We start from the raw sequence: 144,179 nt of genomic DNA, 5'->3' as shown, positions 1-144,179 counted from the left end.
TCAGTGAAAATATTATGATTACTGTATATAATCCACTAAACACTTTATAACAGCTAGAAAAAACTCATATGCTCCCTGAAATGTGGCTTTAATTTCTTAATTTTCTGTTGTTGTTAAGTTAGATATCTATAAAGCACCTAGCATAGCATCTAGCACATAGGTACTCAAAAAAAATGTTCATTTTCTTTCAACTTAGTCACTTTTTTTTACAAATAACTACTGCCTTGCTTAAATATGTAATAAAGAAAAAAAATCATAGATATTTTGCATTTCTAAACAAGGTACCTTCAAAAAATAACAGAGATAAGGAAAATATGGCCAACAGTAAGCTATTGCTTAGTGCTTCCCTTAAGCAGTGATAACCTTATTATTCACCTGTGCAATAACTATAAAAATAATACTAAGGATATAGTTAAACATCTACTTAAGAAAAAAATTGAAAATATTCTTAAAATTAGAATTTACCAAAATAATCCCCTACTCTCCCACACACCACTTTCTCTGGCTCCTCTGTTCTCAAAAGCAAACATCTGCCAATGGCAATTTGCCAATGTGCAGCAAATACAAATTATGTCTTGGTACTGTACAACTTTAAAATAATAATGGCAGCAGAACCATTAAAAGGTACTATAAAAGGCTACATGAAATTTCCAGGTACTGACTCAAAGTAAAAGTGGCTCTGAAGATATAAAGTTAGTTTGAAGACCATCTGTACTTAGAGAGTAACCAATTCAAAAACACTCTCTGAAACTCAGAATAAGAAAATCAAAGAATCTGGGTGCCTGGCTGGCTCAGTCAATGAAGCATGTGACTCTGGATCTCAGGGTTGTTAAGTCTGAGCCCCATGTTGGGTGTAGAGATTACTTTAAAATAAAATCTTTAAAAAAAGAGGAGAAAGAAAAGAAAACTGAAGAATCTTAGCAAGGGAGTCTGGAAATGACAAACGTGCAAAGAAAAATGTCTGCATACCAAACTGTTAAATATTTGTGGCTGACAGAATTTTCACCTCTAAGGATATGTACACAGGTCTCAAATTTTAAATGATAAAAGATACACTAGTCTTTATGTTCTGCTGACACAGAAATAAATATAATCCCATCTCTTAGTAGTATTTAAGACAACAACAAATACAAAGTTGTCTCTGGTGTCTTAATGCTGAAGTACAAGGAGAAGCCCTATTAACAGGAAACAGAGTGGAGACTGCAGGCAGTGAAGTGAACTTCAAGGAGATTATATTTCTAGTCTTATCATCGTATCACGGAACAGATCCACCCCAATAATTTTACACTGACTTCCTATTATATAAATTACAATACTGAGATCCAGGTTTAACTTCCCCGGGCTTCTTTACTTATAAAACAAGGAAAGTATCAAATACCCAGCATATCTAGTAGGGTTATATAGTAGAATAAATAAGACAAAAAGTGCTCTGAATGTTATAAATGAAAACGTTCCATCTTCCTAAGGGCTAAGTTGAAAGTAGGTTTCTAATATTAATAATAAGAATTATACTTTTTCAAGGATGAAAAGAAGTGCATTAAGTCTTGTCACAGCATTGTATTTACGTTAGAGTAAAACCACAATCTATCTTGTGTTATGGTTACTTATTACACCTGTATTTTTTGGATAGGTGCTAAGTCATATGGGTATGCCACTATATTAAGTTTTTAGTGAAATATAATGGACATACAACATTATATTTATTTGAGGTATATAATAATGTTTTGACATTTGTATATATTGTGAAATGCATCATATTTTAATTATTCTATTCTGGCAAACATTTAATTTCTACCTTTTAATTTTATTATTACAAACAGTATTAAGGGGAACATCCATCTTGACAATTCTTTGGGTACCTCAATGATGTTTACAGAATCACTGGAAAAAAAACAGTTGTGTTTGGCCCGTTCAAATCTGATAAATAGATGCTAATTTTCAACAAGTCACTATCACTATGATAGGGCTATACAACACTATTTTCTACCATAAATAACAAATTCAATAAAACCACGTTAAAAAAAAACAAAGCCCGGACAAATGCAAAGAGCAAAATGACCATCTAGGGATTTTTCATATAGCATCCCCTTGGTATGAGGGTGAACAGGGATGTCTGTGATTATGATCATTCTACCTTGAACATGCCTGAGTTAAGAAGCAGGTTAGTGCTTCTGAGAGATCTTAGACATCGTTCCTATTTGTAACTGAAATTTATAAAAGGGATCTACATAAATTTCTTTACAAAAGGGGAAAAATGGAGTTTAAAGAAACTTTTGTTTCTTAAAAAGGAAAAAAACTGTTACAAAGTTTAAAGATTATAATTTCCACTTCCTAGGGCTGGCATATATACTGTGGGAAGCAGCATATCCCAAAGTTGCCGTGCAAACAGAAATACAACTATTGAGTGGGCACAGACCATAGTGTCTAATACTTCAGTGCACAAATCAAAGTTGAAGCTGCATTGTACATGAAATTGGCCACCAGATGGCATGATAATTCCAAAAGTCTTTGCAGGGAGACCAAGCGTTATCAGTTGTTCAAACAAACCAGTCATTGTGTTTTCTAATTTGAAAGCAAAATAGTAGAAAACATTCATATTTTAATATAATTTCATTTTACCCATTTTATGAGGTAATCATGAAGGAAAGAGACTCTGAATATGCAACTATCAATTATGATCCAAGAAGCACCTAATATGTGATATGGGTTATAGGGGAAAAAAAAATCATCTGTGACTATAGTATTTTTAAGTTAGAAAGGACTTTAGAGTCTAGCCAACTTACTTTATAAGTAAGGAAACTATTGCCAGGAGATATAAAGAAACTTGGAAAAGTTCACAGTGTTAATAGTAGCAATAATTAAACTAAATCTAAGTATTTCTATTCTAGGGTTCTTTCCACTACTCAAAAGTATCATTTTACATAAAAGCCCAAGCCAGTTATTTCTGACCCTATATGCAAGATTAAGACTTCAGACACAGACTTCATTTCTCCTCATCCAATGTATTCAGATAAACTTTAATGGAAAAACTGATGTCAACAGCCTTAAGACCTTTAGATTATTAAAACAAATTAACCAGACAACAAGACCAAAAGAACAAGCAAAACAAATGCAGCTACAAATCCAGCTTGCTTAACTACTGTCATATTTCATATCAGCAGTTAGCCAGTTACTCTGAGTCTAAAAGAACATAGTATCATAACATATTCCCCCACACGAAAGAATTTAATAGCTTTAAAATTCTTCAAATCTTGCCTCTTAAAAAGAGAAATGAAAAAAACAGTCCCATTCAGAGGACATGAACAGACATTTCTGCAAAGAAGACATCCAGATGGCCAACAAACACATGAAAAAGAGCTCACCATCACTTGGCATCAGGGAAATACATATCAAAACCACAATGAGATACCACCTCACATCAGTCAGAATGGCTAAAATTAACAAGTCAGGAAACAACAGATGCTGGCGAGGATGCGCAGAAAAGGGGAACCCTCCTACACTGTGGATGGGAATGCAAGCTGGTGCAGCCACTCCAGAAAACAGCATGAAGGTTCCTCAAAAAGTTGAAAATAGAGCTACCCTACGACCCAGCAATCGCACTACTAGGTATTTACCCTAAAGATACAAATGTAATGATCCGAAGGGGCATGTGCACCCGAATGTTTATAGCAGCAATGTTCACAATAGCCAAACTATGGAAAGAACCTAGATGTCCATCAATAGATGAATGGATAAAGAAGATGTGGTATATTTATACAATGGAATACTATGCAGCCATCAGAAGAAATGAAATCTTGCTATTTGCAACAACGTGGATAGAACTATAGGGTATTATGCTAAGTGAAATAAGTCAATCAGAGAAAGACAATTATCGTATGATCTCCCTGATATGAGGAATTTGAGAGGCAAAGTGGGGCGTTTAGTGGGTAGGGAAGGAAAAAATGAAACAAGATGGGATCCAGAGGGAGACAAACCATAAGAGACTCTTAATCTCACAAAACAAACTGAGGGTTGCTGGGGCAGGGGTATGGAGAGGGCGGTTGGGTTATGGGCACTGGGGAGGCTATGTGCTATGGTGAGTGCTGTGAAGTGCGTAAGCCTGATGATTCACAGACCTGTACCCCTGGGGCAAATAATACATTATATGTTAATTTAAAAAAAAAAGTCCCATTTAAAACTGCATCAAAAACAGTAAACCTAGGAATAAACTTAACCAAAGCAGCCAAAGACCTATACTCTGAAGACAACACAAATAAACGGAAAGATATTCCATGCTCATGGATTGGGAGAATAAAATGTCCGTATCATCCAAAGCAATCTACAGATTTATTGCAGTCTCTATCAAAATGCCAACAGCATTTTTCACAAAACTAGAACAAATGCTCCTAAAATTTGCATGGCATCACAAAGACTCTGAATAGCCAAAGTAATCTTGAAAAAGAGAACAAAAGTGAAGGTATCACAATCCCAGATTCCAAGATGCATGACAAAGCTGCTGTAAGCAAAACAGTACAGTACTGGCACAAAAACAGACATATAAACCAATGGAACAGAACAGGGAACCCAGAAATAAACCCACAATTATATGGTCAATTAATCTTGGACAAGGAACAATGAATATACAATGGGAAAAAGACCATCTCTTTAAGAAATGGTGCTGGAAAAACTGGACAGCAACATTCAAAACAATGAAACTGGACCACCTTCTTACACCATACACAAAAATAAACTCAAAATGGATTAAAGACCTAAATGTGAGACCTGAAACCAAAAAAAAAAATCCTAGAAGAGAACACAGGCGATAATTTCTCTGACATTGGCTATAGCAACATTTTTCTAGGTATGTCCCCTAACGCAAGGGAAACAAAAGCAAAAATAAACTATTGCAAACAAAATAATCAACAAAACTAAAAGACAACCTTCTGAACTGGAGAAGATATCTGCAAATGATATATCCAATAAAGGGTTTGTATCCAAAGTATATAAAGAACTTAAACAGGACGCCTGGGTGGCTCAGTCAGTTAAGCATATCTGCCTTCAGCTCAGGTCAGGATCCCATGATCCTGGGATCAAGTCAGTGGGCCTGCTTCTCCCCGTCTGCCGCTCTCCCTGCTTGTGTGCTCACTCTCTCTGACAAACAAATAAATAAAGTCTTAAAAAAAAAAAAAAAACCCACAAAACTTACACAACTCAACACCCAAAAAACAAATAGCCCAATTTAAAAATGAATAGAAGACATGAAAAGACATTTCTCCAAAGATGAAATAGAGATGGTCAACAGACACATGAAAAGATGCTCAACATCACTCATTATTGGGGAAATGCAAATCAAAACCACAATAAGGTATCACCTCACACCTGTCAGAATGGCTAGTATCAAAAATGACAAGAAATAACAAGTGTTGGTGAGGATGTGGAGAAAAAGGAACCCTGGTGCACTACCGAGGGGAATGCAAACTAGTGCAGCCACTGTGGAAAACAGAACTACCTTATGATCCAGTAATTTCCCTACTGGGTATTTACCCAAAGAATATGAAAACATTAATTCCAAAAGATGCATGCAGCCCTGTGTTTACTGCTGCATTATTTAAATAGCCCAACCAGGAAAGCAGCCCAAGTGTCCATCAGTAGATGAATGGATAAAGAAGATTGGGGGGTGTGTGTGTATATACACACAAATGCATACCACGGACTATTATCATTCAGCCATAAAGACATAAAAATGAAAAGAAAGAAATCAGCCTTTTTCTGACTGACTTTTTTCATTTAACATTATACCCTCATCCACGCTGTTGCAAATGGCAAGATTTCATTCCATTTTTATGGCTGAGTAGTATTTCATTATATATAATTATCACAACTTATCCATTCATCTACTGATGGACACTTGAGCTGCTTCCATTATTAAAGAAAGACAAAGACCATATGATTTCACTTACACATGGAATTTAAGAAACAAAATGAACAAAGAAAAAAAGAGACAACCCAAAAATCAGACTCTTAACCATACAGAACAAACTGATGGTTACCAGAGGGAGAAAGGTAAGGGGAATGGGTGAGAGAGGTGACGGGGATTAAGAAACCACTTATTGTGGTGAGTGCTGCATAGTGTACAGAACTTTTAAATCTCTACATTACATACCTGAAACTAATATAACACTGTATGCTGATTATACTGAAATTAAAATTTAAATAAATTTAAATTAAAAAACCATTCCTCTGCAAAGCTGCCTATTTCCTTTTATCACTTACAATATAAAAAACTCTACCTATAAAAGCAATCTTAAAAAAAAAAAGCAATCATTTTATACATGAAAGTTAAATAATCTGACCCAGCATTTCCCTTGAACCACAGATGATATACCATGTTAATACAAACTTCGATTAAAAAAAAAAAATAAAATATCCTACCTAAAATAACCTTTACCATCATCTTCTTTTATTTCTAAAGACACAGAGAAGGTAAAGATGTCACTGTCAGGAGTTTGGGGTGCAGCAGCTGCAAGTGGGGTCTGCTTGGCAGAACGGCGGAAGGCAGTGGCAAAACTGTAAAGTATCCGGCTTACCTACAATGGACAAGTTAGAAAATGGGCTGTTATCAGAAGAAATAAAATACCTTTATTAAGGCTGAAAGTTATCTATTTTGTGTGTGTGTTGGGGCGGGTAGTAATTCATCTTTCCCCCACTGATTTCTTTTGTAAATTATCTAATTTGTTAGGCCTAAAAAGCAAGCAACACTAAAAATGGCCAGAGAAAGGGTTTTAAAAAAGAAATGGTTATAAACACAAGAAATCCAACTGAAAAATAATTTCCTAAATTGTTAGAAACAATCTGAATATATTTATTATAATTTAAAAAAAAAAAAAAGGCCTACAAGATTAGCTTTAAAAGAACAGTTTGGAAATGTGTCATTCCTGAAACCAAGATACCTATCAAGAAGCAGTCTTGGTCTCAGACACTCTTAGCAACAATGTTCTGGTAACCCAAACTTTTAGTTTCTTTATATTTCAGCCCATCAGGCTGGAGTTAATAAAACATCAGCAAAGAATTTCATTTGGGTTATTAAGTGACCATAATAAATACTGCAATTAACTTCAACACAGTGAGGGTAAAGGTGAAGTTTCATTTGCAGACAGTTTTCTGGTAAGAACTTACAGCTTCTTGTATTTCACACCGGAAGACATGTATTCTGAAGAGCTCTGCATTGTAATGACTTTCAGTGAAAGCAAAACAGTCACTCTCGGGAGTTCCATCATGCCCTCTGACACAGAAGAGGATTTTGTAGATAGGGTAGTTTGCTATTTCAGTGTTTGTCTGAGGATCTAAGAGTCTGTTTGGGAAAAAAAGTTATAAAGAGCTTAGAGGAATTACAGACTATTCTCACTAAATCCATATTATGATTCGAAACTCATCTTTCTAGCAAGATCATAGAAACCATTTTTGGTATGCTAATCATATTTATCTTAAGTCTTAACAAATAAGTTATATGTGGATTCCTCTTTTTATTTTTTTAAAGATTTTATTTATTTGACAGAGAGAGAGCAAGAGAGGGAACACAAGCAGGGAGGGGTAGCGGGAGAGGGAGGAGCGAGCTTCCCACCAAGCAGGGAGCCCCATTAGGGGCTTGATCCCAGGACCCTGGGATCATGACCTGAGCCAAAGGCAGACGCTTAGTGACTGAGCCACCCAGAAGCCCCAATACGTGGATTCCTGAATTATTAATTACGTAATTCCATGGTACTAAAACCTCCATAATCTTATGCTTTAGGGAGGCAATCAGAAAGACAAATAATAAGTACATAGGTTTTCTATATAGTCTGTACCTAAAAAAAGACTAGATCAATGAGTAAATTAGACTACCAAAATGAATCATTAAAGTTGTATTTCTCACTACCTCCTAAAAAATGACTTTATTATTTATTTATTATTTATTATTTAATGCTTTATTATTTAAAAAAAACAAAAAACAGGGGCACCTGGGTGGCTCAGTGGGTTAAGCCTCTGCCTTCGGCTCAGGTCATGATCCCAGGGTCCTGGGACTGAGCCCTGCATTGGGCTCCCTGCTCAGCGGGGAGCCTGCTTCCCCCTCTCTCTCTGCCTGCCTCTCTACTTGTGATCTTTGTCTGCCAAATAGATTAATAAAAAAACAAAAAACAAAAGCAAAAAAACAAAAAAACTGATGTGTTTTCTCAGAATGAAACATATTCTTCTGATTCACGGCAAGTAAGAAAGTACAAAATGTTAACACCTAAAAAAAGATAATTACTAATCAAAAGCATGCCATTCACTGAAAATCAAAAGTGTGTTATTCATTCAGAAAAGTATTGGTTCAACAAATACTTACATGATACTTATAATACTCAAAGCTCTGTTCTAGATACTGAAGACACAAATATGAAAGTAATGAAAAGAAACTGCAATTTCAACACTGAATGGGCAGGGCCACTAATGAGCTTAGGGGTCCCTGTGCATAATGGAAATACACAGGAAGTGGACCTAATCCACATTCAAAGGCACTTTGATAAAAACTCTGAAAACATGAGCAAGAGAAACTGGGTTTTGCATGTCTACAGAATTAAAATGTATCAGAACAAAGTATAATTTCAGTTGGGCAACAACTACTAAGAAGGACATAGAAATGAGCACTAAACAAGTTTTATGGAAGTTTCATATTATTGGGGTGCCTGGGTGGTTCAGCTGATTAAGCATCTGACTCTTGATTTTAGCTCAGGTCATGATCTTGGGGTCCCGGGATCTAGCCGCTGCATCAGGCTCTGTGCTCAGTGGGAAGTCTACTTGAGGATTCTCTTTCCCTCTTCCTCTGCCCCTTCCCCCACTCATATATGTGCGTGCTCTCTCCAAAACAGTCTTTTAAAAAATGCTGATTCTGATATGTCAATATTATTATTGTTGATTCTAATATGTTGTTAGATTCAATATGAAACTTCATACTGAACTAATGTGTCAAGCTAGTATCTGTACTGGTGGAACAGGGAAAATATCAATTAATTTGTTAGGCATACTTTCAGGTCAACATATTTCAATTATCCCCCAAATGTTAAAATTTTTAAGTTACCACACACAAGTGGGGTGGGGAAGAATATAAAAAAACTGTTCAGGGACGCCTGGGTGGCTCAGTTGGTTAAGCGGCTGCCTTCGGCTCAGGTCATGATCCCAGCGTCCTGGGATCGAGTCCCACATCGGGCTCCTTGCTCGGCAGGGAGCCTGCTTCTCCCTCTGCCTCCGTCTGCCAGTGCACGCTCTCTCGCTCGCTCGCTCTCTCTCTCGCTCGCTCTCTCTCTCTCTCTGACAAATAAATAAAATCTTTAAAAAAAAAAAAAACTGTTCAAATGAGTAATTTTCGTAAGGGTCACAATCCTTGGAAGACGTTAAGTGTCAGGTGAATTAAATATTACATGAATAAGATAATTATGTATTTTGTTCACTACTGCTTCTTTCTAAATCTATAGGTCAGAAATCTGATCCAAACATTTCAAGAAGCTGGTCTTACCTCACGGTTCCTTCAGACACATTCGGCACTGACAGGGTAACGTCTAGTGAAATCTGACATTGGCTTCTTAAGATGGACATCATCCTTAAGGCTTCCACTTCACTCCTGGGTGCATTTACTGAGGCACAGCCTAAATAAGTTAGTTTGCTGAAAACTACACTGTCTTCATCAGCAGCTGGTGTAAAAGGACTTGACCCTTCAGAATCTGAAAGAAAGGAAATGAAATCATTTTTAATATTTTGTTGACATGAATACCAAGTAAAAACTTACAAGTTACATTTAGGTCTACAATTAAAAACTAACGAGATAATATGCTAATGCCCCAGAAGAAATGCCCATTAAAGCCAGAAATTTCACATTCAAACTCTGTCACTAACACCCAAATTTTTAGGGATTCCTTTACTGTCAATCCCAAATCTAAAACGTGATCTGAGGTTAGATCTGATTTACATTTTGCCTCTTCTAGTTTGTTCTGACTTTATAATTCACATTTAGGTCAAAAATATATTTAGTGTTTTACCACTCTGAAAAATTCTCTCTCTTCTTTCTGATCTGTATTGCTTTATTTCTCTCATTCATCACCTTAGCTACTTAATGTTCTCCCAATACTCCTGCTTTCCCTTTCTCAAGAAAGCTGCATAGTTTTAACACTCTAGTTTTCCCAATGAGCCTTCATAATTCCCCTATTCCTCCTCCTCTGTGCTGCCTTTTAAAAAACCTGGCAACTACTCCCAAAGAACTATCTATACAGGCCTGCAGCAAATCTCTCTTCCCCAAGCATTATTCCTCCACATCTCCAACACTGTCCTCAAATTCCTTTTCTTGGAAAAATCTTGAAACATTCTGAAACAAGGCTTCCTCAGTGTCATTTAACTGCTGTTATCTCTTGCTTTGATAACCATGACGTACATTTAAAGGGAAATCAGAATGGTACATATACCTACCCTTCTCATATCCTCCTAAATCTAGAATCTGAACATTCTAGAAGACAGATGATGGTTTTTGCTTGCTCTGAATCAAACCTAGCACAGGGTGGGCACTCACATATTAAAAACAATAACCTTCAGTTAAGCAAGCAATGCAGCAGTCCTAACCTCCTTGTCCAGGTTTCACTGGCAAGCTCATCTCTGGTTTTTGAAGCCCTACTAATGGCACAGGGTTAATGGTAGATGAAGCTGAGAGTTGGTTAGAAAGAGGTCCATCTCCTTCACCATCCAGTTGTGACCTTTCCACAAGTTCCTTGTCCCCTGGCTGGTCGTCCATTGGAGGATCCATCAGCACATCTGCTAGCTCTTTTTGCAGCTGCTGCTCACTTCCATTCCCTATAATCTAAGGGTCACAAATACACGCAATCAGCAAAGTGAGAAAGAGAGGCCGGTACTAATTCAAATGGGTCCGTATTCTAGAGAAAACTGTCAGCATTTCTTTTGATAGAAAGATATCTTCTGAATGTTTTTTTAACAGAGTAAGTCAAGATCTGCAATAAATAAGAGCTGCAGCTGCTCTCTTAATTCGTAGTTTTTCATGAAAAAGTGTATAGTGAATTTGAGACTATTGCCCAGAAATGTATGTGACAGTGTTTATTTAAAGTTTTCTACAGTGGCCTCAACTAACAAAACATCCGTTAATTTTACTTGTCTGGTGAGAAATAATCTGTTAAAAGGAGTATCTTTAGGGGCTTCTCTAATCTTTAAGAAACAGGGAAAATGTGTTTGCCTATAGAAGTTATCATAGAAACAGACTTATTAGGTAATAAATTTTCACATGTATTTCACCACTCCTACTTATAAGTCAGTCTCTTGTAATCCTAAGGGAGACTCCTCTGAAATGAACAGTTTTTTAATGTTCTGAGGCACCTGCATAAAGCTGGTATGTATAAAATGGCCTGAGGAGAAGCACACCATTTCAGTAATGTCAAGTGTTTTTCTAGAGTCATGATGGTTTATTCCTAGTTGCTCAATAAGGAAGTAAACAAGTGCAAAATCTAGTGGAAACTGCCCAATGCTAGGGAAAACCACAAGTGACAAAACTCAGTACTGTCACTCAATGCTTATTCAAGAAACACTTAAAAAAATTCAACAAAACAATTTAGAAAAAGTCACGATCAAGAAAGGGGGTTGATTTAGGAGGCTTTCTGAAAACTAAAAGCTGACAAAAAGTTAAAATGGGTGGGGCTAGGAGACTATGTTAAAGAGAATGAGATCTTCCCAGTCAAATCAACACAGAAGTCAGAAGCAAAATTCCAATAATAACAGACATACCTCTGGACTGCCAAAGAACCCAGTTCAAACATTTTTTTTTTTTTAAACTCTATAAGCTTCAAGTTCCTTTGGCTATAAATTATAACTGAGAAACAAACAGTCTTGTCTTTTTCTTGCTGACATTTTCCCAAGGAAATCTGACATGTCAGCTACTCTTGCCATACAGGTGTCCAGCCTCGTGGCTTCGGTGACAATGTGTATTTCCCTGAACTTCATTTTATGTTTACAGTTACTGCTAATGGAACTACAAGTGGGTCCCATAATTTTAATTCTTTGTTATGCCTGATCCTATACAACCAAAAATGTAATCCAATTTCTTCTTTCAGAAGTTGTACTTTCAGAAGTTTTTAAGCCATCTAAAAAACAAACACAGCTTAGTTCCAATTAACCTCTCATTCTTCCAGAACTGGAGAGCAATTACTGCATCACCTGCAGTAAACAAAAGATACTCTAACTGAACCTAAACTGTTTTCCAAGGGGAGAGAAAAAGAACATAAATAGGATAGTTACAGCTTCCTGAACACAGATGGAGAAAAGATATTAGACTCCCTGTCTGTGTAATTAGTTATTAGAACTGGGGAGACTATCACCAAAAGAGCAAACTAAATCAAAGAGAAAACATTATATTTTACATGTTACAAAGTACTGTTTGTTCTTTGGTTTATAGAGTAATTAAGCTCAAGTCTCCTGCTGGATAGACTGCCTACATTTCCACATATTCTTCAATAACAAAAATACACCTAAGTCTGAAAGAAAACATGTTTATATACCTGTATTTTGTTTGTACATGTTTATCTTGCATTCCTCTTTCATTTACAGAGTCTATAAACATAAGAACTGCCTTCTATTTCCTCAACTCTTCCTTAAAAACTAGGAAAAAGAAATGTACACACACAAACATTTGATTTTTAAAAGCTGTTTAAAAACAGCAATGCAACATATGCTTTGGATGATTAAGGTCAATACAGTACTAAACAATTATATTAGATCACTTGTGAACCTTCGATCTAATTTCAAAATTACTGTCTGTGACATTATAATACACATACTTAAACCAGTTAAGGTTTTTGTCCTTGTTTTTGTTTTCTTTATTTAAAAACTTTTTTTTTTTTTAATTAAGTAATCTCTATGCCCAACATGGGGCTTGAACTCATGACCCTGTTATAAAGAACTGCATGCTCCATGGACTTAGCCAGCCAGGCACCCTGTTTGTTTTTTTTTTAAAGATTTTATTTATTTGAGAGAGAGAGAGACAATGATTGAGAGAAAGAGAGATCACGAGTTGGGGGGTGGTTAGAGGGAAAAGTAGACACCCTGCCGAGCAGGGAGCCTGATGCGGGTCTTGATCCCAGGACCCTGGGATTGTGACCTGGGCCAAAGGTATACACATAACTGACTGAGCCACTGAAGTGCTCATCTGTTGTTTTCTTTACGAAGACAGTCTTCCCTAGGCTTATCTAGGAAACATTTAGCCATGCCTTTCAGGGATCTTAAACTTTGGCATGCATCAGAATCACCTGGAGAACTTTTTTTTTTTTTTAAGATTTTATTTATTTATTTGACAGACAGAGATCACAGGTAGGCAGAGAGGCAGCCAGAGAGAGGAAGGGAAGCAGGCTCCCTGCTGAGCAGAGAGCCTGATGCGGGGCTCGATCCCAGGACCCTGGGATCATGACCTGAGCCGAAGGCAGAGGCTTTAACCCACTGAGCCACCCAGGTGCCCTGCACCTGGAGAACTTTTAAGAGACAAACTGTTCAGCCCCAACTGAATTCTAATTCAGTAAGTCTGGGTGGACCTGATAATTTGCATTTTTGAAAAGCTTCCAGGAGATGGTGATAGTGCTGGTCTGGGGACCAAGCTCTAAGAACCAACCTTAGGTTAATTGTTCTTAACCATGACTACACAGCATAATAACCCATATTACCAGGAAGCATGCTAAAATTAAAATATGTACTCCTCCCTCCGCCCCCTCATCTCCCAAACAAACGAGTAAATCAGTCTCAGAGGTAGAGCCTGGGCATATGCATTTTGAAGAACCTCCACCGGTGATTTACAAAATAGGTGGCATGCCAGATTAGGCCAGCAGACTGTAGTTTGTTGACCGCTGGTCCTGATGAATAGCTTAAACAAACCAATGACTGCTTATCACTAGACTCTGTGTTATAATAAAAAAATAAACCCACTGTTCCCTGTTGCCAACAGCATTCTTTTTTTTTTTCTTAATTTATTTATTTGTCAGAGAAAGAGAGGGAGAGAGAAAGGGAGAGAGCACAAGCAAGGAGAGTGGCAGGCAGAGGAAGAAACGGGATGCGGAACTTGATCCCAGCACCCTGGGATCATGACTTGAGCCGAAGGCAGATGCCTAACTAACTGAGCCACCCAGGTGTCCTGCCTGGGTGCTTTTTAACAGAAAACACAATCATCTCTAAAATAACACACTGCAGTATTAGTCAACGGGTAGACATACAGATCAATGGAACAAAACGGAATCTAGAAATAGACTGACAAATACATGGCCAATTGGTTTCAAAAAAGTTGGCAAGATAATTTAATGGAGAAAGGGAATAAAACAAATGGGGCTGAACAATTAACCTGACATCTATACCTATGCAAAAACATGAAGCTCATGAAGCTCAGCCAATATTCCACATCACATATAAAAATTAACACAAAATGGGTCACAGGTCTAAATGTAAATCCTAAAGCTATAAAACTTACAGAAGAAAACAAAGGAGAAGATCTGTGAAATCCTGGGACACAAAGATTTCTAATGACACAAAAAGTAGCATAAAAGAAAAAAAATGTACCTGGGTGCCACAGTCGGTTAAGTGTCCGACTCCTCCTTCTGGCTCAAGTCATGATCTCAGTCAGGGCTGTGAGCTTGAGCCCCTCCTTCAGGCTCTGCACTGAGCACCAAGTCTGCTTGAGACTCTCTCTCCCTCTCCCTCGGCCCCTTCCCCCTATACTCTTGCTCTCTAAAATAAAAATAAATCTTTAAAAAAAAGGATAAAATGATAAAACTAGAAACTTCCGCTCAAAAGACACCATTGAGAGAATAAAAATATAAGCGACAAACGGAGAATATGTATCTGATGAAGGATTTATATCCAGAATGTCTTATAACTCAATAAGGAAACAAGCCACCCAATTTTAAAAATGGGCATTTCACCAAAGAAGGTATATAGATTGCTAAATAATAAGCACATGAGAGAAACTCAATTTATGAGCCATTAGAGAAATTGAAACCTCCACAGCATGCCTCCACGAAACCTATAAGCTTGGATAAAATTAAAATGAAAACAATGCTAACAATAACCAAGGACTGGCAAAGATGTGTAATAACTAAAAAACTCTCAAACATTGCTGGTGGGAATGCAAAACAGTAGTGTCACTTTAGCCATTTTTTTGTGAATTTTATAGTTAAATATACACTTACCATATGACTCAGTCCTAGGTATTTAACCAAGAAAATTAAAACATATGTCCTGTGAATGTTTATAGCAGTATTATTCATAATCACCAAAAAACTGAACACAAATGTTTATCAGCTGCTTAGTGGATAAACAAACTGCAAATATCTATACAATGGAACACTACTCAACAATAAAAAGGAATGAATTATTAGTACATGCAACAGCATGGATTATTCCGAGTAAAATAAGCCAGACACAAAAGACTACGCCATCTTGTAAGATTCCATTTATATGGCATTCTAGAAAAGGCACAACTTCACGGACAGAAATCAGATCACTGGCTGCCAGGGGCTGGGAAGGAGATAAGAGGACTGACAAAAAAGAAGCACAAAGAATTTTTTGGAGTGATAAAAATATTCTGCATCTTAATTGTGGTGATGGTGGTTGTTATATGGAGTTTGCATTCACTAAAGCTTATAGGACTGTACACCTAAAAGGGGTGCATGTTACTATGTGTAAATTTTACCTCAATAAACTTAAAATAGAAAGGGGATATTGATAGTGGCAAAGGTTATGCATACGTGGGAGCAGGAGTTAAATGAGAAATCTCTGCACCTTCCTCTTGATTTTGCTATGAACCTAAAACTGCTCTAAAAAATAAGGTCTATTATTTATTTATTTATTTATTTATTAAAGATTTTATTTGTTTATTTGACAGAGACACCGCAAGAGAGGGAACACAAGCAGGGGGAGCGGGAGAGGGAGAAGCAGGCTTCCTGGCGAGCAGGGAACCCGATGCAGGGGTTGATCCCACGACTCTGGGCCAAAGGCAGGCACTTAATGACTTAATGAATCACCCAGGCGCCCCTAAAGTTTATTTTTTAAAAAATAGAAAAAAAAGCATGGTTTCTACAAAAGACGCAATCTGAGAACACACTGTTCATTTTTTCTATCTGCACCTCAAAAGCTATTCATCCAGGGTTCTGTTTTTGACAATAACCTCATTTTACAGACTCTCCTGTGCCCACTTCATCTGCTGCCAAGATACAAAAACAATCCCTAGCATGTATCTACAACCCCTTCCTCAACTGTCTACTGGAGAGAAAATCTTCAGCTAGATACCCCAGACAGTGTGTCAAACTCCTGTATCCTTTTTATTTTTTTTAAGGAAACTCTATGCCCAGTGTGGCGCTGGAACTCATGACCCCAAGATCATGCTGTACCAACTGACCCAGCCGGGTGCCACCTGGTTTTTTTGTTTGTTTGTTTTTAATTAGTGAATTGCACTACTATCCACTTAGTGGGCCAATGAAAGAGCACAATCACCCCTCACCCTTCACTTCTCTAATCCCCACATTACTCATGAATCCTACTGATCCTTGCTCAACTGTGCATTTTTTCCTTCCTCTCTCTGCATAGGTAATACCATAGGACAGCTAATGTTCATTTTACATAAGCCTATTTATTAGAAAGATAGGAGTTTCCTTGCCTTTTCTCTCTCCTATGACCTATCTTTCACACAGCCACTGAAGTTACAATTGCAAAGCTTAGTTCTGATCAAGCACTACCTTACTTTTAAAACCTCCCATGTTTCCTCAATTCCCTTAAGATAAAGCCCAAATTTGTAACTATATTCTATGAATTCTTCACAACTCTGCCCAATTTATGTTTCCATCTCTTACCAATCACATCAAATTACTCAACTTCCCCAGGACAGATGATAAACTTTCAAGCATCTAGACTTTGTATAGACTGTTCCCTTCCCTTCTTCTTTCTGCTAAGATCAAGCTTAAATTCTGTTACCTCCTCTGGGATATCTTAATCGTGCAATATGGGGTGTAATTACTTCCTCCCTAGGGATGCCACCATCACATGAGCATACATGTTTTAGAGAACCAGACCTTGAATTAGACTGGGCATTATTAGATGGCACAGACTGCTCCTTAAGTTATCTTTATATTATTCCCAAAGCATTGGATATACTTACTGCACAATATACCTACAATACATGTTTACTGAATTGAATTTTATAAATGCAGAGTAAATGCTAAAGTAATATTTTGATATTGGATATTCTACAGATTTTGGTTTAGTTATGAAAAATGAAATCTGAATTCTTTATTTTCACTTTGTTTACTTAAACACAAACAAAACCACCATCATTTCCTATTATTCTGAGAGTCATTAAAGGTTTAACGTTTACAGTAAGAATACTGGGCAAGACCAGTTAGCATGCTGCAGACCAATTTTATTCTGAAGACCAAAAAAGACTTCCTTTCCAGGAGGGTTCAATGACATAATAATAATAATATTATAGGATATTTGTTTATAATTCAGGCACTATATGTGATTTTTAAAGGAATTATCTCATTTCTCACATGGCAGTACCCGCCAATTAGTAAGCATCCAATTAGTATCTCCCTACCTCACTTCCAGCTATTTCTTTTTTTTTTTTTTAAGATTTTAAGTTAATTACTACACTCAGTCCCTACACATGGGGCTTGAACTTACAACCTTGAGACTGAGTCGCATGCTCTACCAACTGAGCCAGCAAGGCACCCCCCACTTGCAGCTATTTCTAAATAAACTCTGACCCACCTACTGGAGTTGAGGTTTGAAAAAGCAAATAACTTAAAAAAAAAAAAAAAAAGTTCCACTTTCCATTATCCAGAGAAAACTAAGAACACACCTACTATTTACGTGAAAGACCCATTACTGGAATAACACCTATCCTTTCTAAATATATCAAATAAAAGTAATAATTTATATGGTAGAAGTGGCTATAGGTCTGTATCCTTGAGAGCAAAACTGCATTTATAGAAGCAAGGGACAAAATGTTTCAAAGACAACCGCCAGAGTCATTTCCTGGTGTTAATTTTCTACTCCTAACTTTATAGCCCCTGTTTCCTGTCACTGCAACAATACCAGCTAGGCCCTTCTGGATTTGACAGTTATCCAAAGCTACTTTAGGCAGTTTGGGATCTTTTTCCAGTAGAGATTTTGTCTTCAAGAGGCATGCTTAGGAAATAACAGTGTGCACTTGAGAAATCCATAGATGATCAGAAAATTAAAGACAAATCTGTGATATCTACAGTTCCCACTACTTGAGTCAGACAGTAATGAAAATATAAATGACAATGCTTCAGATAGTAATATTACTCAGCTTCAGTGTAAAAACTAAGGCGTTCTGAAACAAGTACATAAAGCTCACTTTTACCAGAAAGCACGGCACAAAATAACCAGAAGTCCCATTTGGATCCCAGAAAGTATCATTACTAACCTCAAATCCACTCACATACTTGCTCTGTGATCTTTGGTAAATCACTAAATTACTTTGTGCCTCATTTATAAACTGCAGCTGTTTTGACTATCCACCTCTTTATCTTCTGTATGAAGGAAGGACCAGAGAAACCACCTAAAATTACCATTAGGAATCATTAACATTAATTTATAAAGGAGAAGGAACAGCACCTTGTGAATTCATCCTAAAAGGTCAACCGAAGACAGACCCGAAGTATTTATGACTGTGTTGCAAAATAATGGGATTATGACTGGGTTTTACTTTTCTTATTGTCTGAATTTTCTGTATCAAGCACACATTATTTTTATAACTACAGAAAACAAGTAACAAAAAGGTTATTTGGAAGAAAAAAGCAAGCACATTCAATTCTACTATATGAAATGCTCCTGACTTTGGGCCCTTTTCTCTTGGTCTCTCTACACATTACAGACTCAGTTCTTTGAGTAATTCTTAATCATTCTTTAAGGTTTTGCTAAATTGTTACCTACTCTTTGCTTTTCTAGGCATTAGGCTGTCATACAATTCTGTTCATATCTATATTCTAGCACTTGATCAATTTTATCATGATTACATGGTTACTTATGTGTCTCCCCCACCACCACCATGATCCCCCTAATTCAACTGTGTGTTCATGGTTCAGTTACTTTGTTTGCTGAATAAAAGATCTGCATTAGAGGACAAAATCACCTGATACTAAAAACAAGTAATATCAGAAACTGAGTCAGAAGACTGGCTTAGGCAATTCTAAGTGAGGAGTGACTTCTATATCAGCTATTTTAATACAGTTTGGCAACTTCTTTCCAACTAAAATAATGTCCACTGAATTTTTCAAGAAGAAAAAGATTAAAACTTTTTTTAAATCCTCTAATTGAACTTTCCACGAAAGAAGTACTCATTCAGCAATGTTACCTCCAACCAATATTTACAGAGTATCTTTGGTTAAGAGATAAGGGTATAAGATTCCTACACCACAGGAGTCAGGTAAAGAAAATACAACATGGGGGCGCTTGGGTGGCCCAGCTGTTAAGCGCCTGCCTTCGGTCCGGTCATGGTCCCAGGGTCCTGGGATCGAGCCCCGCATTGGGCTCCCTACTTGGCGGGAAGACTGCTTCTCCCTCTCACACTCCCCTTTCTTGTGTTCCCTCTCTCACTGTATCTCTCTCTGTCTAATAAATAAATAAAATCTTTTAAAAAAAAAAGAAAAGAAAAGAAAATACATGTTCTGAATTTATGAAAAGTTCTCCAATTATGTGAGTTGTCCAAACATTTTATGAAGAAAAATGCCTATGTTTTTAATAACCACACCACTGCATAAAGCCTTTCTTTAAAAGGCTTAACAAAGCATTGTCTTTTCCAAGAAGGCTTCTCAGACTCCTCCCCCAAGCTGACATAGGTTTCCATCCTCTCTGTTCTATAGCACCCTTTGGTAATCTCTATTGTAGCATTTATCTATTAATGTTGAAAATTAAATATAGCCACAGTATCTCTACAGATCCTCCATCAAGAGGTGTAAGTCAATTCCCTAAACCCAAGAATCTGGACTGGCCATGTGACTTGCTTTGACGAATAAAATGTGGCAGAAGTGACACCATGTAATCTCTAAGCCTTTGCCTTAAAAGATGCATTACCACTTCCGTATCTGCTCTAGGACTGCCATGTTGCTGTGAAGAAGTCCAAGAACACCAAATGAAAAGAAAGATTCAGCCATCCCAATCAAGCCCAGTCACCAGTCAATGTATCAGATCAATGGTTACATGAACAAAAACAGGACCAGCAAAACTATCCACTCAATGGATAAAATCATGAGAACTAATAAATTGTTTCAAGCCACTCAATTCTGAGGTAATCTGTTACAAAGATCAGTATAAACCACTTCAACAAGAATCCTAACAACTATCACCTACCCCAAGCTATAAGTGTCTTGAAGATAGGAATCATATCCAATTTATCTCTGTTTTCATTCAGCCTTTTAAAGAGCTTCTCTTTGTCTGTGATATTTGCCAGTTTCACTGTCATCCTGATTGGGACTCACACACTGTTCCTTGAAGCTGGGGATCTATGTCTTACCACTTGTGGAAAATATTCCGCTATTATCTCAAGTAACTCCTTCTCTCCCATTCTATTTTCCACATAACTTCTGCAGATTTATTATGCAGATTTATTGATTTTCTCTTCAGCCATGTCTAATCTACTATTTAACACATCAATTGCAACTTTAACTTCACTAGCTCTTATTTTCACTAAGTTTGCTTGGTCTTTTAGATAATTTTGTTCATTTCTAATATTTTCCAATTTTTCTTCAAATCTTCAATCATTTAAATCGTATTTATCTTAAAAGTTATAGCTAATAACTCAAATGCTCAAGTTTCGACAAGATTTGATCCTGCTACAGTCTGCCTGCTCTTTGTTCTTTATAAATTTTTGATTATCTGATATTCTTTATCAGGGTAATCTGTGGGAATACCAGGCAGCCTGGGAGGCAGGCATGTCCTCCAGAGTAGTTTTGCAATTGACTCTGTCAGGTGCCCTAGAAGTATTACCAACCCAGGAATATTCAAGTAGTGTAAATTCAAACCCCAAATACCCTAAGGCAAGCCTATAGGTATAAATTCTCAAAACTCCCCTCCAAACCTGTGTCCATCACAAGAAGACTTAAGCTAAGTTTCCTTATTTTCTTCCTGTGATTGTAAGTAAGTTATTTTTTCCAAGTCTATCCTTTCAATTAGGATGCATCATCCCCTGAAGGTACTATATAAGGAAATCTCAGTTTCAATACCCCTCTCTGTAAAACCCAAAGCCTTATCTCTTACCCAACTTATCTATTAAAACCCATGCCTACTGGTCATGAAGATCACTAAAATCCCCCAGTATAGTCCCAATGTAAGCTTTTATGTATAGTTCTGGCTTTCACTGTCCCTCTTTGCTTTTGTTCCTTTGGGTTTCTTTACTTTCTTATGAATATAGCTATGAAAGGATGTTTGTATTCCACCCAGCTCTCCTAAATATTTTGTATTGGGACATTTTTGGGTTTTCTAGGTCATCACATTCCCAAAAATGGGAGTTGTCAGCCTCAGTGCCTAAAAACAGCATTTGGCAGGTTACTGGTTGTCAACTCAATATTCAACAAAACAATTAGGACTTCTGGCATGGAAGCTTTTAAATATATTTCCTAAATCCAATGCAATTTTAAAATACAGTAGTAGCTGAAAAAACAGTTTCAAAAAGAAGAGTATCACTGAGCAACATGTTGCAGCAATTCCACCATACCATACTTTAATCCCAGAGACTGAACGATAATTCTATTACTTTCTTCACTTACCAGTTCTACATACAATACTCCAATATACTGCAGAGATGTACTGAAAATACAGAGAGGAAACATTTTAAATTTGTAGGGCATATTGCTCAATTTCCTGGTCTAAAAAACAGAACATTTCTTTTCAGTAAACAAGATAAGATGAGAGAGCAAGAAAAAAAGTTCTCTGGAGGAGCCCTGAGGGTCCTTCCCATTTACCATAAGATTCATCAAATTAGAAACAGGAAGAGTAACTCAAACAGTACTTCATAAATTAACAAGAAAATTTTCAAGTGGAAGACACCCAAAAAGAGAGAAGAATGATCTATTTGTAAGTGTACTTGTTCATGCTATCTTCCTTCCTATTACAGAAACTGTTCCTAGGCTAACCCCTCTATTCACACAACAGGAAACCCCTTTCCTTAATCAAAGAATTTGCTCTTCTCTGGTACTAGTAATGTCTCCCTCTTTACTGAATAACTCCTATCGTATCATAACATCTCTCACTGGAATCCCTATTCCTCTTCAGGTACCATGGTTTTTTTCTTCCTTTTTTTTTTTTTTTAGCAAAAATCCTTAAAATGGTTGTTATCCTACCACCACTTCTTCCTCACCTACCATTTACTACCCAACCCACAAGAATGCTGCTAATCATCCAATCTCTCTCTTGAAAACAAAAAGCAAGCAAAAACAAAGACACCCTTCTTAAGGATCACCCAGGCCTCTATCCTGTCTTTTTTCAGTCACCATCAAAAGCAACCTCTCAGCAGAATCTAACATACCTGATTGTTCCCGCTCTCTTGAAACACTTTCTTCATCTCTTTTCAAAGGCATTCCAATTTAGTTTTCTTTATATCTAGTTATATCTTCTCAGTCTTCTCTGCTGGTTTCTCTTCATCTCCATCTCTCAATGTTAAGTACTCCAAGAATCAGTTCTTCACTCAACTCTTCAGTTTCTATGCTCACTCTGTGGGTGATCTCATCTAATCCCATAGCTTTAAATACCATCTATATACTGTTGAAGCCAACCACAGTCGCTCCGGAGGATCAATCTCATATAATCAACTACTTGACATCAAGACATGGACACATAATAGTCATCTCAAATTTAACATGTTCAACTTCTGGTCCCTCTAACCCAACACTGGTCCTCTTTCCATTTTAATAAACGGCACTACCATATACGTAACAGCTCAGGCCAAAAATTAGGAACCATCATTTATTTCTCTCTTTGCCTCAAATTCCACATCTAATTTGCCCACCCTATTAGTTCTACCTTGAAAATATATCCTGAAATCAGACCACGTTCACCTTCCAGTCTTAAGTCAACATTTTCTCTCCCTTTAATGAATGAAACAGCCTTCTATCTACTCTTTTTGCTATCAGTCTCGCCTCTTTATTGCCCGTTCTCCATGGAGCAGGCCAGATATAACTCATGGTTTTGAGTATATTCACAGGTATGTGCAAACAACACCAAAGTCAATTTAAAATGTTTTCATCACCTTAAAAACAAACAAACAAAAAAACACCAAAAACTACCACTGTTAGGTTTCAACTCTTCTTTCCCCTAATTACTCCAGACCTAAATAAGCAACAACTAACTGATCCTCTGCCTCTGAAGATTTGACTATTCTAGACAGTTCATATTAATGAGGCCATGTCATTTCTGGACTTTTGTGACTTGCCTGTTACTTAACATGTCTTTGAGGATCATCTATGTTGTAGCATGTATCAGTACTTCATTCCTTTTAAAGATCAAAAACATTATATATATAATAAAATATTTTAAATAATTGTATACCACATTATCCATTTAGTAGTTGATAAACATCTTATGTATCTTTATCTTATGTCTTTCTTCCTTTGTCGCTTATGCTTTTGGTGTGGTATCAAAGAATCCACCGACAAATCTGAAGTCATGAAAATTTACCCCTGTTTCTTCTAAGAGCTTTACACTGAAGCCTGTAATCCATTTTAAGCTAATTTTTGTACATGGTATGAGGTAAGGGTACAACTTCATTCTTTTGAAAGGGGCTATATAGTTGTCCGAGCACAATTTGTTGAAAAAAAAAAAAAAAAAAAAAAACCAAGACCAAAAAACCTATTCCCAACTGAATGGCATTAGTAAACCTTGTCTCAATCAGCAGACCACCGAAATGATTCTATTCTCAACTCTCAAATGTATTCCAATGATCTATATGCCTATCTTTATGTCAGTACCACACTGTCTTGATTACCACTGCTTTATAATAAGTTCTGAAATTACAAAGTTTGAGTCCTCCAACTTTGTTCTTTATTTTCAAGATTACTTTGGCCTATTCAAAGTCCCTTGCAATCCAAAATGAATTTTACAACTGGCATGTAAACGTCTACATGGATGTTACCTAGGATTCTGATAGATTGCAATGAAAGTGCAGATCAGTTTCATGAACACTGTATAGATTTCCATCTACTGAGCTCTTCTTTAATTTCTTTCAACAATGTTTTGCAGATTTCAAAGTATAAGATTTTCACTTCTGGTTAACTTAACACTATTTCATTTCTTCTTTCTTTTTTTAAAGTAGGTTCCACATCTAGTGTGGAGCCCAATGGGGGGCTTCAACGTGCAACCCTGAGATCAAAACCTGAGCTGAGATCAAAAGTCAGACACCTAACTAACTCAGCCACCCAGGTACCCTTATTTCATTCTTTTTCATGCTATCATAAATGTTTCTTCATTGTTATTTTAAGATTGTTCATTCCAGGTGTATAAAAAAATTGAACTTTTTGGATATTGATCTTGTATCCCATAATACTGCTGAACTTAATAGTTTTAATATATTTTTTTCACATTTCATAGGGTTTTCCATATATAAATTCGTGTCAACTGCAAACAGAGTTTTTACTTCCTTTTTTCCAACCTGGGTATAATATTTTTGCATCCCTAACTGCCCTGGTTGTACAATGGTGAACAGAGGCTGCAAGTGCAGACACCCAGGTCTTGAGTCTGAACTAAGGGGTAAGAATCTACTCTTTCACCAGCATGAATGATTCTTACTGTGAGTTTTTCATAGATGCTATTAATCAGGTTGAGGAAGTTCTATTCATAGTTGATTTATTTTCTACATTTCTTTATTTTTATAAAAAGGTGTTGGGGGCGCCTGGGTGGCTCAGTGGGTTAAAGCCTCTGCCTTCAGCTCAGGTCGTGATCTCAGGGTCCTGGGATCGAGCCCTGCATTGGGCTCTCTGCTCAGCAGGGAGCCTGCTTCCTCCTCTCTCTGTCTGCCTCTCTGCCTGCTTGTGATCTCTGTCAAATAAATAAATAAAAATATTTTATAAATAAATAAATAAAATAAAAAGGTGTTGGGTTTCACCAAACATTCTTCCTGTGCCTACTAAAAATGATCATGTGGTTTTGTTTTTAGTTCCACCGATATATTACATTCACAGATTTTCAGTTGTTAAACTAACTTACATTCTTGGGATAAATCCCACTTGACCATGGTATATAATCCTTTTCATATACTGCTGAATTAAATATCCTGATATTTTGTTGGGGACTTTTGTGTCCATATTTAAGATACTGACATGTAGCTTTCTTGTGATGTCTTTGTCTAATTTTGGCATTGGTACAGTGTCACCCTCATAGATTTAGTTATGAAATATTCTCTCCTTTTCTATTTTTTGGAAGTTTATGAGGAACTGATATTCTGATTTAAGCATCTGGTAGAATTCAGAAATAAAGTCATCTAGGCCTGAGCTTTTCTCTGTGGTATATTTTTTATTCCTAATTCAACTTCTTGTCATAGGTCTATTCACACTAAGTCTCATTAGTATTTTTCTACAACTGTATCCATTTCACTAAGTTCTCTAATTTCTTGGCATATTACTATTCCTAATAAGTCTTTATAATCCTATTTAACTTAAGTTTGGCAGTAATTCCCCCTCTTTCAGTTCTAATCCTAGTAATCTCTCTTTTTCTTGGTCAATCTAAGGTAATGTTAATTCCATTGATCTGAAAGAAACATATGCTTGTTTCATTGATTTTTCTCTATTACTTTTCTATTTTGTTTCACTGATTTCTGCTCTAAGCTTTTGTTCGTACTTTGGCTTGTTTTACACTTAGTTTGCCCTTCTTTTTCCAATGTCTCAAGGTGGAAGATGAGGTTATTGATTTGAAATTTTCCTTGTTTCATAATATAGGAATTTACAGGTAGAAATTTTCCTACATACATTTAAGCTGTATCCAATACTGCCTGCTTTTTTAGTATCTAGTGAATATTTTCTAATATGCATTGATATTTCTTTAATGTGTGTATATCACTTTAGTAGTTGTTGTAGAACTTGCCATGCATGTCTTAATTTATTAGAATCACGTTCTAATTTATACTACCTTAATTCCAGTAAGATAAAAAATTATTCAAATATAGCAGTATTCCCCCATGGTATTATTACACATGCTATATCCATAAATATTACAAATCAACACATTTTTATAATTGTTACTTCATATAATTCTGTGTCTTCTAGAAGAGATGAGAAAATGTGTATTTATTTTGTTGTATAATCAATCCTAGTCGTCTTCATTCGCTCTTGTAGTTTTGAATTACCATATTAAGTCATTTCCTAAGCTGTAATACAGCTCTGCTCTGACCTACCTCGTTTTTTTTTTATGACTGGCAAATAGATCATCTATCTGTATATTATGGGTACAATATATACATATTGTATATATAACACAAAAGAAGAAAAATGTATTCATACTGTCTTTATCATTACACAATTACCGTTACTGGTGCTACGGATTAAAATTATTTGGGGTCACTTGCTTTTAGCCAGAATAACTTCTTTCAGTATTTCTTGCAAGGTGGTTCTGATAGCAGTAAATTGTTTTTATTTCAAAATATCTTTATTTCATCGTCAGTTTTGACTAAAAGATTTGCTAGGATTCTTGGTTAACAGTTTTTTCTTTGAGCACTTTGAATATGTCATCCCATTGGCTTCAAGCTTCCACTATTTCTGCTGATAAGTCAGCTATAAATCTGAGGTCCCCTTCCAGGAAATGAATCATTTCTCTTTCATTACTTTTAAGATCTCCCCCCTGTCTTTGGTTTTCAACATTTTACTAAGATATGCCTTTTTGTGGATCTGAGTTTATCTTAGAGTATGGTGAGCTTCTTAGATGTATTGTTTTTCAATAAATAAATGTGGGACTTTTCAGATATTATTTCGTTAAATATTTTTTCTGCTCATTTTCTTCCTCTCCTTCTGAAATACATACAAGGATGTTATTACATTTAATAACATCTCATTTTTCTCTGTGGTTTTGTTCATTGTTCATTCTTTCTGTTCTTTGGGTATTTCTACGGATCTTCAAGTTTATTAATTCCTTCTTTTAAGAGTGGCTGGCTGGCTTGGTCCATAAAGCATGTGACTCTTGATCTTAGGGTGGTGAATTCAAGACCCACATTAGGTGTGGAGCCTCCTTAATAAAAAGGTAAAAATAATAAAAATAATAAAAATTGTTAAATTCTTTCTTTAAAAAAAACATATTTGTGGGGTGCCTGGGTGGCTCAGTGGGTTTAGCCTCTGCCTTCAGCTCAGGTCATGAACCCAGGGTCCTCGGATTGAGCCCCGCATCGGGCTCTCTACTTGACAGGAGGGCTGCTTCCTCTCTCCCACTCCCTCTGGTATTGTTCCCCCTCTCGCTTTGTCTCTGTCAAAGAAATTTTAAAAATCTTTAAAAAAATGTATTTATTACAGTATACTTGATGTACATTACGTGTCATCCTTGCACAAGGGCCATGTTAATCGTCTCTGTATTGTTCCAATTTTAGTATGTGTACTGCCAAAGCAAGCACATGTACATTCAAATTCACATAATTTAAATGTGCACTTTGGTGAATTCTGGCATATGCACATACCACAATCAAGGCAGTGGACATATCCATAATGTCCAAAACTCCTTGCACCCCTCTGTACTCCCATTCTTTTTTTAAAAAAACATTTTTTTAAAAAAGATTTTATTTATTTGACAGAGAGCGTTACAGCAAGAGAGGGAACACAAGCAGAGGGAGTGGGAGAGGGAGAAGCAGGCTCCCCACTGACCAAGAAGCCCGATGTGGGGCCTGATCCCAGGACCCTGGGATCATGACCTGAGCGAAAGGCAGATGTTTAACAGACTGAGTCACCCAGGCACCCCTGTACTCCCATTCTTCTTCCCCATCCCATCATCATACCCCCAGGCAACTACTGAACTGCTTTCTGTGACTCTAGGTTTTGCATCTTCTAGAATTATATATAAATAGAATGTGAATATGAGCTTTTGGTGGGGGGGGGGGCTGGTCTGTCACCTTCCACTCAGCTTTTTTTTTTTCACTCAGCTTATTTTGATAGTTCTTCAAGACTGTGGTAACAGTTCATTTTTTAAAATATTTTCAACACTTCTCCCATTTTATTTGTCATGAAAAATCTGTGGGTCTTTATTTTTTATGTATTTTTCCAACTTTATTGAGACTTAATTGAAATAAAACATTTAATGTGATTTGATATGTGTACATGTTGTGGAATGATTACCACAATAAGGTTAGTTAATAGATCCAAGAACTCACACGATTACCATTTCTGTGTGTGTGGTGAGAACATTTAAGATGTATTCTCTTAGGTACTTTCAATCAATTATGTAATATAGTATTGTTAACTATAATCCCAATGCTGTACATTAGATTCCCAAAACCTCATAAATGCACAAATGGAAATTTGTACTCTTTGACCAACATAGCATTTCTCCCACCATCACTTCCTGACCCTGGCAACCACTATTTTACTTTAAATTTGGCTCAGATTCCACATTGTGGAATGTGAAATATGTTTTCTGTTGTTGTTTCAAGGTATTTTTGATTTCCCTTTTGTTTTCTTCTTTGATTCACTGGTTCTTTGGGAGTATATCGTTTAATTTCCAAATATTTGTGATTTTCAAATTTTCCTTCTGTTATTAATTTCTAATTTCATACCTCTATAGTTAGAAAAAAGATATTTAGCATAATTTCAGTCTTCAACTTGCTAAGATTTGTTTTGTGACCTAACATATGATCGATCCATTCTGAAGAATGTTCTGTGTATGCTTGAGAAGAATAAGTATTCTGTTGCTGTGGATAGAATGTTCTATATATGCCTGTTAGGTCCATTTGGTCTATGGTATAGTTCAAGTCCAATGTTTCCTTATTAGTTTTATGCCTAAATGATCTATCCATTGTTTAAAATAGAGTACTAAAGTTCCCTATCATTATTGTATTGTCTATTTCTCCCTTCAGATCTGTTTCTTTTGCTTAATATATTTAGGTACTCTGATGCTCAATACATATATATTTACAACTGGTACATCTTTTTGATGAATTGACCCATTTTTCATTTTATTATTCCTTCTGTCTTATAGTTTTTTGACTAAAAGTCTACTTTGTCTGGTATCAATTCAGATACCCCTGCTCTCTTTTGGTTTCCACTTGCATGGAACTGCTTTTCCATCTCTTCACATTGAGTCTGTGTATCTCCTTAAGGCTGAAATGAGTCTCTAACAGGCAGAATATAGTGGGGATCATATTTTTTATCCTCTCAGACACTATGTCATTTGGAGAACATACTTCATTTGCATTTAAAGTAATTATATATAGGTAAGAACTTATAATGCTGTGTTACTGTTTTCTCACTGATTTATAGCTCCCTTTTTCTTTTCTTCCTTTCTTGATGTCTTCCTGTGTGAAATGAAGTTTTCCAAAGTGGTATACTTTGATTCCCTTACTGTTAACTTTCATGTTATCTATTGTAGGTTTTGCTTGTGGTTACCATGAGGCTTACATAAAGTATCTTAAAATGTATTACTCATATAACAGTGTATTTTTTATTTGTAACAACTTCAATCATATATAAACACTCCACCCTTCCCCCCACAACATTTTAGGGTCTTGGTGTAAAAATGTAACTTTTTATATTGTATATTCATTATCACAATAGTTATTTTTAATACCTTTGTCTTTTTAACCTTTATACTAGAATTAATCAACACACCATCTTACAGTGTAAGAGTATTATGATTTTGACTATATACTTACCTTCTTCAGTTTTATACCTTCATGTTTTTCATTTTATTAGTTAATATTCTTTCATCTCAGATTGAAGAACACCTTTCAGCATTTTTAGTAAGGTTTGGTGATGATTAATTCCCTTAGCTGGATTTGGGAATATCTTTTTCTCTCCTTCATTTCTGAAGGGCAACTTTGCTGAATAACACATTCTTGGTTTTGTTTTTTGTTTTTTCTTTCAGCACTTTGAGTATATCATCCCACTCTCTTCTGGCCCGCAAAGTTTCTGCTGAAAAATGTGCTAATAGACTTATGGAGACTCCCTTGTCATGTGATTTTTTTTTCCCTCTTGCTCCTTTAAAAATTGTCTTTTAGACAGTTTTATTATAATGTGTCTTGGAAAGAATTGCTTTGGGTTGAAATCTTGGGGAAACCTATAAGCTTTATGAACTCAGATGTCCAAATTTCTCTCCAAATTTGAGAAATTCTCATGCATTAGGTCTCTATAACCTTTCAACCCATTTCCCCCTCTCTTCCTCTGGCACAGCAATAAATGCAGAGATTATTTTTATGGTATACCATGGTTCATGCAGGCTTTCTGCACTCTTTTGCATTTTTTTGTTTTCAAACTAGATAACATTAAATAATCTTTCTTCTACTTTGTAATAATTTCTTCTGCTTGATGATTTCTATTTCATTTGCTTTTCCTAAGGTGGCAATGACTGCTCAAGCATGTGGTTTCTCCCAATCCCACAGAATCCAGTTCCTATGCATGCTCACTGGCCATCTGCAAAGGCTCATTCTGACCATTCTTGCCCTCAGCAGTATGCACAAGAAGGCAGTCACTGGGGGTGGGTGTGTCTGGGTGAGCTGCACAGAGCTTGGTGGTACCCATAGCCCAGCTGAAGTGATCAGCAGGGGAGACAACCTCATGAACAGACTTCCCGACAGAGTTCCCAAAGCAGTTAATAAAATGTGTGTTCCTCTCATATGTTCCATTCTCAGCCTTAGCTAGTGTTCTCCCAGCAAGACTGTCCACCCCCAAGTTGTGTAGTTCACAACCCAATATTCTGGAAGGAGTGAGAAAGAAATGGGTTTTGGGAGTAGCCCACAAAGCTGGGGAATCCAGCACCTGCTCTCAATTTCCCACATGGAGAAAATCATGGGCAGAGAAAGTCTCTACTGGCATTGAGCTGTGCTATCTTGGGGGAAAGGTGACACAGGTAAAGTAAAACAGCTCCTTTCACAGACTTCAATGGATCCAATCTTGGATGTTTTTTGGTCCAAGCATGCTGAAACCTGATAGACCCCTCGACTTCCACAAAGGCACTCTAGTCCATGACTGATTGTCTAAATCAGTGTTCTTTAAGGGTAGGGTGGTAGTAAAGTTTATCCTGAAACTCCTGAAAACACCTCTCATTAATTCTTTTGCCAGCTGAAATTCATTGTTGATCCCCTCTAGTGAATTTTCGGTTTCAGCTGCTGTGCTTTTCCACTTCAGAATTTCCAACTGATTCCTTTTTTAATAATTTCTATCTCTTTAATGATATTCTGTATTTGATATGACACTGTCATCATACTTTCCTTTATTTCTTTAAGCGAGATTTCTTTTAGTTCATTGAACTTAATGGCTACTTTGAAGAATCTATGTATTAAATCCAACATGTCACTCTCATAACCAGTATCTACTACCTGCTCTTTTTTTTTTTTAAAAAAAAAAAAGGACATATGGGTTATTTTTTCATGTTTCTTTGCATGTTTACAATTTTGTGTTGGAAACTTAATATTTTAGATAATATATTGTACCAATTCACAGTACTGGTCTCCCCACTCTGGGACTTCTTTTTTTTTTATGCTTGATTGTTTATTTAGTAGCTAGATAGCTTATTTCCCTAAATTCTATTCCCCTAATTCCTATACTGTTAAACCTCTGACTTGCTCCCCTGGAGAGATTTGACTTTGCCTATAGTAATCCTAAAATGAGAGCAATTTTGAAAGAGTACTTGGTCTCCCTCTGACCACCATAGATGTTAAACTCCACTAATTATGGCCAACTGCTCTATAGTTTTCAACAATACACTTGGGTATAAACTACTCCACAGAATAACCAAATTGACATTACTTTGAAGGGAGAGTTTCAGAAGTCCCTGTTTGAGATTTGTTCTGACTCTAAGAGTCAGTCTCCTCCCAGTAAACCTATACTTAAATCTATATGTTCAATCAATCTACCAATCTCCTCTCCAATTACCTTTCACCACAAGGTCTACTGTTTTTGAGAATACCCTTGGGCTTGAATTTCTCTACTGTAAATAAATTTCTCTACTGTAAATAAAGTCAGTTTCTCTGGGAAGGGATTAGGAGCTGTTTTATGACCCCCTTCTCACAACAGGGAAAATCTGAGAGCCACAGTTGTGAAGCTGGGAGATGGAACAATAGCATGTTTTACCCTGAGTGACATGCCATCTTTAGAAGCTGAGTACATGGTGGTTGTAGGTGATATAGTAGTCTAAAGTCTTCTTGGTTTGTCTGTACTGGTGGGGAACCACTATTTTAGAGGCTAGGGCAACTGGACCCTCAGTATTCTAAGCAGCACTGTGCCCAAAGGAGAGCCTCTATCCCAAGAACAAGGGCTGGGCAAAAAAAGGGAAGCGGCATATCCCCCTCCCCCACCCCCCACCGCAATCTCTGAGTCACACTTGGCTAGCAAAATGTAGCTGGAGGCAGGATGAGAAACACAACTGCCCTGTTACTCCCTGGAAGATAGCCCCCCAACTAGGAGTCAGGGGCGGGGGCGGGGGATAATCCTGTCTTCTTGATTGCACTGATAATGGGGTTACCATTTTGCTCAGCTGGGATAGATGAGGGAAGCAATAGGTCTTGGTTCAAATATCACAGATTCTTTACCAAATTTTAGTCAATTTCCTTGAATAAATGTTTCTTTACTTGCTGTATACCCTTTAGAACACTTCCAAAGACTAAATCATTGTTTGTTTGTTTTAATAACTGCCACCAATTTTGCTGAGGATTAGGTCCACACATCTCCTTATGCCGCCATGCTAGAAGTCTCTATCAGCCAGTGAGCTTTTTAAAATGTAAATCAGATCATGCCCCCATTGAAAACTCTCCAAAAGATTCCTTCACATTTACAACAAAGTCCAAATTTCTCCTAAGCTCTACAAAAGTCTACATGATGCAGGCTCAGCCAAGCACTGGATATCAGTTTACCACTTTTTATTTCCTTTAGTCACTCTGCTCTAATCTCTGGCCTAACAAGGGTGGTCCTCTTCAGGATCTGTCTTCTGTTCCCTTTAAAAAGCTCTCCTCCTGGATTTCTCCTTGGCCTTCTTCCCCATTTCGTTCAGGTCTCTGCTCAAATGTCATTTCAAGACATTCTCTAAAATAGTACCTGCCCTTTATTCTTTATCCACGTATCCCACTCTGATTTTCTTCACAGCACCTAAATTTACATAACCTATTCATTTTGTTATGTGCTTAAAGTCTGTTTCCTCCATTAGAATAACAACTCTTAAGAGGGTAGGTGGCTTTGCAATCTTATTCACCACTGTATCCCCAGTATTTAGTACTTGGCACACAGTCAATACTCAATAAATACTTGTTGAATGAATAAACTTAAACAAGAACTGAAATATTTTTAAAGCGATTTACATTTTAAATGGCATTAACAGTGTTCTTCCTAATATTCATAAAGACAATGATTAACAGAGTATGGGGAAAAAAGTAAAATAGTTGTTCATTTGGCTTAGAAAATATAAACAAACAAAAATGGCCAATATCAACGTATTTAATATTGTTTCAATAATCCTAAAATATATTTTTATAAATTACACTGCTGACCTGCCCTTGCTTTTACACTACATATACCACAACCAGAAGAAATAATCATCTCTAATTTAATGAGAAAATAAAAATAATACTAAGGTCATAAATATTTCTACTATGACAGCTAGTTTTCACAATTGGGGTATTAGAAGATTTAGAAGCTAATCAAATTGAAAATCCTTAATCAAATATAAATTTGTCACCATCACTAATTATAAATAAAAGTCTTTACTATTAAAAAAGTTAGGATACTACTTCCCTTTTTTCAGTTGCACTCCATATACCTTCCTATTATAGGCCAAGTTTTGCAATGAGCCTAGCAAGGCTAAGCAAAAGAATCTTAGGTTATGGAGTTTTACCTTGAGTCCTGTTTTCTCGTCATCACTTCCATTATTTGTAGATGGTGTCTCATCTCCTTGCCTGGAAACCAAGACAAAATCTTCACTATTAAGAGTAGATACAGAGTCTGAGGAGACACTGATTTTTCCAACAGAAGCCTTGTCATCCATGACTCAAGAATGAAGCTCAACTCATGAATGATTAAATATTTTAAAAATGCCTGAAAAACAAAAACCATAAAGATACTCATATAGAATGTCTGCCAGATATTCAGTTATGCTCTAATTCTTACAAAATACATAAGGAAAAACTTTAAAAAATACTTTCAAAATCTCTTCCCAAGACTTTCACTACTTACAACTTAGGCTTTCTATTCCAAATAAAGGAATTTGATGCTATTCAGGACCAAGATATTTCAGATTAAAAAATAAATAAATAAAACAGATTCCCTTGAGAATAACTTCCTACCGACAGTGATTTCTTTGGCATATGTTACAACTCTATTGTTGGACCTCAAAAACTATAAAGTACTAAATTTCTGTTTTCTACCCTTTAATCTGTAAAGCTATACACATAAATGAAATTGAAAGCACACAGGACAATAACTAAGGTTTTTCTAATGTTACCGATCCTTAAATTTAAAATATTAATAAGATGCTTTTAAGAAATAAAATTTCATATTCACACTCAAGAGAAATAAATTCAAGACAGAGCAAATTCCTTACACAGCAAGAAATCAGAAATCCATTAAAAACTCATATCTTCCCATCCCATGGTTTCTTAGAGTTCAACTCAACATGAACATTACCAGTAAGTTTCATGCCAAAAATTCCCAGCAAGAAGTATAAAAATATGTCACTTATGAAAAGCCACTCAATTATTTATGGACTCCTGGAATAAAACTTAAACTCATCTACCATTCAAAAACCTGGTTCTGAATACTTTATGGCAATGTTCCCATTTGGTTGCCAAAACAGCAACAAACAATGCAACATACTCAGAAAGCTGTAACCAATAAACAGTAGCTCTAGCTCTATGCTCACCTTGTACCCCAAAGAGGTAAAGGTGCTGAGAGTCTATTTAATCTCTCCAATTAACAAGTCCTGATTTATGCTTTGTGTTTCTAACTGAACATATATTTATTGAGCATACACCATGTGCCAAGCACTACTTTCCTTTCAAAGGCTCACAACTAAACACCTGGCAGCAGGAATTACACAATCCCTGAGTATTACCGTTAAACAGACAAGAAGATGGCAACCCCAAAAGAAGGTAATTTACCTAGGCATAACTAAGGATGGAACCCTTACTTCTACTACTTACTGCTTCCTATTTAAACTAATTTCCTTGTTTAAATGGCTATCATAGCTTTACATTTCATAGGACTAAATTTAGATGTATACTGTGGCATTCAAAGACACTTCAAAATGTACTTTTTGAAAACTTTTTCCAATGTAGTTTTGCTTCATCCATTCAATGAATACTCACTAAGTGTCTAGTGTATAAAGAATAATACATGGTAAACAAGAGAAAATAGATTCTTGCCCCCAAGAAATGTATACTGTAGCAGAGAACAGAGGCACATTGAACAACAGGTTAACAGGTACTGATTTAGGGTAAAGAAAACTATGGGAACATGTTTGGAGAGGGACCTAGACACGAAAAGTTAAGAAATATATTCACCTGAAACTAGTAGAATATTGTATGTCAATTATATTTCAATAAAAAAATAAATTATTAGAAGAGGTAATGTCCTTACTAAAGATATATACTTTATTTTTTTTTTTTTAAGATTTTATTTACTTATTTGACAGAGAGAGAGACAGCAAGAGACGGAACACAAACAGGAGGAGTTGGAGAGGGGGAAGCAGGCTTCCCGCTGAGCAGAGAGCCAGATGCAGGACTTGATCCCAGGACACTAGGATCATGACCTGAGCCGAAGGCAGACGCTTAACGACTGAGCTACCCAGGCGCCCCAAGATAAAAACTTTAATAAACACCCATGTATTTGCCGTTATTGGATCCTCTTACTAAAGTGGTTTCCTTGCTTTTGTACTCCATCAACTCCAACTCATCAATTCTGATCTAACTCCTTTTCCTAGTAGCTTGCCAATCCTCATCCCAGAACCAAATAAGCTGCTTGCCTTATTTCTGCTCCTCTACCATTTTACATTTTTACAGCACGTATTGCGATGTATTACAATTTGATGGTAACTGTCTCTTAATTTAATCTTCACATCATTTATTACACAGATAAGGAAATTGAGACCTAGACTGAGGTGTAACTTGTTCAAGATAATGGCTGTAATGTAAGGTGGTTAGAGGCAAAGGCAAAAATTGAACCCAGTTATCTGTTATTCCAGAAGCTATGCTCTTTCTGTCAGATTATGACACCTTTCCAATGTCACGAATCTGGGCTCTGTCCCAAAACACTCAGTACTGGGTAAAGGAATTTTTATCTTTTGTAGAACATGCTCATACTTCAGGCAAGGTTCTTCATGCTTAATTAGATTTCCATTCTTTTAAATTGTGATTAATAGCAGAATGCCTCAGAAAGTTCTCTAAAGCTATGATCTGAGACACTGACTATTTCCTATAGTACTGTAGACTCAAAAAATAATATACTTTGGTATTTAAACACTACGGAACTGCGAAGACTTGGCCAACTCCAAGTTCAACCTATTTCCTTTGAGGAGGTGATAGGAAAACACACTTTATAAAATACTATTTGTTTTGGCACCTGTAAAAAAAACTGAATCACTCAGTGGGAATGAAGTTTATCAAAACATGAAATAGTACAGGAAAAGTTATACAAGACTCCCCTCCTCTGGCCTCCACAATAAAGAGGTGTCCCAGAACCTGGTGTACTCCTGGAAAAGCTGTATTTGCAACCTCTCTGGAGACCATGAGGAGTAACTGTTTTGTTTTTAATCCCTACTTTTATCATTTACCAAAAGAAGCCCCTACTGTAATCCTTCATCCTTCAGACTGCAATTCTAGGTCTAAACCTCATGGATAATTAAGAACAAGCTTCTTCCTCCAAACATCCTGCACCACCAGCTCTCTTCCTACTTTTCCTTATAAAATCCATCACCATTTGACACACTTTATGTTTTAATCATTTTTTTAAAGATTTTATTTATTTATTTGACACAGAGAGAGAGAGATCACAAGTAGGCAGAGAGGCAGGCAGAGGGGGGGGGGAAGCAAGCTCCCTGCTGAGCAGAGAGCCCGATGTGGGGCTCGATCCCAGGACCCTGAGATCATGACCTGAGCCGAAGGCAGAGGCTTAACTCTCTGAGCCACCCAGGCGCCCCTAATCATTTGTTTTTAAATAACATGTAAGCTAGAACCTAAGTACCACCACGACAGAGATGTGTCTGTTTCATTAACTGCTGTACCTTAGCACCTGGAACAGTGCCTGGCTCCATCCCAGGACACTAGCACATAGTAGGGGCTCAAATACTTGCTAAAAAATTAGGATAAATAGTAAATAAAGATGGACAAGAACAAGAGCCACCCAATGAAAATGTAAGATCATCTACTGACTGACAGAACACATGTCACATTTGTGACAGTAAAGCACACAATTAAGAGTTGGAAAAACCTAAGTTAGAATACTGGCTGCACTACCTAATAGTGTGAGCTTTGTCATAATGAGCCTTAGTTTCCACAAGTGAAAATGACGTACTATCTAGCTTACAAAACTATTGTAAAAATTACTAAGGAACATATGTACACCTTATTTAGTAACACACAAAAAACAGTATAAGCACCCAGTAGTTACAGCTTTTTAAGCTAACTTCCAGTTTTAAAAGAATTAACAACTATCAGAGCACCTGGGTGGCTCAGTCAAGCGTCTTCCCTCAGCTCAGGTCATGATTTCAGGGTCCTGGGATTGAGCCCTGTGTTGGGCTCCCTGCTCAGCAAGGAGTCAGCTTCTCTTTCTCTCTCTGGCACATCCCCCACCCACCCTGTGCTCTCTGTCTCAAAAAGTTCAATAAAATCTTCAAAAAAAAAAAAAAAAAGAATTAACAAGTATCAACTGATTAAGGTAATTCAGTTTCAGAAACACAATACTAGGACAAAAATACATAGCTTTCTTATTTTCCACATTCTAATTTCTTTGTATCTAAATAAATGTAAAGGAATACTCTAAATAAAAAATGTTTTACCTTTATATGATACTTTACAGATTACTAAAACATACACATTCTTAATCTCATTTTACCACCTAACAATTCTATAAGGTAGACAGAGTAAGGATTTTTATCCCATTTTAATAAGATAATATACATATATGGATCCTGGTATAGGTAGGAACTAGTTATTTCCTTCTTTTAAACAAGTGACAACCTACACCCTAGCATACCTAGTTACCAACAGGGCCAGGTTGGTGAGTCAAGTTCAAGGATGTTTCCTTCTCTATCACCTTTAAAAAGTCAGTAAATCACTTAAAATGATAGGTGATTTTGTTTATGCAGCCTCCAGCATCAAACCCAAAAGTTCAATTGTTAAGTTTTTCAGAACTTCTTTTACTACTTTTATCCTTATTAACATATAAAAGATCCCTAGAGATTTTCTGATTGAAGATTAGTCTCATGGGGGAACCTAGCTGGCTTAGTAAGTAGACACAGTCGGTCAGGGTCTTGAGTTTGAGCACCATGTTGGGCACAGAAATTTAATAAAAAAAATTTTTAGGGGCGCCTGGGTGGCTCAGTGGGTTAAAGCCTCTGCCTTCGGCTCGGGTCATGATCCCAGGGTCCTGGGATCGAGCCCCACACCGGGCTCTCTGCTCCGTGGAGAGCCTGCTTTGTCCTCTCTCTCTCTGCCTGCCTCTCTGCCTACTTGTGATGTCTGTCTGTCAAATAAATAAATAAAATCTTAAAAAAAAATTTTTTTTTTTAAAAGGGGCGCCTGGGGACACCTGGATGGCTCAGTTAGTTAAGCGCCTGCCTTCAGCTTGGGTCATGATCTCAGGGTCCTGGGTTCGAGTCCCACATCAGGCTCTCTGCTCAGTGGAGAGTCTGCTTCTCCCTCTGCTGCAGCGCCCCCTGCTTGTGCATTCTGACAAATAAATAAAATTGTAAAAAAAAAAAATTGGGGGGTGCCTGGGTGGCTCAGTGGGTTAAAGCCTCTGCCTCCAGCTCAGGTCATGATCTCAGGGTCCTGGGATCAAGCCCCACATCAGGCTCTCTGCTCAGCAGGGAGCCTGCTCCCCACCCCCCGCCTGCCTCTCTGCCTACTTGTGATCTCTGTCTGTCAAATAAATAAATAAAAATCTTAAAAATAAAAAAATTGGGGGTGCCTGGGTTGGTTCAGTTGGTTAAGCAGCTGCCTTCAGCTGCATTCAGGTCATGATCCCAGGGTGCTGGGATCGAGCCCCACATTGGGCTCCCTGCTCAGCGGACAGCCTGCTTCTCCCTCTCTCTGCTTGCCACTCTGCCTACTTGTACACTTTCTATTTCTGTCAAATAAATAAAATCGTTTAGAAATTTTTTTAAAAATTAAAAATTTAAAAATTACAAAATAAAAAGGGGCACCTGAGTAATTCAGTGAATTGAGCAACCACCTCTTGATTTTGGCTCAAGTCATGATCTCAGGGTTATGGGATCGAGTCCTGCGTCATGTTCCATGTTGGGTATTGAGTTAGCTTGGGATTCTCTCTCTCCCTCTCCCTCTGCTTGCTGCTCCCCCAGCTAGTGCTCTCTCTCTCTCTCAAATAAATCTTTTTTTTTTTTTTCTGATGGGTAGTTTATTTTATTCTTTTGTTGGACTGATCCTTTTTTTTAAATTAACATATAATGTATTGTTTCAGGGGTACAAGTCTGTAACTCATCAGTCTTACACAATTCACAGCACACACCATAACAGATACCCTCCCCAATGCCCATCACCCTGCCTCCCCAACCTTCCCACCCTCCTCCCCTCCAGCAACCCTCAGTTTGTTTCCTGAGACTAAGAGTCTCTTACGGTTTGTCTCCCTTCCTGATCCCACCTTGTTTCTTTTTCCCCTCCCTTCCCCCCCACAAAGCCCCACCCTGCCTCTCAAATTCCTCATATCAGAGAGATCATATGATAATTGTCTTTCTCTGATTGACTTAATTCGCGTAGCATAATACCCTCTGGTTCCATCCATATTGCTGCAAATAGCAAGAGTCTGTGTTTTGATGGCTGCATAGTATCCCATTGTATATATATACCACATCTTCTTCATCTGTTCATCTGTTGATGGACAGCTAGGTTCTTTCCATAGTTTGGCTATTGTGGACATTGCTGCTATAAACATTCAGGTGCACGTGCCCCTTCAGATCACTACATTTGTATCTTTAGGGCAAATACCCAGTAGGGCAGTTGCTGGGTCATAGGGTAGCTCTATTTTCAACTCAAATCTTTTCAAAAAAAATTTTTAAAAACAAAGAAAATTAGTCTCATGATATCAAAACTCTTTACAAACTTTTAGCCTAAATTTACTGTTCTGTGCCCTAAGTGACAATTTATACTTAACTATACTTCTGCAAAGATCATGGCAAATAATGTACCTCAGTCTTGCCAAAAGAAGATCATTTTCATTCTCAATCTCCTCTTTCTTAGAGACCCAGCTAATGGGGAGTAAAATGGAAAGGAAATGGGGCACCTTGGTGGCTCAGTCAGTAAAGCATCTGCCTTTGGCTCAGATCATAATCCCAGGGTCCTGGAATGGAGTCCAACATCTGGCTTCCTGCTCAGCGGGCAGTCTGCTTTTCTCTCTCCCTCCCTCCATCTGCCCTCCCCACTGCTTGTTCTCTTTCTCTCAAATAAATAAAATCTTAAAAAAAAAAAGAAGAAAAGAACTGCCCATGATAAAGTTTCTTTTGATAGTCCTTCAATAGCAGAGGGCTCCTGGGCAATCGGTGTTTACTTTTTAAAAACTCGTTTTTTGGACGAAGTACTATCTGATACTAACATTCAGAGGAGTAACATAAACAGCAAACTTGCAGTGGCATGAATTTGCTTATGTGCAATTGGTAGAGGCAAAAATCACCTCCCAATAAGTGACCTACCTAACTCAATAAAAGAGGTGTGAGTGATACTTGTAATTGAACTTGACATGCTTGAGACAAAATGTGCTAGTTCCCAGCCACTATTCCAGGGCTCTAATTCATCTTTATTTCCTTGAAACTCTTTCCTCCCAAAGTAATATTAACTGCCTCCATCTCTACCACTTTCAATAGGACACTCAAGTCGAAGAGCAGTCGCTCTCTCAAAAATCTGGCTCCTCCATCTCTCACCAACCCTTATCGAACCTCCTCTTTTTAAAACTTAATTTAAACCCTCATCTGTGGGGGAACCTGGGTGGCTCAAGTCGGTTGAGCATCTGCCTTTGGCTCAGGTCATGATCTCGGGAGTCCTGGGACTGAACCCCATGTTGGGCTCCCTGCTCAGCAGGGAGTCTGCTTCTCTCTAACCCTCTGCCCCTCCACCTACTCCTTCTCTCTCATGAACTAATAAATAAAGTCTTTAAAAACACACACACACACACACACAAAACACCTCATCTGTGGCCCTGGGTATTTTACCCTCTCCACGTCATTATTTTTAAACTTTTTTTTTTTAAAAGATTTTATTTATTTATTTGACACAGAGAGATCACAAGTAGGCAGAGAGTCAGGCAGAGAGAGAGGGGGAAGCAGGCTCCCTGCTGAGCAGAGAGCCCAATGTGGGACTCGATCCCAGGACCCTGAGATCATGACCTGAGCTGAAGACAGAGGCTTAACCCACTGAGCCACCCAGGCGCCCTCTCAGCGTCATTTTAAAAAGGAAATAAAGAAACTAGTCAAGTACAGTACTAACTTTCAAAGCCCAAATAATTTTTTTTTCAGTTCTCATCATCTTCTACCACTGAAATAAATGAAAATGCTGACCATTTCTTTATTCTGAAACTTTTTTCTTGCTTCCATTTTCTACCTTTGACTACCTTTTCTCAGGTATCACTTAAGTTCCCTTTCTTCTGCCCCCCCCTTTTTAAAAGTTTTTATTTATTTATTCACGAGAGACAGAGACAGAGAAAGGCAGAGGGAGAAGCAGGCTCGCTGCAGAGCAGGGAGCCTGATGTGGAACTCAATCCCAGAACCCCGGGATCACGACCTGAGCTGGAGACAGACGCTTAACCAACTGAGCCACCCAGGCACCCCTCTTCTGCCCATTCTTTAAGTTCTACCCTGTTCCTCTTCTTTTTCCACTTTTCCCTGGCTCTTACTAGCTCACACAGTTACAATTTTTTTTTTTTTTTTTTGGTGTGCTGACAATACTCATAGCTCTATCTTTCCTCTCTAATTCCATATGGGTGTTTGTATTGTGTTTTTCTTTCCGTTTTTTTTTTTTTTCCTTTTCCTTTTTCTTTTTTTTTTGAGAGGGAGGAGGGTGAGAGGAGGGGCAGGGAGAGGGAGAGAGAGAATCTTTTTTTTTTTTTTAAGATTATTTATTTATTTATTTGACAGACAGATCTCAAGTAGGCAGAGAGGCAGGCAGAGAGAGAGAGAGAGAGGAGGAGGAAGCAGGCTTCCCCGCAAAGCAAAGAGCCCAACGTGGGGCTCGATCCCAGGACCCCAGGATCATGACCTGAGCCGAAGGCAGAGGCTTTAACCCACTGAGCCACCCAGGGGCCCCGGGAGAGAGAGAATCTTAAGCAGGCTCCGTGCCCAGCACGGAGCCCGACATGGGGCTTGATCTCACAACCCTGAGATCATGACCTAAGCTGAAATCAAGAGCCAGATGCTCAACCGAATTAGCCGCCCAGGCGCCCCTGTGTTTTCCTTTCTATTTCGTATTAAGTTTCTGACATGTGCCAGGCACTATGTATAATGTTATGGTGAGGAATAATAGGTAGTCTTTACCTAGGATAGGCTTACAGTGGTACAGAAAATGGACAGATGAGCAGGAAATTATAGTGCTTGGTATAATAGAGGTATGCGAAGGATGTTGTGAGAATACACAGAACAGTTCTGCTACATGTATTCATGACCATCTCAAAATCAATTCCATGTAAACCTCTGTCAACCCCACAAACATATTCTTTCTTCCTCATAGGTTCCCTATCCTGGTTAACAACTACTGATCCGAGACAGAGATGTTCTCCCCTGGAACACTAATGGATTTTGGTTCCAAAACACCCCAATCTTATTCTCTGACATCCTTCATGTCACTGACTCATGAGTACTCCATTCTCTTTCAACTAAAACATAAGTTTCCTTTCCTAGACTCTCCCTATGGGGCGCCTGGGTGGCTCAGTTGGTTAAGCAACTGTCTCTGGTCAGGTCATGATCCCAGGGTCCTGGGATCGAGCCACACGTCAGGCTTCTTACTCAGCAGGGAGCCTGCTTCTCCCTCTCCCTGCTACTCTGCCTGCTTGTGCTCTCTCCCTCTCTCTGTCAAATAAAATAATAATAATAATAATCTAGACTTTTCCTAGTCATTGATTATCAAGGTCCTATAGCTAATATCTAAAATTTAGCTAAAAAGCTAAAATCTAAAATATCTGATCATATATCCCACCCTTTCCTCAAAACCTTTGACTGCTCCTGACGGAAAATAGAATAAAACCCCAACTCTCATTAGTCTTCAAAATAGGGAAACAGTCTATCATTCTAGTCTTATCTCCTTCTATCAAACCATACCAGAAATGCACCAATATGTCATGCATTTTTATGCTTTCAAGCCTTTGCTCATGTTGTTTGCTAATCTAGGAACAGGTCTCCATTTCCCCAGGTAGTTCTTCTCCCTCACCAGCAATCTTATGTTACAATCAAATATCCAAACTCCCCCTTTCCTTTCTGCAATATTCATTATTTCTCTCAAGGGCTCCCTAAGGCTTTTGTTTGCTTTTTACTTCTATCACAAAATTATAGCATTTATCACACAGTAGAATAATATTATACCTCTTCCCTACTCCAATACATTGGTTGATCATTTATTCCAGAAAGAATTACTAAATAAAAACCACTATAGTAAACACTGGGAATACAATGAGCACAGACAGTCCCTGTGAACTATTTGTGGACTGGGATCTTGGGTTTTATTTGTATTATCTTTATATCCTTGTTTACTAGCAGCCCTACATAAATTTGATTGAATAATACTCTTTAATCAGTGTTTAACTGGTAGGAGGACAGATGACAAATATGCTACACTACAAACATGTGACTTGGGGATATGGATATGGATGGCAACTAGAATGAAGAGACTCAAAAAGAACTACCTTTGAGTGTGCCTCGCTGACTCTTCATCAAGTTCCCAACTGTCAAACTCAAAACCAGTTAACACTGAGTCAGAAGATATATCTTAGATTCCCTTTGGACCAAAACACTCTCATCACTTCCTTCACAATACCCATCATTTTTGTTGCTCAACCAGCGAGCAAATGAGTACAGCTTTAGGGAATCTTAAAGGGGATACTTAAGTTATCTTGCTAAATATAAAGAAACAGTAATACTTACTAGTTCCTACTGCCAATTATATGGTCAACATGGTACTAAAAAGCTATATATGCATTATTTCTAATGTTCACATAAACTTTGACAGATATTGACTTCTTATGACGAACAGACTGAGGTTGAGACAGGTTCCATAACCTACTTAAGTTCACACATAAAACTGTAGGTGCCTCTGTCCTTTTCTGGAATGCAGCTCTTCTCCTTGGTGTCCTTATCTCCATTATCTCTCCATTCTAATCCATTCTCTACGTTAGGTACCAGTTGTATCTGTCTAAAACACAGATAAGGTTACTCTCTGTTCAGAAAAAGACAAAACAGGAAGGAAGAGAATCAAGTCTCAAAGATGCTGTAACAGGTCAATTTCTCTGGGTCTGTAGCCCTTTAAAATTAAACTGCATACTAAGAAGTTATTATTTTTTTTAATCACACTATATTAACCTCAGCTTTTTTCTTTTTTCCTTGGCTCAGATGTTTTCCTGCACTGGTTTTCACATGAGTTTCTCACAGCCTAGCCCTGGGAAGGGTGGGACAAATTTAACAAAACTCAATGGAAAATTATCCCTTCTTTATAAAAATAAATTCCTTTCCACCACTACTAATTGCTAAACAATAGATGTGTCTTTGTTTGTTGAAGTCTAACTCTGAATTTGGAGGCTGTTTCTTTGAATTATTCTAGTGAGCTAAGAGAACCATATTAATTCAAGCCTTCTGAATAATTTCAACTTAGCTTAGAAAACCAGAAAGAAAAGAAAACAAAACAACCATCTTGGGCCTACAGCAAGTAAAAGCAAGAAAAACCAGGTTATCTAAAAGTCATCATCAGGCAAATTTTAACCTGCAATTCACTTCCTTCAACTATAAAGTGATTGCTTAAGTTCAATTCCAGAAAAATTTAAAAGGATAACTTAATTATAGGAATATAGAAATTTGTAAGACAGAAGGGTTTACATTTAATTTTTTAAAAGATTTTAAAGTTTTAATCTTGTTAAATTGTGGCTAAATATATGTTACTATTTTACCCATTTTTAAGCGTACATTTTGTGGCACTGAGTACATTCACATTATTGTGCAACTATCACCACCATCCACCTCTAGAACTCTTTTATCTTCCCCAACTGAAAGTCCATATCCATTAAACACTAACTCTCATTCCTCCAGGCAACCAACACACTATTCTTTCTCTATGAATTTGACCATTTCAGGTACCTCATAAAAATAGCAGAATCACAGAGTATTTGTCCTTTTGTGGCTGGCTTATTTCATTTGGTATAATGTCTTCAAAGTTCACCTATGTTATAGCATGTGTCCTAATTTCCTTTCTACTTAAGACCGAGTAATATTCTATGGAGTATGTATACTAAATTTTGTTTATCCATTTGTTGTTCGATACAATTTTTTTTCCTTAAAGATTTATTTATTTCAGGAAAGGGGAGACCCCAATGCAGGGCTCCATCCCAAGACCCTGAGATCATGACCTTAGCTGAAATCAAGAGTCAGATGCCCAACTGACTGTGCCACCCAGGCGCTCTGGTTATACAAGTTTTTAAAGCCCAACTGTAACATTATAGGATCTTTAAGGTAAAACTCACAAAATTAGTAAAGGGCCCAAAGAAGACAACTATTGTTTCCAGAGTTACTTCTCACTTTGTCATGAGTAACAAAGCTTTATTAAAGTTAATAGTCTGGTACAATATTAAAAAAAAAAAATTAACTCCTTGGTCCTTCTTGATGTGACTTAAACAATGTTGTAGCTTCAGTTTTCTCGTATGAGAAAGGAAAGGAATGAACATTTCTATTCTTTTGTCATTGGGAGTAATCAGGAAGAGGGTGGGGAGATGCCAGGTGCTGTCCAATCTTAATCCATGATGTAAGCATAATCAGTTCCATTTCTGCAAATGAAGAAACGGTGTCTCAAAGGTATTAAGTAGCTTACCTTTAGTCACACAGTAAGTACAAGACTTGGGATATCTGTGTATTTCTGATACCAATGTTAACACTCACCCCCTATATCTTGATACCTCAAGATGAAACGTACAAGAGGTAAGAGTGGAAGAAATGGACATAAAATAATTCATTTAACTCTGAGTTGATTATCTGAATGCAGTACTGTTGACAGCTAAAAGGGGGGAAAATGTAGGTGGTTTCCCCATGTTCCTATGGATATTTCAGGAAACACCACTTTAATTTTTTCCAGAACTCAAGGTATGATGACTTTATGCCACCTCAACACAATATCTCCAAAACTATTTAAATTATTTGGATGCCATTTCCACAATAGAAACCTACTTCTGGGAACAATGAAAGTTAGCTCATTCACAAAGTCAGATTATGTCTGCCCTCCCTAGTATAGATTTGAAAAAAAAAATTGTTTTCTCTTTTTCTGGAACAGATTCCTAGGGCATAATGATTTACATTAGTACTTTATATATCTGGAAGTATGAATTTTTAAAACTTATTTATTTGAGAGAGACAGAAAGTGAGAGAGAGAGGGAGACAGATCACAAACAGGGAGGAGAGGGAGAAACAGGCTCCCGCTGAGCAGGGAGCCCACAGTGGGGCTTGATCCCAGGACCACAGGATCACAACCTAAGCCGAAGGCAGATGCCCAATCAACTGAGCCAACCGGGCACCCCCTTAACTATAACCTCTTTTTTACTTTTAGGGAAAAGTGTGTATCCAAACCACAAATGTTTTGGCAGATCCACACTTGTTTTCTGCACCTTCTGATATAAGGTGGCCAGAATTACACAAGGTTGGTGGGACATAGGACAAGTGTGTTGAATAAGGGATGGGCAAACATTTATTACACATTTTCATCACAGCACTGGAATAGACACTGTGTGAGAATATTAAAAAATTCACAAATACTAAGTTCCATAGATGTTTTTAAACCTATCTGAAAAAATTGGTTCTCACAACCAAAAGCAAAAAATTTAAAGATTTGTTCCTGCCAGGGAATAATTTTTGTAAAGAAGTATTAGCTTTGGAGGTTAGACAGATTTCAGATTTTTCTTCAATTCATAGAGAATTCAACAGGTAACTACGATAAGGATATAACCATTTCTCTTCTATAGATATATCAGAGGTCTGTTCACAGAAAATTGTGTGTCACAGCAAAAGAGATTTACATGACATGTTCCTACTCTTACATTGCCAGAATCCGTTCATCAGCATCCTTTAAGGTCATAAAACAGTTTATTACCTCTACAATAAAAAATATGAAAATGATTAACTCAAGGCTCTTCTCAGTAGTATTATACAAATCCCCAACACTTAATCCAATTTAGCCTTGCATGCTGTCTCTTAATACCCATGATGATATTTAAAATATGCTCCCCCAAAAAGATTCCGTATATCAATTCCTTTTTCTGATACGAGGGCCATCTTCAAAAAAAGGAAAACGAGATTATAACCACAGGTTGTTGGTTGTAATTACCAAAATGTGTAAATAAGGAAACATATGTATAATCTTTCTATATTGTATATAAAATTATAAATATGTAACATATATAATTTTATATATTTATAATTTTATATAATTTAATTGTACATAAAATATAAATTTTTATATATTTACAATTTTAAATATAAATTACAATATGCATTTTGTATACATATAAGTATATATGAAATAATTTTGTTATATTTAATAAATTTTACATATTATATATAAAATAGATTTTTTAAATAGTCAAATTATTGTTAAGCTTTACAGTTAGTAACATTTTGTTAAAGTCACCACAGGCTCTAGTTTGCTAATGTACCTAAAGAAATAACAGATTTTAGCATGGAGAAAAATATATTCCCACAAAGATTAATGGATTCCAAGGAGTGGTGATTTATAACATAAAAAGGTGATGCAACCTTAACTGGAGATCTGTAACAACCATGCGTGGACTCTTATGAGTGATGTGGACCTCCCAATCTGGCAGCACAGCCATACATTTAAGAAGATACACCTCCTGCTTCAGAGGCATGGTAGTATATACTATTTAACGTCAGGTATGAACTTAAAAATAAGGGCTTTATTTTTACATGTGATCCACAAAAAAAGGAATTTTGGGGAAAAGTTAGGCCTCATAAAACTCTACTATGCTGGAAAGACAATCGTCAAGAGAGTCTCATTGATGACTACCTCAGAGATACTGGTTGCTTTGAAAAGAGGGAAACTTCCAGGCTAAATTCTATAACTAAAGTGTTCGTCATGACTTGCAAACTGTCATATTTGTTCAGTTTTTGTATAGGAAGAGAAACAAAGCTATTAGGGTCGATAAGAGTGGTTATAAGTTTAAACGTCTATCCAGTATTATTTTGACTTAAAAGTTTTCCAAAGAATCAATATCTCTCAGAAACAACACAGCACAGAAGGTGGAGGGTGGGGAATGGACTGGGTAACCAATCTATGCAAAAAAGAAATAGCTGTTAAGTTGCTGCCCACTGACTTTGAGTCCTTGGCCTTGGATTTTCTTTCTTTCTTTGGGATCTAACCATGGAAAACCAATAAAACAAGGCAGTTGCATACAAAGCACCCAAATGTCATGCCAAACCCTTCTTTAAGTATGTTGGTTAAATCAGCACTTCGATATTTAAATTCTAACTCCATGAAGGATTATTTACTCCACATGCTTGAGAAGTCTAATCATATCTGATTACACTGAAAACTACAAAGATATTATGGGTAGCCTACACCAGAACCTCGGCACACCACTGTCTATAAAGACACTCAACAGCAGCACTGATTTAAACTATTAAATTATTTTCTAAAGCCTGTACTCAAAGATCACTTGTTAATTACTGCAAAATGATGAGACCTTCAAAGTAGGTTATGCATTAGCTGGAAAGACGGTCAATAACAATGACTTCTTAAAAAGAATTTGGGCTGGAAAGTTTAACTGGAAATATACTCAAAAGAAAATGACTTCTTTAAAGAATCTGGGCTGTAAAGTTGATATATATTTGAAGGAACTCATGTCTCTTCGTGTAGATAACGTGCACAATGCACTTCTTTCAATATGTAATGTAAAAGGTAGGAAACAGGTGTCTTCCCTCTTACAGTGTCCCACTAAATTACCACTCAACTCAAATTAAGGACGTGTCAACAGCTAATAAGACACTATTCCAGTAAGACCAAAATGCACAGAGTTCGTAGGTTAACTATCCAAACAAACATATGCCTTAACACCAATGACCTAACTTAATCAACAGTAAACTGGGTTATAAAACTGAAAAGAAGTACACTACATCATAGCAAGAGTTCAATTTTAATTAGGAATTTGAATTATCTGTATTCAAGCTACATGTAAATTTTAAATGTTACTAGTAAATACCAAACAGTCATGGATGCAAATCTAATGCGATCTGAGATCTATAAAGGAAGAACATAAAGAACGCTCTTCCACATTCATTTTCAGTTTTTATAAGTAAACTCTACTTAAAAGCCTTCAATATATATTAAAATAGCACCTTATACACGTTGAATTGAGGCCAACAGGTCCTTCGTTTAAAAGAAGTTTAATGTGTACTTCCTTGGCATTTAACTTTTTTTCAACTTTTCAAACATCAGTTTAATGTGATAAACACAGTGCAATTCACCCTCCATTGTTTTCTTTTTAAATAAACAAAGCAGCTGGAAACAGAAACATTACACTATTCCAGTCACATGTACGGAACACAGGTGTTTATACGGATAAAAAAATTAAATGAATGGTGAAACCATGCCCCTGATAGTTTTTTTCCCCTACTAATAAAAACCACAAAAGCCAAAAGATTTCAAATCCAAGTTGGAACACAATTTTAAACTAACGAAGCACTAGTAGCATGATCACTTAACACGGCCTTCTAGCACGTTTGCTTCCACGATAAAGGAATCCCCGAGAAAGCTTAAATACGGAGATGCCTGTAAAAACAAGTGCAGATGCTAACAGTGGTTAGAAGAGCAGGGACCAAAAGTAGTACTAGGCAATGGACAGCGAACTCTTAGAAGTCTGGGTTATCCTCTGGCTCAACACCTGAAAATCCCTAAGGGACCGCTGAGAATCAAGACGCAGCAACAAGGTACTGGGAGCAGATACTTAAAGGACATGGGGAGAGCGAGACACTTTAACTGCAGGTGGGGAAAAGGAGAAGGATCAGTACAAGTTGGCAGGCCAGCAGTAAAAGAAAGCAAGTCTTTCAAATTTGGCGCAGCCCACGAAGCTAGCTTGAGGCCCAAGCCAGCTGAAGTCATAAATACAGGCCCAACTGGCAAAAGGGAGAAACTGAGGCGGAGGGAGCAGCCAGATTCCCAAACAGGACCTGGCCCCAAACATGAAAGTCGAGAGACAATCCGGCTTTGCCTGGGGGTCAGAGGGACTGCAGGAAGCTCAGGACTCGGTAGACAGACACCCACCCAGACAGGGGGAACCGGTTTGGGCAGGGGCTGCAAGAGCGTTCCCGCCTGCGCATGCGCCCTTTCCCCTCCGCCACAGCTCCCCCTCCCCCCAATCACGGCTCCCCTCAGAACCCGGCTCGTCGAGGGAGGTGAGCGCAGTCTGGCCGGCCCAGCCCCGCGGGATGAGAACACAGCCGGGCCCCCAGCAGGGGCTGTCACAGGATTCCCCCGGGCTTGGTGGATAGGAGGATGGGAGGAGGAGGGGAAACGCGGCCCTACCCGACCCGCCGTCTCCTCCTCCGCCGCCCGCCGTTCGCCGTCCCGGAGGCTCCGCCGCCTGGGCCTCCCCAGCCGCCCTGCCCCCGCCCTCCCCGCCCCCTACTCACGTGAGAGCCGCTTCTTCCGCCCTCCGCCCCGCCTCCCGCCCCGCCTCATAGGCCTGCGGCGAAGCCGAGCAGCCCCATTGGCCCAACAGCAGGCGGCGAGGGCGTACTTCCTTTCCTCGAAGCTCCACCTGGGCTTTTACCCTGGCACGGGAGTCTGCGCCTGCGCCGAGTCTGCACTCCTGAAGGTGGGGTAGCGGTGTGCTCTGTGTTGGGACTCGGTCGGGCAGCTGCTGTGACTGCTTCAGGGACTGGAAGCAGGATGACAGAGGAATCAAGCTAGCTAGCACCTGTTAGCGCCTAAAAGGAGGTATTCATGCAGACTACTGGTGCTACAGCAGGAAATCCGCTCACCTTTCACGTTCAAATGCTGTTTGAAAAGCAGCCCTTAACAGCGTTACTCGACTCACTTGGCCTTTATTGAAGGCGTGCATCGTGATAGGTCCTTTTATGGGTATCTCATTTGGCCTTACCACAAAATAGAGAATGTTCGATTTTTCTCATTTTATAAAGGAGTCCAGCCTAAGTAACAATTCAGTCCAAAAGCCAAAAACGTTTGCCTCGTCTACAGGCCACTGGCTGCAACACAGTTGCCTTGAGGTACTTGAGACACAAAGAACAGACCAGAAATAAACAAGTTTGTTTCAGTGTCACCTGAAGAGGGGCTGAAATTTTATCCTAAAATCATTCAAAAGTAGGGCACCTGGCTGGTTCAGTCCTAGAGTATGTGACTCTTGATCTCGGGGTTGTGAGCTCAAGCCCCACATTGGGTATAGAGGTTACTTAAAAATCTTAAAAAAAAAAAAAAAATTCAAAAGTGATCTATAGAGCAAAAGCAATAAAATGAGATTTAAAGTCCTGAGTGACTTTACAATGTAGTTGGTAACAGAAACAATGGCTACTAAAGGTGCTAGTAAGTTATGACAACTTATAAAATATACAGCCTATCCCTTACTCTTCCTTTTTCTTTATTAAAATAGCCTATGCTCTTTTCCTGGTGAATGAGTCATGCAATGTTTTCCTGTGGATAATGTATCCAAATCAACCAGAGAAAACACAAAAATGTTGTGCTCTGTTGCAGTCCTCTATGTGACTTGTCTACTATTACAATAGACTTGGCTGCACTCCCGCAGGAAAATAGCTTTGTTCTTTTTCTCCTTATACAGTTACATAATAATACACACCCATTTTAACGTAGTAATATCAAATAATAGATGCAGTATTAGGAAATCTTCTGAAGTCTTGGAGCACTTTTAATATTTTGTTGACTATACATTCATGTATTCTTTGATTCATTATGTATACCCCAAATATATATGTAAATCTTAACATAAGCTTTTAAAATAAAATTTTATTACAGATTCAGTACAGTATGCCTTGGAGAATAGAAAACAGAGACAAGCTACAGTAAAAAATAAAATATCACATTCCCACCACCAATGTTAATACCATAATGCAGATCCTTGTGTGCCAACATAGTTTTTCAGAATGAGATCACGTGGTTTAGCAATCTGCTTTATTCAATTAACAATATCCACCTTATCATTTCAGTATATTTTCCCCACATCCAATTCCTAGATCACATCCAATTTTCTTTCAACCTAAAAATATTTTTACAGTTGGCTTTCCCAAATCATGTAATATTTCAATTGTTTTCCTCTCATCTATTATCTACAATAGTCAAATATCTTGTTGACTGAAATATATTTTTTTAAAGCTAGTTTTCCTAAATCAGTATCCAATCCAGGGCCAAACCTACATCTGGTTGTTCTATCCCTTAAGTATTTTTTTACTCTAGCACTTAAGAAAAATACTAAGATACAGGCGTACTGAAGAAATCAGGCCACTTGAGTGCAAAATTTCCCACTCTCTGGATTTGAATGATTGCTTCCCCAAGAGGTTATTGAATTTGTTCCTCTAGACCTGGTATTTCCTGGAAACTAGAAGTTCTGTTTCAAGGCTCAATAGATTAATGTGGTAAGTTAGAGCCAGAATGGGAAAATCCATGAATGCTAAAATGAAAAAAAAAAAGGAAATTCAATCTATACATCCATGGATGCCCTCAGACGTTTTTAAGGACAGTGCCAATATCAGATTTGGATTTTCTAAAAGATCATTCTGGTAGAAGTAGAAAAGGCGAAACAGGGTAAATGGAACAGTTTAGAGGCCACCTAAGATCAGAAAGATTTGAACTAAGGCAGAACAAAGGGGATGGGGTTGGAGGGAACAGGGTTCAAGAGATATTTGAAAAAGAAATATATTCAAGCTTGCTGATCTTCTGCCTGCTCAAACCTGATTTTGAGCCCTTCTAGTGAATTTGTCATTTCTGCTATTGTACTTTTTAACTTCAGAATTTTATTTTGGTTCCTTTCATAATTTCTATATCTTTCATACTATTGCCATTTTTTTTCTCATAGCTTTTCTGACTTCATCTATGTTTCCTTTTAGCTCAGTGAGCAACTTCCAGACAGTTGGTTTAAAGTCTTTGTCTAGTAAGTCAGATGTCTCCTCTTCCTCAGGGATGGTTTCTGTTGATTTATTTCATTCCTCTGAACAGGCCATACTTTCCTATTTATATACCTTTTGATTTTTTGCCAAAAAATGGACATTTGAACCTTATAATGTGATAACTGTGGATTGTTATTGGTTTTGTTTTTTTGTTTGTTTGTTTTTATTGTTGAAGGATATCTCTGTACCAGGGATCAGGATCAGCCTAAGGTGAAAGGTCAACATCTCCTCAGTTCTTTTCTGAGCCTTCATCTTTTCCTGGTTATACACATTGGCTTTCTAATTTTCCCTATGTAAGTGGTTGCTTCTGAATGTCCTAATCCTTAAATGTCTGACTCCCAAATGCGGTAAAAGGGGAAACAAACACAGAAAACAGGAGCTGTTCCTTCATATCCCATAGAAACCAGCTCAGCCTATGAGGGTTGAAACAAAGGCAGCCACTCTGCGCCTGAATCTCAGAACTCAAAAGGAGCAATAAGCAATCAAAATACAGAACCCAGGTATTTGGTGAACAAGATTCTTATTTCCCACCACAGCTCCAGCAAGCCACACCAGGAATGTGAACATGGCTGCTGGCCACAGGGCTGAAGGGTAGGAAACAGGGGGGTGTTATCATTCTAGAGGCTGACATTGACTGAAACTAACCTCAATTTACCAACCAAACTTTCTCCTGGAAGACACAAGAATTCAAACAGACTCCAGAATTCCAAAATAGTTACTTCAGTTTCTGCCAGTACAACTGTTGTCTAGGTAGAGAGATGGATTCCTTGTGTTTCCTACTTCATCTGAGGAACAGAAAGAAAAGAAAAAAAGAAACGTGAATGGTGAATAGAGTCTAAGGGATCTGTGGGACACTATCAAGACAAACGTACCACTGTGGGAATCCCAGAAGAGAGAAAGGGGAGAAAGAATAATAATCAGAGGCGCCTGGGTGGCTCAGTTGGTTAAGTGTCTGACTCTTCATTTCTGCTCAGGTCATGATCTCAGGATCTTGGGATTGAGCCTTACATAGGGCTCCACACTCAGCACATAGTCTGCTTGAGATTCTCTCTATTCCCCCCCTTTCCCTCCTTTCCTGCACTTGCGTGCACACTGTCTCTCTTTCTCTAAGATAAATGAATAAATTAAAAAAAAAAAAAGAATCAAACTGTAGAAAGCCAAAGAAAAGAGAGACTCTTGAAAGCAGCAAAAGAGAAGTGATTCTTCATATACAAAGAAGCCTCAATGAGATTATCACCCAAATTCTCATCCTAAACCTCAGAGGCCAGAAAGCAGTAGGTTCATAATAATCAATGTGCTGAAAGGAAAAAAAAAAAAAAAACTTGATAAAGAATTCTGTATCTGGCAAAACTGTGCTTCAAAAATGAGGGAGGGGCACCTGGGTGGCTCAGTGGGTTAAGGCTCTGCCTTCGGCTCAGGTCATGATCTCAGGGTTCTGGGATCAAGCCCCACATTGGGCTCTCTGCTCAGCAGGGAGCCTGCTTCCTCCTCTCTGCCTGCTTCTCTGCCTACTTGTGATCTCTGTCTGTCAAATAAATAAATAAAATCTTTTTAAAATCTTAAAAAAAAATCTTTAAAAAAACGAGGGAGAAATTAAAATAATCTGATTTTTAAAAAGCTAAGGGAGTTTGCCAATAAACCTGGCCATCAGATGTGCTATAGGTAATCCTTCAGGTTGAAATGAAAGGATGCTCAACGGTAACTTGAAACCATATGAAGAAATAAAGATCTCTAGTAAAGATAAATGTGTAGGGAAATATAAGAGTAAGTATTATTATAATTACAGTTTGTAACTCCCCTTTTTATTTCCTTTATGATTTAAAAGACAAGTGCATTAGGTTATTAATCTATGTTATTGGGCACAGAGTATATAAAGACATAATCTGTAACATCAATAACAGAAAGAAGGGCCAGAGCTATATGAGAGGTTTTGTATGCTATTAAAGTTGGTATCAATTCAATTAGGTTGTTATAACTCTTTGGTGTTAAATGCAATTCCCATGACAACCACAATGAAAATATTTATAGAATATTCACAAAAGGAAATAAGAGGTGAATTAAAACTTTTCACTAAAAAAAATCAAACACAGAAAAGGACAGTAATAAAAGAAATGAAAGGCACAAAGGCCTATAAAAAAGAAATAGCAAAATGGCAGAAATAAACCCATCCTCAGCAGTAATTACTTAAAATGTAAATGGTGTAAACTCTTCAATCAAAGACAGATATGAGCAGAATGGATTAAAAAAAAGAAAAGTTCCAACCATCCATAGAAAAGACTCACTTTAGACCCAAAGATACAAATAGGTTTAAAGTGAAAGAATTTTTAAAAAGCTATTGCAGGGGCTCCTGCTGGGGTTAGTCAGTATAGCATGCAACTCTTTATCTCAAGGTCGTAAGTTTGATTCCCGTGTTGGGCCAAGAGCTTACTTTTAAAAAAAATTTAAGAAGTTCCATATAAATAGTAATGTAAGAGAGTGGGTGATTATACTAACGTCATACAAAATAGACCGTAAATCCAAAAAACTGGTTACAAGAGACAAAGAAGAACACTATTTATTAATAAAAGGTTCAATAAAGCAAGATCATATAGATTATAAACACTGGGGTGCCTGGGTGGCTCAGTCGTTAAGCGTCTGCTTCGGCTCAAGTCATGATCCCAGCGTCCTGGGATAGAGCCCCATATCGGGCTTCCTGCTCGGTGGGAAGCCTGCTTCTCCCTCTCCCGCTTCCCTTGCTTGTATTCCCTCTTTCACTGTCTCTCTGTCAAATACATAAATAAAAAATCTTTTAAAAAAATTATAAACGTTAATATACCTGGTAAGAGACCCTCAAAATATATGAAGAAAAAATGACCAGAATTAAAGGGAAGAGTAAAAAGTTCTACAATAACAGTTGGAAACGTCAGTACTCCACTTTCAATCATGAATAGAACAACCAGATAGAAGATAAGCTGGGAAACAGAGAACTTGAAGATCATGCTAAACCAACTAAGCCTAACAGATATGTATAGAAAAGTCCACCCAACAACAGCAGAATACACATTCTTTTTACATTCACATGGAATATTCTCCTGGACAGACCATATAATTAGGCCACAAAACAAGCCTCAATAGATTTTAAAGGATAGGTATCATACAATGTATTTTCTCCAACCATAATGGAATGAAGTCAGAAATCAGTAACATAAATAAATGTAAATTACACAACATGCTTTTAAACAACCAATAGGTCAAAGATGAAATCAAAAGGGAAATTAGAACATATGTTAGAAACAAATGAAAATGATGACACAACATACCAAAACTGATAGGATGCAATGAAGGCACTGATTAGAGGGAAATTTATAGTTGAAAATGGCTACATTAAAAAAGAAGAAAGATCTCAAAAATAATACCCTAACTTTATACCTTAAAACAAGAAAAATTAGAAAATAAACCCAAAGCTAGCAGAGGGAAAGAAAGAAAACAAAAAAGAGAAAAACCAATGAGACCAAAAACTGTTTCTTTGAAAAGAACAACAAAATCAACAGATCTTTATGGAAATAACTAAAATCAGAAATGAAAGTGGATATCACTTCTGACTTTCTAGAAATAAAAGGATTATAAAAGAATGCTGTGAACAACTGTAAGCGAACAAATTAAGTAACCTAGAAAAGAAAACAAATTCCTTGAAACACACCAGCTATCTAAACTGATTCAGAAGAAATAGAAAATCTCAGCACACATAAAAAAAGATATTAAGTGAGTAAACAAAAAACTCCCAAAAAAGAAGAGTCCTGTCCCAGATGACCACCAGTGAAATGCACCAAACATTTATTTATTTATTTATTTATTAAAGATTTATTTAATTATTTATTTATTTGAGAGAGAGAAAGAGACAGAGAGAGCATGAGCAGGAGGAGAGGCAGAGGAAGAGGGAGATGCTGACACCCCTCAGAGCAGGGAGTCTAGCGTGGTTCTCTATGCCAGGACCCTGAGATCATGACCTGAGTCAAAGGCAGCCGCTTAATTCACTGAGCCACCCAGGTGCCCCGAAATGTACCAAACATTAAATGAATAACACCAATCCTCCTCAAATTCTTCCAAAAAAATTGAAGAGGAAATATTTCTTAACTCATTCTATGAGGTCCTCATTATCCTGATACTAAAGCCAGATAAAGTCATCATAAGTAAGTTATAGACTGATATCTCCTGTGAATATAGATGCTAAAATCCTCAACAACATTTAAGATAATCAAATCCAACAACATATTAAAAGGATTATTCTCCATGTCCAAGTGGGATTTATCACACGAATGCAGGGTGGTTCAACATAAAATCAATCAATGTAATATATCACATTAATGAAACAAAAAGAAAAAAACACACGATCATCTCAATGGATGCAGAAAAGGCATCTGACAAACTATAATGCTTTTCATAATAAAACTTCTTATAAAACTAATTTTAGAGGGAAAATTCCTCAACATGATAAAGGTATTTGTTAAAAACCCACACTGAACACCATACTCAATAATTTAGCTACCCCTCTAAGATCAGGAACAAGTCAAAGATGTCTCCTTTCACTGCTGCTATTAAACACTGTACTCGAAATTCTAGCCAAGATTATTAGACAAGAAAGAGAAATAAAAAGCAAATTGTGAAGAGAAAGAGGTAAAACTATCTCTATTCACAGACAACATGATTATATGGAGAGAAAATCTCAAAGAACCCACAAAAAAGCTACTGAAGCAAAAACAAAACAAAAATTCAGTAATGTTGCTGGGTGTAACACCAACACACAAAAACCTGCTGTTTCTACACACCAGCAATGATAAATATGAAAAGGAAATGAAGAAAGCAATTCCATTTACAATATTATCAAAAAGAATTAAATACCCTGAGAGCCTGAAAACATTGCTGAAATTAATGAACACCTAAATACATGGAAAGACGTTCTGTATTTACAGGAAGTCACACTTAAACTTGTTAAAACAGCAATGCTATCCCAAAGTGATCTACAGATTCAACACAAGATCAAAATTACAACATCCTTTTTCTCTGAAATGTAAAAGGTCATCCTCAAATTTATAGAGCTTCAAAGGGCCAAAACAATCTTGATAAAGCATGAAGTTGAAGAACTCACACTTCCTCAAAGGTGAGAGGACAGAGAGCTCAGAAATAAACCGTCACATATATGGTCAAAGGTGCCAAGACCAGTCAAAGGGTAAAGGACAGTCTTCAAGAACCGGTGCTGGAAAAACGATATCCACGTACAAAAGAATATGAAGTAGGGTACAGCTGTGGTGACTATTACACAACAGTGCGAATGTACTTAATGTCACCGAACTTTGTATTTACAAATGATTAAAATTATAAATACTTTGCTTTACCACAATAATATCCCTCTCCCCAAGGGGGGGGGGGGTAAAAAAAAAAAAAAAAGGAGAGCCCAGGGAGCTACTGAATTGGCAAGGAGAAGGAAAGGGACTCCAGAATGATGATAAAGTTTTCTGGTTGGCAGGACTGCGTGGATGATGCCCTTTACCAATGCAAGGACTACAGGCCGTAAGAAGCAGGAATGCATATGAACTTGAGATAATTAAGGTACATTAAGATTGGGACAACCAATTGGAGAGTCTTCTGGGCAGTGGCCCTGGAGCTCAAGAGACCAGTTCCGTATGGCGAGAGTGATTTGTGAATGCTCGGCACGTTGCAAGTAACGGAAGCCACCGGGATGAGAGAGATCTCTGGGAAACAGCAACTTCCAAAAGCCGGGGGGAGTCCACCACCTTCTGCTTTCAGGGCCCCAGCTCCGCGAGTCCACATCCCTAGGCGGGAGGGGCTTACCGAGGCTTAAGTGCGGAGGCGCCCTTCAAGCCCACGGGGGCAGCAGGCGGCGGAGGCCCAGCTCCAGAGGAGCGGCTCCAAAGCGGTGAAGCGCGCAGGGCCTGAGCCCGGGACGCGAAACAACCGCCACAGCTCCGGGTCAACGGCGAGACGCTCGCAACACCACTCTCGGATACTCTGTCCCCTTTCCTCCGCGCGCTGAGTCCCTCTCCGGGGCCCGTCACCCTCCGAGTCTTCCGATTGGTGCAGAGGACCAAGGGACCTGGAAGTTGTTTTGTCCGGCGAGGGCTGCCCTTCCGGTTCCGTTGGGTCCCCCTTTGGCTCGGGTTCCCTGCCCCTCCCCCTTCCCGGAGCCCCGAGGGGCCGGAGCTCCTGGCGGTGCCGGATCCAGACGGTGGCCTTCCCCCGGGTCTGTAAGTGCGGAGGCGGCCGGAGCGCCGGGCAGGGGTACGGGGTCTCTCAAGAGGGAGCCCCCTTGGGGCCCTGGATTGGCCGGGACCCGCTCTGGGATGGGGGCGAGGAGCTGGCCTAGGCCCGGTGGGACTTAAGGAAGCCTTGGCCCGGCCCACGCTGTGCCCCGCCCCTTTTTCTTCCCGGCCTCTGGAATGGGGCGCCTAACTATGCCCCAGGGACCTCCTCCTGGGACCCCAGCCGAGGGCCCAGCAGTTGGCTTGGACGCCTGATTCTGGCATCTTGTAGGAAGTGCAAGAGTTGAGGCCCTGGCAAGGCCTCGGTGCCAACCCGCTGAATTCACTATGCGTGCTGACCTAGGTTACCTTTTTGCCGGGGTTTCCCCCAAATTGGCCGCTGGCCACAGCATCTTTTCTATTACTGGCGCTATGCTAGGTACTGGGGCTTCTTAGGATACCCTTTCAGTATTCCAGGGTCAAGTTTGGGAGCCAGATATAAACAAATAATTGCTCCTGCGATTTATGTATCAGGCAAGTATGTGTGAACTGCCCAACGGGCAGTTGCAGGGAAGGCTGAGGGAAGAAGGTGACGTCTGAAGTACACTTCTTGCAGAGGATAAAGTGGAGAAGAGCTCTTCAGGCAGAAGGAACAGTTCGCAAAGCTTTGAAGGAGTGACTGAGGAGCGAAGAGGAGGAAGTAGGGGGCTCTTGTGTGTAGGAGGAGATACGTGTCTGGGACAGTAGGCTGAGGTCCAGATAGTGAAAGGTTTAATCCTAAAGGAGTTGGGTAGTTTTAAAAGAGTTTTAAGTGGGAGACTTACATAGTCAGATTTGCACTGTAGAAAGCTATGTTGTTCTAGAAGTCAGCTTATAGAAAAGAAATGTCTCTAAGCTGATATGGACTCTTCCATTAATGTCTAGGTACTGTTATTGGAAATTCTTTTGAAGGAGTAATGGAATTAGCCTAGTTAAGGAAGCCTGAAATGGAGTTATGACAGTGTTACTGGGAAAGAAGGGAAGTATGCTTAAGTGAATGGTATGATAACTCCATAATAAATTGGATGCTGGGGGAGAAAGATGTAACAAAGCTGCTTCCTAGGTTTTCGGTCTTTGGCATTTGGAGAATGTTGATGCTAATATCAGCAATAAAACCATAAACTTGTAGATTACAAATTTATTTTTTTGGACATGTTGAATTAAAGGTATAATGGAATAGCCACATAAAACTGTCCAGTATAGAGTTGGAAATGCAGATCTGCGGCTTGACCTCAGTGTTGTGGCTAGAGGTAAAAGTTTGAGTCATTGGCATAGAAGTGGAAGCCGTGGTAATATTTGGCATCAGGAAGGAAGTATTGAGAAAGATGGGAGTATTTTGGGGGGAATGCTTGCATTTATGAAGCAAAAAGAGGAATTAATTGGTGGGATAGCAAAAACAGAGGTAGGGGATAATGTATAAAAGTACAGGGTTCCAGCAACCAAGAAGACCCAGAATCAAGAGAAGGGAATTTTGGGAAGGGTCCAATGGGACAATTTGTGCAGAGGAATGAGGGGTGGGGGGAAAGATTGCATTTCTGTAGTAAGAGATCATTAGTGGGGCACCTGGCTGGCTCAGTCAGTAGAGCATGCAACTTTTGATCTTGGGATCATGAGTTCAAGCCCCATGTTGGGCATAGAGATTACTTAAAAAAAAAAAAAGAGAGAGAGAGATCATTAGAGACCTCTTAAAAAACCATTTTAGTAGAGTGATGAGGTGTAATTTATGAAATAATGGAGACCTCAACTAGTTTGGTGTTAAATAAGAATGAGAAAAGGCTGCATATGAAGTGTTTCACAAAGAAAATTGACAGGCTTTATTTGTTTATTCACCTAACAAATGCTTATCAAGCACATTCCAGATACTGTTCTAAGCTCTTTTAAACATTAATTTAATTTTTAATTTCCCATAACAACCCTATGAAGTATTACTATTTGACAGATGGGAAAAATGAAGCACAGAAGGGGTTAAGTAACTTGCCCCGGGGTCACACAGCTAGTAAGTGGTTGAGCAGTATTTTCCTTCTAGGAAGCATAGCTCCAGAATCCATAGTTTTATCCACTGCATTAAGCAGTGACTGAATATGGTAGTGAAAGGAGTGGGAAAAATTTAAGAAAAGATAGGTTCATTGATTAAAAAATGGAAGGCTTGGAAGGAGATCCTAATTGAGAAGGTAAGTAATGGGTGTATGTTTATATTACATATTTGTTTTTTATTTCTCTCTGTCTTATATCCTCTTCCAATCAATGCCACTTTAGGTCAGTTTCTTTCACAATTAGGCCAATTTATCCCATGCTTTCATCTATCACTTACTATCTATAATCAAGTCTCTTTAAATTCAGTCTCTATCCAGCTAGCTAATGAATCTTCCCCATCATGTCATGTAAGATTCTCTGGCTAATCATTTTAAGACCAGATGGATGTGCTCGCTTCGGCAGCACATATACTAAAATAAGACCAGATGGATGATCATCCCCTCCAGTATTCCTTAGCTAATGGGTGACACTGTGTCAAATTAATCCAGTCATTCAAATCAGAGGTCTTGGAGTCATCTTAAACTATCCTTTCTTAACCCCACCTTGGTCACCAAGTCCATCAGTTCTTTGAAATATCTCTCAAATCTGTTTTTCTCTCTCTATCTATATGATTGTTATCAGTATTCAGACCCTCATTATTTCAATCTTGATTTGTTAGAGTAATAGCATACTACAGGTATCATTGCCTTCATGTCCACTGTTCTCAGAGCCATTCTCCATTAATTTTTATTTTTGACTTATTGAGTTTCAGACGGTGAAGGAGTTTAGGTATCACACATCTCAAGTGATCGAATAGTAGCCTAGGGCGGGTACCGTTGAGTAACCTGAGGTAAAGTTAAGTTTGGTTAAGGTTGGCCATAAGGATGGGGATTTAGGGATTTTTTTTTTTAAATAGAGAATGTAAATAAAACATTGAGAAACCAGATGGGCTTTCTGAGGAGTAAGCCTTGAAAAAAACAGCAAAAAATCAAGGACTAAGCTTTGAAGGATATACTTACCTTTACACAATTTATTGGATCCTTGAAGAGCAAACAAGCAAAAGAATGATGGAAAGCTGAGGCCAGTAGTAAAGCAACTTGACCATTTCTGTACAACAGTTTGAAAGAATGAGCTAGATCTATATTCAACATATATAGCTGTCAAAACAATAAATGAAAAAAAAAGTTGCCAAACAACATGTAGAGTTTATGTGTAAGTAACATAGCTTGTATTTTCTGGGGCTAGGTATATAGAAGTATTGTTTTTCAAGTGGAGGGAAGGAGAATCAAAAAGTACCAGACTTTTTCAGTAGTAAGTGGAAGATGGTTGGGAAAGAGAACTTTAGACTTAAAGTTAAAAGTAAAAACAAAACAAAAGATTGATAACTTGGACAATGCAGTGTCATGAAGGTTACCCAAATGAAGAAAGAGATCAAGGTTTATAAAGAGAAAGATTGTGATGTAATGCAACCTTTTTGAAAAATGGAGTATGGTGTTAGTGAGAAACAAAGATTTCCAGGTATTATGAGTGCTAAGTTGAAAGATAAGGTTACTTCTATGAGGTAGATGACAAAGTAAGACTGACATATAGCTTGGGAGTTTATTATGTGGAATAGAAAATTTTTCCTTATAATTAGGGGTATTTGAAAAAGAAACTTAGATATTTTCTCACTACCTGTAGCAGAGCAGTAAACATTGTCCAACTTAGAACATCCACTGATCCTTTTTGGCTACTCCTGTTTGAACAAGGGGAATTTTCAGATTAGTTGGCACATTTGTTATGGAGATAATTATGAAAGAATTGTATAAATATAACAAAGAGAAAGGGATCTTAAGTGAGAATATTCCTATTACACCAATGTTTGAAAAATAAGTCATTCACAGCTTGCTAATAGGGGCACCTGGGTGGCTCAGTCGTTTATAAACTTCTGCCTTCAGCGCAGGTCATGATCCCAGAGTCCTGTGATGGAGCCCCCCCGTTGGGCTCCCCGCTCAGTGGAGAGTCTGCTTCTCCCTCTCTATCTGCCTGCCTCTCTGCCTACTTGTGATGTCTCTCTGTCAAATAAATAAATAAAATCTTTGAAAAAATAAAAAAATAATGAAAAAGGAAAAGATTGCAGGTGTGAAATCAGGGCACCTGGGTGGCTCAGTTGGGAGTTTGCCAGCTCAGATCACGATCCCAGTGTCCAGGGATCGAGCCCCACGTCAGCTTCTCCTCACTCTGATCCTCCACCCCCGTTCATGTTCTCTCTCTCTGTCTTGCTCTGCTCTCTCTCTCAAATAAGATCTTTTTTAAAAAAGTATGAAATCAAAGAATTTATATAAAAACCCTTTCATCCCCCTGCTCATGCTCACTCTCGCTCTGTCTCAAATAAATAAAATCTTTAAAAAAAAAAAACTTGCTAAAAGAAATTCAGCAGTATTGCAGCTTTAATTGTAGTCATCTAGGCAACAGATGATAAGGGCTTGAACCATGGCAAAGATAGATAGAAAAAGAGTCATGTTCCCAGGACTCCAAGGGATCAACAGAATGTGGTGACCAAGTCTCTATTCTACCTGATAAAGTTCTTTACTTTCAGTTACTCAAAGTTCTCTTATAATCTAGAATTATGTGTGATTTTTATGAAACTTATGAATAACTGCTACTGTATTTAGAATTATGGTTATTTGCAAATAGCATTCAGACTTAGTATACAAATATAAATACACAAAAGATTAAAAAATAACAAAGTGAAAATAGGTGAGAAATGAAGTTAAAACAAGGATAAGGGAATAATTGCAATCAAGAATACGACTAGTACAGGGGCTCCTGGGTGGCTCAGTGGGTTAAGCCTCTGCCTTTGGCTTGGGTCATGATCCCAGGGTCCTGCGATGGAGCCCCGCATCGGGCTCTCTGCTCAGCAGGGAGCCTGCTTCCCTCTCTCTGCCTGCCTTTCTGCCTGCTTGTGATCTCTCTCTGTGTGTCGAATAAGTAAATAAAATCTTTAAAAGAAAAAAAAAAAGAATATGACTAGTACATAAAAGGCTTACTGTTAAAGTCCTCTAGACTTGACACAAATTTGGCCTTACATCCTACTCTGTTTTTAAACATAAACCTTTTGTTGAAGCATAACTCAATACACAGAAGTATGAAAATCATTAAATGTACAGCGGAATGGGTATGAAGAGGGAGGTCTGAACAGCTACGTAGTTAACATTATTCATGGGGTAGAACTTCAGCTAGTCTTGTTGTTTCATACATGGACTTTAGCATCAGGTAGCTTGGGCCCAAGTTCCAGCTCTAACACTTAATATTTTCCACCTCTCATAAGTTGAGCAAGCTACTTATATCCTCCAAGATTGGGCTTCCTCATATGCAAAATGGGCATGCTAATAATACCTACCTCCTAGAGATTTTGAGGATTAGGTGGGTCAATTTAGGTAAAGCACTTAGCACTGTACCTTGGACATAGCAAGGATTCAGTAAAGATTAGCTATCCTTTTTCTTTCATTAAACTGGTTTGTAAGAAACACAATTATTCCTTTTCATTTTGACTTTTTTTTAAGTAAAAAATAAATTGTTTAAAATTTGGGTTTACATTGTCAAAACTATTTTGGTAACAAATGCTAGAAAGGAATTTTCTCCCAGGACACTCAAAAGAGAATATGATGTTAATGAAGGGCCTCTCTACCATAGCACACTAATAATTTTACAGGGGACATTAAAGAGTTAATTATTCTGCTGGTTTTGTTGAATGAGTTGTGTACAAAGTAACACTTGGTCCTTGCCCTCAAATAACTAATATTGTATTGAAAAGAGAAACTAGTGGCAGGAAACAATTAAAGGGATAAACTGTGTGGTCCAGAAATAAGAGTTTATCAAAGGCAGCCAGTGGAGTATACTGACACATACTAGGCAAAACTTCTTAAACAGAACAAATTTTCCTCACATTCTTGGACTGTAGCAGAGAAATCAAAGCAAGCACTTTCCTGGGGTACATAACTATTGGGCTGCTCCTGCTGTTAAGTTTCTTGAGACTGATAGAAGTACTCCAGCTCCTCATCTTTGAAGCTCCGAGGAACAATTATCCCTGAGGATAGTTGTCTAATGCACTCTGAGTATTATCATCCTATAGGTGGAAGGCATTAATGATCATTGTTGGGTGTGTGTCAGAAAATACTGAGCTGAGGGTAGACTCAGGACAAGCTAAACTCTAAAAAAAGAATGCCCCCTTTTGTTTGGCAACTTGAAGCAACAGGCAATTTTATAACTTATGGTTATGAATTCGGGCATTTACTGTTGCCGGAATGAATGTATGAGGCCACTGTAATTGCTAAAACTAGCCAGTGATTATATAATTTTGCTGCTTTCTTTATACATATGTTTCTTGTATCTCCTAGATTTTTTCCTTTTTATTCGATATTCACCATCTTTTCTCTCATACAGCATTTGCTTCTGTATATCCTTCCTTTCTCATCTTTATTGTGATTATTCATTATCTGTGCATTCAGAATGCCATACAAAGGAAAAGCTTTATAATTTCTGTATGTCTGTTTTTGTTAATAAACCATGCCAGTTCTCCCTCTTACATTTCACCTCTCTTCCAATGACGGTTTCATTCAGCTGAACTCTTAAGTTTGGAATCTTTACACATTCCTTTTCTTTTTTTTTTTCCGTTTTCTGTATCTAGTCAATTACCAAGTTCTTCAAAATATTTTATTATTTTTCCTTACTCGTTATTCCCATTTTCATTCCTTTCTAGGCTCTCAGGGCCTCAGACTTGTAATGCTTTTACAGACTCTGAGCTGATCTTCAACGGCAGTTCTTCCTTCCTTCCACTGTCAAATTCTATAGGTCCAACAAACACAAACTGAGCACCTCCTGTGTGTTTAGTACAATATTAGGTTAGGGGAAGATACAGCAGTTTGAACAGAAGAGGGTCTGGCCGGTAATGTGGCTGCAGTAAGTAGAATTTGAAGCAAAAGGGAAGTGTTTTGCTGTAGAAGATGCAGGTTTCCAGCATCAGCCTCATTGAGTGAGATGAAGATGTTTCCCTCTAATGCCATGAAGCTTGCAGTTTGGAGGGGAAGGAACAAGTACTTAATAAGTATTCTGAGTGTTATTGTAGAGGTGCTATACTATGGGTCCAGTAGAGACAACTGTTCCAGTCTAAGACATTAGGTAGGGGCATCTCAAGAAATAAAGGAGTGATGGGGTACCTGACTGGTTCAGTTGAGAGTATCCCATTCTTGCTCTTGGGGTCATGAGTATGAGCCCTGCGTTTGGTGTGGAGATTACTTGGAAGGAAGGAAGGAAGAAGGAAGGAAGGAAGGAAGGAAAAGAAAGGCGGTCAGAAATGACTAGGAGTAGTGTTCTAAACTAAAGAAGTAACTGTGCTGGGGTGCCTGGGTGGCTCATTTGGTTGAGTCTGCCTTCAGCTCAGGTCATGATCTCAGGGTCCTGGGATCAAGCCCTATATCGGGCACTCCATGTAGTGGAGTCTGCTTCTCCCTCCCCCTCTGTGATCTCCCCCCCCCCCCCAATAAATAAAATCTTATAAAGAAGAAAGAGAGAGAGAAAGAAGAGGAAGGAAGGGGGGAGGGGAGGGAGAAAGAAAGAAAGAAAAAAAGAAATAACTGAGCTAAGGCCTGGATTGCTGTCATGCACCAGGCACTGAGCACTGTGAGTAAGACCTGGACTCTGCTTCAGGAGCTGGGTTCTATGAGCCTTGGTAAGTCACTGTTATAGAAGATAAGATTATAAAGATTAATCTTCAGGATCTATATTTGATCAATTATAGCTGATTGTCTCTTGTGACTCTCAACTATGGAGTTGATGTATGCACAAAGTTCAAGGTGAATTTATTGATGCACTAAGATTGTAGGGCTGTTTTTCAAGGATAGAGCTGATATACCTACTGATGTCACTCACAGAAGACTGGTGTATAAACAGAGTTTCAGTTTATTATTTTTACAATGACTGGTGGACTGGAATTATCATATTCACATAACCATTTCATCCTTCCCTTTGGAGAGAAACATGGGAAGCCAAATTATCAGAAAATCATTTAGGGAGTATAGAATCAGAACAGAAACTTTCTCCGAGGAATTGCTATATAAGGGAAAGATAGGCAAAGAGTTTGGCAGACACCTTATCCATGGTTGAATGGTTATCCCAATGTTTACCTTAATTATTATTATTTACCTTAATTACTTATTATTGGGTTTACTTCATCAGTTTATACTCCAAGGTTAGTCTTCATCCAGGAGACAATGGGAAGTCACAGAAGGATTTTAGGCAGGATCGGATCTAGTCAGATCCAGTGTTTTTGAAAGTTAACATGTGGTGTAGAAGTTGGATTAGAAGAAATAGAAGCTGGAACCCAAGAAGCATTTATGATCCCGTTCTAGTAGTCCAGTTGATGAGTAATGATGGATAAAGAGGAGTAAAGAAGAAAAAACAGAATCTATAAGCTATTAATTTGATTGACTTTATTCCTACTCAGATTCACACCAAGTGGCTCATCTGGTTTTTCTGTATAAAATATTTAATTTACTTTCTATATCAAGAAATGCTGCTTGAGAATTTAATTTGTCCAAAACGCACAGGATAAAGACTTGTACCTTTGACACTGTCTAAACATTGTCCCTTTAAGTCTGTTACGTTCAGTTTATTGCAGAAATGCTTGTATGAATAAATGCACATCAGTTTAAATAGAAGAGTGTTTACCCGGGAATGGGGCAAGCAAGGTCACTACAGTTCTTCAAAGTAGAAAGCACAGGGAGATTCTTCTTTTTTGTCTTTGAAGAAGTAGGTTCACAGTATCATGCAAAAAAAAAAAAAATCATTACTTTATTACTTGTTGGGATGTTTTTAGTATGTTTTTGAAACCCGATAGAATTCTCATTTGAATGGAAAAAATGCTCTTAGAGCAAGCACTGTTCTTGTATTAAGTATCTTAAGAAGTTGAATGGATGCCAAACTATTTACATTGATACAAGTCTACTCCTTAGGTGCAATTGATACTTGATATGGAGTAATTTTTCACAGCCTTTGAAAGCTGTTACACTAGCTTCCTCTTTCAAGGAAAATTTCATTTGGATACATACAAAGAGATATGTCAACACAGATTTGTTTTTGGAAGGAAAAATCCAGGTTTCTTAATTGTTTGAATTTTCTTAAATTCATCCTTTTTACATTTCTGTTCTTTAGGTCTGCCAAAATGTCTGAAAGATCAGATCTCCTTCACTTCAAGTTTGAAAATTATGGAGATTCAATGTTACAAAAAATGAACAAATTAAGAGAAGAGAATAAATTTTGTGATGTTACAGTTCTCATAGATGATATTGAGGTACAGGGGCATAAAATTGTGTTTGCTGCAGGTTCCCCCTTCCTAAGAGACCAGTTTTTACTGAATGATTCCAGAGAGGTGAAAATCTCCATATTGCAGAGTTCCGAAGTGGGGAGACAATTGCTCTTATCCTGTTATAGTGGTGTGCTGGAATTCCCTGAGATGGAACTGGTCAATTACTTGACTGCGGCAAGTTTTCTTCAGATGAGCCACATTGTAGAGCGGTGCACGCAGGCCTTGTGGAAGTTTATAAAGCCAAAACAACCAATGGATAGTAAAGAGGGATGTGAACCACAGAGTGCTTCTCCCCAGTCAAAAGAACAGCAGGGAGATGCCAGAGGCTCCCCAAAGCAGGATTCACCTTGTGTTCATCCATCTGAAGACAGTATGGATATGGAGGACAGTGATATTCAGATTGTTAAGGTAGAATCTATTGGGGATGTATCCGAGGTTAGAAGTAAAAAAGATCAGAACCAGTTTATTTCTTCTGAACCCACTGCTTTACATTCATCAGAGCCCCAGCATTCCCTGATAAATTCAACTGTGGAAAACAGAGTAAGTGAAATAGAACAAAACCATCTCCACAATTATGCCCTCTCTTACGCAGGCAGTGATAATATCATCATGGCCTCAAAAGATGTCTTTGGGCCTAATATTCGAGGTGTAGACAAAGGCCTACAGTGGCATCACCAGTGTCCAAAGTGTACCAGGGTGTTTCGTCACCTGGAGAACTACGCCAACCATTTAAAAATGCACAAACTCTTTATGTGTCTACTCTGCGGCAAGACTTTTACTCAGAAAGGCAACCTTCATCGACACATGCGTGTGCATGCCGGCATTAAACCTTTCCAGTGTAAGATCTGTGGGAAAACCTTTTCTCAGAAGTGTTCCTTACAGGATCATCTTAACCTTCACAGTGGAGATAAGCCCCATAAGTGTAACTATTGTGACATGGTTTTTGCACATAAGCCAGTTTTGAGGAAACATCTTAAACAGCTGCATGGCAAAAACAGCTTTGATAATGCCAATGAAAGAAATGTGCAAGACCTCACAGTGGATTTTGATTCTTTTGCATGTACAACAGTCACAGACTCTAAAGGGTGTCAGCCACAGCCTGATGCAACACAGGTCCTGGATGCAGGTAAACTGGCCCAAGCTGTCTTGAACTTAAGAAATGATAGTGCTTGTGTGAATTGATTAGGGGCTTTATGCTCACAACTTAGAATGGACTGAAAACGTGGCAATAGTCTCGAGTCTTTTTAGGAGTGATTTTGCTAGTCTGACTTCTCCAAATCCTCTGTGCGGGTTGTAGGGGTGAGTCAAAGCACTAACAGACCAGGCAACTTACCACTTGGAGTGGTCTTGCCTTCCTTTTGCCCTCTTCCATTTTGTGTTTTGAATTATTTATCCCGTGTTGTCTGTTTTCCTTTCCCAAGGAGTATTCCATTTGTCTACCTAACATTGACTTTTGTCTTAGACTGACACTATTTTAGGCTTTTCACTGGGCACATTCTGAAGGTACCAATAAGTTAATAACATCACCTACAGTCCACTAATAGATGCTATGCTAAGAGAAGTGAGTAGTATTTTTCTTTGGCAAAAAATAGGCTGAGATACAAGGTGATACTGCTCTTGGCCTGAATATGTGATAGAACTTCTGGTTGCCTACTGGTAATTGCCTACTGATAATGAATCTGCCTCCTACCATTTGTACTCGTCTTGCAGCTGGCTATGAAGTATTTTGGGTTGTTCTGTACTTTTCAACGGTATTATGGCCCAACTTCATGTCACTGAGTGGTTCACACAGACCAGAGGACAGTCTTTTCAGCAATACCTACAGACAAATAGTTAGGGATCAGCATGAGGAGCATAATTAACAGAGGATAGAAGTACAATTGTATAATAGCACTTACATAGGTGGTCTTCCCAGAAAGAAGCCAAATGCTTATAATTAATGTGTAATTTACTTGTGGATGCTTTTGAAGTCAGGATTGCTCCAAGCACGCTTAAAATGTGCTCAAATATAATGGTCTCTCTAAAAAGGGGCTATTTGGGAGTCCGTCTGTGGACTTTGTTTTAGAGGGCTAGCCATCAGAAAGGTGAGTTTGGCCTTCACAGTTTTGTCTGGTGTAATCTCTGAATTCTCATTTCTTCCTGTACACTAGTTTCTAAAATGGATGAAAAAAGTGGATCACAGAGGAGCAATCAGGTTTTTGCGTTCAGATATTCCTATAAAGGTACACAGTCCCACCTTGCCATGTTTGATAGATCACTAATACAAAATTGATCTTCCAATATGGAAGAACACATTTTTCCCCCAAAAACACAACTGTGTTTTTCCCAAAGCACATGTTATAGTTCAGAAATAAAATTTTGAGTCTTAGTAGCTTTTGACTTATCGGTTAGATTTAGGTAATAGGAGTCTTAGAGTACTTAGAGAATCTTGAGAAATCGTATACTCCACCTCTTTTTTTTTAAGTTGGGGTATCCAGAGCTCAAAGAGGTGGCCTGGCCAAGGTTGGCCGAAGTAGAGAAGTGACTAAGAATGAGCTAATGTCTTCTTATTTCTCACTAGCTCTTGGCTTAAAAAGATACAGTACATGATCAAGAGTATATTAGCAAAAAGCTCCCAGTTTGTGCTTCACTTTTGGGAATCCCTGTTGGCTCTTTGAGACAGCCCAGAATTTACAAACAAAACATCACAGGAAGGATGTGTTTTTGTTTTTGTTTTTGTTTTTGTTTTTGGGGGAGGTTAGAGTGAATATTACATTCTTCTCAAGAAATTGACTGACTTGGTAGGTGGTGGTCAGGGAGGGAAAGGACAAGTAAGAATAATGTGAGAAGGATCAAAATGTGAAACTGATTTTTGTCTGGAAGCAGTGTTTATTTAGTTTCCATCAGGATTTTCTGTTTTTATTTTTGAGCTATGAGAATGCATGTACAGATAAACCAAAACTGAAGTTTAACTTGAATAGTCACAGGGAATTCTTAAAGTTGTTATAATTTAATGCATCTACATGTGAATCTGATTTGAGTTATAATTTCTACCTTTTGTTAAAACACTTAAAATGAGAATAAAATTGAGTAATAAGACCAGTAGGTATCTTATGCCTAAGGTCACTCATTTTTATGGTCTAATGATGCTACCTAGCATTCTGATTTTTATATGATCCAGCCAAAGAGTACCAAGTCTATGCAACGATGAGACATTAATATGTTAGCCGATGTTTTTCTGAACATCATTTCACCATAGGGAAATTTCAAGTTGGAGTGCTTTCTTTGCTTACATTCATATCCCGTTTTTGTTATTGGTTTGAAGACTAAAAGGCATGGGTTCAAGTAAGAGTGGTCTCTTTGGTTGGAGACTATTTCTGGGTTCATTCAGTAGTTGAGAAACATTTATTGGGCACATTTGTTGCCAGGCACTATGCTAGATACTGAGGATATGAAGGTAAGATTGCTAACAGTCCCTGCCATCACAGAGCTTATGGTCTCAAACGGTCTCATGTGGTCTTAGATAAGGTGATTTAAACTAGGAATAATAAAGAAAATGCCTTGCTTCCTTTGATTACTTAAAATCAGCATCTTGATGGTTTTTTATCAGTAAAACTTCTGGTTCCCACCTTTTGCAACTGCAAACCACTAAAGTGATTTACAGTCTCCTCCATTTCTTGGCTGGAGAGGTGTTCTGTTTCTGTGAGACATTTTCTTAATTTTGGTGGGACTTGACTTTTCTCCTTTGTTTATACATGTTTCTTAGATTGTATTGCAAAGTGGTCAAGTTAACTGATATCAAATACATTTTATAAGGGAAGATGATTTTCAAAACTAGTCATATTCTTATAGAGGAGGAAGATTTTTTTTAAAACCTTAAGTCATTCTGCATTTGTATTTTATGGATCCCTAGGCTAACTAAAAAGAACTCTCTTTACCATAGTTTGGTTTTTAAAAAATAACCGTGTGTCACCGTTATTTATTTATTATTTAATTTTAAAGACAAACTCCAAACTGAAGTAGCTCTGAGGTAAATCAGATGTGGTTTTGTTTTAGTTTCTTTATTAGAAGATCTATAAATGGAGGGTGACCAATGGCACCACTTCTAAAATATTGTCCTAAACAAACAAACCAGAATATTTTATTTCAGCTGGTGAATAGCTGTTCTAAATCTGTTGTATGTTAGACATACTATGAACTACCTCTTCACTTATTATGGGGAAGTTTCCTTAATAAAAGTGTGACAATTAAATCTCTGGTGTCAGTGGTTTCTTTTCTGTCTCCCTCCTGCTTTCCTTTCCATTCGCCTAAAATTTGAATAAGGAATGCTTTCTTCACTCCTGCTGTTTAAAACAGATATTAATCAAGTGCTCTGAGCATGGCTTCTGAAGCAAATCTGGTTAACTAGAAATTGTTAGTAGGGTCTTACTTCCAGGAGAACCTGTTAACTGAGGGGGTAGAGCTACTCCTTTTAAGAACTAGTTCAGACATTCCTTCATTTAGGAAATACTTAATGTCTACTCCATGCTAGATTTCGGGGATGCAAAGATCATAAATCACTGTCCGAAATACCTCCGCCCAGATGGGTCACAGATTTCAGTACAGGTATGATAACAATAATGAAGGCAGCCAAAGGGCTCACAGGTTCCCAACTGGGAGCCCACTAATTCAAGGGCAATTCAGAATGGCTTCAGGGACGACGTGATTTGTGAACGAGATTCTGAAGGATAAGTGGGGGGAGAGATGGAGCACGTGGAAAGAGACAGTCCCAAAGAGCAGATAGAAGGTCTGGGTTTGCCTAGAACTGGCCGGCGGGGAGGGGGTCGGGGGACGGTGACATCGCGACGGATGAGTGAAGATCCAGAGGTAGGGGCCAGATCCTGATGGTCATTAGGCAATCTCGAATGCCGACTTTTATGGCGGTCTCCTTTCCTCTGTCACATTTTAAGTTGTAGATGGCCCAGAGAGGAGAGAACCTGGCTTCCCAGTGATCCCATTCAGGGTGTTCCGATAGACGCGCTGTACTTCAGCCTCACAACCCGTCTGCGATACGGACACTGGGGAGAACTCACGAAGGGAAAGGCCCGCTCGCCGAAACTGGGGCAGGAGAGATGGGATTTGCCGGAACACGGGTGCCTCTCTGCCATTCCAGGAGCGGGGTGGGGTGGGGGGAGGGGGGATGAGGAAGGGAGAATGTCTGTGGATGTCCTTCCGGGACGCCCAGCGCACCCCAGCGAGGAGTAAAGCTAGTTGACACCGGATGTGTTTCCTCCCAAGCGAAGTCCACCTTCCGGCCTGGGCCGCCGCTGCTGCGGGAAGCTGAGCTCTGGCTCTCTGAGTCGGTGAGTGAGCGCGTTGGAGACCGGCAGGGTGGGAAGCCGGAAGAGGAGGAGGAAGGCAGCCAGGCGCGGGCAGGGAGGCTGCGCTGGTGCTGCAACCACCTGACGGACAGGGCCTGTGGTCCTGGGAGGCTTAGCTCGGGAAGATCTGTGTGTGGCGAGCTGCAGGATCTTCCAGGCCACCTTGGGTCCCGATCAGTTCAACAGATGTTCCCTCCGCTGTGCGTGCTCTGCGCCGGCCGCTGTGCTCCCTGCAGAAACTCAGATGAAGCAGGCACCTTTTCGTGGTGCTCTGGGAGCAGCTCACTGTCTGTTGGGGAGACAGGAGAAGTCACAGAAGTCCTAATTGATTTGGGTCTTAAAGGAGCCAAATTACTGGCTGAAAGAGGGTTTTAATGGAAACGTGCAAAAGTGTATTTGGTCTTCTTGTCTGGGCAGTGGTGAAAAATCTCAATATCGGAGGAGGTTTGATGAAAAAGAGAATATATTGAGGAAATATAAAGCCTTAAAGATGGCTAGGACTAAATAATGAGGGATCTTGTATTTGCTAAGAAGGGTAGGCTGTCCTGGAGGTAGAGGAGAGCAATGGAGGATTTAAAGTAGAAGAGAGGGACGCCTGGGTGACTCAGTTGCTTAAGCATCTGCCTTCAGCTCAAGTCATGATACTAGGGCCTTGGATGGAGTCCTACATTGGGCTCCCTGCTCAGCAAGAGGTCTGCTTCTCCTTCTTCCTCTGCCCCCTCCCCCTACTCGTGTTCACTCTTGCTAGCGCTCTCGCTCTCTCTCTCCCTCTCTGAAATAAATAAAAAGACTTTAAAAAATAAAGCAGAAAAGAGAAATTTTTTTAAAAAGTTTTAAGAGGTGTTGGTTCTGGTGGCACTTAGGAGGGTAGGTTGGAATATGGGAGAGTGTGGTATCAAGGAGACCTGTTGGAAGACCTTGCGAAGGTCCAAGGGAAAAGAAGGAGGACCTGCAGTAGTGTGGTGCAGAATAGGAAATTTGGACATTACATTCAGGTTTCTAATGTGAGAAACTACGTTAAGTCCCCTTACTAGTGGGCATTAGCAGCATCTTGGACCACAAAACAGCTAAAATTTAGCCAAGGAGAGAAACAGAACCCATTAAGTACAACTCCAGTGTAATAGGTGCTGTAACAAAATTACGAAGAACAGGCCATGAGATCATAAAGAAATGTGTTTTCATTTTCTCAGTTTTGCAATGGTGGCATAGGAGTTCACTCTTTGCACCTAGATCAGAATTTGAATCTTCTTTTACCCAATTCAGGTTTGGGATTTTTTTCTTCTTTTTTACCATCACAATGTAGGAAAGCATTCCCTATCTTTACATCAACGTTTGTGTTTTCTTTTGCATAGATTGTGACCATGGCTGCTGAATCTGATGTTCTGCACTTCCAGTTTGAACAGCAAGGAGATGTAGTCTTGCAGAAAATGAATCTCTTGAGACAGCAGAATTTATTTTGTGATGTGTCCATTTATATCAATGACACCGAGTTCCAGGGCCACAAGGTGATTTTAGCTGCTTGCTCCACTTTCATGAGAGATCAGTTTTTACTCACACAGTCAAAACATGTCAGAATCACCATCCTGCAGAGTGCAGAAGTTGGCAGAAAACTGTTGCTCTCTTGCTATACTGGAGCACTTGAAGTTAAAAGGAAAGAGCTTTTGAAATATTTGACTGCTGCTAGTTACCTGCAGATGGTTCACATTGTGGAAAAGTGCACAGAAGCTTTGTCAAAGTATCTGGAAATTGATCTTTCTATGAAAAATAATCAACATACTGACTTGTGTCAATCCTCTGATCTGGATGTTAAGAATGAAGAAGAAAACTCAGATAAAGACTGTGAGATTATTGAAATTTCAGAAGATAGTCCTATAAACATAGATTTTCATGTAAAAGAAGAGGAAAGCAATGCTTTACAGTCTACAGTAGAGTTGACATCAGAGAGAAAGGAAGTGAAGTCACCAGAGCTATCTTCAGTAGACATTGGTTTTAAAGATAATGAAATTTGTATCCTCCACGTGGAATCTATTAGTACTGCCAGTGTAGAAAATGGGCAGTTTTCACAGCCTTGTACCTCTTCAAAAGCAAGCATGTATTTCTCTGAAACACAGCATTCACTGATCAATTCTACAGTTGAGAGCAGAGTGGCAGAAGTTCCTGGGAATCAAGATCAGAGCTTATTTTGTGAGAATACTGAAGGAAATCATGGTACAGTGAGTGAGATTCAGAATCTGGAGGATGCTTATTCACTGAGGCACCAGTGCCCCAGGTGTCCTCGAGGATTTCTTCACGTTGAAAATTATCTGCGCCACCTGAAGATGCATAAGCTCTTCTTGTGCCTACAGTGCGGGAAAACATTTACGCAGAAGAAAAATCTCAACCGGCATATTCGAGGGCACATGGGCATACGGCCCTTTCAGTGTACTGTGTGCTTGAAGACATTTACTGCTAAAAGCACACTTCAGGACCACTTGAATATACACAGTGGAGATCGCCCATACAAATGCCACTGTTGTGACATGGATTTCAAGCACAAATCTGCCCTTAAAAAGCACTTAACCTCTGTGCATGGCAGAAGCAGTAGTGAAAAACTACCCAGGCATGATCTCAAAAGGCAAAATCTGCTGTAATTAGAACCACACCTTGCTATATAAGCCTTATATCATAGTTAGGCGAGTTTTTCTACAGAAATGCAGCATATGTTATATTGCATCCCCTGCACCCCCCCCATCTTTGGGTCTTAATTTTGGTCTGCCTACACATGTTATTCTTTCTGAACTTCTACTAGCGGTTCCAAAGTGTGGGAGACACAATAAAGCTAATGGGATGCTGTCTTATCTCGTACAGTATATGTAAGTCCCAATGGTATATCTAGAGAAATAATGTTTCGCTCTTAAAAATTCCTGATTCTAGTGACAGAGAATCCAGCAGTATTTCTAAATTCTGATTTTTGACTCTAGATAAATGATGTACATGTAAAATCCCAACCACATTATAATTTTAATGAATTAGGTTAATAGGAAGAGAAAATAGACTTCAAAACATGCTGTAATCCATTATTAATTCTTTGTAGGACTAGCGAAAAAAAAACTTTTTTTAAACAAACTGGTTGGATTCTGAAGCTAAGCACCAAGGTACTTGTTTTAAACTGTAAGGGAACACACTTCAAATTCACTTGGGAGTAGTAGAATTTCCTTGGACATGGGCTAAAATTCCTTAAAATAATGTTTCCATGATTTGTTAGTATACATATTTTAGAAATGATTAATCAAGCCCAAGTTTCTTGATTTTATTTCATGCAGTTATATTTAATAATTTTATGACCAATAAAATTATACCATTGGCATGAAGCTTTGAAAATTTTCTTTTTCTTTTTTTAAAGATTTTATTTATCTATTTGACAGAGAAATCACAAGTAGGCAGAGAGAGAGGGGGAAGCAGGCTCCCCGCTGAGCAGAGAGCCTGATGTGGGGCTTGATCCCAGGACCCTGAGATCATGACCCGAGCAGAAGGCAGAGGCCTAACCACTGAGCCACCCAGGCGCCCCTCGGAAAATTTTCCTTTAGAAATTGCAACTTTACCAAAGATACTTTGCTGTTTCCTCTCTTAAATTCATTTTATTTTTTAATTTTTTAGCTAACATAAACTAACACTGACACTTGTTTTTGGTCCACATTTTCATGAATTTTAACACATGTAGATTTTGTTCAACCACCACTGCAATCAGGATACAGAACATTCCATCATCCCTAAAAACTCCATTATGATGCCCCTTTGTAATCAACTCCCCCACCTATCTTTAAATCCTGGTAACAGTTGCTATTGCTATCATTTTCCTTTTCTGGAATGACATGAGGGGATCTTGTAGTATGTACCCTTGTGAGATGATCTTTTTCACCACACAGAATGCCATTGGATTCATTTATGTAGTGTGTATCAACAGTTGATTGCCTTTTTTACTTTGAATTGGCAATATATATTATCTTGCTGTCACTAGATGAACAGTTTAAATAAATATGGTTAGCTATTGGTGTTCTCTTAATTGTTAACTCTTTTCATTTATATTAATGCAATTTTCATTTACCACATGTTGGTAAAAATCCTAACCATCCCTAGAGTTTTATTCTGTATTTCCAGAAATGTGCCAAAAGCAAAACCATGACCGTATGGTTATTTTTGTGAGTGTAATATTTTGATTGTGTTATGAGCCATTGCTCTCTACTATCCCTGTGTACAAAGAACACAAAACCTTTTGTTGTCAAAGCAAAGATTAAAATCTATTGCCTGGCAAATCATACTCTCTAAAATGCAGGAACAAAGTAGTTAGGGAAGCCTGACTGGATGCATCTTACTTTCAAGATGTTCTATTTCTCCTCAACTCGCCTCAGCTTTATGTAGAATTTCTGCTATACTTAGGTTCTGAAGCCCTTCCACATTTGAAAATGTAATATACTTTGTACCATTTATAAGAATTTTGTGATTGATCACATGTTGATAGTTATAAATGTTAAATATCCTTTTTCTGATACTTTTGTGAAAAATATATTCTCTGTAGAATTTTAACTCTCGGAGACACTTTAAAGAATCCAGCTCTCATCTTTGATAAGAAAACCAACTTCATAACCCCCTCCCCCAGCAATGTCACTTGTTAGTGACATTGGACAGGTCACCTCTCTACCAGTTTTTCTTAAATTAATATGTAAAACATCAACTTTGGACTTCGTAACTTGTAAGATCATTTCCAGGTCCAAAAATCTATGATTTTATACTTAAATCTTCCTGAGTTTCTAAGAACAGAGAAGAGGGGAAAGCAAGAGAGGAAAGTTTTGTGTCTTTATGAATGTTGCTCTTTGAGTACTACTTTGGAGACAGAATTTTTCTAAAGTAAATAGTGTTTTTCTTCAATGGAGAACATGATAGTGCAGCGTTAAAATTTCTTTCCGATTTGATCTATGATTGGCCATGATTGTAGTTATGAAAACATTTCCCTTTCAGAAATAGTTTGTGCTTGAAGTACTTTTCTTATTTTTGCTTCCTAGGATGAAATTTTCTGGGGGAGGGCTAGAGATGGGAGGGAAGGGTAAAAGAATAGTAATAAACTGGTTTTTTAGGAATCGGTATCTACTATCCTTGATGTTTGGAAAAAATTATGGTTGAAATATGTTTAAGTTTTATGTGTGCCTTGTAAGATTCTTGTGACATTTTTTGTAAGCACTTTGAGATATTTGCTTGGGGGAAGGGTTGTTTTGTGAAAGTGATGGTTGTTATTTATTTTTATTTATTCCTGTCCAGTAGCAGAGAGTGATCTCAGAACATTCCTAGGACAGTGTCTGTTTGCATGATGTATATAAACAATTCCAGGAAAATGGAATCTTTAAAAATGCAGGTATGGCAAAGTAAAGTGTTGAATTTATTCATTTAAAGCACTCACTTTTTGTTGTTTGTGTTTCTGATATGTTGGGGGAAAATGCACCATGTTTGAGTTCAGCCTCTCCATTTACTGCATTTATGTATAAAGGGTCTTGGAAAGTTAATTGTTACTTTGGTATAAGAGAAAATTCTTGCTGTTTTTTTCTTGGATGTAACTATTCTGTATGTTTACATTAAAAAAAAACAATAAACTGGAGATGGGAATGGAGAACTTTGTGTTATGTCTACATCTGTGAATTTTAAAGAAGGAAACTATTTCTTCTGGCCATTCATTCAGTGAAAGAATATTTACTGAGTCTTTATAGTATTAGAAGTTAGGTATGCAGAGAAAAATCCCTGCTCTCATGAAAGTTGTATTCTAGTGGAAGGAGAAAAACAGTAAACAAGTAAAATCGGTGTATATCAGATTTTGAAAATGAAGTTGGAGAAAATAAAGCAGGGGTAGAAAGTGCCAGGGAATGGAAATCGGGATTATAATTTTAACTGTGATGGTCAGGCCACCTTCGAAAAATCTTAGCAGACTGTCATATACACTATCCAGTAGAATAATATGTGTGTGTCTATATACATGTATATTTGAATATATATGAATATATACATATATCTTTACAGTACATAAACTACTTGTTCATATGTCTTTTAATTCATAGTGGATTTACTTTCATACATAACCTTTGGCGGACATCTGGTTTCACATAGGAAAGTGCCTTGAGTTTAATTACAACTCATGGCCATTTTTCTTAGTCTGTGTTTTTCAGTTTCTCAGTAACAGAATATGTAGTATCTGCCTTTTAGGATTATTTTAATGAGTGAATAAATAAAAACCAAAATCAATGGTAAAAGTGAAATTTTTATTACCTAACACAGGACCTAGCACATGGTAAGCACTTTATAAATGCTAATTCCCTTATTTCTCTGCTTCTTCATCTTAAAAAATACATAATTTAGGCTTTACAGTTTGCTGTGAAAAATCCTTCAACAAGTATTGAGATATTAATTGAATTTTTATCCTTGTCAGCTTAAGAGTTAAGTTTTCTTTTTAAGAAGGAGATCTGTGTTCGTGCCTGCCAAGCAAATGCTTTTCTTTTCCTTTTTTTTTTTTTTAATAGGGAGATTGTTTGGCAAATATGTGGAGGGATTGAGGGAACGGGTCAGTATTTGATTACCGGAGAGTGCATAGAATATAATACAGATATATCAGATCATGCTCAATGGAGACTACCTTTTCACGAGGGGAGTCAGACTCTGTCTCACATCAGTGTCTAGGAGGCTGACTCAAAGTGCTGATGAAGGTGCAGGGAGTTTCCCATCAACCCTTTCGGCTTGTCTAGGCCTCCTAACAGCACCTCCCACAGTGCTCCGGGGCTCCCTAGTCACGTGACAGGGGTGGTTAGACTCGACCAGAGGGAAGCTGATGCGCAGTCCAGGTGGCGGGGGCTACTACTCTTTCCTTCCACCTCCTTAACTCCCAGTCCTGCGTGATCTCGCGTGAAAGAGGCAGTATCTTCTCGCGAGAGCTAGGTCGGGATCCCTCCAGGACCGCCTCCGTGGAGAGGAGGAGGAGGAGGCGGAGGCGGAGGGAGGAGGAGGAGGCCCCGTCGCGGCCTCCGCCGCCGCCAACGGGGCTGTCCCTATAGCTCCCGATGGAGTTTGAGGTCGTGAAACCGCCGCCGAGCTCTGCCCCGGCGAGACGAGGCGCCTCCGTCTCCGAGCCGCGCCGTCGCGGGGCTCCCGGGAGCGGCCCTTAGCGACCCCGCCCGGGCCCCCACAGGTAGGGCGGGGGCGGGCACGATGCGGCTGGGGCCCTAGCTCGGGTCCCTAAGTCCTCGGCGGTCGGGCGGGAGACCGGTCTCAGCCCCGGGCCTGTGTGCTGTCGTCGCCGGTGCCCCGAGGGTTGGGAACTGAGGGCCGCACCTGACACTCGGACCCGGCCCGGAGTCCGGGGCCTGCGGAGGCCCCTCTCTGGTAGGGCTTTTTCAATACCGAGCGCCCGGCGCAAATGGCCACCTCCCTTCGACACCGGCGGAGGAGAAGCCTCTGACCCCTAAGGAACCCACCCAAGCAGAGGCCCCGGTTCTCTCTCCCTTTTCTACACCAGCTGGCGAGAGGGCTTTTGGAGGAGGTCCTCGAAACCAAGCCCTCTCTTAGCTTTTCGGCGTTCTGTCCCGGGGCTTCGCGAGATCCCAGAGCAGGGATGGTGGAGGCGATCTGAGTGGTAAATAGGGACCGCGGCCAAACAATGCCCTGGGAGGGCTTAACCTCCTGGGAGGGAGATGGCCGGACCAGAGTGGTTGCACAGTGAATGTGACGGAGCAATGGCACGAAACACGGCCAGGGAATTCTGCTGTGGCTTTCTTCTTTCCCTCTTTCATTTTTCCTTCTTGGGGAAGCCTCTTAAGGAGACTCTTCCACCATCTTAGAAGAATGGTAGAAAGCATCTTTGTTTCTCAGAAGCAGCTCTACTTTTCTCTGCCCTTAGCTTTCAGGAAGGGAGAACATGAGAGTAGCTGTCATTTCCATCCTTCTAATCACAGAGGAGTTTAAGATACCGGCAGGTAGAACCTTGACACCGAAATAGTCTCAAGTAATCACTGACATAAAGTAGATCTAATCTCGTGATTCACAGCCTGTTTTATTTTTAAATAACCATCTAGGTTCCCTTCTTTTAATTCCTGCTCTCTCCTTACCTGGGTCCCTTTTTAATTCCTGCTCTCCCCCAAACTGCTGAAATGCTTAAGTAATCTTTTCTCCATTTTTGTATTAGTCAAACTATTAAATTCTAATAGGAGCTTTTGATTAACCTGAGAATGCAAACGTTGCTACACTACACTGATATGATTTCACCCAAAAGCAAAAAAACAAAATGTTTTAGTTAGCCTGTGCAGCCTTTTTCTAGTTAAATACACAAATTTAGTTAAGGCTTCTTCAAACATTAAGAAAAGTTTATGGATTTTGCTATTATTACCTTCTTTTATCTATCTAAAAAGCAACACCACTGTTAAAACATCCTTTTCTTGTGCTGTTTACTTCCCCATTAGTTTTTGAAGGAAGAGAGGCCATTAAATCCTGTCAAATTTTTAAATGTTATTTTCGTTAATTTGGAAATTCATGTTTTCCAAATTTTAGAGTTAGGAAAATTGCTAGAAGGACGAAATGTTAAGCGTATATTGTTTAGAAAAAGCAGATGTTAAAATTCAAATTGCCTCCTATTATTTGAAGATTGAATTGCAGTCATGTTCATTAGTGGATCCTCTGAGTTATCCCTGATCTGTTATTACTGTTGTGTTGACCTGACACTTAAGACTTATGTCCTTTGTTCATATGTTTTCATTAATTCATGTTCTGCTTTTGTAATTTGCTATATCTTCCAGTCTGAAAAAGCTAACAAAAATTCTTTTGGTGGGGAAAGCTTTCTTTTAACACAAAATTTTGTGTTCGGAAATAGAACTTTGAAGCTATATGCAGTATCTAAGAATGCTAAATAAACTTACAACAAGGCCTTATTATAATAAGCACTTACTGTTTTGGTTGGACTGCATTGAAGTTTCACTTTCTAGTTATGGAAAAAGGAAGCATGTGGTAAAATAAAGCTAGCTGAAAATTAAAAGTATGTTTTGCTTCCAATCTGGTAACTCTCTTAAGTTACATCTTTATGTTTCTCAGGTTTTCTAGTTTAGTGAAAACTTCTTAAGTGTAGTTGTGACTTTCACCTCAGATTCTTAATAAATACTACTTTTGACTATTGCTTTATAATTTTAAGTACTCTGGAATAGCACTGTCCAATACAAGCCAATAGCCACATGTGGCAATTGAGCACTTGAAATGTGGCTAGTGTGAGTTGAGATGTGGTATAAATGTAAAGTAAAATACACACCAGATTTCAGAGACCTAGTGCAAAGAATAATAATTGAGGCTATCTTAATAATTTTTTATGTTAATTACATGTCAAAATGATATTTTAGATAAATTGGGTTAAATTATACTTTTAAAATTATTTTCATCTGTTTTCCCTTTTTTAATATGCCTACTAGAAAACTTTACTTGTAGCTCACATTGTGTTTCTATTAGACAGCACTGTTTATTTTATTATTATTATTATTAAAGATTTTATTTATTTCTTTGACAGAGAGAGAATGAGAGCACAAGCAGGGGGAGTGGCAGACAGAGGGAGAAGGAGAAGCCGGCTCCCCGCAGAGTGGGGGAGCCCGATGTGGGACTTGATCCCAGGACCTGGGGATCATGACCTGAGACGAAGGCAGTTGCTTAACCAACTGAGCCACCCAGGTGCCCCTAGATAGCACTGTTTAAAACAACACTGCCCTTCTGAGAAATAAATTACCCGAATAAAAGTAAGCACTTGAAAACCAAAAATTTCCTGACAGTATCATCTTGCAATCAGAGTAATCAAAAGACTAATGACTTTGGTAATATGAAGGATAAAGTTCTCAAGTGGCCATTAGTGATAGGCAGAGGTGAGTAAGTTCTGTCTCAAAAATAAGTATTGTTCCTGTCTTGTCATCACTAAAGCAAAGCTTTATTGGATATGATAATTAAAATAGAAAATTATTGCATTAGTGTTATACTAGAAGACATGAGAAGTTAAATCTTATACTGATTAAAAAACTGAGTTTATGGGATGCCTGGGTGGCTCAGTCAGTTAACGTCTGTCTGCCTTTAGCTCAGATCATGATCCCAGGATCCTGGGATGGAGTCCCACATTGGGCTCCCCCTATTTTGCGGGGAGCCTGCTTCTCCTTCTTCCTCTGCCTGCCACTCCCCCTGCTTTTGCTCTCTGTCTCTCTCTCACTGACAAATAAATAAATAAAATCTTTAAAAAATAAAAATAAAAAACTGAGTTCAATCTCAGCGTGAATTTAAGAAAAAGTTGGGTCTTACACTTTGCTAACTTATACTAAAGTCACTTATAATAGCAGTCTTTAAAACTGTACTTCAATTCCTTTTCCTCCAGTCCCTTTAGTATGAGTGCTGAGTTTTAGAGTTTGTAGATTATTTCCATTGGTTTTGTTTGCTGTTTTATAGGCTAAGGTCTCATTTGTACCTGGTGCTTTAAATATAATTTTTGAAGTCCAAACTAATTATTTGTAAGGTTTCTGAATTGAGAAGTACTTCTGAGTACTTTTCAGTAGCTTAAATTCCTCACGTAGGTGAACTAAAATGAAAACAATGAATGTCTTAACAGACTTGAGCCCTAATGTTTACATTTTTATGAAGAGAATTGTAAAATACTAGATACTTTTCATTATACAGTAGTGAAAGAATTATAACCTTTATTCTGGCATTTTAAAATCAGGTGGCATAGTCCAGAACTGGCTGCATAATGTCATGGTGGACTAATAACAAAAATTGAGAGTACTTAGCTGGTATGCTGTTTGCTCTTAATAAAGCAATGCATAATTTGCATCGTATAAGAGAAGCCTGTTAATTACTCTTTCTATTTTACAAGTTAGTATTCATAACAGGGAACTTACAGCCTGGAAAATTACTTCAGGAAAATCTTTTTAAGGTCGGGCTCTAATGGAATGTTTCTTCTCTGCTCTATCTTGCTATTCTTCTTCAGTTTTACTAACAAGTAACTGAAAACTACTTAGTTAATTCAATTAATTTAATTAGAATGGTTTTCCTACATAGTCTCTTTACGTATTTAGAGTTGTGGGCTTTTTGTTTGTTTTGAGTTTTGGCTTTTTAATCCATTTTATCTCACTTTGAGATATTTTGGGAGTATCTTCAAGTTTGATACTTGACTCTTAACTCTAAGTGTTATTAGCAATTTAGACTTCCATAGAGTCAAGTAAATTACTATGGAATTATTAGTATAAATCTGGAAGTCTTATCCATCAGTATATATTCTTTGCTTGCTATGGTTCATGTAGATGATTGTTAAATTATAAAGACAATAAGGTATTTATCATTTTGGGTGATAAAAATACTTCCTAGGTAAATGTTTATGAAGTTCCTTTTTTCAAGAAATGAAAGACAAAAAAAAAATGAAAGTCACTTTTGCTATCATGAATTAAAAATTTTGGTGGAATATATAAGCTACTTCTGTGTTTTAGATAAAATGTTATCTTCTCTTTATCTTAATTGAGGAATCTAGAATTTATTGATAATGGTACTGAAGAAAAAATATTTTAAAAAATCAAACTTTTCTTTTTGACTTATATAAGGAGAATTCAGTACATATTTTCCTGTCAGAAAGTTAGACTCTGACACATAGCAGGAGAATTTGGCAGAATTACTGACAAGTTTTGGCAGAATTTTTCTTTTTTTTTTTTTTTAAGGTATTAATTCACTTTCTACCAGAAGTCAAACTTCTCAGCATTAATTATATTACAGTATCTGGTGTTTGTAGACTTGGAAACACATGTGGGATATTATAACATAAAACTATCAATTATATTCTGGAGTAGTTTGAAGTACTTGAAAACTAACAGGTGAAAGAAAATATAAAAGATAGCATTTTTATGTTTAGTTCAAACTTAAATGGCTTCTCCCACCCCCTACTCATTTACTAATGTAAACTATTTCAGGATGATCTTGGAAAATGAAATAAGGAAAATTGTTTTCTACTAGTGTCCTGTTACCCAGTGTCTGTGATACCGTAACCCACAAAATTATAGCATTTCCAAACAGGTGGCCATTATGAAAAAATAGATGCAGTGTCTTGTGATAAATATTGTATCAGTTCAGGTTATTAACTACATTAGGGCTCTCAGTAGTAGATTCAAGATAAAATGCCTTCTTCCTCAGAGGCCTTTTCCTTGTATAATTCTACAACCTGGAAAACTGAACATTTCAAATGTTAAATAGTTTAAAGAAGTGGTATGTTCACCTGTTCAGTGCTCATCTCTGAAGTTGGAAGTAGATTAATCAGGTTTAAGATTGATGGCAGTAATAAATGTCGCAATGTAAAGATATAAGGTAAAAGGTATAAAATTAAGTATAACTTGCAAGATTTTGCTAGTTTAAAAATAAAGATATTAGAACTTTACATTAGAACTGTTTGAGGAGAAATTTGTACAGGGTGCTTTTTATATAACAAGCCCTGTGATTCATTTACCAAGATATTTTTTGAAACCTTAGTTTTTGTTGAACATAGAAGCAAAATAAAGGCTAACAGAATTTTTCATTTGGATGTGGAGATATTGGAGAATCATCAGTTACATACTTTTTCTGTCTTGTGTATGACTCTAGTTTTAAACATCTGATTTCTGTGCAACTAAGATATTTGGGTTGGTAAACATTCTTAGGAAATAAAGTAGTGGCTGTTTAATTGCCCTAAATACCTAGATTTCTGTTCACTAGAGAGCCTTTGTCCGACTTATGTAAGTTTTGAATTGGAAAATATGAAAAGTTTGTGAAATGTAGAGTGTTCAAGTTAGGTATCTAAAGATTTCAAATTAGAGTGCATATAGTTTTGATACCAAATATTTTATTTTATTACAAATCATGGAATAAACATTTTAATCTTAGGAAAAAGAATTCTATCATTTTTTCCATGTGCCTTTTAATCGTATGTAAAGATAAAAATTTATATTTTGCTTTTTTTTCTGATTAGAATTATTAGATGAGAATATTGCTTTATTCTTCCCATATCTTGCTCATTGGACCTGACAATTTGGGGTTGTTTGTCTATAGCTTTGTCTTACTAAAAGATATGTTTTGTCGAAAGTATTGTAGGGAACCACATTCTAGATTTGTAAGACAATTTTTTTCAACTTTGGCACTGTATTTCTGTATCTTAAGGTTAGCACCTTTTTTTTTTTCTGACAAACTGCTCTATCATCATCTCAGATAATTTGATTTTTGGTACCTTTGTTAGCCTCATAGTCAAATCTTGACCAGAGATTTCCTCTTTCATGAAGCTCCCGAGTTGAACATAATCGTTGTCTGACTTGGTCATGCAGGTAGCTTGACTCACTATGACACTTGACTCACTATGATATTCTTTAGATCAATAGTTTTCAAAGTCCAGTAACTCTTAGACCATTTTTTTACTATGTTTGGGGATAGTAGCTATCCAGAAAACCCCAAGCAGTCCAAAGTAATTTGTATTCTAAAAATGAAACATGGAAAGTTAATCTACTTATTTGATGTGGTCGTTAAGAAAAATACATAAAAGTTTTGAGAGTCCACTGTTACTTGAGCAACCAGTATAAACATGTTTAGTTGAAAAGGACACTATTCAGATATTGTTTCTGGACAAAATTCCAGAAATTTAACAAATTCAGCAAATAGATTTAAAGAAAAAGACATCCAAACCATATAAAATTATTCAGAGTGTTTTAGGTTTTGAAGCTATGATGGTTGACTTAAGCAGTTAACTCTTAAAAGGTGAATGATGAGTATGTTGTTAATTCTTACTTTTGTCCATTTCCAGCTTACAAAACACTACACAGCAAAATAATGATCTGCTAGACTGCTAACCCGGGCATCCAGCTTCCACAATGCCTGTGCAGGCAGCTCAATGGACAGAATTTCTGTCCTGTCCAATCTGCTATAATGAATTTGATGAGAATGTGCACAAACCCATAAGTTTAGGTTGTTCACACACTGTTTGCAAGACCTGCTTGAATAAACTTCACCGAAAAGCTTGTCCTTTTGACCAGACTGCCATCAACACAGACATTGATGTGCTTCCTGTCAACTTCGCACTTCTCCAGTTAGTTGGAGCCCAGGTAAGCTTTCAAGATTTTACTAATTTGCTATATGTAATAATTAGAGAACTTTGTTCATTAAGGGGGGTACAGAGTGTGTCTAGTGATACTTGAGACCGCAAAAATATTCAGTGTACCTGATGTCATGATTATATTCTGCAAAAGATTTCCTTTAGTTAATGTCATATAAATTCCATTATAGTTATGTGTTTGTGTTCAGCGCAGTGGTCAAAACTTATGTTTATAAGTGATTTTGGTGGATAAGGAACATTTTTAAATAAGCATATTCATTAGGTGATATGAAAAGAAATATAATCAAAGCTTTGGCTAGATACCAACCAACTAGGACCCTCAAATGGAGGTTTTAGAGTCTTTTTTTTTTTAACTTCACTTGACTTTTAGGATGATATTACAAATGAGAAAATAAGGTCTATTTAGGGATGTATATCTAGAAAACCAGTTTCTGGAATATCAGTAACAAATTCTGCACAGTTTTTATGCTCATGTGTTATAAAATTAATATTTCTTGTTTATAATCTTTTTACTGAATCCAGACCAAGACCCTAGACTTATAATAATTTCCATTTAATAAGGGCTTGCTTTATGTTAGGTATGATAGTAAGTATTCAACATCTATTATTACTGATTCTTTCCATTAGCTCTTCGGATAGTTATTATCCCCATTTTACAGGTGAGGAAGAAGATGAAATTCTGTACATCATGCACTATATATTAAAGCAAGAAAGTAAGGACTTTTCTGATTAATCACTTCTTGGAAAATTCAGTGAATTAAAAATATTCCATTCTTTTAGTATCTTGATATTTGAAGTTTTTATTTTAAAACCTATTTCTTTTCAATGTTCATAATCCAGTTAGACACTGTGAAATCAAGATACATCTATAATCAATAGTGTGTCGTAATTGGCAACAGTTTTTCTTAATGGCATATAAAATAACAGTGCGTTTTGTAAACAGTGGCATCTTAGATCCGTAAATATCGTAGACTCTTGGTAATAATACTAGCCATCTGCCATTTATTTAGCGCCTGCTATATAGGTCAGGTATTGTGTTTTATTATTTATAAATGTCCTCTCAGTTGGTCCTTAATCGCCTACAGGCCTATACAGTGTGATTTCTGTTACCTTTAAAGCCCCACTTACTACTACCACAGACTTCAGTCTTTCTGCTTAAGCTATACTGCTTCCTAGCCAATTGTTAAGTTGTTAAAAGTACCTACTGAGGGATTTTGTAGCGACTGTTATCTTTTCCTAGAATGTTTGTTACCTCTCCTTTTTCAAGTCTTTATTCAAATGTCATGATTCCCAAGGAAGCCTATCCTGACCACCCCTGTTAAAATGGCAGCCCCTCTCCAGCACTCCCGATTCCCCTTTTCCTTGCTGTGTAATTTTTACTGATCAGTTTCTATCATACTACTTATTTATTTATTATGTTTTTTGATCTATTGGTTACATCCTCTCTTCATGAGAATGTAAGCTCTACAAGGGCAAGAAATTTTAACTGTTTTGCTTACTAATAGATGCCTAATGCCCAAAACTGTGTTTGGAACATGTTAAAGTACTCCATAAATACCAATATTTGTTGGATTAAAATGAATTTTCATAGTGGCAATATGAAATAGAGATTTTTATCTCCATTTTTCATATAGGAAAACCATGAGTTGGAGCACTTAAGTAATTTACTCAAGATCACTCATATAAGTGGCAGAGCTGTAGTTGATGCCCAAGTTTTGACCTTTCATTAAGAATACTGTGTTTTGGGGCGCCTGGGTGGCTCAGTGGGTTAAAGCCTCTGCCTTCGGCTCAGATCGTGATCTCAGGGTCCTGGGATTGAGCCCCGTGTTGGGCTTCTCTGCTCAGCAGGGAGCCTGCTTCCCTTCCTCTCTCTCTGCCTACTTGTGATCTCTGTCTGTCAAATGAATAAATAAAATCTTAAAAAAAAAAAAAAAAAGAATACTGTGTCTTGAGGGTGCCTGGATGGCTCAGTGGGTTAAAGCCTCTGCCTTTGGCTCCGGTCATGATCTCAGGGTCCTGGGATCAAGCCCCACGTCGGGCTCTCTACTCAGCAGGGAGTCTGCTTCCCTTCCTCATTCTCTGCCTACCTCTCTGCCTACTTGTGATTTCTGTCAAATAAATAAATAGAATCTTAAAAAAAAAATACTGTGTCTTGGGGCTTCTGGGTGGCTCAGACAGTTGAGCATCTGACTATTGATTTCAGCTCAGGTCTTGATCTCAAGAGTCGTGAATTCAAGCCCCACACTGAGCTCCATGCTGGGCATGGAGCCTACTTTAAAAAAAAAAAAAGTACTGTGTCTTGTGTTGCTTCTATTCTACAAAAAGGGGACAGACCATTATCAATAAATGTAATAAGTAAATTATATAGTGAGAGGGTGCTAAGTACTTTTTCCTAGTTATTTTGAAATACTTTTTTAAAAGTTACAAAAAATAGTGTACAGAAAGCCTGAAATACTTTTTTAAAAGTTACAAAAAATAGTGTACAGAAAGCCTATATAACTTTCTGCAGTTTCCCCTAATGTTAACATCTGTCAAAATTATAGCATAGTTATCAAGCTTAAGAAATTTAATATATTTTTTAAAGATTGTATTTATTGATTTGAGAGTGAGAGAGAGACCATGAGAGGGGCAAGGGGCAGAGAGAGAGGGAGAAGCAGACTCCCTGCTGAGCAGGGAGCCCAATGCGGGACTCAATCCTGGGACTCCAGGATTGTGAGCTGAAGGCAGTTGCTTAACCAACTGAGCCACCCAGGTGCCAAAGAAATTAATATTAATGCAATATTAACTACCTGCTGCTTTTTCCATTTCCAATACACTGAGTCCCTGCTATTAAGTATGGTCACCTTGGTTCTTGGAAGGCAGTTTGGCTAGGTGTTCGGCTTTAATTTTGCTTAAGCTACTTTGATGTATTGTCTCTGTATTATAATTTTATATTCACCAAGATTATTATCAAATATATAAATAATAGTTCCATGAGCTGGATGAATGTATTTCCTCGATTTTTCTTTGTTTTTAGGTACCGGATCATCAGTCAATAAAGTTAAGTAATCTAGGTGAGAATAAACACTATGAGGTTGCAAAGAAATGTGTTGAAGATTTGGCACTCTACTTGAAACCACTAAGTGGAGGTAAAGGTAAGTTCATAAAACGTCTTTTTAATGGTGAGCAGGATTTGGTAATACATTTACTTTGAAAGACTTAATGTTGATACCTTATTAAATAATTTTGAGTTTTGTTTTGTTTTAAAGATATTTATTTATTTATTTATTTATTTGACAGAGGGAGAGCATAAGTAGGCAGAGCAGCAGGCAGAGGGAAAGGGATAAGCAGGCTCCCTGCTGAGCAGAGAGCCAGATGCTTGATCCCAGGACCCTGAGATCATGACCTGAGCTGAAGGCAGATGCTTAACCAACTGAGCCACCCAGGTGCCCCTAATTTTGAGTTTTAAAAAAGTTTGGACAATTCTTGGAAAACTTTCTGTTGGAGAACATTATATCATTTTCTGAAAATAACCAGTATTGTTACTATTTTAAGAATTCATCAGACACTACATATTGAGATTTCTACAGTTCCTATTCATTAAAGTAATAGTGCTGTAACAGAATATTAATTTTGATAAGTCGTACTAAGACAATTTTATGTATTCATTCAGTCATTCATTCAATTTTATTGAGCACTGTGGTTAGGGTCCCTGCTTTCACAGAGCCCACAGTCTGTTGAGGGGGATAGGCATATAAGTGCAATAAATTATTTTAAGTGTTGTGACAGAAACAGAATTCTGTTTTGTTCATCACTGCTTATGTAGTGACCCACACATCATAGATGAATCGATCAAATATTTATTTTATACCTGCTCTGTGCTTTGTGCTGTTGAATACTGAGGACATAGTGATTTCCTTGAGAAACAGCCTATCTGCCTCATTAATTCAATCATTCATTTATTGAACAGATACCTAACAAACATGTACTAAGTGCTGGGCAATATTTTTGTATTTGGCATATATGAATAAAAATGCTTGCCGTAAAAAAAAATGCTTGCCATTATAGCACTTACATTTTAGAAAAGGGAAAAAGTATAACAAATGGTAAACATAATAAAAATTATTTAGTATGTTATGATTGATAATCATTATGAAAGTAAAAATACATTTAGAGGGATCAGAAATGTCTGGGTGAAGGGTCAAGGCCAGATTGAAGTTTTACAGAAGGTGCTTTAAGAAGTCAGCTTCTAAACTTGAGATGAAAGAGGTGAGATAGTTAGCCATGTAGGTTCCTGGGAAAAGAGTGTTCCAGAGAGGCAGTAAGGATGGGGCACCTGAGTGGCATAGTCAGTTAAGTGTCCGGCTCTTGGTTTTGGTTCAGGTCATGATCTCAGGGTCCTGAGATGGAGCCCCATGTCAAGCTCTGTGCTCAGCATAGTGTCCGCTTAGGATTCTCTCTCCCTCGTACTCTTTCTCTCTCAAATAAATAAATAAATAAATCTTGAAAGAAAAAAAAAAAAAGACTTTTCCAGAGAGGCAGTAGTAAAATCCCCAAGGCATGCCTAGTATCTTCAAAGAACAATAATAGGAGAGTGTGCCTGGAGTAGTGTGTGTTGGGGGAGAGCAGTAGGACATAGATGAAAGGAAGTAGTATAGACCAGATAACGTGTAGACTTGCAAGCCATTTTAAAGACTTGAACTTTTACTCCAAATGAAATTGGGGATTCATTCTAGGGTTTTAAGCAGAGGAGAGACACAATCCTAGGCTCTCTGTAGCTGCTCTGTTGAGAATGCAGTGTAAAAGGGTGAGGGTGAGTGTAAAAGGGAGCAGGGTATTGGCTTATAGGCTAATGGGCCAAGAGTAGCAGTGGAGGTAGTTAGAAGTGAATGGCGTGGATATATTTTGAAGGTAGAATCAAGAGGATTTCCTGAATTATTGTGTGTGGGGCATGAGAGAAAGAATAGAATCAAAGATGACTCCTGGGCTTTGGGGTCTGAGCACCTAGAAAAAGAGATTATCATCAACCTAGACAAGGAATACTGAAGATAGATCAAGTTTAGACGGGAAGATCACCAGTTTTAGTCATGTTATGTTTGGTGTCAAATCTTCATTTGGGTGCTATTGAGTAACCAATGGAAATATGTTAAGGAATGAGGTATAGAAACTATCTTTGGGAGTCCTTAACATACAGGTGGTATTTACAGCAATTAATAAGGTTGGTTAAGATGATGTATGTGGTGAATGTAGATAAAGAAGAAAACAAAAACTGGGTCCTGAGGCCCTTTAACATTAAGAAGTCAGGAAGAAAAGGTTAAATCGGAAGAGAAGACCTGGAATAAAAGGAAAGAAGAAAAACAGGAGAATGGAGTGTTCTGGAAGCCAAGTAAAGAAAGTGTTTAAAGGAATTAGGAGGATCATCTGTATTGAGGGCTGAAGGTGAAGTAAGGTAAGGACTGAGAATTGACCATTGACTTAGCAGAGTAGAGCTAATTGTTATGAACAGGCAGTTTTGATGAAGTGATAGTAGCAACAACTTGATTGGAATAGGTTTTAAATATTGTGAAGCAAGGAATTTGGAGATAGTGAATATAGACAATACTAGAGAATTTGGTACAAAAGAGAAGAAGGAAATGGGGCAGAGTCAGGCAAAGACGGATGAATAAAAAGATTTACTTATTTTTAAGATGGATGAAATAACAGCATGCTTGTTTTTACTGTATGCTGATGGGAGCAGTCAAATAGAAAGGGAAGAAGTAATGATATAGGAGAGAGGAAAGAATTGCTGGAGCATATCCTCAGGAAAAGAGATTGTGATCTAAGAGCTTGCCATTAATTTGTATTTCTAATTGTCATGTATACAATAAAGTTAGAGCTGTTATTAATCATACTTTTGATTAAAGTTTTCATTAATTAACTGGATGGAGAACAGACTAAATAAATCCAAAGTACTCTTTTGAGGGACACATACAATTCAGAGAACAGGATACCTAAATAAAATTTGAAGTAACTGCAAATTAGACTCCTGTTACCACAGAATAGTAATAAATAGATTCAGGACACACTTGTTAAAATAGTAGGACTCATTACAAAATATGGCTTCATAGTTAAGTATGGATAACGAAAATTAACTTGTCTTATTTAATTGAAAAAAACTTTACTTGGTTTCGTTTCTCTTAAAGGTGTAGCTAGTTTGAATCAGAGTGCACTGAGCCGTCCAATGCAAAGGAAACTGGTGACACTTGTAAACTGTCAACTGGTGGAGGAAGAAGGTCGTGTTAGAGCGATGCGAGCAGCCCGTTCACTTGGAGAAAGAACTGTAACAGAACTAATATTACAGCACCAGAATCCCCAGCAATTGTCTGCCAACCTGTGGGCTGCTGTCAGGGCTCGAGGATGCCAGTTTCTGGGGCCAGGTAAGATAGATCACTATCTTGTCTCTCTTACTGGCTATCAGGGCAAGAGGATGACAGTTTCTAGAGTTAGCTAAGAATCCCCAGACTCAGCCCATCTTTATTTTTACATATCTTGACATAATTAAAGATAAGCCAGTTTTTGTGATCATAATCTATGAGATAGTGCTGTAACATTTTAGAATAAATTTCTCATTTAATATTTAGCAGCCTTAAAAAGAAGTGACACAGATCCACTTTTATACTTTAAAGAACCGAGTTAGAGGGGCCAAAGATTATACACACAGTAAGTAAAGAAAAAGTAGAAGTTTTTTTTTTAATGAAAGAAATTTAAAAATTGTCTTTAAAAATTGGAAAACAGAAATTACAAACAAAAAAATAATAAGAACCACTGGGGATGATGCCTTCATAGTTATTACCATCTACATTCTATTTAAAAAATCTTAACCTATACCAAGGTTATGAATGGAATACACTTCTCTGTTACCTTTTAGAAGTTTTATTGTTTTACCTTTCTGATTTAGAACTTTAGTCAGGTAGAATTTTGTGTGTGAGTGTGTGTGAAGGAAACTTTCAGTAAGTGACATGGGACAACTGAATAGATGTGGAAAAAGATAAAATTGGTATATTTCTTATACACCATAGCTACTTAAATTCCAAGTAGGTCATAAATATTTGTTATTTAAAAATAAATCATACAACTAGTAAAGAATACAAGAGTGAATTCCTCTATAACTTAGTGTAGGAAACACTGTTTTTTACTCCAAATCCAGAAGCAGTAACAGAAAAGACTGATACATGACTAAATATTTTTTCTAAGATTTTATTTATTTATATGACAGGGAAAGATACAGCGAGAGAGCTAACACAAGTAGGGAGAAAGGGAGAAACAGGCTTCCCACTAAGCAGGGAGCCCGATGTGGGGCTCTATCCCAGGACCCCAGGATCACGACCTGAGCTGAAGGTAGACACTTAAACGACTGAGCCACTCAGGCACCCCGACTGAATATTTTTTTAATTGAATCACAGAAAATATCAGCAAAATATCAGTAAAAAGATGACAAACTTAGAAAAATGTTTGTATTCTATCACAAAGGACTAATGTAACTAATATGTAAAGTACTTCTAAAAACTCAAAAAACATATCAGCCACCTAATTGAAAAATTGGCAAAAGATATAAACAGAAAATGGGTGAGAAAAAGTAATATAAATGGCCCTCAAACATACAAAATATACTCAGTGTTTCTCATATATAGCAAGAGAAATATTCATGAAAATTATATTGACCATCTCTCATGTATCAGATTGGTGGAATTCAGAAGTTTGACAGTATATTTTGTTGTCAGGGTTGTGGGAAAATAGGTACTTTTATCCAATAATGGTGGGAGCACTAAGTGGTACACATGTTAAAAAGAGGTATTCCACAGTATCTACCAAAATCACCTATGCCCTTATTCTTTGGCCTGACAGTTCCATTTCTACAAATCTTTGCCAAAGATAGAAGAAAAATATGGAATGCATAGTTTTTTGGGATTTTTTAGTTTTTATTTAAGTAATCTTTACACCCATCGTGGGGCTCAGATTCACAACCCTGAGGTAAAGAGTTGTGTGGTCTTGTGACTAAGCCAGCCAGGCGCCCCTAGAATGCATAGTTACAAAGTACTATTTGTAATAGCAAACATCTGGAAGCAACCTGAATGTCTATGAAGAAGAGATGTGTTTAATAAATTGGTATATCCTTCCAGTGGAGTACTCTGTAGCTGTTGAAAGGAATGAGGACAATGTATATGTTTTGCTAGGATGTGACCTCTATATACATTAAGTTAAAACAAACAAACAAACAAAAGGGGTGCCTGATCAGCTCAGTTAGTAGAGCATGGGACTCTTGATCTTTGGGTCATGAGTTCAAGCTCCATGTTGGGTGTAGAGCTTACTTCGGAAAAAAAACAAATCATAAAAACAGGTGCACCTGGGTGGTCCAGATGTTGGGATCAAGCCCCGCATCAGGCTCCCTGTTTAGTGGGGAGCCTGTTTCCCCCCTCCCTGTGCTGCTTCCCCTGCTAGTGCTCTCTCAGTCTCTCTGTCAGATAAATACATAAAATCCTTAAAAACAAGAACAGCGAAGTGCAGAATGGTGTGCTTAACATAGTATTTTTTATCTAAGAAAGGGAAAGAGACAACCATTGTCGGCTTTTGTTTATATTTTCCAAAAGAAACAAGGGTAGGAGAAATTTAGAAGTAATAAACTTATATAGAGGAAGAAGGAACCACAGGAAAGCAGGACAGACCTTGCTCAGTGTACCGTATTTTATACTTGGGACTCATGTAAATGTTTTATGTAATTATAAAACAATGTGTAGGAAAAATGAATTTTAAAAATTTAATTAAAAAAAGTAAGACAAAACAATACCTAAAAATAAAAAAGCTGAAACATACATTAAGTTGGTTGCATATTCATCTGAAGTGAATTACTGCATGTGACTTTGGAACACAGTGTTTTTGATTTTAATATTCTTAGTGGGATGTATAATCCTAAGGTATATTCAGGCATACAGTAGCATAAAGCAAGTAAGTAATTATGTTAATGCCATCAGGAACCAAGATTTTCAGCATTTAAAGGAAAAGATATGGGGCGCCTGGGTGGCTCAGTGGGTTAAACCTCTGCCTTCAGCTCAGGTCAGGATCCCAGGCTCCTGGGATCAAGCCCCGCATCCGGCTCTCTGCTCAGCAGGGAGCTTGCTTCCCCCTCTCTCTCTGCCTGCCTCTCTGCCTACTTGTGATGTTTTTCTGTCAAATAAATAAATAAAATCTTTTAAAAAAATAATAAAAATAAAGGAAAAGATACAAGTGTGAAATCCGGGCACCTGGGTGGCTCAGTTGGGAGTTTGCCAGCTCAGATCACGATCCCAGTGTCAAGGGGTCGAGCCCCACTTCAGCTTCTTCTCACTCTGGTACTCCACCTCTGTTCATGTTCTCTTTCTTTCTCTCTCTTGTTCTCACTCTGCTCACTCTCTCAAATAAATAAAATCTTTTTTTAAAAAAGTATGAAATCAAAGAATTTATATAAAAACCCTTTCATCTTAAATTTGAATTGTCAGTGTAAGTATAGACTCATTTACTTTTCCTTCTCTAAAAATGCCTATTCCCTAGATCTGTCCACTGAAAGGACTTAGAAGCAATGAATAGCCATAGCACCCAGATTGTGACCCTTAATAAATACCATTGCCCACTAAAAAGAAGCAGGGCTCTTTAGTCTTTATTTAAATGCCATATTCCAGTTCTAGGGTAGGGAAGTACAAGTTGAACCTGGGAATTCTTGGGCTAGAAAACAAAAAGCTATCGAAGCTCATTGGCATCTTGTCAGAATTAGGGCTTCCACTGTATATGAGTGGTACAGTTTGAACATCAAAATGGATAATGAATATAATGGATTAAAACATATAGAAACATGTTTTATGTTTTAAAAACACATGGAAATATATGGAAATCCATGATTTTGTAATGGTGGTATAGGAAAAATTAATTGGTTATCTTTGGCAGTTGCTAAATAGTGCCAACACGTTATTCTAGAAATTGCAAGAGTAGAATGAAAGTCAAGCATGTTTTTTCTGCCTATCCTTTACAAACTGTTTTCAAGGACAGTTTCTCAGGGTGTTGAGTGTAGCCTCCTCTTTTAGCAAAATTCCAGCTAATAAATTTAGGAAAAAAGTGTCAAAATTAGAAAAATCACACATTTACAACCTCAAATGAATTAGTGGGTCTACATAAGAATTATTAGTGGCCGTTAAAACCATTAGATGTAAGGGCGCCTGGGTGGCCAGTGGGTTAAGCCTCTGCCTTCGGCTCAGGTCATGATCTCAGGGTCCTGGGATCGAGTCCCGCATTGGGCTCTCTGCTTGGCAGGGAACCTGCTTCCTCTTCTCTCTCTCTGTCTGCCTCTCAGCCTACTTGTGATCTCTCTCTGTCAAATAAATGAATAAAATCTTTAAAAGGAAAAAAAAAACACCATTAGATGTAAGGTTGCTGGGAAAATTTACTATAGATGCATGAGGCCTGAACCCACTGATCATTACTAACTAAACCCACTAACATAACTAAAAGTGAGACATCTAGGCCTTAAGTGTCTCCTTATGTAATATAGGGAATAGTAAGTGTGCTTGGCAGAAAAACTAACAAAACCTCAAAAACCAAAAACTCATTCTGAATCCAATCAAGCCATGTGGTTTACATGAAGTAAGGAGGTTAAATGAATATACTTAGAAATACTATAAGCACAAAATTAGCCAAATCAAGAATGTTGGGGTTTAGAGAAATGATTGTTTCCTCAAAAAATTCAGAGAAAAACTGAATTTTCTCTTAAATGGGAAGGTAAAGGATAGCGGGAAGCTAGTATAGATATATATTTTTTTAAGCCTAAAGGCATATTAACAAAAACAATATGGACTTTATTTGGATACTTACTAAAGAAGGCAACTATAAGAAGAAATTTTTGAGACAGTGGGAAAAAATTCATTGTGGACTGGATATTAGATGATAGTAAGGATGTATATTACTTTTTAAAAATTGATAATGGTATATAATTTTTTATGAAGTCCTTACATGTTAGAAATATATAATGAATTATTTAAGGGTGAAGTGCTATGTTGTGTGGGATTTACATCAAAACACTCCAGCCAAAGCCAACTGGAAAAATGGATAAGAACTGGCAACAGCTATCTTATGGGTTCATGTGATCTCTACTTTTATGTATGTTGAAAATTTTCCATAATACAAAGTTAAGTTGGAAAAATAACTTAAAAAATCTACATTTATATGTAATTTAAGAATACTGCCTTTGGATATTTCCTCATACTTATTTACCTGACCCAAGGAGCACTACACTGGGTATCAAATATTCTTTGTTCTACCACTCAACAACAAAAAGACAACACAATATAAAAAATGGACCAAGGGCATGAATAGACATTTCTCCAGGGAAGGTACACACATGGCCAAAAAGCACTTGAGAAGGTTCTCAGCATCATTAGTCAGTAAGAAACTGCAAATCAAAATCACAATGAGATACCACTTCACAATGAGATACCACTTCACATGGCTAGGTTTGCCATAATCTAAAAAATGGAAAGAGTGGTGGTGAGGGTGTGGGTGAAACTTGGGAAGCAGAAGGGTGCTGCCTCTGTGGAAAACGATTTCACGGTTCCTCATATACTCAGAGTTACCGTATGACCCAGCAGTCCCACCTCTTGTATATGTATTCCAAAGAACTGAAAACGGATTCAAGCTAATACTTGTACACCAGTGTTCACAGCAGCATTCGTCACAGTGGTCCAAAGGTGGAAGCAATCCACACGTGTGTCAGCTGATGAATGAATGGCCAGATGTGCTTTGAACACAAATAGAATATTATTCAGCCACAGAAAGAATTGAAACACATAAAATATTTTCATTTCTATATAAAGTCAGCATAAAAATTAAAAAATAATTAAAATTGATATGTGCTACAATGTAGGTGAACTTCAGTAATACTATGTTAAGTGAAAGAAGCCAGAAAAAAGGTCCCATATTCTATGATTCCATGTATTTGCGGTATCCACAAAAGTAAATCTATAGAATCAGACTACAGGCTAGTGGTTGTCAGAGGCTGGGGAGTAGAGGCTATGGGGAATGACTGCGTAATGACTAGGTTTTCTAAATAGACCTGATGGTTGTTCATGTGAATTGTATACTCTAAAACGGTTAATTCTATATAAAGTTTACCTCAATTTTTTAAAGAAGTCCTTGGTGCAAGTATGGTTTTGCTGCCAACTAGTTATGAACCTTGACCTCATTGCCTTCCTTGTAAAAGGGTTTGATTTTTTTTTTAAGATTTTATTTATTTATTTGTCAGAGAGAGAGAGAGCATAAGCAGGCAGAGTGACAGGCAGAGGCAGAGAGAGAAGCAGGCTCCCTGCTGAGCAAGGAGCCTGATGCAGGACTCGATCCTAGGACCCTGGGATCATGACCTGAGCTGAAGACAGCCGCTTAACCAGTTGGACCACCCAGGCTTCCCAAGGGTTTGATTTTTAATCCATATTCTAGATGAACCCTCAGCTTTGAAGTTCCACTGTTTTAATTGAGAACCAACACACTTTTAACTTTTAATTTTAAATAATTTCAGATTTACCCAGAAGTTGCGAGAATAATGCAGAGAATTCTTGTATACTTTTTAAAAAAGTTTTATAATTTTTTATTTTTTTATTAACATATAATGTATTATTAGCCCCAGGGGTACAGGTCCATGAATCGCCAGGTTTACACACTTCACAGCACTCACCATAGCACATAACCTTCCCAGTGTCTATAACCCAACCACCCTTCCCCTACCCCCTCCCATCCTGTATACTCTTTATCCACATTCACTAGTTTTTAATATTTTATTTATTATGTTGTTTGCCCTTACCCTCTTTTCTGAGCTATTTGAGAACAGGTTGCATATTTCAGTGCCCCGTTATCCCTTTATACTTCAATGTATTTCCTAAAAACAAGGATACTGTCTAATTAACAACAGTATGTCCATCAAATTAAGAAAATTTAACTTCCATGCCATACTAAAATCTAGTTTGTATTCCGATTTTGTTAATTATTCCAAAAATGTCTTTAATGGAATTTATTTTCTTCCAGAATACATTCCAGTCCAAGATCATTTATTCTATTTATTTGTCATCTCTTTTTAGTCTTCTTTAATCTGGAACCATTCTTCAGCCCTTCTTTGTCTGATTTTGGTATTCTTGAAAAATACGGGCAGTTACTTTTTTTTAAAGATTATATTTATTTATTAGAGTGCATAAGCGGGTGAAGAGGGAGAAGCAGGCTCCCCACTGGGCCAGGAGCCTTACGTGGGGCTTGATGCTAGGACCTAGGATCATGACCTGAGCCAAAGGTAGACAGACGCTTAAAGAGCTGAGCCCTCCAAATGCCCCCCAGCTGAGCCCCCCAACTGCCCTGAAATAACAGGCAGTTATTTTATTAAAAGTTTCTTAATTTGAGGGGCACCTGGGTGGCTCAGTCATTAAGCGTCTGCCTTCGGCTCAGGTCATGATCCCAGGGTCCTGGGATCAAGTCCCACATCGGGCTCCCTGCCCTGCGGGAAGCCTGCTTCTCCCTCTCCCACTCCCCCTGCTTGTGTTCCCTCTCTCGCTGTGTGTCTCTCTGTCAATTAAATAAATAAATAAAATCTTTAAAAAAAAAAAGTTTCTTATTTTGAGTTTGTTTGATATTCCCTCATGATTAAATTAGATTCAGATTATACTATATGCATCCCTGGCTGGAAAACAGCATAAATTAATACCTTCTTTAGGTATTACATCCGCAGGGTAATATCTTGTGCAAAATTGTTGTCAGGCAAAGTAACAGTCTCAAGCATCAAAGAAAAATTACCATTTACCTTAAAGCTACTATGTGTCCTTTATATGTTATTTAGTATGTCAGAGTATCTCTATGTATTTTGTAAATGAGGATTATTTCTTTGCACTATAACATTATTATTATCTAGTTGATTATTAAATACCTGCAGAAGGTAAGTTTTAAGTTCTGTTGACTTACGTTCTAAGTGGTTGTTTAGTAGAAATTATATTTTGTTTGATTGCTTTTTAAGTAAACTGCATTTTTGTATGCATGATGTCCTCTTTTTGTGCTAATGAAATACAGACTGTGGATAATGGACGCCCATGAACCTAATACCCCCCAAAAAACTGACAGATGTTCATGTTTCTTCTAGCTATGCAAGAAGAGGCCTTGAAGCTGGTATTGCTAGCATTAGAAGATGGTTCTGCTCTCTCAAGGAAAGTACTGGTACTTTTTGTTGTGCAAAGACTAGAACCAAGATTTCCTCAGGCATCAAAAACAAGTATTGGTCATGTTGTGCAACTACTGTATCGAGCTTCATGTTTCAAGGTAAGTAGCAAACAACTATCTAGACAGTCCATGCCTGTGTATGAGAAAGAGGCTTTCTAAAATGGGCGTTACCTGGTCTAGAGGCTCCAGGAATGCAGAATGCTTCCAAGAGTTGAAAGGAAACTTTGTTTTCCTTCTGCTTTGCTTGCATCTGTGATATTGCCTCTTGAGCATAAACATAGGTGAAGGTGTCAGTAACACAAACCAGAGCGTAAGGAAGTAGTTTGGTAAACTGGACTCTCGGGATAATGAATGTAGGCTAAAGAAGTCTAATTCAAATGAATTTCCCATCTTAAAAGGAAAAACTGTGTAAAAATACGTAAAAGGTTGATAAATGTTTCCATTTCCTGTTACTATTTCTATTTTATTCCTTGTTATTAGATTATGACCTTTAATCTGAAGATGGCCTATAATGTTGCCTTCAGGACAAGAGAGTGAAAAGTTGAGGTACTTGCCCCACTCTGCATTTAGGAGGTGTGATTTTTTTTGGTATGTTTTGTTTTGGTGAAGAAGACGGAAAACCCCAAGATATTTAGAAATGTGGTTGCATTGTCTTATAGACTTGTGGGTGATTACAGGTATCAAGAGTGGTGGAAAGTAGACTGAATCCTTGGAAGTTTCTGCGAGTTATAAGAGTAGGGGTTGCTGACTGGATCTTGAGAAAGGCCCGAAGACTTGGAACTGCAAAGGTCCGTTGGCTTTTGTAAAAGTAAAACATCAAAATTTGAAAGCCAAAACTATTTTGCTGGTTTTACAGCCCAAGAGTGAAAACAGTAGAGACAGGAAAAAGTTTTTTCAGCAGACTGCTTAGTTTGAAATAACAGGTAATTGCTGATGGAAATATGTTCAAATGAACTCACTTATCTCCACTAATGAGGCTTGGACACTATCTCCTTGACAGTTACAGTGCTTGATTTTGTGTCCTTAAGGGCAGCAATAGAAATGAATCCCTGGTTCCTCACATGTTATGTTTTTGGCTAAGCAACCAAATTACAGACATCATTTATCATCCTGAAGTGACTGACTCGGTTCTCACACTGTGTATTCGTGACTTAATGTGTTTTTTCTCTCATGGGAATCATACTGATTTGTGGTTTATGATAGTCATACATCTACAGCTGCTACGAATATCTGACATTTGAATAACACTGGTATAGGAAGTGATTTCAATTTTATGCTCTCATTTCATCCTCACTGACCCCTAGTTTAAAATGTTGAAGCAGTGTTTAGATTAATAAAAAGATATCATACTGACTGAACTGCCAAAAGGCCTCTCTTGGGTGTCATTTACTCTAGTAAAATCACCATTGTCAAAGGTCTTTCCTTGATTTTGTAGGCTTAGAGATGTGAACTTTGTGGGTGCATACAGTAGAATCTTTCCTCAGGAGCAGAACACCCTTACCAAGGTCACCCACAATGGATGATTAGTTTTATTAATTTGTAATGAGAAGTGCAACTCTTACATGACTTAAATCATCATATTGTAGATATTTTCCTGCCAAAGAGTATCAGGCCTTTGCTTGAGTAGCTTGGAATCAGCACAAGGGGAGTTACTGATTCCAATGTTTGATGCAGTGAATCCCAGCTGATGATCTGCATCAGAATTATCTATGGGGTTTTTAAAAGTATACATTCCTGGTCCCATCGGCAGATATATTCTGATTTGGTGTATCTGATGTGGGACTTGACCATTCATGCATACTTTTTAAATTTGTGGTCTTCAAAGCCAGGAATTGTGATTACCTGAAATTGAAGTTTTTAATGCTTCACAGGTGATTTTGATGCATGGTAGTGAGAACTTTAATTTGACCAGCTCTGTTAGCCACTTGGGTCTGTCCTTACTACTCAGGTGAATAGGTGTTTAGGCTGCCTACTAGGCACCCTGTTGCCTATCTGGTAGTTCGATGAGCGCTACTGTCGTCTGATGCTTGGGCTTCTTTCTTCTATTTTTTAGGTTGATAATTCTTTCTTTTGTTTCCTCAGTGTTTCTTTAAGTAGGTTAGGGTAGAATATAGATTTTTATGACTTCTAAGTTATATACTTTGCTCTCTCTTAAATTATACCTATGATTGTGGTGTTTAGAATTTTGGGTGTCCCATACTTTTCTATAATGTAATTACATATTCCCAAAGAGATTTTGAACTGATACTGTTAATTCTCAGATGATAACTTGATTTTCCCATCTTCATATTCTTGGGGTCATATTATTACTGTCTCCTGTGCCCGCAACAGAAACAACCGGTGAGGTGGTTTGGAGGTATTTTCATTTTGCCACTGATGAAATCATGATTTTGAACAGTTTAAATGATTTGTTCAGTCTGAGTTTCAGAGTCTGTACTAGTCCTAGGTATTCTGAATCCTAGCCAAGTTTTAAATTTCATTATGCAAGTTTTAGATAAATGATATCATTTATTGTGGAAATTATCTAGTTATACGTTTGCATGTTTGGAGAATTAGACCATTTCAGTAGGGTATGTGAAACTAAGCTTTTGAATTTATGTTTTTTAAGTGACTTAAGTCAGGTATAAATTAAGGCTGTATAAATATCCTAATCATTTTTGTGTTGATAGAAAATTTCTTTTTTTTTTCCTCCAAAGATTTTATTTGTTTATTTGAGAGAGAGAGTGAGAACACGAGAGGGGTGAGGGACAAAGGGAGAAGCAGACTCCCTACTGAGCAGGGAGCCCAGTGTGGGGGTCGATCCTGGGACTAGGGGATCATGACCTGAGCTGCAGGCAGACGCTTAACCAACTGAGCCACCCAGGTGCCCTGATAGAAGATTTTGTAATCGTCACGTGACAGTGCTAATATATGTCTACCCATTGGCTGGAGTGATTTGTCATTCCTCTGCTTAAAAGTCCTCAGTGGGCTCCCATTCCCTTCAGCGTAATATATGAACTTCTCACCACAGTTTTTAAGGCTCCCTGATTCTTCTCTAGCCTCTATCATAGCCTTCAATTCTGTGTGCTTTGCTCTTTCATTTTTCTGTTTCACCACTTGCTACTGTTGTTAGGATTCTGTTTCTTACCTGGAAACTCCTATTCATTCATCAAGACTCAGTTTACGTAGCCTTCAAGTAGGGAAAGCCTTCTCTCTTATCCCTTCCTTCTCCCCCAAGTCAGATTTAATTGCATCTCCTTTATGTTGCCATGGAGCATTATAATAGCATGTATACTATAATTTTCTGTTTAGAATTGTCTTCTCTATCAGCTCCTGTGTTCATTGAAAGAAATCAAAACTGTGAGCTGGGTTATATAAGTTCTGCTTCATTCCAAAAAGAATTTGTGATGAGGATATTCTCTTCATTTCACCTTCTTTTGTCTGGTATCTGGTATCTCTACTCTCCCCACAAAAAATTCGTTGGGGAAGTGGGGAGAGCGGACCAATTCTGATGGCCTTTTTTCCTCTGTTCTATTTTTTAGGTTACCAAAAGGGATGAAGACTCTTCCCTGATGCAGCTAAAGGAAGAATTTCGGAGTTATGAAGCATTACGCAGAGAACATGATGCCCAAATTGTTCATATTGCTATGGAAGCAGGACTTCGGATTTCACCCGAGCAGTGGTCCTCACTTCTGTATGGTGACTTGGCACATAAATCGCACATGCAGTCTATCATTGATAAGGTTTGTGAAATTAGTGATGTTTGTTTTATATCCTTGCTCTTACTTAGAAGAGCATTCCGTTGTTCTAAAGGAACTAAAGAGACAACTAGTTGGGGAGTCCTATGTTTTTAAATATTCGACTCTATATTATTTTCTTTATTTCTTTTTATTTTTTTTTTAACTTTCAAAATAAGTGACAGGAGGCAACGGGGAAACACATACAGGGTAGTAGCATAAAAGCAGCCTGGCTTTCAGAGTCTGTGGTTAATCTGTGTTTTGACCCCAGAGAGCGAATATGGCTTATAATAAGTAAGTTTTCTAAGTGTCTAATGATGAATTTCATAGGGCAGATTCTGAGGTGAAAATTTCATTCATCATTGATACTCCTACTATGGAATCTGAAGACACTTGAAAACCTGTTTAGTATGTTGACTGAATAAAGCATTTGAATACAGATGTGTCATGAGAACCAGAGTAAAAGCCATCCTGTTTTCTGTTTGGTAGCTGCAGTCTCCAGAATCATTTGCAAAGAGTGTCCAGGAATTGACAATTGTTTTGCAACGGACGGGTGACCCAGCTAACTTAAATAGACTGAGGCCTCATTTAGAACTTCTTGCAAACATAGACCCTAATCCAGGTATGTGAAAAAATATTCAGTCGCTTACACTTTTTCTACCCTTGAGGTAAATAACACAAGAGAATTACTGCTAACAAATTCTTCCCCCCCCCATCCCCTTGACGGCTTATTTTAGATGCTGTTTCGCCAACTTGGGAGCAGCTAGAAAATGCAATGGTAGCTGTTAAAACAGTGGTTCATGGCCTTGTGGACTTCATACAAAATTATAGTAGAAAAGGCCATGAGACACCTCAGGTAAGCACATACATTGCACTTCTGACTGCTGTTGCCTCTAACAGAGGTTCATCCTGAACATCTTGAACAAGCTTTTCAGTTAATGGACTTCTTACATGACTGTGCTCTTTTAGGTTTCTCTTAACTCTGTTCTTTTGGGAGAAACTCGAGTTTTAGTATACCTGACAATTAATTCTTAGCACAGCAACCATTGGGAGAGTATCTTATAGAGTATGAGTTCACTGTCAGTGTTTTTGACGGAGTATAGATCAATGATTCTTTCCAGACATTTTGCCTAATTCTTCTCTAATTTAGGGAAATTGTTACTTTTTTCTCGATTGCTCTCATACAAATAAATCTGTTCGTAAATGTGTGGAGTTTGAATTTTTAAAATATTTGCAATGTACTTTAGAAGGAGTTGTTTAAGGTATAATCTTTTATTCTAATAATGATGCCCATTTATTACGTCACTGTGAGCCAAGTTCCTATGTTTGGTATTTTATTTATATGATTTCTAATCCTCACAGCCACCTGCAAGATAATTGCTGTTCCTAAGCTGAAGTTTAAAGAGGTTAAATAACAAATCTAAGGTCCTGGTGGCAGTAAGTGACAGAGCTGGGATCAAATCTACTCAAAAGTGATCTTTTCACTCTTTTACCCTTATTCTATTGGAAAACATTGTAATATTCAAACATTAACTGACGGATAAATGTTTCATTGTCGTTAAGGTCGCAGAATTAACAATGCCATCTTAAATTTTGATGCAGTTATGATGAGGTTCTTATATTTTGCCTCATTGTTTTTATGAACTTAAATAGCTCCAAGCCTAAGAAGAAAGTTGTACCCTCAAGCTGACAAATAATTTGGTTTCATAAATTTTCACTTTCAGTGGAAATCGTATTCTACCTCTTCTGGGAAAGTTTAAGTGGACAAAGCTTATGGCCTTTAAATGCTTTTTAAATCATTTGTTTTGGTATCATTTTAAGACAGCAATGAATTGAGGAGAAAATCTTTTATTTTTGTGGGCCTTGTATTGCCTGACAAATAAATAGACATAACATTTGAACCAGGTTCAGATACTCCTCAGAAGGAATATTTAAAATGGCAGTTCAGAGTTACCCTATGTAATGCCTAATGGGAAATGGTGGAATGGCAGTCGTTTCAGCACAAGAATAACTTCTCTAACCTGAAAAAGAACTAAAGCGGTTAATCATAAAATTCTGAAATCCCAAGAGTCCTCACTTTTCCACACACCAATTTTCTTTTTTGTAGCCTCAACCAAACAGCAAATACAAGACTAGCATGTGCCGAGATCTGCGTCAACAAGGAGGGTGTCCCCGAGGAACAAACTGTACTTTTGCCCATTCTCAGGAAGAGCTTGAAAAGTAAGTTATGGGAATTCTTTTTCAGATGGGTTCAATTTGGGGTCATAATGAAAGTGTCCTATGTAGTCTTAAAGTTTGTGGTGGGTTTCGCAGATGTGATTCATTGTAGAATTCCTTAGATTGCAAGATAATCTTTTCTTTTGAAACTACACCTTTTTGCTTCTGGGAGCAAGAGTAACATGATAAGTGATTTAGAACCTTATTCAAGGGTCATACTTTAGACCATTATTTCGCTGGAATCCATGTTTTTGCTAAGCATCTGTGCAGAACAAAAACACCCCTCCATGCAATCTTACTTGCTCAGGTTCAACTGAAGCAAAGTCATAGGTAAAACAGTACAGCAGATACATTTTCTTTTTATGGCTTTTGGTCTCTTTATCATATGTATTGTCCAAGTTTCTGGGTTGGTTTGTTTGTTTTTTAAGATTTTATTTATTTGAGAGAGAGAACATGAGCTGGGGAGAAGGGCAAAGGGAGGAGTGGAAGAAGCAGTAGTTGTTGTCCCGTTCCCCTCCCCCTGAGCAGGGAGCCCATTGCGGGCCAGGTCCCAGAACCCTGAGATCATGATCTGAGTCGAAGGTGAACACTTAACCACCTGAGCCACTCAGGTGCCCCTGTTGTTCTGTTTCTTAACCAAAACATTCATCATTGAAATCTTGCCAAAAATTGGTTCCAGCCTTTCTATCGAATCAACCTGTGTATCAACTCTTAATGGACATCTCTTGTTTTTATGCACTTTAAGCTCAAGTTGAGCTCATTTTCTCCTCCCATATATCCTCTCCCACCTTTCATTCTGCTCTCCCTTGGGGTACCCTGTCCAGCCAGCTACACACGCCATGTTAAAGACACCATCTTTGTCACCTTTCTCTCACCTGCTTATCTTAGTCAACGAGTCAGTTCACCTTCCTGCCAGGGTGTTCATTTCTGAACTCTTCTTTCCGGACTTACAGTCCAAATTATCATCCCCTTTTCTCAGTCTGCCATTGCCTCCTAACTAGTCATCTTACAGCTGTTGTTGCCTACCCCCAAACCCATCATTCCCCGCAAAACAAGGAGAACTTCATATATTAAGCTCATTGCAAATAATGAGAAGCAGGGGTTTCTCATTATCCTGTGGATCAAGTTATAAAATCTAGATTGTGGACCCTGCATCATCATCTGCCATCTTTCCGATCTCATCATAGTGCTCCCAAATTGTATTCTGTACTCAGACCACGCTTTCCTTCTGTCAGTCTCTGGAATGCAGAATGCTCCTTCCCACCTCAGGTCTTCTATGTCATGCTGTTCCTTGGGGCCCTGCCTTTGGAGCTTTTCTTTCACCTAGCTTATCTTTCACTTTTTGGGGGGATCTTCCCAATATTACATACTAAACCAGGTTCCTCTTTGTCATGCTTATCAGTAAATTTTAGTGGTTGGCAAACTTTTATGTCAAGGTCCAGATAGTAAATATTTTCATTTTGGTGGATCATACAGTGAACTGTCACAACCACTCAATTCTGCCGTTATAGCAAAAAAGCCACCATAGTGCATAAAACGGGCATAGCTGTATACTTTATTTACAACGAACAGGCAGTTTTGGCCCACAAGAGGTGGCCTGCTGACCTCTGATCTATTGACTGTCTGCCTTGTTGCAGTGTAAGCTCAGTGGACCGTATCTGTCTCGTTGATTACGGTCGCCTCTCCTCAGTTGCTAGCACTGGCCCCTGTACCTAATGAGCTCCACAGCAGCAGCAACATGATAGATGATACATGTGTGTGCATTAAAAAGAAGAGAAGAAACATGGTTCTCTTTTTTCCCCCTACTGGAAGAGCCTAGAGAGGTTGCAGGAGTCCTCTGCTGTTTGCACCCAGTCTAAGCAGCTCTGTGTACAGAGTTTTACATCAGGCTCTTTTTTGAGACTCTAGGAGATCTATTGAGCTTGCCCATACCTGAAATAGAGCTTCTTAGCTAAAGTAGAACTTTTTAGGGGACCTTGCTTGGGAGTACTTAGACTTAACAACGTCAGAGGAGAAACTGATTTCATTGCCATTCCACCCATAACTGGTGCCCCAGCTGAAAAGTCATTTCACCTCTTACATCTTTAAACTGGTTTTCTACTCTCCATCTCCATTACCTACTTCAGAATTTTATTATCTCGTCTGAAATTATAATAGTAGTAGTATAAAAATAATAATCATAGCCAAATTAACTGGTCTCTTTGGTGTCTGGTACCATTTTTAGTGTTTCACATGCGTTTACCCAATGTATCCATTTAGTACTCTACTGGCTTTTAACCTGGCATCTCTCTATGTTCAACCTGGCCATTTCATTGCTACCCAGATTTTCTTTTGCAAATAAGCATCTAATCATGTCCATCTTCTGCTTTACATTCTAAATTGGTTCCTTAGTGTATCACAGGATCTGGTCCTAATGTAGCTTTCCAGCCTTACTCTACCTTTTGTGGTCTTTATAATTTTAAGGTACATCTCGTTAGTCACTGTTTACTACTACACAAATTCTTTCAATCTTTCCCTTGTTGTTCCTCTGTATCATATGCTTTTCTCTTTTCTATTTGAAGAGCCCTTGTTCCTCATCAAACTCAGATGTCAACTTCCTTCTGAGGACTTCTTGACTACCCAGGCAGAGTTAGTTGCTTCCTTCTCTGTGCTGGTGTAGTGCTTTATACTTTATAACGTCCAGTTCTCTTCTCATATTGCAGCTATTTATTTGCATGTTTGTATTTTCACTGGACTTCATTTATCCTATGGGTAGTTAATCTTGATTTTTTTTGCACTTAGCAAGTATCTGATACATATATTCGGTATATTTATGTTGAAAGAACAAATAATCTACAATTCATATTTCCACCCAGCCTTACATTCTTTGTTGCTGTGTGAAAAAAGAAGAAGAAAAAACAGGATGGTACAAAGGATTAAGGAAGTGGAAGATGTCACTATCCTATTGGCTAAAAAAATACCTGTTGCTACCTGTAGAACCTTTGTCTTATTTCACGTAGTACACCAGGAGGAAACATTCATTTTACTTAAAATTAATTTTACTCCAGCCTGCTTTCACTACTGTGCATCTCTCTAACCAAACTTAATGTAAATTCCCAACAATATTTATGTGAATGTATCTTAGAATGTAGAGTATTAGAATCGTGTTTCCAAGAGTTGCTACATTCTGGAAAGTGTCAAAAGTCTGGGATCAACCAGTTCAACAAATATGTATAAAAATGATTGTTAAGTGCTAGGTACTATTTGAGGTGCTTCTAGTGGAGGAAGAGGAACAGTAAACATGTAAACACAATTTCAGTTACTGGTAACATACTTTAAGAAGTATGGACCACGGTGAGGAATTTGGAAGGTGTTGTAGGGTTTTATTCAAATGCAACAATGAGGTTTTTTTTAAAAATCTTACTTATTTTTTAAGTAAGCTCTTTGCCCAACCTGGGGCTTGAGCTCAGGAGCCTGATCAGATCTAGTCTTATTTTCTACCAACTGAGCCAGCCAGCCACCCTGCAATAATGAGATTTTAATTTTGTCTTAGAAATGTCACTAAGTGTCCGCATGGCTGGAGACCAGTTAAACTACTACAGTGGTTCAGGTACAAGATTGGTATCTTGGTCCTAGGACCATAGTAATGGAAATGATGAAAAGTGGTCAGATTGGGGATGTATTTCAGAAGTGAGGCTGATAAAACTGATAGATTGAATATGGACTTCAAAGAAAAGAGAAGAATCAAGAACGACTCAAAGGTTTGGGACCTGCGTAACCAAGTAGTGTGTTTTACTGAGATGGGAAATGCTTTTGGGGCAGAAAATTAGTAGTTAGTTCTCTTGGCCATATGAAGTTAGAGGCTTACTCCACATTCATGCAGCAAATATTTATTGAACACCTAGTATGCACAGGCACTGTATAATATGCTGAAAATAGAGATGTGGGTACGAAAGGCAAAAATCCTTGCTCTCATGGGGCTTACAATGTAGTAGAGAAGATTGACATAAAGCAAATAAATAGAAAGCATAATACCTGGTACTGATCCATGCTGTGAAGGGAAGTAACAGTATGGAGAAAGGGAACAATTGGGAAGGGGGAGATATTTTAGATAAGATGGTCTGGGGAGGTATCTCAGAGGATATGACATGTAAGGAGACACCTAAGTGAAGTGATGGTACGCTAGAACAACAGATCGTTATAGAAATTCTTTTCGAAGGCAGATGGGCTTCGGATCTGGGGCTCAAGTGGAGAGATGGGCCCTTGGTAGAACCCAAGTGGCAAGATTGGCCTGAGTTAGGAGCAGGAGCTCTTCATCCCTTTTTTTGAGGAGCATGTAGTTAACAGATGCCGGAAGGTTACTGGAATTGTTGGTAAAAGAAGTAATTCTCCTCTGGTTCCATCTATTTTTTCTGTGAAGTGGGAGGCGGTATCATCAGTAGCTGAGGAGCTGTGGAGAGTGGAGGTGGAAAGGATGTTAGAGATGAGAAAGTGAGTTTAGTAGAGAAGTGTATTAATGTATTGCTTGGCCATTTTAAATAATTGATCATAAATTTGAAGGGAATCTAGAAAGCGTGATGGCATGGTTTTTCTCCACAGCATTCAGCTGCTGAGGAGCAGGACCAGAATGAGAGATTAGGGTTTTACCAGGTGAGTTCAACAGGGGGAGTGAGCCAAGGGAGTGCAAGGTATTTACAAGGGAGGAATTAATGGCAGATAGTGGATTCAAAGCTGGGTAAGGCAGGGAGTGAGTACTTCACGGAGCTCAAAGATGATTTTAAAAGAATAGGAAACAATTAGCTTTTTCAAGTGTGAGGTCCAGACCCTAAGTCCAAGTCTTTACCTGCGTAGTTGCTAGAAGTCCAATATGTATCCTGACTTGTCACTGACTTTACCTCCCTTAGTTGAGGTTTTACTTCTTACACCTCTTCTAAGATACTCACAGTCACAACTTTGTTTTTTGCCTGCCAGAGTAATCTTAAGGATAGCTGAGATTTGTCCTTTGAGGACGGGAAGCAAGGAGCAACTGGGTATTTTGTGCAAGAACCTTTTGAGATGAAGAATGAAGAGTAGGTTTCAGAGAGCATGTTGAGGAAAGTGCAGGCCTCTCCACACCACCAAATGGCCTTTCTAAAATAGACGTTTACTCGTCCCCTCTTCGTAATCAGTGGCTCCCCAGAATCTCTGAGATGACATATATAAACTGGCTGTAATCTCTTCTTCTTCTTTTTTTTTTTTAACTTTGTGTTCTGTCACTGCACTGTCAGTCTCATCTGGGGACACTTGGCTTTTATTGAGCTCCCACATGCCTATCAGAGTGTGTGCGTGCGTGCGTGTGTGTGTGTGTGTGTGTAAAAGAGAGAGAGAGAGTGAGAGAGGGAGGGAGAAAAGCAGGATTGAGTAATGAGGCTGTTTATAGATACTGAGGAACTGAAAAGGAGGCTATTGTGAAGGCATTGCTCATCAATAACGCTATTTATATTTAATTACCATATGTTTGATTGTATAACATTAGTGTCAGACTAATTTAGGCATATGTAATTATGACTTCAAATGTGTGTAGCCGTTTTCTATTCATGTAACAGTTGTTCCTCACTTTAAAGTATTAGAGGAAACATTGACTAGGACTACATTAGAATGAAGTTTTTGAACTCTACAAGTGGAAACAAATTTTCTTAAATGGACTTCAAGATCAGATTGCTGTATATATTAAGAGTGTTATATCTGTGGGGCACCTGGGTGGCTCAGTGGGTTGAAGCCTCTGCCTTCAGCTCAGGTCATGATCCCAGGGTCCTGGGATTGAGCTCCGCATCGGGCTCTCGGCTCAGTGGGGAGCCTGCTTCCCTTCCTCTCTCTCTGCCTGCCTGTCTGCCTACTTGTGATCTCTGTCTGTCAAATAATAAAATCTTTAAAAAAAAAAAAAAGAGTGTTATATCTGACTACTATAAATAAAACCTTGAAATTACTGTCGGAAAAGCCTTTAATTCAAATAACTTTTTTACTTTAGGCATAAACAAATCTGAAAAATATAATACTAAATTTCCATATTTTGGTACAGTGTTTAAGAATGAGTTTTGGTTTCATAATTTTTTTTTAAAGATTTTATTTAGGGGCGCCTGGGTGGCTCAGTGGGTTAAAGCCTCTGCCTTAGGCTCGGGTCGTGACCCCAGGGTCCTGGGATCCAGCCCCACATCGGGCTCTCTGCTCAGTGGGGAGCCTGCCTCCTCTCTCTCTGCCTGCCTGCCTCTCTGCCTACTTGTGATCTCTGTCTGTCAAATAAATAAATAAAATCTTTAAAAATAAATAAATAAATAAAGGTTTTATTTATTTATTTGACAGAAAGAGAGGGGGAGGCAGGCTCCCTGCTAAGCAGAGGGCCCGATTCGGGGCTCGATCCCAGGACCCTGGGATCATGACCGGAGCCGGAGGCAGAGGCTTTAACCCACTGAGCCACCCAGGTGCCCCGGTTTCATAATTTTTTTAAATTTATATAATACTCTCAACAATTTGGTAATAACAGAATTTTGTCAACTTTTTCATTCCCTTTTTCATTTGGCATTGCTAAATAAATTTGGTATGGTTCCTTTCATTTTTTGTATAGTATACTTTATATTCCAGTTATGTAAAATTTTCAAAAGGATCTCTTCTTACTCCCTTAAAAGGCTTCTTTGAATACATGTGTATTGTGCTTGCTATATTAACTATGTGCCTACATACATGTATATGTGTATGTATGGCATATATATTTTCATGTGGCAGCTATCACGGTAGAGTTTGATGTAGGCTGTATTTGATATTTAGCTGAAGAAACTTCTTTAAAGCTGTTCCTCCTATTTAAGTCTTTTCCAATTGTCCTTTTTTTCTCCCTTCAGAGTAAGATTTAGTGAAATATTCACCGATATGTTGATTGTTTTTGCAACAGGTATCGATTAAGGAACAAAAAGATCAATGCAACTGTAAGAACATTTCCTCTTCTAAATAAAGTTGGTGTAAACAACACTGTCACAACCACAGCCGGAAATGTCATTTCTGTCATAGGAAGTTCTGAAACAACGGGGAAAATTGTTCCAAGTACAAACGGAATTTCAAATGCAGAAAACAGTGTTTCCCAGCTAATCCCACGTAGTACTGACAGTACGTTAAGAGCTCTGGAGACTGTGAAGAAGGTGGGGAAGGTTGGCACTAATGGTCAGAATGCTACTGGGCCTTCTGCAGAGTCTGTCACTGAAAAGTAAGTATTAGGTAAAAATGGTTACTTTAAGTTTTTTAGAAATGCGTGAGTATTTTTATTTACCCTAAGGAAAAACAGTTAATCACAATTTTTATGCAGAATGTTTCGCATTAAAGAAAGCACTAAATACCAAAAAATTTGAGTTCTAGTCCTGGCTCTGCAGTTGAATAGCTCTGTGGCCTTGGAAAGGCACTTCATCTCTGGGTTTTGTTTTCCTTGACTATAAACTGAAGAGGCTGGATCAGAATTGTTTGTTTGTTTGTTTGTTTCCACACTTACTTCCTTGAACTTTAGGGTCGAGTCCATAGGAGTGCCAGAAGGGAACTAAGTAAAAACCTAAGCAAGGTGAGATGCTGAGCCTCCAGCCTCCAGACTCTGCTACAGTCAGAACAGTTCCTCTCTGTACTCCATAACGATGTATGGTAGTTGAGAGGGTACTCTTGGGAGCCTAACTCTCTGGGTTCAAAATCTGGCTTACTGTTTTCTAGCTGTTTGGTCTTAGGCCAATTAATCTGTCTTTCTCAGTTTACTCATCCATAAAATCTGTGCAGTAATAGCAACTACTAGATGTGTTGGTTGTGCAGATTTGTGAGTTGTAAGTGTGGTGCTTTGAACAGTGCCTGCCAAATAGCACTCAATAAATATCTGTTGTTTTTGTTGTTTTTACCAATATTGTTGGGTCTCAGCGTAAGAAAGGGTTTTGGTGCCTTAAGAAAAAACTTTCACAACTTTCTAACAATCTGAAAGGTTTCTTCCACCTCTAAAATCTCATGCTTTGGTATCCTTTTAGAGTCTTAAAATCTGAGTTTTGAAGAGACCAGCCTTTTTGAACTAAAAGTTTTGTTAGGGACTGGTTAAAATAAGATTCGATTGAGAGGCTGGCACCAGATTATGGAGACCTTGTGTTATATGTATGTTTAGAAAATGAGCTTTTGAAGGGTTTTGGCAAGGTGATGTAGAACTGTTTTATACCCTACAGTGGAATGTATTCAGCCAAAAAAAAGGAGTGAAGCCCTACTACATACTACAGTATGAATGAACCTTGAAAACTATGTTAAGTGAAAGAAGCTAGATATAAAAGGCCATATATTACAGAATTCTAGTTATGTCATTGTCCAGAAGAGGCAAATCCGTAGAGACAAAAAGTAGATGAGCGATTGCCAGGGGCTGGGGAGTGAATGCTAACAAGTAGAGATTTCTCTCAGGGCTGATGAAAGTGTCTCAGGATTAGATGGTGGTGAGGGTTGTTGTACAACCTCGGGAATATAACGTAAGTCACCAAATTGTGTGCTGAAAGGTAAATTATTTCTCAGTTTTTTAAAAATGATGAAACTAGGGGGAAAACTTTTAAAAATAATCTAAATTAGTCATTTATTCATTCAGAAATTATGAATGTTCCATGTCCCCAACACCAGCCAGTTGGTGAAAATGTAATGAGCATGAACTAGATAATACTACTCCCTGTTTCTAAGATGGGTCTTATAGTGTGGTTTGGGAGGCAGACGTAAACAGACCGTATAATATATTCTGAGCGGTACTATAATGGAGTTGTGTAACACACAAAAAAAGGATACCATTCTGCAGGGAGTTACTGTGGAAGGTTCCTTAGAGAAGACCTAAGCTAGTTCCAAAAACGTGGATTGTTGGGAAGGAAGGACTCCTCAGTACAGGAAGCAGCACAGGCAAAATCATGTACACAGGAGAGGCATGCTGTGGAAGAGCCCGGAATCCTGAAAGTCCTGTAGGCTACAGCTATAGGAGTCTATATAGGAGTCTATATAGTCTATATAGGAGTCTAGCTGTCTGACTGGAGGATGACTAAAGGCTAGCATTTTCCTTAAGTCTGATTTTTACAGATAGCTTGCAGGATCTCATGAGGCTATGAATGTTGTCATGGATTTTGATACCTTTTTGCTGACAAGTCCTAAAAATTTGCCATTTCAAAGTACTTAGCCAAGTTTTATAGTGTATAACATTTGGGGGGGGTGTTTGTTTTGTTTTTTTAAAGATTTTATTTATTTATTTGTCAGAGAGAGAGAGAGAGAGAGAGAAAGCACAAGCAGGCAGAGTGGGAGGCAGTCTCCCCGCTGAGCAAGGAGCCCGATGCGGAACTCGATCCCAGGACTCTGGGACCATGACCCGAGCCGAAGGCAGAGGCTTAACCAACTGAGCCACCCAGGCATCCGTGTATAACATTTTGATATGGAAGGACCAGATACCCTGTGTTAAGCTCGTTGCATAGTGCCTGGAATGCGCTCAGTAATTGCTCAATAGGAGTTAGTATATTACTGCTATGAGGAAATCATAATCATTTTCCTTGTTGCCTTTATTTAACTGCAAAGAATAAGCATAGCCCTAAAATATCTTTAAACTGTAAGTCAGTAAATTTGTATCTACTATTATTCCCCAACAGTTCCGTAGTTATCTTCATTTTACACATAGAAGTAAACATCTGCTAGACTAATCTGCTGTGTTAGACTTAAAGGCAGCCCATACTCCTTGTTTATATTCTAGCTTTAAAAGGGTTTCTCTAGTTTGAGAAAAACCCTCTAATCTCCTTGGGATGCAGCATACTGAATTCCTACATCATTAACAAGTGCATTTTCTGGAGCCACCACATATCTAACCTCTGCTAAAGTTGGACTTTTTTTTCTTCTTTTAAAGATTTTTATTTATTTGAGAGAGAGAGCACACAAGCAGGGGGAAGGGGCAGAGGGAGAGGGTAAAAGCAGACTTCCCACTGAGCAGGGAGCCCAGTGCAGAGCTCGATTGATCCCAGAACTCTGGGATCATGACCTGAGCTGAAGGCAGATGCTTAACCGACTGACCCATCCAGGTGCCCTAAAGTTGAGAAAGCCGTGATGAGATCTGCTGGGGCTAATTGCTTGGTGACTCAACAAAGAAAATCCTTTGTTAAAAAAATAATAATAAAAAGTTTATTTATTCAGTTTATGGGTAACCATGTATTGGCATTTTGATCACCCACTAGTTATTTACTGACTACCTACTATGTGGCAGGAACTATTTCATTTGTTCAAGAGTTATTACTGAGTAACTACCGGGTGCCAGGAATTCTTCTAAATATAACAGTTAACAAAACTCTGGAGAGATAACAGTTAACAAAATGGACAAAAATGGGGCCTCTGGGTGGCTCAGTTGGTTAGGCGTCCAACTCTTGATTCTGACTCAGGTCTCGAGCTCAGGGTTGTGAGATTGAGCCCCATGTCAGGCTCCATGCTGGGTTTGGAGCCTGCTTGAGATTCTCTCTCTCTCTGTTTCTCTCTCTGCCCCTCCCCCGCCAAAGGACAAAAATGGCCTCTTCTTAGGGAGTTTACATTTCAAAATGTCTGCCTAGCTCTTAATAGAACAACCCTTGTTTCATATGTCTGTCTTCTTTGTCCCAAAGAATTCTGGTGGACTACAGTGGGCCCTTGAACAACATAGGGGTTGGGAGTGTCAAACCCTGTGCAGTCCAAAGTCCGAGTACAAGTTTTGACTTACCAAAAATGTAACTATATTAATAGCCTACTCTTAGCCGAGGCCTTACTGATGACATATAATAGATCAACGCAGATTTTGTAGGTTATAGGTACTATATACTGTATTCTTTCCCTAAAGTTAGCCAGAGAAAAGGGAATGTCATTCAGAAAACATAAGGAGGGATCCCTGGGTGGCTCACTCAGTTAAGTGTCTGCCTTCAGCTCAGGTCATGATCTTGGGGTCCTGGGATTGAGCCCTGCATTGGGCTCCCTGCTCATCAAGGAGCCTGCTCTCCCTCTCCCTGCAATTCCCCAGCTTGTGCTCATGGTTGGTCTCTCTCTTTCTGTCAAATAAATAAACAAATCTTTAAAAAAAAAAAAAAAAGGAAGGAAGGAAGGAAGGAAAAAAAACATAAGGAGGGGTGCCTGGCTGGCTGGCTTAGTCAGTAAAAGCTGCACCTCTTGATCTTGGGGTCATGAATTTGAACTTCACATTGAGGGTGGCGTTTACTTAAAAAAACAAAAATATTTAAAAAAAAAAAGAGAGAGAACATAAAGAAAGTACATTTACAGGACTGCATTAATTGAAAAAAATCTGTTTGTAAGTGGACCTGTGCATTTCAAACCTGTCTTGTTCAAGGGTTAACTGTATATTGTTCCTGTTGAGAACTTCTTGAACAGTAATTTTTTTTTTTAATTTCCTCTAGGAAAAATCCATTGTTTAAGAATGAGTAAAAAGGGATTGATGGGTCACATTAGTGCCTGGGATTTGTTTGCATTTCTTTTTGCCTTTGTCAGAATATGAGATCTGTTACTATGATTCTATAAATGAGCAGTGGTAGGTGGCAATGAAATTCATTGCCTAATTCTTCACTATGGAAGTATCTAAAGTTTTTCCTATTATTGGTTTCATTATATAATTTTATGAAAAATTTCTACTGAGGAAGACAGTAGTTACAGACAGTGATTTATTCTTTGTTCTTGATAAATTATCTCTCCAGTAAAATTGGCTCTCCACCCAAGACTCCTGTAAGTAATGTAGCGGCTACCTCAGCTGGGCCTTCTAATGTTGGAACAGAGCTGAATTCTGTGCCTCCAAAATCCAGCCCATTTATAACTAGAGTACCAGTATATCCTCAGCATTCTGAAAACATTCAGTATTTTCAAGATCCAAGGACTCAGATACCCTTTGAAGTCCCACAGTACCCACAGACAGGTAAGTTACTTTAGATAGTTCTAAGAAAAAAAAGAAACTATAATATAACATGTCTTGTCCTTAGATAAGTAAGTGAATCACTTACCTAGAATATGTACATTAAGAAATTAGTTGGGGTGCCTGGGTGGCTCAGTTGGTTAAGCATCTGGCTTTTGATCTCAGCTCAGGTCTTGATCTCAGGGTCATGAGTTCAAGCCCTGTGTTGGGCTCCATCCTGGGTATGGAGCCTACTAAAAAAAAAAAGAAAGGAAGAAAGAAAGAAAATAAATTAATCCTTTGGACTAAGTTTTCTTTCTGCCCTAAGAATCGATGATTCTACTTGCCAAAAGTTTTAAGATTATCCTTCCCATGCATCAAATTTAGGGTCCATGAATGAACTTCAGGGAGTTTTGTGAATCCTTTGAAATAGTTTGCAGAATGTTTGGTTTATATATACTTAAGTATAATTTTGGAAGGACAATGCACAACTTACGCAGATTTTGAAAGGTCTTTAATCTCTGCTCCCCAAAAGTTATGAGTCAATAATGTAACTAACTACTTAATCCCAAACCTGCTGCAATAGATGCCCTAGAAGGAAACTTACCAGCCATCTATTAATAGCTCTGTCTTGGGTTTTTGAGGAGCAGTTTAACAAAATAGTGAACGTCAATAATTTTCATGTAGTAGTGTCTTGATTTCTTTCTAAAGCAGGGGTAATTAAGTAAGGTTCAGAACTTACTTTCTTTTCCCACAAGGCTGCTTTTGACTTAAACCTTTGTTAAATGTTGGATTTTACTAAGATTACATTAAATATTCCTCTTTTCTGATTTTCAAGGGTACTACCCACCACCTCCAACGGTACCAGCTGGTGTGGCTCCCTGTGTTCCTCGCTTTGTGAGGTCCAGTAATGTTCCAGAGTCCTCCCTCCCACCTGCTTCTATGCCATATGCCGATCATTACAGTACATTTTCCCCTCGAGATCGAATGAGTTCTTCTCCTTACCAGCCGCCTCCTCCGCAGCCATATGGACCAGTTCCCCCAGTACCTTCTGGAATGTATGCTCCTGTGTACGACAGCAGGCGCATCTGGCGCCCACCTATGTACCAACGAGATGACATTATTAGAAGCAATTCTTTACCTCCAATGGATGTGATGCACTCGTCTGTTTATCAGACGTCTTTGCGAGAAAGATATAACTCATTAGATGGGTATTATTCCGTGGCTTGTCAGCCACCAAGTGAGCCAAGGACAAATGTGCCTTTACCAAGGGTAAGTGATGACAGAAATAGGAGAGTGCTACTGTAGTGTAGTGGGTAAGAGCCTGCTGTCACACTTGGTGTCATACCACCCAGGTATAGGTTTCTGGCTCCTCCACTTATGAACTGTGTGACTTACGGAAGTTGCTTGACTTCTCTGCGTCAGGTTTCTCACATTTGGTAGCAGGGATAGTAGTACCTACCTCATAAGGCTGTTGTGAGGATTAAATCAGAAAAACAAAGCCCTTAGAACTGGACCTGATACATATTAATGCTCAATAAATGTTATGCTTGGATAGGAAACTATCCTCTGATGGGAAAGTAAAAAGAACTCTCCAGAATAGAAGGGCAGGGCCTATTTTCAGTATCCCATGCAGTTAGAAATGACTTCCCTAAACCAGAAAAACTGAGTGCTCGGATACTACTTTTAACATCACTGGACTCAATATTAACCCTTTCCTTTAAATGTGTGAACAGACTAAGGTGACTTCCTTACGGTATCTTTTTTTTTTTTTGGTCCCAACAATATAATAAACTGTTAACATTATTTCCACAGAGCATAGTTAAATTTATTTACTGCTCCCTAGATGATTAAGATTGTTTCTTTTATCCCCCCTTAGGAACCTTGTGGTCATTTGAAGACCAGTTGCGAGGAGCAGATAAGAAGAAAGCCAGAGCAGTGGGCACAGTACCACACTCAGAAAGCAGCTCTTGTCTCTCCAACTCTTCCTGTGGCAACACAGTCACCAACACCACCTTCTCCTCTATTCAGTGTAGACTTTCGCACTGATGTAAGAAAGGTCTTAATCACTTGACGTTGCAAGGACAGATCAGACACCTGACCTCAGAGCACTCCTTCAAACCGGCCTTAGCTGTGGTGGCCATTTTGTAGTGGTTTGGTGTGCAGTTGAGTCTGCTTAGTTCTGTGAACACTGAGTATGTAATGAGCACTGCAGTTAGGTATTGGCAGACTCCGGAGACTGTGAAGTCACAGTCCTCTTCCCACCAAGAACTGAAAGTCTTCCCAGCAGTGTAGTTCTCATTGTTTTTCTGGTTTTAATTAATAAGATTTATATCTGCCATTTATTGAGCACCTACTTGTGCCAGGCACTGTACTAAGCATTTACATAATGTTTATTTAATTCTCACAAAAATCTTAGGGGGCAGGTATTAAATCTGTATTTTTTTAAGGAATCTTATTCAGAGAAATTAATTTGTCTAGGTAGTAAATTCATCCTGTAAGTAGCTGGGATTTAAGTCCTAGTCTAGCAGAAGCATTTCTTCCCTACTTTACAAAAGGTGCAGAAATGCCTACTGTTTTATTTGTGCAGTTTTACATCACTGTTAACTGTTGTTCTTGTCATAAAACAAGTTTTTGTACTAGGATCAATTCAGTGTGCCCTGTGGTTTTCAGTACTTCTATATGTAGAACAAACCATTACTTTTTAAAATTTCTCTAGTTAGGTTTATTTCCCATTCCTATAGGCTCTCATATAAAAAACTTATTAAAATTTTACTATGAAAAATTTCAAATGCGCAGAAAGTAGAGAGGATAGTAGATAATAAACCCCATGTACCTATCACCACTAATTATATACTCAGCCATTCTTGTTTCATTTGTATCCCTTCTTCCCTCTGGATTATTTTGAAGTAATCCTAGACGTCATATTTTCTTATCCATAAATATTTCAATAAAACATGGAATTTTTAAACTAGATCCAAATTTCTCATCAAAGTTAGACTTTTTTAGGGTGCCTGAGTGGCTCGGTTGGTTAAGCATCTACCTTCAGCTCAGGTCATGATCTGAAGGTTCTGGGGGCGAGCCCCTTGTTGGGCTCTCTGCTCAGTGGGAAGTCTGTTTCTCTCTCTGTCCTCCCCCCCAACTTGTTCTCTCTCTCCGGTAAATAAATTTTTTAAAAAAATCTTTAAAAAAAACTTAGACTTCTTCAAAGCAGCTAAACATCTTGACAGCAGTGTAATAGGTTGCCACTTGCTTGATAGAAAAATATATTTACACTTTTTTATACTATGCTTTAAGAAATAAGTATTTCCCTGAGGAGCCTGGCTGTAGAGCATATGACTCTTGATCTTGGGGTCGTGAGTTCAAGCCCCACATTGGGTGTAGAGATTACTTTAAAAAAAAAAAGAAAGTATTTTGTTGACACTCAGCTCCGCTGTTTCCTAGCAGTATGACTTCAGATAAGTAAAATAACCTTTTTTGGCCTTGGCTTTCTGTATCTGTACAATCAGTAAACTACATTTAGTGATTATTACAACTTTAATATTTTGATCCTATAATAATTCTGACAGTCCCTTTAAAATTTGTCCACTTTTTCTTCTAATGCCAAAGAGCTGCCTTTGAGGTTTTTTGTTTTTTTAATTTAATCCTGCATGGTTCATCAGTTATATTCCCATATTTTTATGTTGGTCTCTTCTCAGGAGAATGATAAACTGGTAGTATGGGCTGTGGTGTGTGTATGTGTTTCCTTTTGCTTTTTTTCATTTCTTGGAGTACCTGGTCCACGTTCGAGGCATGCTGTAATTTTTTGTTGATTGGTTTTGACAGTAGCAGTCAGGGGTTTCTTATGAGTACTGAAAGGACACAGTAAAAAGAGAATTCATTCTCTTTTCTTCTAATGAATAATGTAAACACAAAGAGTATAGATACTACTTGCTACTTATGACAGTTTTTTATATTAATTATTGAAGGTTTAATTGTTCACTATGAAGTCCTGTATATTCTATAATTGTTACTTTGTATTAGTTACAAGTTTGTAAGTTTAAGATTTATACTAATTGACTATGCCTTTTTTTTTTTTTTTAATCAGTTCTCTGAGAGTGTGAGTGGTACAAAATTTGAAGAAGATCATCTTTCTCACTATTCTCCCTGGTCTTGTGGCACCATAGGCTCCTGTATAAATGCCATCGATTCAGAGCCCAGAGATGTAATTGCTAATTCAAATGCTGTATTAATGGTATGATTTGGGGGGGCAGGAGGATATCATGCATGTTGACTCAAGTTTTAGAGTGATTGAGTGCTTTCATCTTCATATTGTTGCTATATAACTCCTAAGTAGCAGAGTTACATTTAGGTAAGTCTGAGATAAATTGCATTTGATGTTTAAATTATTTGAGCATAGTTCAGTGGTTTAAAATAGATGTTGGACTACCACTGAGATCTATAGCTAGTGTTAAGTTTACCAGAAAACTTAATTACATGTCTTTTGAAAGCTTATATCTGTATTACTAACTGAAGTAATTGCTAGCAATCCCTTTATTGATTTTCTTTGGTTTATGTAGGACCTGGACAGTGGAGATGTTAAGAGAAGAGTGCATTTATTTGAAACCCAGAGAAGGACAAAAGAAGAAGACCCAATAATTCCATTTAGTGATGGACCTATCATCTCAAAATGGGGTGCAATTTCCAGATCTTCACGTACAGGTTACCATACCACAGATCCTGTCCAGGCCACTGCTTCCCAAGGAAGTGCCACTAAGCCTATCAGTGTATCAGGTAATCCCCCTTACTAGTACTGATATGTTCTAACACTGTGCTTTTTAAACCTCATTTTGTGAGGTACAGAACATTTCCCTCCATTAATAATCACAGGAAGCTCAGAATTAAAGCGTTTAGCCCAGAGAACATGGCTGGTTGGATAAAATAGGGATTTTTTTTTTTTAAGATTTTATTTATTTGACAGAGAGAGGAAGAGTGAGAGCAGGAACATGAGCAGGGAGAGGGAGAAGCAGGCTTCTTGCTAGGCAAAGAGCCCGATGTAGGGCTCGATCCTAGGACCCTAGGATCATAACTTGAGCCAAAGGCAGATGCTTAACGACTGAGCCACCCAGGTGCCCCTAAAATAGGGATCTTTTCTTAAAAATATGTGTTCATATTTATATACTAATTTTTCACTTTTGTGATCATTGTTTTTTTCTGCTTTTCTGTAGATTATGTTCCTTATGTCAATGCTGTTGATTCAAGGTGGAGTTCATATGGTAATGAGGCCACATCATCAGCACACTATATTGAACGGTAATTAATTACTCTTAATTCTCTTGGATTCTCTTCTCAGACTGTATGTTTTCCTCAGAGTATAGCTCCTACCTTCCCAATTATTCATGAAGTATGCTTTGATGATTTTAGCTGTATAACCAATTTCTGAAAAAAACACTTTACATTTGGAATGACAACTGAAACTTTCAGGGTTGATCCATTACTGAAAACATGTATGGCATATGGCCATATGGCTTTAGTTGCTTTATCAGTTTCTCTTTTATAACTGTAAACGTGTTTCTCTTTTAAAGGGACAGATTCATTGTTACCGATTTATCTGGTCATCGAAAGCATTCCAGTACTGGAGACCTTTTGAGCATTGAACTTCAGCAGGTAGGCTCTGTGTTGCTCAGCTTTGAGTTTTTAAAAAATAAAATGGTGGTTGGAAGCTAATTTTACTTTTTTTTTCTTTATTGTAGGCCAAGAGTAACTCACTGCTTCTTCAGAGGGAGGCCAATGCTCTGGCCATGCAACAGAAGTGGAATTCCCTGGATGAAGGCCGTCACCTTAGCTTAAATCTTCTAAGCAAGGAAATTGAACTGAGAAATGGAGAGGTAAAGAAACTGAACCTCCCACCTTCATGCTTAATGTATTGGCTGTTTGCTGTTGTGTTGGTTTCTGCCATTACTTAGTGCATGTTAGTGTGCCTTTTTCTGGTGGATGATTGCTTTTAAAACTCAGAATAGAAATAAAATTGTAGTGCCAGATTAGTTTATTATTCAATCAATTATTTCAATCTTTGGGATTCCTGTTTTAATCTAAAAGGGAACCCCCAGCTTCCACAGGTATAAAGTCATCATTTTTCTTAATTACAGAGTGATTATACAGAAGATACAAGCGATACTAAGCCTGATAGGGATATTGAGTTAGAGCTTTCGGCACTTGATACTGATGAACCTGATGGACAGGCTGAACAGATTGAAGTAAGTACCACAATCATATATTGAGGAGGCTTTATTCCATTGGAAATGAAAGTACAAAGTGCTTTCATAGTGAAGGATTAATGTTTTATTTCCTTAGGAGATCCTGGACATACAGCTTGGTATCAGTTCCCAAAATGATCAGTTGCTGAATGGAACAGCAGTGGAAAATGGGCATCCAGTCCCGCAGCACCAAAAGGAGCCGCTGGAGCAGAAGAGACAGAGTTTAGGTGAAGACCATGTGATTCTGTGAGTGTTAGACAGATAATTCCTCACCAATGGACATAGGCTGTGAATATTGAAAGAAAAACAGATGCAGTATTAAATGCATTTTTGGCTTTATCCTATGAGGGGAAGACCCTATGTAATAGGACAATGAGTGGGTCAGTCTGGATTTTTAGGAGAGAAGAGGTAAATTTTAATTAACAAAGTAGCCCATTTAAGTCGCCTGAAACTTGATTTTTGTTCGGTTAAAAAGTTTGTCCTTGTGCTGCAACATCAGGCCGTACTTTCTCAGTCTGGTATGCAGTCTTCCAGATGGCAAAATGGAGAATTAAAACCTAGAAGTAGGGTTTCCCTTTTTAAAAATCATGTTAAGATATTCTTGGATTTAATATTGCCACTTTATATAATTACTGCCAAGAAATATGGGTTAGTCTTGAACTTAATAGTGTGTTGGCCTTAAATTAACCAGTATTTTAATTTCTTTAATGTGATTTTTGGAAAATGGGACCTTTTTTAGTGAGCACTGATCCTTTTTAGTGATAAAGGCATGCCTTTGCTAGGAGCTCTTAAGGTTTATTACAACTTGTATTAAGCATGTATGGTTATTCTTCAAGTTTTCACTTAGAGCTAATTTGTTTTCAATGTCATTTATTTTCTCCCAGGGAGGAGCAAAAAACAATTCTGCCGGTAACTTCTTGCTTTAGCCAGCCACTCCCAGTGTCCATTAGCAATGCAAGTTGCCTCCCCATCACCACGTCTGTCAGTGTTGGCAACCTCATTCTGAAAACTCATGTTATGTCTGAAGATAAAAACGACTTTTTAAAACCTGTTGCAAATGGGAAGATGGTTAACAGCTGAAAGGAAGTTCATCTTTCAAATTTGTGACCATACCATGGAAGCATTTACACTAGCTTTTTATATATATAATATATATTATATAATGTATATTTTTTTTAAAAAAAGATATTACTGGGGGCATCCATTTCCTGTGGACTCTTTGATACTTCAAGCCCTCTTGCATTAGCATTATGAAAAAAAAAGAAAATTTACTTTACTAGGGTAACACGTTCACTTTCCAGAAGTGATTGGAATTTGGACATTTAACTTAAGCTTCAAGCAGCTTTTTATGAGTTTGTAGCAATCCGGTGCAGTAACTGAGCCATTTCCTATTTTAAATGGCTTCTATAGAAAATTAACAACTCAGTTATTAAACTAGCAGGATCCTACAATGATACATCTAGTGAAAGTAGACTTAATTAACTTATTTATTTCTATTTTATGTTTTGCTGAGAGAAATTTCCATCTCATTCCAGCTGCTTTATCTTTTTCATGGGACTTTGCATGGATTTTTCTTTTTCTCTCTCTCTCTCTTTCTTTCTTTCTTTCTTCCTTCCTTCCTTTCTTTTCTTTTCTTTTCTTTTTTTTTTTACTTTGAAGAGTGGAGTTAGACGTTCTTACCATAGAATTTTACAGGGTTATATACTAGCTTTCTTTACTGCATTATATGTAGGAGTGTGGTGCAGTGCTTTTATCTGTAGCATTGAAATTTTTTTTAATTTTCCATTTTTCAAGAATAGTTTCTGCTTTGTTAATATTTATACACAGGCTACTTGTTGAAGTAAGTAATTAAATATATAACCAAGTGCCTAAGTCTTTCAGCTGATGTACTAGATATTAAATTCTCCTAAGTTATGCAGAATCGTTTTTACAATTTTGATAAATTATGCACTAATGTAACGGCAGTTTTTTAAAATGCAGATTTAAGCCTGTACATTATTGAATCTGATGACTTGGCAAAAGAATCAGGTGCTTTCAGCTTTCTTGAGAAAACCCTGTATGTAGCGTTTGCACTGACTAACAAGATGGTATTGCTGTTTTTTTTTTAATTTAAACTAATTAATTTGGATGTTCATTGCAATATCTTAGTTAAATATTGTTTATTGTTACTTCACGTTGGGGTTTAATTTTCCTTGTTTTCTGACTGTTAGGTTAATAAGACTATGAACCATGTAATAATAGAACATTGGCTAACCTTTATTCATACTTAAAAACACGAATAATTTCTGCCCTGCTAAATGTGACTGAAAAGTGTTTGGACCTGGCATCTGGAAGTATGCAGTATGTTCAACCAGCCATGCCCCAGATTTGTGGGAGGTATATTACTGAAACCTAAATTTCAGTCAACATTTGGAAACAAAAGCTGGGCATTCCTTACTGGTGATCTTACCTATAGTTTGTCTCTTTGTTTTCCCCCCCGGTTTCTTTGAGATTAGTTTGACTTTTGTTATTTTTTTAATTAACTTCTGTGAAGTTGTTTACTCTGAAAATTGTACTGGAATATTTTAAGCCAAGCTGATCTTTCACCAGGTGTACTGTATGTAAGGGCTTTTCCTGCTAGCAAGATGCTTAAACAGGATCATGTTATTGGTCGTCTGAGCTATTTAGTTGTTTTACAAAACCACAGCATTGTATCAGATAAGATTTTGATAAAAAGTTTTGTGCACATTTCCAGGGGCGGGAGGGTTGACATTTCCCTGAAATTTCTTGATCAGAATGAGTAAATACTGGTGTTTGATAACCTGTCTTAATGAACATGCTCATAAGGTGACTGATAAGTTGTAAATATACCTGAGAAACAAAGGGGTAGTTTTGATATTCTGGTGTCAGTATGGAAGATCTTACACATTTATTTAATATTCAAATGTATGAAGATGTTTGTTTGTAGCATAACAGCACAGTAGCCTTGACTTCGTTTCCTTCGGTTAGTACTGTACCTTTTTGCCATGGCCAGTGCTCCCTATCCCTACAAAGACATTTTATTTATTTCGCTCTGTAACCTGAAATGAATAGGAACAAGAGTTTTAAACCATGTTACATTAACTTATTTCTGACGTTATAAATTAGTCTAGGGTATTACAGGAACATGATTGTTATATAATTTATATCAGAACCCTTCTATAAATATGCGCTTATTACATTTAAAATGCTTCCAATGTACTTTATTTGCTGTTTGTATTTCCAAAAAGGATATGCAAACCAGTATGTCTATTTCATGGATATTTAAATAGTGAGATCTTCCATGTTGAAGGTAATGTATTTTTTTTTAAGATTTTAAAATTGCTATTTTGTTACAAAATAGAGACCTATTAACAGTTTGAGAGCTCCTTATGTGCCCTCAGGGAAAGAACCCTCTGTGCAACAGAACTACGCAAAACATCTTCAGCACGTTCTGAGGGTGAATATATACTACATAAATTGATCTTGTGTATTTAACCTTATCTTTTTAATTTTAAAATTGAAATTTTGAAATTTGGTTGTGCTCTGCTGGAGGGGTTTGGGATAAACTGCTTAGGTGTTTGCCTACTTGTCCAGTGAAATTACATTTGCATCAGTATATGTATATACCTGCCAACCTTATTGGTATGTCTCAGAACATTTATATTAAAATAATGCTTGTCTTGCAGCAGGTGATCCCATAAAACAATAACTTCCTGTTCTTAAAAACTTACTCTCGTTCTCACTAACAACATAGGAATTGTTTCTGTGTTGGGATTATTCTGTATTGCATCCTTTATCTGTGTAGTGGCCATCTTGTTTCTCACGGTGGGTTTCACGTAAGGAAAGACATTGGTTCTCTGCCCCTTTCGAAGAAAGAGCAATTTTTCTGATCCTTCAAAAAGTTACTCCCTGATGTCATGGAGGGGAAAAAAAATTGTAAATCAGACCAAGGATGTGACTTTTTAAAATTGGGTGCATTCCCTGTCATTTGACCCTTTTACCAACATGTTGTGATGTACAAATGTTTGGAATCAGTATATAAGGCAATAGGAGAGGAAAGGTGTGATGCTGGTAATTAAACTGAATATGATGCCTGTGGTCTAATTAGGAAAAAGTAGTCTGAGGTCTGGAAAGTGGGAAAGTGGCGGGGTGTTTGTTTTACTTTTCGTGGTTTTGTTTTTCCATTTCTAAGTCCCACTCTGGAGGCTGTGGGCCTCGTTCAGATTCTGTGAATGTAGCCTCAGTAGTTCTCTTCCATAGTGTGCAGTTCATTTTCTAAAACCTGAAAAAGTGATGTATGTATTTCATCTAGTTGGTACCTGAGCAGAGCAGATTCCCTTGCCTTTCCTGCCATGACTTCCTTTCAGTACCATCTGATAAGCCAGTGTCATGCATGGAGTTTGTGTGTTACAGTCTGCAAGAGAAGGTAGTACTTCACTGGGTCAGTGGCACTGATTTTTTCCTAGTAGTTACTTACTCTCACAGAGGATAAAAGAAACCTCACGTCCTATACGAGAACTGAAATATCCCATTTGTATGGATCTAGTCACTTTCACTCAAATTTTGAGTTGATTCTAAGTATATAAAGCACATCCCAATTTTATATACTGCCTGGAGAAAATTACAGGATGCACAGCAATTTCTAGGAATTTAAAATGGGATCATTTAAACATTTGAAAACATTGTTTTAAAAACCATCTAGCTTGCTCTTGCATTTTAGATGTTAAAGCCCATGTTGTCTAGTTGACAGGAGTGGAATTGTAATGATCAGATTCAGCATGTGATTTCAACTTTGAATCTGAGTATTTCTTCCCTAGCTTCTTTGTGTCATTTTCTGAGCAGACTGTCACCAGTTATTGGTGACTGAGCAGTTAAAGGGAAAAGTTGCATTGCGACTATGTATTAGTTTCCTGGAAGAACTTTCCTTGTGTTTTAGTGATTGAAGAGTGTTGATGGGATCACTTACTGTAACTCCTTCATAAGAACCCCTTCTGCAAGCAGAACACAAATGAACGCGCTCAAGGAGTATCCCATTTTCTGGATAAATTGGATACATTTGCTAGTTATTCCTTTATACTAGCAGTTCCTTTGTATCCCTTTGCTGGCAAGGGAATACAAGGAGTCAAGGCCACTGATCAGAACACCCCACATTTGAGTGGAGTCTTATTTCTACTCCAAGAGCAGTTATTCCCCCCAATCTAAAATTGGCAACTTTTTTCTTTTTTTTTTAAATAAAAATTTAAAAAATATCCTCAAACCAGTGGAACACAGACACTGGCTGCACTTAGTACTGCCAAAAGCCAAGGTCATTTGCATATATTCCATCAATCTGTCGAGAATTAGGCCTCACTTTATAACCCAAGGCATGGAAGTGCATGCATTCTCTTAGCTGGGCAAACAATTATACTGTAGTTGTGATACAACACATGTGGCTTCTATTTGTACTGCACATATCCACTGTACAGCCACTTGGGAGTATCGTGGTTAGCTTGCAGCAACTGCTGTCTGCATTTATACTGTTTATTGCATATTCTTTTCCCTGGAAGTGAAAGAGAAATGTTTTTCTTGTTGCATTGATTACATTTTATAAATTTGCTTAGCTGGAAAGTTTGGGAAAAGAGGCCTGTTTGTCAATTGTACAACCGATTGTGAAGCTCTAGTGTGAATATTTTTACGTCTGTATTAGACATTTTCTTTGCAAATCTATTGTTCGATTGAAATGTAAATGAAATTAAAGATGGTGTACACCCATCATGTAAAAAGCAGGCACCATCTCTAAGATGGATTTAATGCTCATTTTTAAGGCATATACTCAGCTTCTATTTAAAACTATAATTTAAAATAATTCTGTACAATGAAATGGGGAATATATATGGGAATAAATTCTATTCCATTTATTTCAATTTGAATTTCCAAATTGTAATGTTTCCCTTTGTGCTATAGGAATAGGATTAAATGGGGGAAGGCTAGGATTTATAAGGCCTGTATATGGGGGGAGGGCAGAGATGGAACAATGAGGGTTGTGATGATAGTGAATAGCAAAGAGTGAATTCTGTGTGTTTTTGCTGTAGCACTGAAGTGAAGAGATATTAGCTTTGGCTGTTCACAGAATAGAGCATCATGATTTTCAGTGTTTGAGAGAAAATTGATGGAAAAAGTTTGCAGTACTTGACATGTATTTGCATGCACAAAATAAAATTATTTGTCCACCTTAAAAGTTGTTTTAGTGTCAATATTAAGTTCATGGTGCATTTTAGTTATAGTTATATCCTTGGTATACTGTTTGGCTTAAATGAGCTACCAGGATACTCCTTGAGATTTAAATAATCACCTGCCTTGGGGCGCCTGGCTGGCTTAGTCGATAGAGCATGGGACTCTTGATCTTGGGGTTGTGAGTTCGAGCCCCACAGGAGGGGGTAGGTTGTACTTAAAATTAAAAGTTTTTTTTTTTTTTTTTTTTGAGATTTATTATTTGAGAGGTTGGGGCAGGGGAGAGAATCTCAAGCAGACTCCCCACTGAGCGTGGAGCCCCATTTAGGGCTCCATCTCACAATCCATGAGATCATTACCTAAGTTGAAACCAAGAGTCAGATGGATACTTAACCAACTAAGCCACCCAGGCGCCCCTAAAATTAAAAGTCTTTAAAATAGGGGCACCTGGGTGGCTCAGTGGGTTAAGCCTCTGCCTTCGTCTCAGGTCATGATCTCAGGGTCCTGGGATCGAGCCCCACATCAGGCTCAGTGGGGAGCCTGCTTCCCTCTCTCTCTCTCTCTCTCTCTCTGCCTGCCATTGTGATCTTGTGTTCTCTCTCTCTCTCTCTCTCTCTCTGTGTCAAATAAATAAAATCTTTTTTAAAAAAATCTTTTAAATAAATAATCACCTACCTCATGCATACATGCCTGGGAAGGATCTGAAAGAATGAATAGACTAGGGAGATTGAAATATTTTACAATGCAATCAGTCAATTCAATTATTTAAATACAGGTAAAGTACTTTCTTTTTTTGTTGTTTAATTTTTTTTAGACATTTTATTTATTCATTTGAGAGAGAGAGAGAGCACAAGCAGGAGGAGTGGCAGAGGGAGAAGAAGACTCTCCGCTGAGCAGGGAGCCCGAGGCGGGCTTGATCCCAGGACCCTGGGATCATGACCGGAGCCAAAGGCAGATGCTTAACCGTCTGAGCCACCCAGACGTCCCCAGATAAAGTACTTTCTATATGGGAGATGAGGACATAGATAATACTAGCAGTTCACAGTCTAGGGGAGGAATGAAATAGGACAAATTCATCAATAACTAATATGTCATAGAAGTACAAAGACACTTCTGTGGAACCTCAGAATATGAACAGATAATGGCCTGAGTGCATTGAAACACCATTTTCACTGCCCTTGAGTAGTTGTACTCATTCACTCAACTGATAATTTTAAGTCCCAGTCTGTGCTGGTCGTTAAAGGTCAATAAAACATGAAGCCTTCCTCTGGAAGCTCATAGTGTGGAAAATGGGAAAGACAAATCCGAACCTGCAGCTCAGGAAGCGATGTTCTAATGTAGGGTGTGTGGGAACTTCGGAAGGGAAACTGTGGGACAGATGGTAGCGGGGGTGAGCCAGGAGAGAGAATTCTTTGAGAAATGATCCCAGGCTAGACTTTGTAGGCTGAATAATATGTCACCAGGTAGAGAGAGGGAAAACACCCTGAGCACCTACTTTACCTTCACAGCAATCCACTCCGTATCTTAACAGTCCTTCACTGTAGATCTTATGATCCCTATTTTGTCTCTGAGATATTAAGTAACTTGCCCAAGACCTCCTAGCTAGAAAGTAGTGGAGTCCGTATTCAGGACTCAAGTCTGTTCTACCTCCCAAAGGTAGTGATGGTGGGGGTTGGAACCTGTTTTAGCCGTGTTATAGTGGAAGGAGTGATTAAGGAGTAACTAACTCTTAGAGCACTTAACATGTTCCAGACACAGCTCTAAGTGCTATAGGTACATTAAAATCTAGGACCATTACTGTCACCATTTTACAGATGAGAAAACCAAGGCAGACACCTGTGCAAATTTGCCTGAATTCACATGGCTAGATGAGGTAGGTAGGAATCTCTATGAAGGACATTGAATACCATAATAAAAGCACTAAGGGAGTCTTGGAAGTTAGATGATCTGAACAATCTGGGATTTAAAAAAGATCACTTCAGTAGTAGAGTGAGGTGAAGCTGGAGATAGACCGGCAGGGAAGCCAGGTCGGCAGTCTAGGTAAGAAGTGTTCAGAGCGTGGCCCACCAAGGGTGGAGGGTGAGAGAGGTGGATCTGAGAAGCAGGAGAGAGCAATTGACAGGATTTGTTGTAGAGAGGAGATACTGGACATCTACACATTACAAAGGATAAGATTTGGCTAAGAGTCCCAGATCTCATTGCTGAGAAGAGAGCTGTATTTGTGAGACGTGTAATCTTGTGTAAGCCCAGGAGTGACAACTTAGATCAGGAAGAGGAGGAAGAACCAGGGATAGTGGATCCAAGCAAAGGAGAGGAAACTTAAGGAGATGAAAGTCCAGGAAGATTTTATCTCCTTTATTGTACATATTGGAGTAATTAGCATTCATTTTAACAAAGAGGAAGGTAAAAACCTTAATTGAAAATTCCGCAGTGCAGTGGTTCCAAACTTATTTGCACATTGCAATCACCTAGTCATTTTTTTAAAAATCCCAAAGCCCTGGGATGCCTGGCTGACTCAGTCATTAAGCGTCTGCCTTCGAGTCAGGTCATGATCCCAGGGTCCTGGGATCGAGTACTGAATCAAGCTTCTTGCTCAGCAGGAAGCCTGCTTCTCCCTCTTCCACTCCCCCTGCTTGTGTTCCCTCTCTTGCTGTCTCTCTCTCTCAAATAAATAAATAAAATCTTATGAAAAAAAATCCCAAAGCTCAGAACACATCCCAGACGGATTAAATCACAATCTCTCTGTCTCCCGGGGTGGGACCAAGGCATCTGCCCTTTAAAGCTCCCCGAGTGCTTCCAATGTGCAAAAAATTTGGGAACCACTGCTGTAATGGATGAAAATGGATTTGGGACCTATCTTATCCAAGTTACTAAATAACATCCACTGTCAAATGTTCAGGCTGGTATGGTTCTTAGAGACATTCAGCAGATACCTTAATGAGAATCTACTACGCACCAGGCCTAAAGGATACAGGAGGGAACTAGTCCCTAACTTCATGAAACTGACATTATAGATGGAGGCATAGACAAGAAACAAATAAAAGGTGAATTTAGATCATGAGTCATACAACCAGAATGAATAAAACACAGTCAACTGATGGGATTTTGTAAGGTGGGAGTGGTAATTCTCGGGACCGTAGACAGTTTCAGGTAGGGCAGGCTGCCAAACATCCCTCTCTGGATCCCTGATAAACTTCTCAAACTTAACGTGACTAAGACAGAGTTTCTGGGATTCCTACAGTCTCCAAACCTCCAGTCTACACCCGCCCCCCCAAGCCCCCGCCATTTCTGTTACTTCGCCCTGGATCACTGTCGCTCTCACTTAGTCCAGCAACAAATCCTGCCAGTTCTAGCTTCAAAATACATTCCGAATTTGACCCCTTCTCGCCACTTAGGTCTGAGCCACAATGATCTGTCACCTGAATTAGCCTGAAGAGCCTCTTGCTCTCTCTGCTTCTGCCCTTTCCTCTGTTCAACAGCTAGCGTGATCCCTTTAAACTGTGAAGTCTGACCATTTCACTCCTGTGCTCAAAACCCTTCAGCTGCATCATCATCAGAGTGAAAAACAAGGCCTCTTCTCTGTTTTTTTGCTCACTATGCTGCAGCTGCACTGGCCACTTACTTACGTGCTCACCACACCAGGCATGGTTCCACCGTAGGGCTTTTCTGCTTGTTATTCCCTAAGGACAAATGCTTCCCCACCCTCAGTGGATATCTTCATGATGAGATACTCCCTTTCTTTTTCTTTTTATTTACTTCTTTATTTTTTAAGATTTTATTTATTGACAGAGATCACAAGTAGGCAGAGAGGCAGGTAGAGAGAGGAGGAAGCAGGCTCCCTGCTGAGCAGAGAGCCCAATGTGGGGCTCGATCCCAGGACCCTGGGATCATGACCCGAGCTGAAGGCAGAGGCTTTAACCCACTGAGCCACTCAGGTGCCCCGAGATACTCTCTTTCTTAAGGTCTTTACTCAAAAGTCAACCTCTGTGGAAACTGGATGGAGAGCCATGGCGGGGCCTGGGTACCTATTTAAACTAGATGTTTTAACCCAAGAGACAATGAGTTCAAAAAAAATTTTTTTAAACTATATTCTGAAGTAATTATAGATTCACAGGAAGTTGCAAAAATACTAGAGGACCTGTACACCCTTCACACAGTTTCCCCAATGAGAGCATCTTTCATAAATATAGTACAATAGCAAAACCAGGGAACTGACATTTGTAAAAATCCACATACTTTATTCCGATGTCATCAGCTTCACATGCACTCATTTGCGTGTGTGTGTGTGTGTGTGTGTCTAGCTCTTAGCACATGTAGATTTGTGGAACCACCTCTACTCCCAAGTTAAGAGAACTGAACAACAACAACAAAAATGTAAGGATCTTTGCTCAATGATCCCTCATGCTACCCCTTTACATTCATATTCATTCCCCTCCTTTATCCTCATTCATCCCTAACCCCTGGCAACCCCTGATCTATCCTCTCTCTCTAAATTTTTCGTTTGAGCATGTTGTACAAATGAAATTATACAGGATGTAACCATTTGAGATTGGCTTTTTTCACTCAGCCTAATTCCCCTGAGATCCATCCAAATTGCCACATGTATTAATAGTCTGTTCCTTCTTATTGCTGAGTAGCAAATGTACCATTTTGTTAAACATTCACCCATTGAAGAACATTTGGGTTGTTTCAAATTTTTGACTTAGAAATAAAGGTGCTATAAACATTTGTATACGTATTTTTGTGTGGACATATGTTTTTTGTTTCGTATTTTTTGAGCAAATAAATTGGTGTACTTGGGCTACCTCTGAAAGAAACAGATAAATTGGACTTACGCCGACTTAACTTAAAAATGGACAAATTCTTTCAAAGTACAATTTCCAAAACATATAAAATCAAAAGGAAAATTGGAATAACTCTTGTATTATCTGTTATCTATATCTATATTGTATTATCTATTATACTGTTATCTAGTATGGTTATCTATTGTCACCTAACAAATTACCCCCAAACCTAGTGGCTTAACACAATAGCATCTACTATCCCACAGTTTTTGTGTGCCAGGAATCTGCTTGTGACTTCAATGGGTCCTGTGCTTCGGGTCGCACAGGTGTTGGCTGGGGCCTCAGTCATCTCCCCGCTCACCTGGGGAAGTGTCTGTTGCCAGGTCCACTCCCTGGATTGTTGGCAGGATTCATTTCCTCTCCAGCTGTTGGAATGAGGGGCTCGGTTTTTCCGTTGAAGGCTGCCCTCAGTTCCTTGCCACTTGAGCCCCTCACAATCAGTATGGTGGTTTGGTTCATCCAAGCAGCAAACAGGGAGAGCCTGCGACTGGGGGAGAGACTAGGGGAGAGGGGCTCTATAAAGAAGTCACAATCTTTTGTAACCTGATCTTGGAAGCACAATCCTCTCTCTTGTCATTATTCCTTAGAAGCATCATTTGGCTCAGACCACAGACTGATAGAGCTCCCGGAGCCACCCAGCTCCTGTTTCATGTTCTGTGTGATCCTTTCCCCTAGTGACCTCTTTATCTCCAGTCAGGAGACAGAAACCATACAAGGGAAATTTCATGTAAAGAATTATTAAGATTTAATAAACGAATGACTGTAAGATAAAAGGAAATTCCATATGGGGCCCTAGGAAGAATTCCATTTGGTACCATATAGAAGGACATACTTGGAAAGAGGCCCCCTTCCCAAGACTGTGGTGCAGACCTCAGTGCAGGAGGTAAAATTCAGCCCACAGCACAGCAGAGAAGTTTGCTGGTGTTCCCAGGCTGGAGCTGGTTGCTGGCCAGCAGAAAGCAAGTCTCTGGACCACAGGTGAGCTATACAGGAACCTGTGCAGGTAATTGGTGCCAGTGCATACAGGAAGCCTTCAGATGACAATGTAGGCAGGAGGTCTTCAGGGCACCAGTTTTCATGTTGAGAAACCCAAGGGAAAATTATTGCTAGACCACTCAAGTTTGCATACATATTAAAAAGTACAATACATCATATCCAAATTGGGTTTATCTCAGGAATGTAAAGTTTCCTTAGCATATGAAAACCAATCAGTGTAATCCACTGTATTAACAGAATAAAGTTTATATCTGCTATAAGGTCTCAAAAACTAAGGGGGGGCTCCATTGACTTATAGAGATTAAAAATATATATGAAATTTTATTTATTATTTTTTTTAAATTAGAACTTTTTTTTTTTTTAAAGATTTTATTTATTTATTTGACAAAGATCGCAAGTAGGCAGAGAGGCAGGCAGAGAGAGAGGAGGAAGCAGGCTCCCTGCTGAGCAGAGAGCCCGATGCGGGGCTTGATCCCAGGACCCTGGGATCATGACCTGAGCCGAAGGCAGAGGCTTTAACCCACTGAGCCACCCAGGCGCCCCTATATATGAAATTTTAAAAAACTGAAATATTTCTAAAAAGGAGGAAATTTCGTTCCTTACGCTTAAGTGTAAGGAAAAATACTGTTACTAATGCTATGAAAACAAAGAGGTTTTCTGATTTTTCTCAGATGCCTTAATCAAAACTCTAAAAAGAAATTTAATTGCTCCTTAAAGACAACCCAACATCTAAAGAAAGTTTCAGTTAACAAAATTAAAGTCTTCACCAAAGATAACACTTCTGAAACTTAAAAATGTAAGTATTATGTACGGAAGTATTATTGTTTTTATATTTATTTATTTATTTATTTATTTATTTATTAAAAGATTATTTATTTAGTTATTTGACAGAGAGATCACAAGTAGGCAGAGAGAGAGCGAGAGAAGGAAGCAGGTTCCCTGCCGAACAGAGAGCCCCATGCGGAACTCGATCCCAGGACCCCGAGATCATGACCTGAGCTGAAGGCAGAAGCTTAACCCACTGAGCCACCTAGGCGCCCTAATTTTATATTTATTAATACAAGAAGAAAAGGCTGCTTAATTTCTAAATAAGAAAGACACTGAATTGCCACAAACTGGCTCTATAACCCCAAAAAAAGAGGGAAGGAAGGAAAGGGCGGGGGAGAGAGAAAAGAAAGAAAGAAAAAGACTGGTTATTCCAAACAGTCCTCATGCCGTTTAATGTCACTCCAAACTGTCTCTAGACCTTTAATGCTTCCGTAAGAAAAAAATTCCAGGGCTCCTAAGTGGCTCAGTCTTTTAAGCATCTGATTTAGGCTTAGGTCGTGATCTCAGGGTCCTGGGACGGAGCCCTGCCTGGAGCCCGCGCCGCAGCGGGGCGGGGCGGGACAGGACGGGGCGGGGCGGGGCGGGGCGGGGCGGGGCGGTGGGAACGGGAGGGTGTGTCTCTGCACTCAGCAGGGAGTCAGCTTGTCCCTTTCCTCTTCTTCTACCCCTCCCCACCATGCATGCAATCTCAAATAAGTAAATAAATAGGAAAAAAATACAAGTGCAATGCCTCAGTTGGCATTTCTGTTTAGGTCTTGATCTCAGGGTCCTAATCTCAATCAAGGCCCCCCCCGCCCCCGCGTTGGATTCTGCCATTAGCATTGAAGCTGCTTAAGCTTCTCTTGCCCTCTCTCTCTGCCCCTCCAGACCCCTGCACTTACACCCTTGCGTGCTTTCTCCCTCTCCCTCTAAAGTAAATAAATAAACCTAAAAACAAAACAAAACAAAACAAAACAAAAAAAAAACAAGTGACAGGACAAATTGTTCTAAATCTACAAAAATTTTGGTGGAAAACTCAGTGAAAGACCAAATCCCATTTTATGTCTTATCATAATCCAGAAAAATTCTAAGGGTAGAGCAAGACTTGAAACCCATCATGCCTCAAGGCATTTAAGCATCTTTATGTGAATTTCATTCAGTTACTTCAAAACTTCAAACATGCTTAATAACAGTGTGTAAATCTTTCAGCTGGCTCAAGATTTTCCCTTGATAAAAGGCAAATGCTTTAATAGTCACAAAAGAGCTATGGATTTTGGTTTTTTACAAGTAAAACACTTTAAGAACTATAAATTACACGTGGTATTCCTATTAGACAGAAATATCATTGTCCATACCATCCCCCAAATTCTGCTACATTGAGCAGTCCTGTTGAATACTGCTAGGTAACTAACTCATATAGACAGACAGACATACTCCTGACAGATGTAAAACTATATTCCCAACAAGGACACCACTAGATAAATCCCTCAGTCATATATACCCAAGAAAGTGAATATATTAAGAGACATCAATGAAAATCAGCCTTAAAACTATACCAGAAGGGACAATTTCAGGTAGTATTAACTCCAAAGGAAAAAAAATTTAAAAAAAAAAATTTTTTTTTTTTTTTTTTTTTGGAGAGACAGAGAGAGCGAGCGAGATTGAGAGAGAAAGCACAAGCAGGATAGGGAGGAGCCAAGGGAGAGGAAGAGAGAGACTTCCAAGCAGGCTCCATGCCTAGCGCAGAGTGGGACATGGGGCTGATCCCAGGACACTGAGATATGACCCAAGCCATAATCAAGAGTCGGATGCTTAGCCGACTGAGCTGCCCCCCAAAATTATTCCTAAACTCTAGAACATACACATATAAAGTTATATATAAAAAGTCTGCCTTCCAGTCCTTACTTACCTCTGCCCCTCGAAGATAACCATTCTGTTTCTTACATATTCTTTAATGTTTTTCTTTGAGCAAATATAAGCAAATAACATTATTTGTCTATATTTTTTATGCAGAAGTCAGGAAACTAATACATAATGTTCTCCACCAACCTGCCTTTTTTTTTTTTTTTTTTAACTAAATACTATGTTCATGCAAGTATATTGAAAGGATGAACTTCCAGCAGTGGAATTTCTGGGCTAAAAAAAAAATTAAATCTTTAAAAGTATTTTTTGTAGTTTGTTGATTCTCTCTAATGTTCAAACAGCAAATATATAATTAACAGGGTATTCAGTTACTTCAAAACTGGGTATTAGATAAGACTGCTGAATCACTGAATTCTCTACCTCTGAAACTAATAATATACTATGTGTTAATTAAAAAAAGAACTTAGGGAACAGTGAATGACTGACTGAAGTTTTCAGAAGAATCTGGCTCAAGGTATTCAATAGTATAAAAATACTATTTATATATAGTATAATATATTATATATATATAATACATATAGTATAATATATAATATATTATAATAGTATAAAAATACTATTTATAGTATAAAAATACTATAAATAAATATTTTTATATATTTATATATAATATAAACATATATATTTATATTATATATAAATATATAATATATATATTATATTATATATAATATAAATAAATATTTATACTATACTATACTATAAATAAATATTGCTGTTATCAAACTTTCTGATTTTATATATCTGATATTATATATAGTATAATATATAATATATTTAATATATATATTTATATATATTATAATATATATATTATATATAAATATATATATAAATATATATAAATATATAATTTTATATATCTGATATAATATATAGTATAATATATAATATATTATAATAGTATAAAAATACTATAAATAAATATTTTTATATATTTATATAAATAATATAAATATATATATTTATATTATATATAAATATATAATATATAAATATATAATATATATTATATTATATATAATATAAATAAATATTTATACTATACTATACTATAAATAAATATTGCTGTTATCAAACTTTCTGATTTTTAACAATTTGAATTGTGGTAAATGGTATCTGAGTGGATTTTTTCTTTTGGAGATGAGAACCGGGAAAGCATATTAGCAGGCTGTAGAAAGCAAGCTTGTATCTGCAGGGGAGATAGAGGGGAGGTCATTGCCAGAAGAGTCCTTTACCAGGCTGGAGGAGCAGAAGCCACTGCGGCAGTGAGTCGTTTAATAGGTACAGATGCAGGAGCCTGTTGGTAGGTTTTGAGGGTGGACACAAGTGCAAGTCTCTTTTGATTGCTTCTGATTGTTTTGTTTGTTTTGAGGCGTCTTCAGCTCCTAACTCCTTCTGTTTTTCAGGCGAAATAAGAACCAAGGTCATAAACTGAGCCAGGAGAGGGGAGAGAGCATTGAGGATTTGAGAAAGGAGATGTGAATTGCTCCTTTCAGTGAATGGGAGGGTAACCTGCCCAGGGAAACAAGGATCCTTGGGTAGCACTGAGGAATACAGCCTTCAATTTAAAGTGAAAATTTTTTTGTTAAAAATTTATTTATTTATTTATTTGAGAGAGAGAAAGAGAGAGAGAGTGGGAGAGGAAACCAGAGGGAGCTGGGATGAAGAAGATCCTTGCTTCAGGGAGATGTCAGAAAAACAGAATTAAAAGCAAATGCATTCATGTAGCATTCATTTAACAGGTATTTATGGGGAATCTGCCTTACAGAAGCTCTGTTGCTGGGTTCTTCTGACTTGTCACCCAGGGCAGATCACAGGCATCCTCCAGCTGGCTGCCTGTTCAACACACAAATCTGATTAAGTTAAGATGATTCACTCTGCAAACAAAAATACAAAAAGTCACCATAAGGTCTCCATAGGATGAATTGTTCTTAAATTTGGGGAGCGAAGTTCTCATTCTTGATAGCCTGAACCAACAGCTTCTTAGGAAAATGGGCACATATACCAACTTCCAGACAACTTGCAGGGCCACAAGTTGAAGATCTCTCCCTCAAATTAGGAGCCCTATTTTAGAGTGTATTGTTTTAGGGTTATTTTGGATGATTCAGTTTGTACAAATCTTTCTATGAATTACTTTATGGCTGTGTACTGGACACTTAATAAGGACTCAATTTGAAATCATTTTAGATTTTTTTAAAAAGTTGCAAAAGTAACATGTACCTCTGTATTCTTCACCCTGAATAGTCAAAGGTTAACATCT

At 38.1% G+C, this 144,179-nt stretch overlaps 4 protein-coding genes across 4 annotated transcripts in view; 3 read left to right on the top strand and 1 right to left on the bottom strand.

Moving 5' to 3' along the window:
* Positions 1–51,233, bottom strand: part of RABGAP1 (RAB GTPase activating protein 1) — a 153,487-nt gene extending 102,254 nt beyond the window's left edge. The window contains exons 1-6 of the mRNA XM_080819472.1: positions 51,140–51,233; positions 34,039–34,238; positions 10,606–10,840; positions 9,512–9,716; positions 7,156–7,330; positions 6,412–6,566 (exon numbers count right to left, since the gene is read on the bottom strand). Of these exons, the coding sequence (XP_080675598.1) occupies positions 6,412–6,566; positions 7,156–7,330; positions 9,512–9,716; positions 10,606–10,840; positions 34,039–34,188 (920 nt within the window). The 5' untranslated portion in view covers positions 34,189–34,238; positions 51,140–51,233. The remainder of the gene's footprint in view (positions 1–6,411; positions 6,567–7,155; positions 7,331–9,511; positions 9,717–10,605; positions 10,841–34,038; positions 34,239–51,139) is intronic.
* Positions 51,234–69,240: 18,007 nt separating this feature from the next.
* On the top strand, positions 69,241–70,595 carry ZBTB26 (zinc finger and BTB domain containing 26; the record flags this gene model as incomplete). Its single annotated transcript, XM_080819377.1, has 1 exon — positions 69,241–70,595. The coding sequence occupies one exon, from the start codon at positions 69,241–69,243 to the stop codon at positions 70,564–70,566; it is 1,326 nt and encodes a 441-aa protein (XP_080675503.1). The 3' UTR covers positions 70,567–70,595.
* A 4,044-nt stretch (positions 70,596–74,639) lies between these two features.
* On the top strand, positions 74,640–78,071 carry ZBTB6 (zinc finger and BTB domain containing 6). The gene is made up of 2 exons (XM_080820693.1): positions 74,640–74,705; positions 76,076–78,071. The coding sequence occupies exon 2, from the start codon at positions 76,085–76,087 to the stop codon at positions 77,351–77,353; it is 1,269 nt and encodes a 422-aa protein (XP_080676819.1). The 5' UTR covers positions 74,640–74,705; positions 76,076–76,084; the 3' UTR covers positions 77,354–78,071.
* Positions 78,072–81,707: 3,636 nt separating this feature from the next.
* On the top strand, positions 81,708–128,389 carry RC3H2 (ring finger and CCCH-type domains 2). The gene is made up of 21 exons (XM_080820438.1): positions 81,708–81,924; positions 88,552–88,849; positions 91,877–91,994; positions 95,022–95,255; positions 103,010–103,185; positions 106,608–106,808; positions 107,292–107,424; positions 107,540–107,658; positions 108,910–109,022; positions 115,921–116,229; positions 120,710–120,924; positions 121,739–122,172; positions 122,780–122,950; positions 124,988–125,134; positions 125,460–125,673; positions 126,108–126,192; positions 126,465–126,546; positions 126,633–126,767; positions 127,029–127,136; positions 127,234–127,382; positions 128,021–128,389. The coding sequence occupies exons 2-21, from the start codon at positions 88,619–88,621 to the stop codon at positions 128,214–128,216; spliced, it is 3,570 nt and encodes a 1,189-aa protein (XP_080676564.1). The 5' UTR covers positions 81,708–81,924; positions 88,552–88,618; the 3' UTR covers positions 128,217–128,389.
* Positions 128,390–144,179: the final 15,790 nt, after the last annotated feature.

Source organism: Martes martes, assembly GCF_963455335.1.
Source record: "Martes martes genome assembly, chromosome: 12".
In the NCBI taxonomy this organism is placed as follows: domain Eukaryota; kingdom Metazoa; phylum Chordata; class Mammalia; order Carnivora; family Mustelidae; genus Martes; species Martes martes.
The sequence above is the reverse complement of the archived record's forward strand: the minus strand, read 5'-3'. Positions and strand labels throughout refer to the sequence as shown.

Coding starts and splice junctions, on each gene's coding strand:
- ZBTB6 (XM_080820693.1), top strand. CDS start 76,085: ATGGCTGCTGAATCTGATGTTCTGCACTTCCAGTTTGAACAGCAAGGA.
- RC3H2 (XM_080820438.1), top strand. CDS start 88,619: ATGCCTGTGCAGGCAGCTCAATGGACAGAATTTCTGTCCTGTCCAATC. Junction 106,809..107,291: donor TGCAGTCTATCATTGATAAG/GTTTGTGAAATT, acceptor TCTGTTTGGTAG/CTGCAGTCTCCAGAATCATT. Junction 125,135..125,459: donor ATTCAAATGCTGTATTAATG/GTATGATTTGGG, acceptor TGGTTTATGTAG/GACCTGGACAGTGGAGATGT.